Source organism: Sarcophilus harrisii, chromosome 2 (assembly GCF_902635505.1).
Source record: "Sarcophilus harrisii chromosome 2, mSarHar1.11, whole genome shotgun sequence".
NCBI classification, from domain to species: domain Eukaryota; kingdom Metazoa; phylum Chordata; class Mammalia; order Dasyuromorphia; family Dasyuridae; genus Sarcophilus; species Sarcophilus harrisii.
Window position 1 is genome coordinate 330,351,895 of NC_045427.1, and position 107,116 is coordinate 330,459,010.

At 33.6% G+C, this 107,116-nt stretch overlaps 1 protein-coding gene across 4 annotated transcripts; it reads right to left on the reverse strand.

The window, feature by feature from the left end:
• Window positions 1–6,169: 6,169 nt before the first annotated feature.
• FERMT2 (fermitin family member 2) lies at window positions 6,170–101,824 on the reverse strand. 4 transcript variants are annotated; one of them, XM_031952840.1, is made up of 17 exons: window positions 101,738–101,824; window positions 100,915–101,080; window positions 77,132–77,365; window positions 58,304–58,438; window positions 46,691–46,723; window positions 46,164–46,389; window positions 45,964–46,066; window positions 39,553–39,660; window positions 38,156–38,290; window positions 33,956–34,005; window positions 29,084–29,208; window positions 17,837–17,943; window positions 17,449–17,670; window positions 15,660–15,680; window positions 14,995–15,119; window positions 8,698–8,839; window positions 6,170–7,431 (listed from the first exon to the last, which is right to left on the reverse strand). In XM_031952840.1, exons 2-17 carry the CDS (start codon window positions 101,069–101,071, stop codon window positions 7,258–7,260), a joined length of 2,097 nt encoding a protein of 698 aa, XP_031808700.1. In that variant the 5' UTR covers window positions 101,072–101,080; window positions 101,738–101,824; the 3' UTR covers window positions 6,170–7,257. The 4 variants fall into 4 exon arrangements, with proteins under 4 accessions (XP_031808700.1, XP_003756467.1, XP_031808701.1 ...); XM_003756419.4 differs by lacking the exon at window positions 46,691–46,723; XM_031952841.1 differs by lacking the exon at window positions 15,660–15,680.
• Between the last annotated feature and the right edge of the window lie 5,292 nt (window positions 101,825–107,116).

Genomic DNA, 107,116 nt, shown 5'->3' on the forward strand with positions numbered 1-107,116 from the left:
GATGAAATTAAAGTATGTGGGGCTTCACAGCAGGAGCCATTAGGGCATTCCCCATCCCCTGACCTACTCTCCTCAATTAACCCTTCATAGGTGGAGGGAGAAGGAAGAGGGCCAGGGGCAGTGACACAATCAACACCCCTATGAAGCAGCTTTGTCCACCCCCTATGACACGATTACAAAAGGCACTAGTTAAAGCTAAAAAAGGACAGGATATATCTGATTTAATAGAAGCATACACTGGTATTCAAGAGTTTGACTCTTCAGGTCAAGAAAGGAGAAGATACACTCCTTTTGATCTGGAAATTATATTAGAGAATTTGGCTTATGAAATTTTAACCCCTAGTGATTGGAAATCTATAGCAAGGGCATGTTTAGAACCTGGACAAAACTTCTTGTGGCTTTCAGAGTATAGTGAACTATGTAGAATACAAGCCCAACAAAACAGGCAAATTGGAGTCAATATACAAATCACCTTTGAACAACTACCAAGTAAAGGTCAGTATGCAGAGGCTATAGCACAAATTACCCTTTGCTAGCATGTGAACAAATTGCTGCTGCTGCTGCTGCTATCAAAGCATGGGGCGCCCTCCTAGGAAAACAAGATAGGGGGGAGGCCTTCACCAAAATAGAGCAAAGTCAGAATGAACCCTTTGCTGCTTTTGTGGGACGTCTGCAGACAGCTGTCACAATCAATGAAAATGCAGCAAAAGCAATAATGATAAAACAACTTGGTAGAGAAAATGCTAATGAGGTTTGTAGAAGAATTACACTAGGACTACACAAGGATGCTCCTTTAGAGAAGATTATAAGATGCTGTGCCACAGTGGGCACAAATGCCTTTTATACTCAGGCTATGATGCAGAACATGGGAAAACAGAGTCCCTCATGGCAAGAGACTTCCAGAGAGAATCATCAATGCTTTCAGTGTGATAAAGTAGGGCATCTGAAAGCACAGTGTTAGCATAGAGATAGAGTAGAAGACAGTGTGAGAGAACAAAATCCCAAACCCCATGTCCAAAGTGCAACAGAGGCTTCCATTGGCTTCCACACATTCCACTCAGAATGTAGATTGACCCAGGGAAATGAGAGGCGAGGCCCACGTCCAAGACCTCAAACAAAAATAGGTGGGGCATGATGGCAGCCAAAGTTACACCCAGAGAGTCTTTATAAGTTGAATACTCTTGTATGATCAATCAGCAGAGAGACAATCAGATGGGAGAAAGGGATTACAATTGGGGAGAACATAGGTTTTATAACCCAACAGAAGAACAGTGTCCAATGTGAGCAGCTCCAATATAATCACCAGATGATATGGAGAGATCCAGAAAGTGGTGAATGGAAGGGACCAGATAGGTTAATTGCTTTGGGTTTGCTTTTATCTTTTTACAGAAGGAGAAGGAATCAGATGGGTGCCAATAAGCCCCTTCAGAGAGACAGAAAAGGAGAAAAAACCTCGAAACAAAAGAGAAGACGTAAGAAATATCTGACACTGAAAGAGCATGGCTAATAATAGGACTTTTATAGAACTTTAAAACCCACAGGAATCATTGGATTCTCTGACACATGATAAGATTGTTGCAGGACTTGAAAACCATCAGGAATCACTGGATTCCCTGAGACATGATATGACTAATGCAGGACTTCAAAATCTGCAGGAATCATTGGATTCCCTAACACATGATGAGACAGTTGCAGGACTTCAAAATCAACAGGAATTATTGGATTCCCTGACACATGAAATAGTGGACAATGGATTGGTTTTGGACTATTTCCAGTACTTATGGATATGTATAATTCTTCATGTTGATTTATGTTGTTTGTTACATCACTACTAGCCTGTGTTACTATGTGCTTATATAATACCTCCCATGTTGGATTTATGTACGCCTGACTCAAGTGAGACTCTTCAGAAATCCACTAATCTGGTTTGATTCCCCATTTCCTTTTGGTAGTTTCAGCTCCCTTCCTGAACTGTCAGGGAGGATGTGATCACCTTTTTTTTTTTTTTTTTAAATCGTGTTTTCACCCCCTTTTCTGAGAAATCAGAGAGGGCATGATCACCTCTTTTTTGGGGTTCTCACCTCCTTGAGAAGTCAGGGAGGCCAGGTTTTGTTCTAAAACAAAAGTGGGAAATGTAGAGAGCTGAAATTCTGTATGATTGATTTAAACAAGGTGTTAACTCAGTGGAATTGATAATACAATGGTTATCTAGTTTAGCATGGCGATTCTAGCTCATGGTGGTTCTCTAGTTCACTATGATTGAATTAATCATATAACAAATAATGGTTCCTTAGTGATATAATGATTGGCTTATACTTAGTATGATGAATGGATTTAATTGTAATAGAGAAGTCAGAGTCAGATCTAGAAGGGGACTGGAATAGACTTGGGAAAGATAGAGGACTGGAGGTTGAAGCACAAGCTCCTGGACTTAGGGACACTTCAAGAGAGACCGTTGTGGTGGTCCTCCTGCCTCTCCCACAGAAAGCAAGACACATTCCGGAGGACCTCCAGAAAGCTAGCCCAAGCCCCAGGTAAGGAGACAAGAATGTTAAGGAGACAATAAAGACTTTTGGACTTTAACACCTGGCTATTCTCGTGGTAATTACTCTGCTGAAACAAAGGTTGGTCCAGAGACCTCCAGAAAACCTACCAAACCTTACAATCTCCCTTCCTGAGAAGTCAAGGAGGGTGTGACCACTTGTGTTCTAAAACAAAAGAAAGCGGGAAATGTGAGGGCAGGAACTCTGAAGACTTGAATCAAGGACAGCATGGTGCTTGTAGTTGAGCACCTACTTAGTGTGAGATAATGATTATCTATGGTGATGTATTGGTTGTGTATGCTCAGTGTGTGTAGTGATGTAATTGTACTGATTATTTAAGGGAGTCTCAGACACAGAAGATTCTCTCAGCCACAGCTTTCAGCCAGACACAGAGGAGATTTCAGGTTACAGGTTCCCGATTCCGGACTCCATCTAGCCATGTGGAAGGTCTTTGCCTCCTTCACTTCACCTAAAGACCAAGGACTTGGGCTGATCCTGAGGTCCAGGTCCTCTGAGAGTTAGTCCAGACATTACAAGAGAACAATTACTTATGTTTGTGACTTGATTTTTGCTTATATTTCTAATATCCCAACTAATTATTCATAAGCCTTGATCATCAGTTATCTAATAAGTTTAGTGTCCTATAATAGAGTGATTTCATGAAATCAAATTTCTGACTGGAAAATGAATGGATGCCCATCAATTGGAGAATGGTTGGGTAAATTGTGGTATGTGAATGTTATGGAATATTATTGTTCTGTAAGAAATGACCAGCAGGATGAATACAGAGAGGCTTGGAGAGAATTACATGAACTGATGCCAAGTGAAATGAGCCAAGAGATCATTATATACGTCAACAACGATACTGAATGAAGATGTAATCTGATGGAAGTGGATTTCTTTGACAAAGAGACCTAATTCAGTTTCAATTGATCAATGATGGGCAGAAGCAGCTACAACCAAAGAAAAAAACACTGGGAAATGAATGTAAACTTCTTGCATTTTTGTTCTTCTTCCCGGGTTATTTTTACCTTCTGAATCCAATTCTCCCTGTGCAACAAGAAAACTGTTTGGATCTGCACACATACATTGTATCTAGGATATACTACGACATATTCAACATATATAGGACTACTTGCCTTCTAGGGGAGGGGGTGGAGGGTGGGAGGGAAAAATCGGAACAGAAGTGAGTGCAAGGGATAATGGTGTAAAAAAAATTATCCTGGCATGGGTTCTGTCAATAAAAAGTTACTATAAAAAAAAAAAAAAATCAGATTTCTGAAAGTTCAGAGAAAGGATGGGCTCATATGAAGTCTATGGCCTAAGATTTTAAAAGGGAAATTAGATCAAGAAAGATTTTTAGGAAAAAATTTCACAATGCAGTTAAAATCTGTTCTAATCATAAGAAAAGGAGCAGAAGCCTAAAGTAACCAATACAGTTGCATGGGGACTGTTTACTAAGCTGTGCTATTAAAAAGTCTTGCTCTCTTTTTGTAGTGGCTAAGAATTAGAAACTGAGGGAATACCCATCAATTGGGGAATGGCTGAACAAATTGCGGCATATGAATACAATGGAATACTGTTGTGCTTATCATGTGCAGACTTTAGAAAAAGACTTATACATGAATAGATTCTGAATGAAGTAAGCAGTATCAAGAGAACATTATACATAATAATTGCAACATTGTATTTGATCAATTTTGATCGATTTAACTCTTCTTAGCAATAAAATGATCTAAGACAATTTCAAATGACTCCTCATGATGAAAAATGTTATCTACATCCAGAGAATTGTGGAATCTGAATGAATATTGAAGTATACTCTTTTCCCTTTTGTTCTGATTCTTCTATCACAACATGACTAATATGGAAATATGTTTAATATGATCGTGCTTATGGTCTTGGGAAAGAGGAAGGGAAGAAAGGAGGGGAAAAAAATTTGGAACTCAAAATCTTATAAAAGGTAATGCTAAAAGCTATCTTTACATGTAATTGGAAAAAAAATGCTGTTAAGTTGGGGGCGGGTGGGACGTCTTGGTCAAAATTTGGAAGCAAAGGTCATGCCATAGAGGATGAATACAAAAGAGAAATTGGTCCAATAAGTAACACCATCAAGGTTAAAGCTGAGTACACTCTAGACCTTCTGAAAAATGTTAAAAGACAACAAAAGGGTCCTTTTAAAAAAATCCTTGACGGGAACAATTAATTCCTTACTGAAGTGAATGGGAAAATGGCTGAGACAAGTGAGAGAAAATTGAACTTAATTCTTAATTTGCTTCTGGGTTATCTATGATGGAGAAAGATCTTGAAGCTTGAAAATCTAGGGCAGGACTTGAGGAAATTAAAATTGAAGAGAAGAGATTAGTAAGAGAAATCTTATTTACCTTCCAGTCAATTGATAGATGAATGATATTCCAGGATACTGAATGAACAAATGCACTGTGATTATTAATTTTATTTTATATTTTTTGGTGGAGCGGGGAGACTATGTAACAAAAAAAAAGATTTAGGAAATGTTATAGAAATTGTTTTGCAACTTAGCCTGAGATGTGTCAAAAGCTGAGCTCAAACTCAGGTTTTTCAGACTCTAAGGCTGCCTCTCTACTGTACCATGTTTTCTCTCTAAGGAAGATAAATATGTACAAATAACTAAAATGTTAAGAAGATGAAAGAAATAGTAGAAATAGGCAAAGTGAGGGAAAGAACACTAGTGGCATATGAACTTGATCCTAAAAAATAGGAAGAACTTCAATAAGAGGATAAGAAGAGAGAATTCCAAGCAGAAGGACTGAAAAGTTAAGTCATGGATACAGAAATGAATATTTGGGGAAGAGCAAGTAGTTCAAATTTACTAGAGTATGAGGTATACATACAAAGAGATAAAACTAGATGTTCCTCAATCAAGTTATAGAGAGCCTTATATGCCAGACTTAATTATATAAGAAATTAGAACTCATTACAGATATTTAAGTATCCAATAGTTGAGAAACAAGAAGTTAGAAACTTATACTGCAGACACCTTAAAAGGCTAATCTGCAAAAGCAGAATAAAAGTATGAAGCAATAAGGACCTGAATTAGGATAGCATAAATAAATAAAATATGAAATTTAATAGAAAGGAAGGAGAAAAGAGACAATGCAAAGGAAAAATGAAGATCAGAAGCATTAAGGAATCATAAGAGGCCAAGATGACTGGAGTTTAATCTTGGTTAAAAGGAGAATGGTTAGCTAAAAGCGTATTACAAATGATTTTTCCGTAAGCTATCCCTTTCATTTAAACCCTAAAAAAAAAAGAAAAGAAACTCAAGTATTTTGGGGCACTCAAGTACTATAAGGGGAAAAGACTGTCATTACTTGGCTATTCATTTTCACTGAAAATTTTTATTAGTGATACTGCTTTGTGGTGACTGATATTTGATATATTTGTTAAATTTATTTTTAATAAATGAAATAATATATTCCTAGGTTAGGTGGGTTGAATTCTTAACAGAGGACTAATTTTTTGGCATGCCATCCTGGAATTTTGGTGACAAACTGCCACCAAAGCAAAAGGTAATACTGACAATCTGACATTCTTCTTTAGAAAAGATCTAAATTCATTTTTAATAAACATGACAATGTCAAATGTCAAATGAAACAGTTTGCTTTTATTTAAAACAAAATGCATTTATACAGTTTTTAAAACAATAGGATGTCGAACAATACTGGTAATCCACTTCTTGGATATTTTTTGGCTTATATAGGATTTGGAACTCTCTAACTAGCAACAATGCAGACTGTAAGAGTGCAACAGGCTAGAAAATGCCAAGTTCTGACATTATAGTGAAGGTCATTGTAGCATAATCAATACTAGCTATAACAAAATTATACTTAATTTAGCAGACATAAAAAAATGCATCGTTACAATTAGTTTCTACCAAATTGATATACATAGTTTTAAAAGCATATGATTAATGGTGATACATTAAATCTAAATCCTTTTCCCTAGATGATCAGTGACACTAATTTTAAAAAACTGTACAATTTTATAAAATTTGTGTTTGTACATTAGTTATACAAAATGCATACTTCATAGACCTTTACTTCATATTATAAGGCAAAAGTTGTATATTTTAGGCAGATAGTAGATATGCTGGTGAATACTGCAAGTATTTCATACAATTTGGTATAAGAGTAAAAATAAAAATACAAGAAAATGGAAAAGATTAAGAGAGATAAAATAGATAACAGAGTTAAACGTATCCTTCAAGTTCAAACACAATGACTCTTCCAAAATTTCAGGCCACTTAGGTAGCAATAAGATAAAGTCTAAAACATGCTACTTTTAAATAGGAGGCCAAATTTATATATACAATAAAACACATGCGTTAAATATGTCTTCATATAGTTTAAGCCTGAATGGCATTACAGTAAATGGTTTGTATTATAATATGGCTAGCTTAAACTGATCAAATTTAATTTCCAATTGCTCATCACCTTGAGTTTTATAGCTAAACGCAGTGTTTATCACATATTATTGTCCATATATAGTATCATGATTGTAGATTAATGGATGTGCCTTTAGTATACATATTAAATTCTGATAAGATAAAAAAAAAACTTTTCATTAAGAGATACATTTCAGTCTTATTTTATTAAGCAGCATATTCCAAATAATAGCTTTTAAAGTTAAATATTGATAATAGCTATGAGGTTTCATTACACAATATATCAACTCACACCCAACCACTTGTAAGTTTGTAAAACATCTCTTCATCTAAGCTTTCATTTTGGTCTTTGGCGCGTGTTGAAAGGAATATGTAGCCTCCAATGAACTCATGAACTACTTTACAATCCACCTCAGTACAAATGAAAGACAATCGTACTTCATCAGCAAACTCTACTGTAACCTAGAACAAAAGGTAAAAAAGACTTAAATAGCTTTGTTATATTCAAATAAAGCTATCCATTAATCAATTCTAACAGCATCTTGATTTATCCTTCCTAATCTGTCTTAACTATAGCCATATAACTTTATCTGTCTGAAGCCAAGAAAAGTTATTGGTATTACTTTTTAAAAATTCTAAACTACATAATAATGTTCAGTAACTAAATTGTGTCCCTCTCTGTTTATTCTTTTTTATGTTTTGGGGGAAAAAATGAATACAAAAACATTTAGATTATTAAATTAACAGCTTTCCAGGTCTCTGAATCTAATTTTGGTCTCTTGAAGTCTTGGGAGAAAATCTACTTCCTAAGTTCCACTTTACATTTGGTTGAGAAATTTAATCTTTAGGTGTCAGAAACTTTAATATCCTAGAAAGAACTGTAGAACAGCATTGCTAAAGATTCATAAGGAATCATACTGTGGCACTGAAGGATACTACTACTTTGAAACAAACTTTTCAAATTGTGTTTTTACATAAATTGAATATATCTTTAAAATACACATTGTTAAGAGACTTATGAACTCTTGTTAATTTTAAAATACCAATGGACCCCAAATATCAAAGGACTCAATATGGTAATAATAGTTATTTTTACCCATTAAAATGGAGAGGAAGAAATTAATCTGGACCTGTATTTTCAGTGCTATAATAATTCCCAGGTGAGGAAATTCCCCATATCAGAATGGGTTGGTACCTTCTCTTCAACTTATAATCTTAGTCACCTAGAGCTACAGTATCAAACTTAGAAGAAAAGGGATCACTAATCCATAAATAAGAATTCCTGTAAGCTATATAACCCAAGTTTTAAGGTATTTTTATTTTGTTAAATATTCCCCAATTACATTTTAATTTGGCTTGGACAATACTCAGAAGTATTGTGGGACTCAGAAAGCCTGTGAGTTGCATGTTTCATATTTACTGGCTTAGAGTACAGAGATTAAATGACTTACTCAGAGTCACACAGCCAGCGCATAGAAAACCTGAACTTAGAATTTCTGTCTTTGAGGCATCTGTATTCTGTATTCATTTGACACTGGAGTATATCTACATTTAAATGAATAGAATTCCTAAATCTCAAACAATGCCAAAAGATTTTTCCTTTATAATAAAAAGGAACTGAGATTTTTACACTTAAGGATAATGCAGTAACAATTATGAATATTTAACAATTTTTTATAATTTACTCCACTTTCCTGCTATATAGATGAGAAAAAAAAATTTACTTACCATTTTTATTTCCCAGTTTACATTCCACTGTTTCATGTTGCTGAATCGCCATGTTTTAATTGCATCTCCAGTGCTGGCATCCATCCTAATGAGTCTATTATAGGCAATACCAATAAGCTCTTCTTTTTTGCCCCCTTGAAACCTGTAACATTTGTTTGCATAAGTTCAAAAATCCTCATATAAAATATCTTATTTTTAGTTACTCAATGGGCTTGAATAGGTGGACATGCTACTAATAACTTTGGAACACATTTTTCTTTTGTAGGACTAAAGCAGAAATCCCATTTGAATACAGTGAATTTCTATATATATAAATTCTGGATCTGAAGGCTAGAAGGAAGAGAAAACTGGCTCTGTTAATAAATTTGGTAGTCATCTAGCTGAACCTCGTGGAAACTGATGAGATCACCAAGAGAGCATTTCAATCAATAAATATTTATTTTTAATATTTGATTACCCCAATTGCTTATAAAAATAATTTTAAACATTCATTTTAAAAAATGTTGAGTTCTAAATTCTCTCTATTCCTCCTTTCTTCCTTCCCCTTCAGTAAATCATGTTGTGAAATAAAACATAGACCAAAAAAATTCAAACCAAAACTCAAGAAAAATAAAAAGAAAAATTATTCTTCAATCTGAATTCAGACTCCATCAGTTCTTTCTCTGGAGATAGATAGCATTTTTCATTCTAAATCCTTGAGAACTGTGTTATATCATTGTATTGATGAGTCATTCATAGTTACCCTTTCAACAATAGTGCATTAGTGTCTCAATTTTCCCCTATTCCTCCCACACTTGTCATTTTCCTTTTCTGTCATATTAGTCAACATGATGGATATATGGAGTGGTAGCTCAGAATTGTTTTAATTTGAATTTCTCTAATAAATATTGATTTAGAGAATTTTTGTAATATGATCATACACAAATAGCTTTGATTATTTTTTGTGAAAAATGTCTGTTCAGCAGTTTAGAGCTATGCTTAAAAAGTTATCAAACTGTGCATACCTTTTGATCCAGCAGTGTTTCTACTGGGATTATATCCCACAGAGATCTTAAAAGAGGGAAAGGGACCCACATGTACAAATATTTTTGTGGCAGCCCTCTTGGTAGTGGAAAGCAACTGGAAATTGAGTAGATGCCCATCAATTGGAAAATGGCTAAATAAATTATGGTATATGAATGCTATGGAATACCTATATGAACTGATTGCAAAGTGAAATGAGCAGAACTAGGAGATCTTTATACACAGCAACAACAAGACTATATGATGATCAATTCTGATGGATATGGCTCTCTTCAACATTGAGATGATTCAAACCAGTTCCTCTTGTGCAATGATGAAGAGAACCATCTACACCCAGAGAGAGAACCATGGGAACAGAGTGTGGAACACAACATAGCATTCTCACTCTCTCTGTTATTTGCTTGCATTTGGGTTTTTTTTCCTTCTCCTCAATTTTTCTTTGTCTTCCTTCTTGATGTGATTTTTCTTGCGCAACCAGATAAGTATATAAATATGTATAAACATATCTAAAATGGATCTAAAATGTATTTCAACATATTTAACATGTATTGGACTACCTGCCAGATAGGGGAGGGGGTGGAGGGAAGAAAGGGAAAATTTGGAACAAAAGATTATACAAGGGTCAATGCTGGAAAAATTACCCATGCATATGTCCTGTAAATAAAAAGCTTTAATTAATTAAAAAAAAAAAAAGAAAGAAAAAAGAAAAATGTCTGTCCAACCATTTATCAATTGGGGATAGCTCTGTTCTTTATCAATTTGATTTAGTTTTCTCTATAAGAAATAAGACTTTTATCAGTGACAGTTGCTCTAAATTTTTTTTTCAGAATTATGATAATCTATTTCCTTCTATCCCATTTCCCCAAGAATACTCTCTTGTTTCACCCTGTCCATCCTTAAAAGTATTTTGCTTCTGCCTTCCACCTCCCCCCAATCTATCCCCCTCTTCTATCAGTATATACTCCTTTTCCAATCCCCTTCTCCTTTAATTTTCCTGTTACGGTTAAGAGGAATTTTTATACCTAAATGAGTGTGTATGTTATTCTCTCTCTCTAAGTCAATTCTGAGGAGAGTGAGACTCATATATATTCCCTTCTACATCCACTATGTTCCACTCCACAATGAAAGTCCTTTTATACTTTTGTGTCAGATAAATCATCTATTCTACTCTCCTTTCCCCTTTTCCCAGTACATTCCTTTTTCTCACCCCCTAATTTTTTATATAATTATCTCATCATATTAAATTTATACCTGTATTCTCTGTCTATATATATATATATATACTCCTAAACTGTTCTCATAATGAGAAAGTTTTTAGGAGATACAAGTATTACCTTTCCACACAGGGACATAAATAAAAAGTTTAACCTTATGGTTTTAATATTGTCGTATTATAAGTACTTATGATTTTATTATTTGTAATTATTGTTATGACATTATCAACCTGATTATATCTCTTCCCTGTTTACTTTTTTAAAAAAATTATTATTGTAGCTGTTATTTATAAAACATATGCATTTTTCAACACTGACCCTTAACAAAACCTTCTGTTCCAAATTATCCCCTCCTTTCCTCTATCCCCTTCCCTAGATGGCAAGTAGTCCAATACATGTTAAATATGTTAAAATATATGTGAAATCCAATATGCGTATACATATTTATGTAGTTATCTTGCTGCACAAGAAAAATTGGATCAAGAAGGAAAAAAAAACCTGAAAAAGTAAATAAAATGCAAGCAAACAACAGAAAGAGTGAAAATGCTATGTTGTGATCCACACTCATTTCCCACAGTTCTCTCTCTGGGTGTAGCTGATTCTCTTCATTACTGAACAATTGGAACTGGTTTGGATCATTTCATTGTTGAAGAGAGCCATGTGCATTAAAATTGATCATCATATAGAATTGTTGTTGAGGTATATAATGATCTCCTGGTCCTGCTCATTTCAACTCAGTTCATGTAAGTGTCTCCAGGACTCTCTGAAATCATCCTGTTGGTCATTTCTTACAGAACAATAATATTCCATAACATTCATATTCCACAATTTATTCAGCCATTCTCCAATTGATGGGCATCTACTCTATTTACAGTTTCTAGCCACTACAAAAAGGGCTGCCACAAACATTTTTGCATATATGAGTCCCTTTCCCTTCTTTAAGATTTAAGATCCAATAGTAACATTGCTGGCTCAAAGGGTATACCCCTGTTTACTTTTTTATGCTTCTCCTGAGTCATATTTATTTGAAAGTTAATTTTTTAATTTAGCTTTGATCTTTTCATCAGCAATCCTTGAAAGTCCTCTGTTTCACTGAATGTTTACTTGTTCCCTTAAAAGATACTTAGTTTTTCTGGGTAGGTGATTCTTGGTTGTAATTCTAATTCCTAAGCCTTCCATTTCTAATCCTTTAAAGTAGAAACTGTCAAATATTGTGTTATCCAATGATGGGTCCACAAAATCTAAACTGTTTATTTCTGGCTGCCTGTAATAATTTCTATTTGTTCTGGGAATACTCACTGGAAGTTGGCTATAATATTCCTGTCACCTGAAAACTGCTACTGTAGTCACTGATTCAATTGCCTTTAAGGTTTACTGCTGGTTTGCTGGGATGCTGCCTACTCTGGTGAGAGTAAACATCTAAGTTGTCTTGGGCTGGAAAATTGTTTCACAACATTCTTTTGTGGTTCTGATGCTCCAGGATTTATTTTCAGGCTTATTTAAAAACTTTTATTTGAAGTTGTTCAGAGAAGTTTAGGTGGGAATAGTGTTAGGCTCAGAGGAGTGCCTGCTTTTACTCCACCAAATTGGCTCTCCTCCCCCTGAATATTTATTATATGTCTAGAATGTATCAAATATTGTGCTAAATGCTGGGGATACAAAGAAGGCCAAAGAACAGATCTTATTCTAGAGGAACTCACAATTCTGTGAGGAAGACATGCAAATAACTATGTGCATAAACAAGCTAAAAACAAGTAGACATGATAATTGCATACAAGAAAGCTGATGAGAAAAGAGAGGATGTGGAGGAAAAAAAATAGCACAAGATGAAAATCTAAGGTACAAACTCCCATGATCCCATCATCCTGCTAGCTATTATCCCTATTATGTTTTCTATCCTTCTCAGCTAAACTCCTTGAGAAATTATTTATACTAGGTACACCATACTCTACTCTGACTTGCTTCTAATCCTTCAACAATCTAAGCTTTTTGCCTCATTATTCAACCCAAACTGCTCTCTCCAAAGTTGCTAATGATCTTTGGTAAACATTTAGTTTTTATTTCACCTAAATAACCCTTTATGTTTTCCTTCCCTCTCCTATAGTCATCTCATATAACAAAAAAAAAAAAAAAAAAAAAAAAAAAATTTTAAAAGAGAAAATGAGGAATAAAAAAAATTGGCAAAAATGATCATTATATTGAAAAATATGAAAAAAATTTCAATGTTTCATACTCACAGACTTCTAAACCCTACAAATGAATAGAAAGAACTGTTTTCTGATTTCTTTTGGGTCATGATTGTTGTTTTTAATTTTAGAGCAATTCCTTTCAATTCTTTTCTGGTTGTTCTTTCCATTTACATTTTTGGTATTTTGTACATTGTTTTCTTGGTTATGCTTTACTTTACTTCACTCTGCATCAATTTATGTCCTTCCTAGATTCTCTGTATTGAGGCATATTCATTGTTTCTTAGAGCAGGGCTTTTTTTTTTTTTTTTTTTAAATTTTATATCCACATACCACAATTTATTTAGTCATTTCCTAACTGATAGCATTTACTTTGTTTCCAGTTTTTTTCTACTATAAAAAATGCTATGTATTTATAAATATTTAGCATATATAGGAATTTCCTTTTTATCAATGATTTCTCTGGGACATATTCCTAGTAGTGAAATATTTTGAGTGAAAGTGTATGGCTATTTTAGTCATTCTATTTGCATATTTCCAAAAGCAATTCATCAGACCAATGATCCTCTCTAACTGCCAGATCTAATGACTTTGCCTCATTCTTTACCTTTTTTGAATCCTCTGCCCTTTTTGAAATTGTTACTCCCTGTCTTTTCGGTGACTACTCTCTTCTCTTTAGGTTTTTGTGACAATTCACTTTTGGTTCTCTTCCTACTTGTCTGATGCTTCTCAGTTTCCTTTGCTCAAATGGCATTTATATAACATATACTACTCTATGAGTGTCCTCTCGAGCTCTGTCCTGAGTCTTTTCTTTTGCTCTATCTAACCCATGCATTCAATTATCATATCGTTAATGTCTCTCCTAATTCACATTATTAATTTCTTTTTAGGCATCTCAAATTCAATAGTGAAAACAGAATTCATTATCTTTCCTTTCAAACCTTTACCTCTTCCCAACTTTCTTAATACTTGAGAGCACCACAAACCTCCCAGTTTGCTTACAACCTCAATGTCATCTTTGAACTTCTTGACCTCACTCATTCCATACAGCCAACATATTAAGCCCATTCTCTGTTCATCTCAGCTACCACTCTGAAGTAGTCGGCTCAGATGCAACAAATATCTAACCAATCTCCTTGTCTCAAGTCTCCTCTTCAGAATGTGAACTTCTTGGGAGATGTGGATCTTTCTATTTCTCTTCTATCTCTCTATTTCTACAGGTATGCTGTGCCTGGTACATATCAAGCATTTAATAACTGTCTGTGGACCTGACTGGTTTAGGGGATGGGATATACAAAAGAGAGTAAAGAGCAGTCAGAAATGGAGAACCATAAGAGCGTCCTGCAGAGAAATAAAGAACCAGGAAAACTGAGTGAAAGCTATCCATGTCAGTGCTTACAAGACTGTTGGTTGTCTTAGAGAAGTTCCTGTTGAATTTGAGGGGGAGACTCCATAGGAATGAAAAGTAACTGGAATGTTAGGAAGTGGAAGCAAGAAATACCTTTTTTTTCTAATAGTTTGGAGATGAAAAGGATCTGAGAATGGAACAATGCCTTGAATGGATTCTGGAGTCATATGAAAGTTTTAAAATATGAAGGAGATATATTTATTGGCAGTAGAGAAGAAGCCAATATAGAAGAAGACAATGGAAATTAAAAAGAGAGGATGACAGGGACAATCTATTAGAGAAAATGGTTTCAACAGCTCAAGTAGAGGGGATGAATTTTCAAGGGGGCCACTTCCTTAGAAACAATATGATAGAAAACAGAACCCACAGATGTGGGATTAGCAAAAGATTATGCTTTGGGACACTTCATATTTTTAGTACAAATTCATAATTTTAAAGTATACTGATACTGAGCAGAATTACTAACCTTGCAATAAAATGTGTGATGCCAAATTCTGGTAAAGACTGCCAAGCTTGAATAAATCGCATCTTGGCCTCTATAAGACTCATCTGAGCTACATTTTGATGAGCTTCCAGGATTCTTGCTGTAATCTGCACATAATTAAACATCACTTTACTACTAGTTATTGTTGTTTACCTTTAAAGAATTACTGTCATGCTAAAAATATGCATGACAAAAATATAAACATATTATGACATATTAATGACATAATAAAAACCCTTGATATTAATTTTTAATACTGAATTCTAGATATTACCCCACAGCAAATATAAAAAATATGAGACATAGCTGCAGCTTGTGATGTCTATTATAAGGAAAAGTTTGACAATGCTTTTATGTAACATAAAAATGTAATTCCATCCTACTAGATGGTTTCTCCAAAGAATAAATTTGGCTTCAAAATGTAAGTATTGAATGAGGTATTGCAATGAAAGTTTCTAGCAGAAGATATTTGTTAGTAGCTTTGCATTATTTAAATATCTAGAAGCAGTTTTTATTTTTAAATAACTAGAAAAAATTGTAGACTTTTTTTATATTACACATACACATGTACACATAAAAACAGTGTAAATTCAAAAGTAGTGAAGTTATTCCCTGTATGTGTCTACTTTTAAATACTGTGAACTTACCAAATCTCTTATATAGCCTGGCTGTGGATGGCAATGGAAGGAAAGAAAAAAGAAGCAGAAAGAAAAAAAAAAAAAAGGAATCAGAAAAATGGCAACAAAGCAAAGAAAAAGTCATAGTCAACTGCAAAATAAAATTATAGCCAAAAACCATGCAAAATTCCTTAGGAAGAAATCAAGCAAAATTAATGTAAGCATGGAAATGAAAACAAGGAAGCACAGATCCAATTTTTATATGAGAACCATACTAAGAACTATTTGAAATCATTTAAAAATTTTGTGTTACTAAAACAATAAGCTTCTATATGAGCACACATTTGTGGGTAATAAAATATATGAGAAAAATATATACTTTTATTTCATTTCCAAGAGAACCATTGTTTTCAAAGGGGGAATATAATATATATATTCAAAATAATTCATCATCTCAGAGTCAGTGAAAAGTAATACCATCCATGCACTGCTCTTTGGGATAAGTAAAATAAAAAATTCAAGGGCATTAAATACTACAATGAATATATTGTTTCTAAAATTAAAGCAGTAAACCAAAGCCTTCAATTACTATTTGCTTTTTGAATCTTTTTTCCTGGAGAAAGGAAAAAAAGGCACTACTGTCTATATTCCAGGAACTGTAGACATAAAAAAAAAAAAAAAAAAAAGTACTCTACTTAAGTAGACAATATTTAATATCTGACGTAAAAGCAGAGCAACTTTTTTCTTTAGATAATCTGTTTATTATTACTTCAAAATACATATACGGCAGGCCTTAGGATGTTAATCTTTTTGTGGAATGTGAAACAGATTCAAGAGACTAAAATGAAATTAAAATTCTGACTAAATAATTCAAAAGTACAATACACCTCTGATCAATACGGATTCATAGGAATAAAGAGTCATAAAAACTAATGGCTTTCAAATTTTTCAGTTTACAAACACTTTGGTGGGATAAAGCCGAATAAAAACTGCCCTCCACCTACTACTTACCAATGAGTACATAAAAATTAACTGGTGGAAAGAATACTATACCATGCCAATGAAATCTAAGTCAATAATGAAAAAACCAAAGAAGAAAGGATATAATTTTTAAAAACATTACTATAAAAAGAAATCAACATCTATACAACTAAGGAGGGCCATTAATATCGGCCTTGAATTCAGATAAACTGACTACAATGGCTTTGTGGATAACTATGCTATTTTAAAGATCTATGTGAAAGGGCTTGCATAACTTCATTTGAGTGTCATTAAACACTCGGTAGTTTTCATTATTATATTTAATCTTCTCATCTGATACACATTTGATAATGACATGTATGTATGCTAAGTGTTAAAAGCTAAGGATACATCTTGATGATTTTGGAAAACTTACAGAAATTGTATCCTTAAAAAATTTACTTATGGAGCATTTTTAAAAGAATTGTAATGAATTTAATTCTTTGCTTTTCTTTTCTTTTTAAAACTGAAATCAACATTTCATAAATATGTCTAAGATAAAATTTCTTCCTTTCCTTAATATTTTCCTTACCATATCATGTGAAAATATCAATGTCGCATAAACCATGTGCAATTCCCCAGATGAATGATTAATGTATTTTATTATTAAATGGATCATTTAAATCTAAACTAAATGAAACTAAATTTAGATTTTCCATCTACCTGGCATGAAACTCACTAAAATTTCTAAGTAAATTAAAAAAACAAAAACCTAAATTTGAAATTTAAACACACACACACATACACTCTTTCTCTCAAAATGAAATACAATAAAACCATACTAAGAAGAAATGAATACCTGCTTATTTCTATACTTCTTTAGGTATCGAGGTGACACCAAACATTCAGGATTAATATCAGTTGTGACTTGTTCTGGTATTAACTGGGGATCTGGATTCAAATGTTGCATCTTCAGAAATGAAAGAATGTTCTGAACTTCTAAGTTATAGGAACTGTCTGCCATGGTCTTGCCCTTGGAGGCTAATCTGCAAGCTGCCATCCAGTGTGCATACTGTTTTTCCTTCAATTGCAGAAAAATTTAATAATGAAATTTAAGTAAACATAAGTATAATAAAATTCAAATAAGCATGAAAAAACATAATAATAAAGTGTTTTGTTGATTACATGGACCTTACATATGAAAGTGAGAACCAAGACTTATAGTGTACTTTAAATGAATAACTTACATTGTCACAACGAAGCCAGATTTCATTCATACCCTCTGCAACTGGAATCAATAGCTTAATATTAAATTTTTGACCAGAAATGTTTACATCTGGAGTAACTTCACATCCTAGAATTTAAAATGAGAAAATTATTTATATAAAAAAAATTTACAGACAATTCTATATTGTCACACACAAAATTCCAAACCTTATGTAAAATCTTTCATTTTGTAGTGACTCAAAATATTTATTATCACTGTTATGGAATGCAAACTCTTTAAAGATATCTTAAATTTATATTTGTAGAATTCTGGTTTGGTGGATTTAAGTGATCTTTGGCATAGTTATTTTCTTTAATGAAAGGAATTCTAATTTTACATAAGTATTTATAAATGATTTCTTTAACAGCAATCACTGTCAAACTATAACAAATTACAAAAAATTTCCAATAGCTAAGTGGCAAATTAGATGGAGGGCCAACACTAGGACTAGGAAGACTCATGCGTTCAACTGGACATTTACTATCGTTATTATTCTAGGCAAATCACGTCACCCTATATGCCTCAGTTTCTTCATCTGTAAAATGAACTGGAAAAGAAACTGGCAAACCATTATCTTTGCCAAAATCCCAAATGTACTCATGAAGAATCAAACATGACTAAAACAAATGAATGACAACAACAAATTAAACTCATAATATTTTGGTAACAAATCTATTAAATAAAATGATGTGCAACTGCAAAAATGAGAAAGTGGAAAATAAAGCTCAATATCAGAATTTCTTTTTTGGGGAAAATTTTCAGAAACAAAGATTCTGTTAATTACAGGAAATTGTGGTATTGATAGCTCAAGAATAGTAGATATAGCAAAGGTTTCAGAGAACATGCATCAATCAATGTTTATTCCAGAGGCCACACAGGATCAAAACTCTTATATATGGAAAATGATATTGTACAAATTCCTATTTTTATAGACATCAGAAAGGAATATATGAATAAATGACGGCAATATTTCTAAGGAATTTCACAAAAGAAAAACTTTGAGACAAGTTCAAGAAAAGCTTTATTTAGACATAATTCTAATTTTTATCAAAAACTTTTGAAGCTGAATATTCATGGAAAAAATTTCAAGAATTTTAACAGATTACTACCTCTAATTCTTCTCTAAAGAAAGTTCAAAGAATATATTCTTTCATTTATAAAAATATATGAGGGATGAAAATATTAAACCCATCCCTGGAATTTATTTCAATTATTCTAAAAGAAAGTAATTAAGTATTTTGGTTAAAAAGATCTAATTTGTAGGTCATATAAGAGAGTAGAAAATTTTCAAGGACGGCATTATAAAATAATTATTGATTCAGTTTAGTGATGTTAAACCATAATTCTAAAGTTAAATAAATGAATCAATGAAACAAAAACTGAATATATGATAACGAAAACACTAGCAGCTAACATTTACCTGCTTTACCATTATTATCTTATTTGATCCTCATAACAATTCTAGATGCTAAGTGCTATTATTATTCCCATTTTACAGATGAAGAAACTGAAGGGGGAAAAAAGGTTAAGTAAGTTTCCTAATGAGTGGTTAAGGCTGAATTTAACACAGATCTTGACTGCCCAAATGTAAGTAACATTCTGATTGAAAAAAGCTTGTAGGAATTAGGTAAAAGTATTAATGATAGGAGAGAGTTGTTGAAAATTGAGGCAATAGATGGGAAGCAACCGAAGATTAGAAATACAGAAGACAGGAGGTGAAAGGTTTAAGTGGGGAAATTAGCTTAGCTAAGGAGTCATCAAAGGATTGCAGTAAAAAAAGTGAAAAGGGCAAAGATGTCAAGGAGTTTCAAGAAGTAAACAGAGTATAGGGATTATATAGCAATGTCTTTTTGAAGGGCCAATTGAGATTATCTAACAAATTTGTAGTGGATATAGTCAGTATGGTGATAGATAAATCCATCATTCAGTAGCAGGTGAGAAGAAGTAGAGGAGGTTGGAATAATTCTACGTTAGTACTTGAATGACAACAAGACAAAGAACGTAAAAGAGTCAAATGGAATTCAAAGAGTATAATGTTGAACTCACTAATGATTAGCTTAACTTTTGGAAAGGAGGAAGTGAAAGGAGAGATAAAATTATAAACTTTGCAGGGAAACAGGATTGGAGGAAAATATACAAGTAATAACTATGAAAGTGAATAGGGTGGACTCTCCTATAAAACAGAGGTAGATAACAATGGATTAAAAACTGGAACCCTACAATATGTTTTACAAAAAAACACATGTGAAGCAGAGACACACACAGACTAAAAGTTAAAGGCTGGAGCAAAATATATTATGCTTCAGCCAAAGTACAAAAAAGCAAGGGCAGGGTCTGGTTTCAGACAAAAGCAAAAAGCAAAAATAGATCTAATTAAAAGACAAAGAAGGAAACTATATCTTGCTAAAAGGTATCATAGACAGTGAAGTTATATCAATACTAAACATATATGTTCCAAGTGGTATAATATCCCAATTCTTAGGAAAGAAGTTAAGTGAGTTACAGAAAGAGACAATAGGATAATATTAGTAGAAGACTTCAATTTTCCCCTTTTAGAATAAATGTAACCACAAAATAAAAAAGAAATTAAATATTTAAACAGAATTTTAGGAAAATTAGATGAAAGATCTTGGGAAAAAATTAATAAGTATAAGAAAGGAATATATACAGTTTTCTCAGTATATATAACTTAAAAGAAAAACTGACTATGTGTGATGGCAAAAAATACCACCTCATAATGTATCTTTTTCAGATCATGAAGTTAATTGGTAACTAAATAATCTAATCCTAAAGAAAGAGCGGGTAGAACAAATCATAGAAACAATTGCCAATTTCACCCAAGAGAGTAACAGTAATGAGACAACATACCAAAATTTATGGTATGCAGACAAAACAGTTCTTAGGGGACATTTTCTCTCTCTAAATGCTTACATGAATAAAATAGAGAAAAGGAGACCAATGGATTGGGGGCATGCAACTAAAAAAAAAATAGAAAAAGAACAAATTAACCCTTAAATTCCAAATTAGGTACTCTGAAAATTTAAGGAAAGATTAATAAAACTAAAAGTGAGAAAACTTAACTAAGAGCTGGTTTTATGAAAAAAATCCTTAGATAGATAAATCTTTGCTTGATTTGATTGTAAAAAAGAAATAAGAAAACCAAATTATCACCACAAATGAAGAAAAAAAATTAAAGAAACATCTTGCCCAATGAATATTTATAAAAATATAAACTGCCTAGATTAATAGAAGAGAAAATAAAATATTTAATCCCATTTTAGGGAAAAAAAATTGTTAAGTCACCAACAATTACTACTCCCTAGGAAAAATTTTCTAGGCCCAAATGAATGCTATCAAACATTTAAAAATCAATTCCAATACAATTTAGAAAAATAGGTAAAGAAAGAGTCCAGCCAAATTACTTTTACAACGCAAATATAGTGCTAATTCCTAAACTAGAAAGAGTCAAGAGAAAGAAAACTATAGACTAATGTACCTAAAAGAATATGGATGCAAACATTTTAAATAAAAAGTTATCAAAGACATTGCAGATTATTATTATTAATAATACATTATACCAAGTGGGATTTATATCAGGAATGCAGATTAGTTCAATATTAGCAACAGAAATCATATTATTATTTCAATAGATGCAGAAAAAGCTTGACAAAATACAACATCTATTTCTTTCTTTCTTTTTTTTTTTTAAATACTTATAACTTTTTATTGACAGAACCCATGCCAGGGTAATTTTTTATAACATTATCCCTTGCACTCACTTCTGTTCTGACTTTTCCCCTCCCTCCTTCAACCCCCTTTCCCCCAGATGGCAAGCAGTCTTATACATGTTAAATATGTCACAGTATATCTTAGATACAATATATGTGTGCAGAACTGAACAGTTCTTTTGTTGCGTAGAAAGAATTGGATTCAGAAGGAAAAATAACCTGGGAAGAAAAACAAAAATGCAAACAGTTTACGTTCATTTCCCAGTGTTCTTTCTTTGAGTGTAGCTGCTTCTGTCCATCCTTGATCAACTGAAACTGAGATAGATCTTCTCTTTGTCAAAGAAATCCACTTCCATCAGAATACATCTTCTTCATACAGTATCGTTGTTGAAGTATATAATGATCTCTTGGTTCGGCTCATTTCACTTAGCATCGGTTCATGTAAGTCTCTACAAGCCTCTCTGTATTCATCCTGCTGGTCATTTCTTACAGAACAATAATATTCCATAACATTCATATACCACAATTTACCCAACCATTCTCCAATTGATGCGCATCCATTCATTTCCCAGTTTCTAGCCCCTACAAACAGGGCTGCCACAAACATTTTGGCACATACAGGTCCCTTTCCCTTCTTTAGTAGCTCTTTGGGGTATAAGCCCAGCAGTAGCACTGCTGGATCTAAGGGTATGCACAGTTTGATAACTTTTTGAGCATAGTTCCAAATTGCTCTCCAAAATGGCTGGATTTGTTCACAACTCCACCAACAATGCATCAGTGTCCCTGTTTTCCCGCATCCCCTCCAACATTCATCATTATTTTTTCCTGTCATCTTAGCCAATCTGACAGGTGTAGTGGTATCTCAGAGTTGTCTTAATTTGCATTTCTCTGATCAATAGTGATTTGGAACACGCTTTCATATGAGTGGAAATATCTACCTACTAAGACAAACCCAAGAACTCTTAAAAACAATTACAAAACATTGAACACAAGAAAAGTCAGATCTAAACAACTGGAAAAACACCAACTGTTCAAATTAATTTATTTCTTCATTATCCTACCAATTAGATTACTGAAAAGAATTTCATAGAGCCAGAAAAAAAAAATTTATCTGAAAGTACAAGGAAATTAATGAAAAAAAAAATATTCACATGAATGTGGTGGTCTAGCTCTCTTAAAATTGTGGTTTGCAACCATACATGAGATCTTGTAACTCAATGTAGGAGTTGTGATGTTATGATTTACTAATAGTAAATGTTTTAATTGTATGCCAGTTTTATATACCTAAATACCTGAAAGTCATATAAGCTCTGATCTAGTCATAGTAGATCTTAAACAGTATTATAATGAGGCAATCATCAAAACTAGTTGTTACTGGCTAAGAGAGAAGAACAGTAGAATGGGTTAGGTACACAATACACAATAGTCAATAAATATAATAATCTACTCTTTGAAAAACCCAAAGATTCCAGCTTCTAGGCTGAGAAGTCACTATTTGATAACTGCTTAGAAAATTGAAAATGAGTATTGCAGAAACAAGGCATAGATGAATATCTCATACTATATACCAAAATATGGTCAAAATGAGTGTGTGATTTAGACTTAAAGGATGACACTGTAAATAGATTTGGAGAGCAAGGAATATTTTGCCTGTCAGATCTATGGGGAAGGAAACAATTTATGACTAAACATGAGATAGAGAACTATATAAAATCCAAAATGGATAATTGTGATTATATTAAATTAAAAACATTTTTGCACAAACAAAACCAGTGTAACCAAGATTAGAAGGAAAATGGAAAGCTGGGAAACAAATTTTAGAGCCAGCATTTCTTATAAAAAGATCTCATTTCTTTCTTTCTTCATTTGTGAAGTGTTAAGTGTCTGAGGTCAGATTTGAACTCAGGTCCTCATGACTTCAGGGCTGGTGTTCTATCCACTGCACCAACTAGCTCCCCCCAAAAGGTCTCATTTCTAAAGTATATACAAAAGGGAGTTAAATTTATAAGAATACAAGTTTTCCCAAATGATAAATTGTCAAAGGATATGAATAGGTCGTTTTTATGTGTGGGTTTTTTCCTCTTATTTATAATCTATTTGGGATAAAGGCCCAGGAGAGACACTGCTGGATCAAAGGATATAATGGGTATGCATAGCTTATTTTTTTTTCTTAAGACTAGAAATGGTTTTAATTTCTTCATCTGAGAACTGTCTGTTCATATCTTTTGACCATTGATCAATCGGGGAATGGCTTGTATTCTTACAAATTTGAGTCAATTATCTCTATATTTTAGAAATTAAGCCTTTATCAAAAATCCTTGGATGTAAAATGTGTTTCCCAATTTACTGCTTAAATCTTGTCTGCACCGGTTTGAACAGGCAGTTTTTAGATGAAGAAATTAAAGCTATATAATAATATGAAACAATGCTCTAAATCACTACTGATTAGAGAAATGCAAATTGAAACAACTCTGAGATACCACCTTATATCTATCAAATCAGTTAATAGGACAGAAAAGGATAATGATAAATATTGGAGATGTGAGAAAATAGGGACACGAGTACATGGTTGGTAGAAATGTGAAATGATCCAACTATTCTGGGGAACAATTAATCTGGCATTATGCTCAAAGGGAAATCACACTCTGCATATCCTATAATCCAGCTATAGCACTATTAGGTATGTATCTCAAAGAGATCATGAAAAAGGGAAAAGGACCTACATTATACAAAAATATTTATAGCAGGTCTTTTTGTGGCAAAGAATTGGAGATTGAATAAATGAAGGAGAATGGCTGTACAAGTCGTGGCTAAATGAATGTAACAGAATTGTGCTAAAAGAAATGGTGAGCAGACAGATTCCAGAAAAACATGGAAAGACTTACATTAGTTGATGCTAAGTGGGAAAAAAAAAAAAAAAAAAAAAAAAAAAACAGAACTAGAACATTATATACAGTATCAGCAATATTGTACTATGATCAACTATGCCTTAGCTCATCTCAGAAATAAAATGAACTAAGACAATTTCAAGTCACGATAGAAAAAATTCTATCCGTATCCAGAGAAAGAAGTCTGAAGTCTGAAAGCAGATTGGAGCACATTTTCCTTTTTTTTTTTTTTTTTTAACTTTTTCATGATTTTCCCCTTTTGTTCTGATTCTTCTTTCACAATAAGACTAATGTGGAAATGTGTTTAATATGATCACACATATTTAACCTATATTAGATTGCTTGGTGTCTGGGGGAGGGAAGAAGAGAGGAAAGGAGAAAAATCTGGAACTGAAATTATAAAGATAAATGTTGAAAACCATCTTTACAAGTAATTGAAAAAAATACTATTTTTTAAAAAGAAGTGACAGTTTGGGAAAGAACTGAGGGATAGAGAATATAAAAAGGATTATAAAGAACAGATTTAGCAACCATAAGGTATAATATAGGAAAGATAAAATGAACTTGTGATGGAGGTGGAGCCAAGATGAGCTCTCCCCTAAACCTGTCCAGATACCTTTAAACAAATTCTCTAAACAAATTCTAGAGCAACAGCACCAAAAAAGAAAAAAAAAAAAAAAAAGAACAGAATGAAACAATTTTCCAGCCCAAGACAACTTAGAAGATCAAGAGGAAAGATCTGTCATACCAGAATGAGATTGAAGAACAGTCTAAACAATGTCAGTATAACCCCAACCTTAGCAAACCAGGAACTCAGAGCAATTGAATCAGTGCCACCTCAGTGGTAGAAGGTAGACCTCTCAGTCAACAGACTTCAAAGACAACTTAGAAGATTGGCAAGAAAAGTGTGTTGCATCTGTGTGAGAGTGCAGGCCAAGCCAGCATAGTCCCAGCGCCAACAAACCAGGAACAGGCTTTGGGAACCAATGAAATCAGCAGTGGCAACTTCTGGAGTTTTCAGTTCCAGACAGGAAGGGGATTGTGCAACAGTCTGGAAGATTACAAGGGTCTCTTTGCTAGCACCGAGGCAAAACTCTGCTGTTCTGTCCATACTCTGAGCCCACAGTAGGCATTCCCCTTACAGTTCCAGGATAGAAAAGTACCAAGCACTCAGGCCAGAGCACAGGCTGGAAAAGTAGTAAACCTTTCTTTAAATCATGCCAACATGAATAGATGGAAGATTCCCCGTCAGTAATGAAGAATGGATGACCACTTGTGTATATTACAGATTATGCCTCTTTGAATACAGATTGTATTGGATGACCTTTCAGCTGACTGATCCATAATGATATGAAAGATATAACTATGTACAATGGAAAAAAAATTTTGGGGCAATTTTATGCACTCAATAGCCAAAAGAAAAATGAACTGGACTAAAAAAATGACTAGGAAAATAAGATTGAGGTATATTGGATTTGGGAGATTTTTCAGCATTACTTTCAATGAAGTCCAAATACCTGCTGCTGCAAAAACCCATTTCTAATACCTTACAAAACAAAATTGCAGTAGCTCAAAAGAAACATGAAATGAGCAACTTTAGAGACATCTCCACTCCAAATAGTCACATGAATTATTTGTGCCCAAATCTTCCAAGATCACCCACTATTAGATACACTGTGTTCTTGACCCTGACATAGTGATGTCATTTTGGTTTTTTTTGAGCACTAAGGACAATCCAACCACATCTCCTGTTCCTATGGTAATGACTGCAAATAAATAAATACTGTATCTTAAAGAATTAAAATTTTGCCAAGAATAAACAGACTGCACTATTTAACTAAGGACAACTTGTATACAAGAAGTAGCATTATCACAGAGGTAAATAACCAAAAAAGGATTGAATATTCTCTGAACAACTTACTACCCAAATTATGAGAAATCACATAGGATTCAATAATTTTTTTTTTTTGGTTTTGTTTTTTACTAAAGCTTTTTATTTACAAAACACATGTATGGGTAATTTTTCAACAATGACCCTTGCAAAACCTTCTGTTCCAAATTATCCCCTCCCCTAGATGGCAAGTAGTCCAATACATGTTAAATATGTTAAAACATGTTAAATCCAATATATGTATACATATTTATACAGTTATCTTGCTGCACAAGAAAAATCGGATCAAGAAGGAAAAAAAAAACCTGAAAAAGAAAACAAAATGCAAGCAAACAACAGAAAGAATGAAAATGCTATGTTGTGGTTCACACTCAGTTCCCACAATCCTCTGTCTGGATGTGGATGGCTCTCTTCATCACTGAACAAATGGAATTGGTTTGAATCATCTCATTGTTGAAGAGAGCCACATCTATCAGAATTGATTATGGTATAGTCCTCTTGTTGCCGTGTATAATGATCTCCTGGTCCTGCTCATTTCACTTAGCATTAGTTCATGTAAGTCTCTCTGAAATCATGTTGGTCATTTCTTACAGAACAATAATATTCCATAATATTCACATACCACAATTTATTCTGCCATTCTTCAACTGATGGGCATCCATTCAATTTCCAATTTCTTGCCACTATAAAAAGGGCTGCCACAAACATTTTTGCACATGTGGGTCCCCCCCCCCCCTTAAGATCTCCCTGGGTATAAGCCCAGTAGAGATTCTGCTGGGTCAAAGGGTATGCACATTTTGATAACTTTTAGGATTCAATAAAATTCAATTCATTTCAACAAATATTTAGCAAGAAAGACAACGCATGAGGTAGTCATGATCTATATTAGTAGAGGGAAGACTATATTGAAATCATGGGTCCATCTAAGGGCAAAAGTATAATGAAAGAAGTACACATAGGACCAAGTCCAAATAAAAATACAATGATTAATTGATTAATGAAATTATACAAATTAAAGCAGTTTGGAACTTTGCCCAAAGAAGTTACTAAATTATGTATAAATCACTGATCCAGAAATACATTATTAAATCTATACTGCAAAAAGATATAAGAAAAGAAAAGGAGTACTTACACATACAATGTTTACAAGCAGTTCTTTTTATTATGTCAAAAGACTAGAAATTGAAGGTTTGTTCATATATTGGGGAATGGATGAAGAAATTGTGATATGTGGATCAAATGTATTGGGACAACTAGATGGTGCAGTGGATAGAGTACTGACCCTGGAGTCAGAAGATCTAGTTCAAATCTGACCTTAGACATTTAACACTTACTAGGTGTTTGTCCTTGGGCAAGTCACTTAATTCTAATTGCTCCTCAAAATAAAAATAAAAATAATGAAATATACTGCCAACAGAATTGGTGGAGGGCATCATTTCAGAAAACCCGGGAAAGACTGATCTTAATCAGGCAGGTTCTCAAATGAAATAAACTGATGCAGAGTAGAGTAAGCAGAACCAAGAGAATAATTTATAGTCTTAATAACAATGCTATAAAAATGAATTACTTTGAAAAACTAAGTACTTGGTTCAATGTAATCATCAATCAGGATTCCAGAAAACTAATAATGAAGAATGTTACGCCGTTTTAATGTAAAGGCGATGGATTAAACATGAAGAATGAGACACAAAATTTTGGACATATCTGGCCAATATGGGAATTTGTTTTGATTATGCATATTTATTACAAGTGTTTTTTCTTTTTTCTTTTTTTGTTGTAGAGGATGAAGATGGAAATTGAAGGAAAAGATAAATGTTTTTCATTGAAAAAATAGCAAAAATTGAAGTAAGCAATACTTTTATGTAGAATTTTCCCTTCTTTTTGTAAAATAAAACATTAAAAACATTACCAGGGGAATTAATAACAATGTTAATAACAATAATATTCACATAGCCCTTTAAGGTCTGCAAAATTCTTTTCAAATATTTATCTCATTTTATCTTTATAACAACTTTTTGGGAATAGGTGCTATTACTGTCCCCTTTTTTATAGATAAGTAAACTGAAACAAATGGAGGTTAAAAACTTGCCCAGGATCCAGTAGATACTAAGTGTCTGAGGAAGGACTGGCCTTAGTTTTTCCTGACTCCAACTCTATCACTCTATCCATCGTACTAACTGCTGCTTTTCATCCTTTTTGATTTCACTTTGATATTTTATTTTGCCAGGTATTTTTCACTGAAAATACATTCTCCCCTTCCCCTAAAGCAAAAAGTTCTATACACACCTCTTGCCTCTCAATAATTAAATATATTTTGTTAGTATATATGCCACGTGTACTGTTAGAAAAACACTTAATACATGAAAATTGAAGAGTTTATGCTGGATAAAGCATTGCAAATTTTGACATGAACATTCAACAGGTACATCTTCACCTGACAACTGTAAGATAACAGAAAAGAAAAACTCAGGAAGAAAAAATAATTATCACTGTCATATCTATAAAGATAGCTGTGTGGCCTTCAATAAATCACTTAAATGACTAGCCTCAGAAACTCAAGTGTAAAATAAACGGTTCAATTTAAATGATCTCTACTTTCCCTTTCAACTCTCAATTTATACTTTAATGGATATATATGAGAGAGAAGTGAAAGAAAACAAAAGTAAAGAAGTGAGAGATCAAATATATATCTAGGCATGTGTAAATGAAAATTTTCTTACCTCTCAAGTTCATTTGATGAGCAGGAGTTCCACTGGACTCCTCCTTATTTTTATAGCAAGAAATAGATGTATCTTTAAAAGTACACCAATACTGCTTATAACCTTTTAGTGTCAACTTCTTAGGCCTGTGTATAAAATACAATTCAGGAAATTATAAAAATTATCAGCTTATTAAAAAAGCAAAGTTCTGCCAGACAAATTTTATATAAAAAGACACTGACAAATGTATTTGTTTTCTAAGCTATCTTAGAACAAATATAACTCTACAGAGAAATTACTTCTTAAAGTTAAAGTAAATACATTTTACTTTTTTTTTTTTTTTTTGAGCAAAATTCACAAGACATGAACAGGAATTTGAGTGGAAATGTTTACCAAAAACCAAATATTTTCCTAAATTGAATGGATGTCCATCAGTTAGGGAATGGTTGAATAAGTTATGGTATATAAATACAATGGAATATTATTGTTCTAAAAGAAATGATCAGCAGGCTGATTTCAGAAAAGCCTGGAAAGACTTACATGAACTGTTGCTGAGTGAAGTAAGCAGAACCAAAAGAACAATGTATAGAATAAAAAGATTATAGGTTGGTCAACTATGATAGATTTAGCTCTTTTCAACAAGGAAGAGATCCAAGACAATTCCAATAGATTTGGGAAGGCAAGTGCCTGCCCCATCCAGAGAGAGAATGATGTAGACTAAATGTCGCCCCTTTTGATCTGATTTTGATTTTTGTACAACATGACACAGATGTTTAGGAAATATAGTTAGAAGTGCACATTTAACCTATATCGGATTGTTTGCTGTCTTAGGGAGAATGGAGGCAAGGGTAGGACAGAGAAAAATTTGGAACGCAAGGTTTTGCAAAGGTGAATGTTAAAAATCATCTTTCTATGTATTTGGAAAAAAAATACTATTATTAAATAAATGTTTTCCTAAAATAAGAATCAATCTAAAGGATGATAAAAACAATAGTGAACATTTATATACTATGATATATTTGATAGATACAAAGCATTTTATATATGTTCTTTTCTGGTCTAACAATCCTGTGAAATTAGAACTAAAGGTATACTTCCATTTTGCAGAGGAGAGAAAAAAAAGCTCAGAGAAGTTAAATGGTTTGCATTTGACCACAAAATTAGAAAATATTGGAGGCAAGATTTTAATATGTGTCTTCTCTGGCTCTAGCACTCTTTCCATTACACTATAAATTCTGGCTGGAAGAATTTTATAAAGAAAAGAGGTAAATGATAGTAATAATAATCCAGATAATTTCAGATTTAAATTACTGAAGGACAGTAACAATTTCTGGATATGAACTTCCTACCATACTAAACTTAAAGATCATTCCTTTATGAAGAAGTTTGATTATTTAACTGTAAAATGCACTTCCAGTGATTAATTTTCTTTCAATTTGTAGTAAGGTAACTATATTCTTATATTATTAAAAAGCATCTAGGCTATTGAGTTCAAGAACAAGATGCTAATACAGCCAAAGTCATAAGCTAAGATACAAATGAACAAATTATCATTAAAGAATAATCTTCCTGGATTTCTTTGACAAAGAGATCTAATTCAGTTTCAATTGACCAAGGATGGACAGAAGCAACTACACCCAAAGAAAGAACACAGGGAAATGAATGTAAACTACTTCCATTTTTGTTTTTCTTCCCAGGTTATTTTTACCTTCTGAATCCAATTCTTCCTGTGCAACAAGAGAACTGTTTGGTTCTGCACACATATATTGTATCTAGGACACACTGTGACATATTTAACATGTATAGGACTATTTGCCATCTGGGAAGGGGGTGGAGGGAAAAAGTCAGAACAGAAGTGAATACAAGAGATAATGTAAAAAAAATTACCTAGGCATGGGCTCTGTCAATAAAAAGTTATTAAAAAAAATTATATATATATATATAATATATATATAATATATATATTATATATATGTCTTCCTGTGACACTTTTCAATGATTGAGATGATTGAGGCCATTTCCAATGATTTTATAATGAAGAGAGCCATCTATATGCAGAGAAAGGACTATGGGAACTAAGTGTGGATCACAACATATATTTTCATTCTTTTTGTTGTTTGCATTTTGTTTTCTTTCTCATTTTTGATCTGATTTTTTTTCTTGTGCAGCACAATAAATGTATAAATAAATATACATATATTGGATTTAACATATCTATAGATAGGCAGATTTTTTTTTAATTATAGCTTTTTATTTACAAGATATATGCATGGGTAATTTTTCAGCATTGACAGTTGCAAAACCTTTTGTTCCAATTTTTCCCCTCCTTTCCCCCACCCCTTCCCCCAGATGGCAGGTAGATCAATACATGTTAAATATGTTAATGTTAAATACAATATATGTATACATGTCTATACAGTTAGTTTATTACACAAGAACAATCAGACTTTGAAATAGTATACCATTAACGTGTGAAGGAAATAAAAAATGCAGGTGGACAAAAATAGAGAGATTGGGAATTCTATGCAGTGGTTCACATTCATTTCCCCCAAGTTCTTTTGCTGGGTGTAGCTGGTTCAATTCATTACTGTTCAATTGGAACTGATTTGTTTCATCTCACTGTTGAAGAGGGCCACGTCTATCAGAATTATAGATAGATATTTTTTAACATGTTTAACATAGACTGGATTACTTTCCTTCCAGGGGAGAGGGTGGAGGGAAGAGAGGGAAAATTTGGAACACAAGATTTTGCAAGGGTCAGCATTGAAAAATTATCCATGCATGTTTTGAAAAAAAAAAAAAAAAAAAAAGAATAAATCTTCTAAGGCGAGTAGTCTCAAAACTGTAATTTACAAAAGGAAAATCAGGCAAAAAAAAAAAAAAAACAAAACCCACAAATCTGTGGGAGAAGTATTTGAACCTATTCTCTACCTTTACCTCTTATGAAGTCTTTTATTCTCTTGACTGACTCATTTCAGTCCCTAGGCAGGCTTCTAAAGTGGCTTTTCATGAAGAGGTTGGGGGACAAGATACCCTGTAATATTGCTGAAAGGGTGGTAGTCTGGTCTGAGAAGTCTTGGTACTTGGATCACTCTTATAGCTCTTCATTTACTTCTTTGCTGTATTCAGGAGTTATGACCAGTGGTTCTTATTCTGTTTTATCTCTACTTTCCTGACTCCCAAGTTCTACAATCTTTGCTCTTGCTTTGGAGCAAAAGTCTGAAGGACTTCAGTTTGTTGGGAAGAGAGGTCCCTAGGAAACTACTGAGGAGTTAATTTGCTTAAAATCACCCATACCATATGGAAACATGAAGTTACCACAGATCAGCTTCCCAGCATAAAGTATGTATGTATATGGGGAGAAGTGAAAGGGGATTTGTAGTGCCCCAAGGGCTTCCATCTTCTCTTGTCACAGGGACCACCTTGCAGATAACCAAGGGGTAAATTTCAAAAGATTCAACCTTGAATAGCTTCAACTTTGGGCACTGCAGGGTTAATCTAGGTCTACATATAACCTGATGATTTATTTTTTTATTTATTTATTTAATTTTTTTTTTCCTGAGAGAAATACAAATGAAAGGTGGAAAAAATGGTTGCTGTTGCACGCTAACATATATTTTCACCCGAATTGCAGCTGAAATCTTCTTTCTGTGTTGTCTCCTACATTAGAAGGAGTTCCTTGAAAGCTGGAATTTTCCCACCTTCTCATTTGTATCCTCAATATTTAGTACAATGTTTTGTATGCTGGCATGCTTAAGAAGTGTTTCTTTTTCATTCATATAGTTAAATTTGGCTATATGTCAAGTATATACTTATTTTCTTCTCTGCTACTTTACTATTTTCTGAGGCAATGCTATCACTAATATACTTCAATCCCTTTGGTCACAATTTAAAATTTTTCTTTAGTTTATACCCTATAATAATACTCCCTTTGTCTGCCACTTTTTTCTAATTGGCAAGATAATCAAGAACTTGCTGGTTCAGACATTTGTACTGTTTCGGTCTACTCAAACATCCACAATCGCCAATTTATTTAAGAAATGACAATAAAAATAAGTATTTCCACCTTTTACGTTTTTGAGCATCAACAATGTGTTTCTTTAATTAGGGCACATAGATCTTAAAATGTTGCAATACATAATTTTTTTCATCTTTATTCCTTTCTTGGAATTTGCAACTGATTCTGACCTTTGCTCTTACTAGTTATAAGTAACTGTTATATAATTTACTAATTTTCTATTTCCTGTGAGTTAAGAAAGTAAATTTCACTCTTCATAACGATGTTTAGTCTTTGCCATATCTAACACCTCCTGGTGTTCTTCCTGAATACAACTGGTGATGATGAGGTCTTCAATGTTCTTCCTTGTGGCTGTCAGTTCCATTGTTAGCAAGATTTTTAAATATTGATATTGCTTATTTTATCTAGTACCATATCTGCTAGTTATTCACTGCATAAATATCTTGCATTAAGTAGCAACAGTTTAAATTACTGTTTACAATCTGAAAATTCTATGATTCATGACCGTTTGCTTTCATTTCTGCCATTCTGCCACTGTCACTAAAAAAGTATAAGAAAACTAAGGGCTCTTATGCAGTTTTTTGTTTGTTTTGTGAGTTACCAAGCAAAAGAATTCATTAGTCAATCACTGGTAATGAGTAACTCTTTAGTACAACCTAACACAATAAAAAGTTTTCAATTCTGCACGGTGGAAAGGAATTCTTTTTACCAATGAAATGATATATCACTGATACACTAGCAATTTGATAAGTAATATGATTTAAAAGTTATAATTAAGAGCATTTTTCCCCTTATTTCAACAATTATTTTATAGATGTACCTGTCAGCAAAACAAAAGATTAATGTTGAAAACAAAACAAAACAATTTTACTTACTTGAAAACTTTAATGTAATCAGCCAATTCAGGAATGGAAGTGATGTCTCCCTAAAAAGAAAAATTAAAACAGCTTTGTATAAGTTTGACATTTAGTTCTAGTTTTCTGGCTTCTAAAACAATGTTGCATCTGATAGAAGAATTATCTCAGACACAGAATTTCATACAAACTTAAGTGCATTAAAGTTTCTGAAGATATGATGAAATGGGGTTTTTCCATGAACTGAATTACTTTAAATGTTAAGATTCCTTTCTAAAACAGAGAAAAAGGGAAGTTAACAGTGAAAATTTCATAGATTGGTTATCTCCATGACATAAAGTAAAATAAGATTATTTCAAAACTTTAAAATTTTAAACTGAATTTGGATTTTTATATGAACAAATCAACCTATAAGCATTTATTAAATACCTATGATTTGATAGGCACTGCATTACGGCTTATAAAAAGATCCAAAAAGACGAAAGTGGAAAAAGTCACTTCCCTCATGGAATATGATTGATCAAAGAGATCACTTGGGGAGAATAGATACATATTTTAACCTAAAAGCTTAATTCTTAGTGTTTTCTAAGTGCCTAAAACTGCAAGCTGACATAATCCTTAAAGTTTTCTCATTTAATTAATTTTATTTTCTTATAGTAAAGATCTACAGCTCTTTCAATTAGGTGAAATTAAGTTTTCCTCTGCAAAAATTAAGTTTGATTCAAAGGATATTTAATTTACGAGTAAGTGTGTTAAACATGTTGAAAACAATGCAGAAATAATAAGACTTTTGGAACACTCTGTATGAGCAAGGTATCCTCTGTGAGCACACCTTTCCTTCTTCCTTGCCTAAAGAATTTAAGCTGCCCATGATTTAAGAGATTAGGACTTTTAAAAAATTAAGATTTTTGGGACAAGTAATTAAATCAGGTCTATAGGATTTGACTAAGATCTGCTCAGGAAGATTAATTCTAAAGTTCCTGCTAACAATAACAACTAGAACTAAATCATAAGAATTTATTTATGAAAATGGAAGATGGCATTTCAAGATCAGTCACTGTCACAAGACATTACAGCAGGATTGTCCTTATGGATCCCAAAACGAATGATCAATGCAGATAATGCAAGGAAACAGCAAACACTATGCTAAATTTATGCTGCAAAAATTTAATACTTTGCAAATCCCAGATTGCCTGACTAGAATCTTTCATGGAGTTGACACTACAAATCCTTGTACTACAGTTACCAATATCTTCTTCCTAAATTTATTGGACTCTTTTCAATTTTAATTCTTTAATCAATAAATAAATATTTATTGAGCACCTGGATACAATATGAGGCAAAATATAGTCTCTACCCATAAAAAGCCTACAATCTAAAGGAGAAAATACGTAAAGAAATATATACATATAAAGTAAGCTATATAGGTTAAATACGAAATAATTAATGGAGAAAGGTATTAAAATTAAGAAAGATTAGGAAAGGTATCAAATCAAAAGATTAAGATTTAAAATAAGCCAGGGAAGCAATAGGAAGAGCTAAGGAGGGGCAGGTTTCCAATTATAGAGGACAGCCAAAGAAAAATTCATGAGACAAGAGATACAGAATATCTTGTTTGTGGAAAAGTCAAGAGGCCAGAATTATTAGATCAAAGAGTGGAGAGTAAGGGATACAGCAAGCATCATGTGAGACAATGAATAAAGTGTCAGGCTTGGAGTAAAGAAAATTCATCTTCCTAAATTCAAATCCAGCCTCAAGACATTTTACTACCTGTGTAATCCTGGGCAAGTCACTTAACCCTCTTTGCTTCAGTTTCCTCATTTGTAAAATAAGCTAGAGAAGAAAATGGCAAATCATTCCAGGATCTTTGCAAAGAGTCAGATACAACCAAAACAACAGAACAACAACAGGGATGTAAGGAAACAGGAAAGGTAGGAATGAAGATTTTGAAGAAATGTGAATACTAAACAGAGCATTATTTTGCATTCAATTCTAGAGGAAACAAGGAGTCACTGAAGTTTACTTAGTGGGGATAGAGGCAAGAGTGCAAAATGATTGGACCTGTGCTTTAGAAAAATCATTTTGGTGTCTGAATGGAAACTGGATTAGAGTGGAAAAAGATTTAATGGCAGGCAGATCTACCAGCAGGCCCTAACAACAGTCAGGTATGAGATGATGAACTAGTGACAATGTCAGATGAAAAGAAATGGAGGAGGAGAGGGGAGATATTTGAGGAACTGGGAGGAATCATCCTTTTACACTAATAAGGAAGGTAGAAGACGAGTAAAGTTTTAGAGGAAAAGATATTTCGTTTCATTTTGGACATATTGACTTTAAGCTGTTTATTAAATATACAATTTGAAATGTCAAAAGGCAGTTAGAAATGCAAGATTAGAGGTCAGGAGACTCTGGGGTACGATAGGTAGATTTGAGAATCACCAGCAGAAAGATGGTAATTAAATCTATGGGAGCTAATGAGACTCCAAAGTATGGATGAAGAAAGAAGAGAACCCAGAACAAAACCCTGAAGATGTAATCTGGAAGAAGATATGGCAAAGAAGACAGAAAAGGAATAGTAAGATAGGCAGGAGAAGAAAAAGCAGGCATAGCGTCCTAAAAATTAGAAAGAACAGCAAAGTGAGAATGATCAATCAAGAAGAATGGCCTCAATTTTTTCAGTAAAATATGAAATAAAGTACTTAGAGAGACTGGGGAAAGGGAAGCCATAGCAAATTTGAAAAGGAATGAAAATGTATGGAAGAATTGCTGTGAAAAACAAAATAGCGAATTAAGAAAGGAGGGATAGTAGGATTACCTAAAGATTGCCTAGTTGAGGGTGTGCAACAAAAACTTTTATAGTGGAACCTATTCAACATTTGTGTGATTTTTTTTCCTAATTTTACCCAGCAGCTTATGTGCAAGAATAAAGGTGAGTGAAATAAGGCTGAGGCATAGCTGGGCATAATCAATGATATAAAGGGAATGGGGACACAAGAGAAGGCGATGGCATAAAGTTGAACTGTTCATCAAGGAATCAAGCTGGGGGAAAAAGGATAAAATGACTTGTTTAGTGGAGAAGGCTTAGGAGAGAAGAGAAGGGGACAAGGAATTGGAAGTCATAGTGCAGATAAAGAGTAGGGTTTTAAAAGGTGAGGGAGAAGTAAAAAGCCAACAGATCATGGTCAGATAAGGGGATTTCAAAATTATTGAATGTGGAGGTAGTATATATTTATGGGTGATGGGAACAAGAAACAGTCATTTCCCCCCACCTCCTCAGTGTTCCAAAGAATATCTAAAATAAAAGAATGGCAAGACTTGGAAAGGGTTTTAAAATATTTTAATAGATATGGTCATACCTAAAACGCACAATTTTTGATCTACCTGCAGTGAAAAGCTTTCAAACTGAAAAAGCACTAAATGTACATATTATGCCATCATATTATCAGCACTACTTTCAGTCAGCCTATAGAAATGGATTGACATATTTTTATTGGGTTACAAAGAGCACTTTTTTTCCTACTTGGTGCATAGTGAAAAACAAATTAAACATAAAAAAAGCAAGATAGCAACTTTTCTCAGTAGCACTTTTGTCTGAACTTCACTGAAATAATTTGAGAAGCAGATGATAATAATAGCAGCAATTACTTAGCACTATAAAGTTGCAAAGTGCTTTATGTTATTTCTTTTTCATTTGATCTCACGGCCAACTTGTAAAGTTGTATTATGATCTCTAGTTTATAAATGAATTTATTAAGCTTCAGAAAAGGTAAGGAATGTCTCTGGTCAAACATCCAGTAAGAACTCTAATTAGTGTGGCAACTAACCATGACTCTGGAAAACCAATGATGAAGCATGTTACCCACTCCTAAAACAAAAGTGATGGTCTCAAAATGCAGAATGGGGCATACACTTTTGAATATAACCAAGGATTTTACTTCACTTGCTAATACATTTATGGATTGTGGAGTTCATTTCTATTTAAAATGGGCATGGGAAATTTGAGAGAAAATAAATTGGGGAAAAAACCAAAACAACCCAATAAGAAAAAGTATCAAAGGTAGAAATCAAATCTTATACTCTCCTTAGTCAAATGCTAGTGTACTTTCTCTTAATCAATACTGTATCACAAACATATATACTCATAAAATACAGAAAAAAAAAGCAGTGCTGTGTATTCATAATCAATTTTACACTGTTCAAGTAAGCAAAATTCAGACATACCAGAATAGTTGATGTTTTGCCTCCTTCCAAAGTGATCTCCAAGTCAGACAGGGCAGCATCTACTTCATCAACTTCTTTTTCACTGTTGTTCAAATGATTTTCTGATGACATGATTGACAGCTTATTGATATGATACTAAGAAAAGAAATTATATATTATAATTTCCTCAATACTTAAAAGAGAATCAAAATAAGCCCACTGTACCTATCATGTGTTTCTGTTTCCAAAATATGCAAATGTTTTGTGATTTACAAATTGTTTCCAAATCAGTTGAATTTAAAATGAATTCAGGAATTTTAAGGTCAAGAAAGGAAATTATAGGACGAATACCCTAAACATAGTGTTTATTTAAAGATTACTGGGAATATTTTTGGGAGGCCTAGGGTGTAAATAGAGACAAGCAACTTATAATAGCTAACACTTATGCAGTGCTTTAAAACCTACAAAGCATTTCACAAATGTGTAAAGGGAGGAGAAAATAGATGAATAACACAGGATAATTAAATAGTATATTAATATAGTACTTTAAGATATGAAAAACATTCTATACATATTATCTCATTTTATCCTCACAACAACCCTGGGGGATAGGTACTATTATCCCTCTCATTTCACAACTGAGGAAAGGGAGGCAGAAAGTAACAGGCTCCCACAGTCTGAGCTGAATGTGAATTCAGGTGTTCCTGACTCCAGGTCCAACACTTTATCCCATCAACTACATTCTATATAAGAAGTTTCAAGACATATAAATAACTCCAGGAAGAAAACGTAGAATGGAAATAGCCCAATTATTTTACAAAGGGTTATCATACTTTAACAATCCTTCTTTCAGAAAGGCAAAACCTCCTGCCTTGATTCATCCTTAAATCAATATAGAAAACATTGTTATCAATGAGATTTTTCTTAGGATATTATCAACTAGACGCAAAAATGGTCATTTCCCTACAAAAAAAAAGTGTGAAAATAATTTTAAAATGGGGTGCAATATTACATGTGCAAATCAGCATGTTTTTTATATCTATTAAATAACCTATCCCAAGTAAGATGACAAAATGAATAGGTCAATTTATGCATTAAAGTGCTCAAATTTCTATTCAGAAATAGGTCATATATGACTTTATCTTCAGATTCATTAATATCTAACAAAATATTTAAAATGTAAAATTCATGTCACAAAAATGTTATTTTTTACATCATTATCCTGCTCAAGACAAATAAAAAGTCAAGTTTAACGACTTTTTAAAAATGCTACACATTAAAAAAAATCAATTTCTTGTTTCTACTTACAATCCTCATAGCAAAAGAAGAGAAACAGACCCAAATATTTAAGATCACTCTTGCAAGGTTAAAAAATAAATCAAAACAAAGGGTAATTATTAGTCATTTCTCTCACCTACCTGTAAGGCTGCAAACATCATCATTTCTTCTTCTGTGCATTCGATTTCTTCTAGGAGAATAGCCCATTTAGACTGTTCATAAAGTTGGTTGATTCTAATTGCATCATACTGTAGTAAATGAAAGCACATTTAGTACATTAAATTAAAAAGGTATGCAAGGACTTTCTTTTTTTAATTTATTTTTAAAATTATTATTATAACTCTTTATTGATAGAACATATGCATGGATAATTTTTTACAACATTATCCCTTGCACTCACTTCTGTTCCGACTTTTCCCTTCCCTCCCTCCACCCCCTTTCCCCTAGATGGCAAGCAGGCATTATACATGTTAAATATGTTATAGTATATCCTAGATACAATAGATGTGTACAGAACCGTACAGTTCTCTTGTATGCAAGAACTTTATAACTGGCAAACCTAATTTTTAAAAGCGAGTAGGAAGCTCAGATGTTTCTTCTTTCTGTTTAACAACTGATAAACTAACTCTTTGGGGGAGAATGTGCTTTCTTTGATCTTTATTCAATAGAAACTATTTGAAATGTTAAGAAAAAGCCCCAAAGTTTCCTGATACATGCAGATGTCGTCCTGTCTTTCTGCCAAAAACATAAAAAAAAAAAGGACTACAACAACAAATTGGCTAAAAAGTTAGTGTTGTTTTAAAACTTTTTATAGCTTTTGAAATTTTAGCTATACTTTTCCATGAGTAAAAGTTGATCATGACTCTGTGAAGAAATGTGGCTTATGGTAACAGAAGTACAACTTAAAATATTAGCACAATTATTGACTTCTGGAAATAAATATCAGTAGCTTACCACATTAGAATGAAGCAATGAATGAGAGATTAATGATTTTTTGAAAAGTCAGTACAAACTGAAAAAGCAGAGACATAAAACAGGCTCTTGAAAACAGCAAGCTACAACTAATCAGAATGTAGGCTATATTTATCTATACAATCTCATTACTAAAGTAATAATAATTTTAAAAGCAATTTCACTTTAGAATCTGAAAACAGATTTCTGTGCATGTGTATACATCTTTATGTGTGTATGTAAGTTGAATTCTGACAAAAACATTGGTTTTAATTTTTAATTTAATACTAAGTGCCCCCCAAATTCAGTAAAATTATTGTCAGTCACTTTTAATTTTAAGAATATAAAATACAATATAGTGTATACATATATTGGATTTAACATATACTTTTAATATATTTAACATGTATTGGACTACCTGCTATCTGGAGGGGGCAGAGGGGAAAGGAGGCAAAAAGTTGGAACACAAGGTTTTGCAATGGTCAATGTTGAAAAATTATCCATGCATATGTTTGTAAATAAAAAGTTATAATAAAAAAAGGAATATACAATATATTATGTTACATAATTATTTTTATTATGCTTTTTATTTATGTATTATATATAAATGTTATATATTCTTGTTACATAAGAATATGTAATATGGAAAGCTATAAAATAAATCAAAATTATTACCAGCATTGATAAAACTATAAATTGTAATGGGCTGAAGCTCGAGTTGATGCACTGAGATCCCAAGCACATGAAGCTAAATGGTAATTGGACCATACTCTATTAATATATATGCTTGGAGAAAAAATGGCCCCCGCCCACTCTTTGTGCAAGTCCTCATGTGTTGTATAGGAAATGATGATTTTGGTGGATGGAGGCAGAGGGGCAGAAAGAGAGAAGCAGAGAGGGACTGCTGGCTGGCATCTTGTAGCAGCTGCTCACATTGCTAATCCCCCTTCACCTCCGATCCTTCTTCACCTCTACTGAGAATAAAGATTGAAGATTTTCCCTTAACCTGAATGCCTGACTCCGGCTGATTTTAAAATATGTGGTCATCACAATAAATCATACATTTTATCCTATTTTTACAAATACATATATAATTTATGCAATATCTGAATTGCAGTTCTGATATCTCATTTGTATAGGTTATTTTAGGGAAAGAGACTCATAGTAGATGAAATGTGGGCTCTGGAATAGGTAAGCTCTTTCTTGGCTAAAACCCTGTTTCTGAAATATATATTGGCTTACCGGACTCATTCTAAATTTAAGCTTCAATTTCAAAAGGCGGATCTCCACGATTGTAAATTTCAGAATAGCTACACTTCTTCATTGGGGAAGAATTTATTCAGCAAGACCTTCCTGAACCAATATAATTACAGGTCTAGTCCACATTAGTAAAAAATTGTCCAAAATGAATTCTAGTCGTCTTAAGATGAGATGAGAGAGGCAAAATATTTTTTTTGCATTTGCAATACAACTTCAGTATTATAAGTACTTTCTAGATGACTATAGAAAAAAGTATCTTTATTAAAAAGCAGCATTCTGTAGAAGCAGGAATTCAAAATTAAATGGACATAAAATTTTGAGAATTTTTCTTAGCCTATATATAAAAACATGTAATATTAACTTTAAAATTATACATTTCTCATTGAAAACTATAAAAGAACCACTATAAATACAATTATTTTCAAAGAAAAAAATAACTTATGCCTATATAAACTAAAAGGTAAAAATTTTACCTTTAGTATTTTGGGGGAAGATTTTGGGAAGATAACAGAGGCCAGAAAAATCCCTGTTCCCCAAATTTCTCCACAAAAAAAAAAAAAAAAAAAAAAAAAAAAAAAAAAAAAAAAAAAAAAAAAAAAAAAAAAATCACACCTCAGAGTGAACATAGGCTAGTTGGGGTAGGGGAGTAGGAAAGAATTGTTGTCTAATAGGGACAACCCAAGAAGACCTCTAGGAAAAGACTCTAGGGCTGAGCTTTAAGTGGGATGTGAAGTGTAAACACATCACTGCTAACTGGGTTCCAAGGGAGCCTCAGCCTGTACCACAGAATTTTCATCTCCTGAACAGTGCAAAGTTGGAGCTATAACTCTGGGAACACTGAGGGAACCTCAATCTCTTCTAATAAAGAATGCCAGACCTGGCTAGAAATTGTAAAAGCAGTGGGGCAATGATGCTGCTGACTATAACACTTACATGAGGGTGGAGTTTTTGCTTTGGGGTGCTAGGTCAGAGGGGAGAGCTGAAGTGAAGCCAGAAGCATCATCTCTCCCCCATGTCCCACATTAGAGGTGGTTACTAATAATCTCTCATTTAAAAAAAAAAAAAAAAAAAAAGGAAAGATCAAGCAAAGGAGAAAGAAACCAACCATAGAAACTTAATATAGGAATAGGAATGTCCTCTGAGGAGGACATTAAAGTAAAAATAATTCTCTCCTATCCCAAAGAGTAACCTTAAATGGCTACATGCTCAGAAAAAATTTATAAGAGAACTCAAAGGAGGGAGATTGAGGGAAAACTAAAATAAGAACCATTCAAAGAAAAGAAGATTATGGGGAAAAAAAAGTCAACCAATTAGAAAAAGAGATCCAGAGTCTTAAAGAAAGAAAATGATTCTTTCAAAATGAGAATTAGACAAAAGTCAGTGTAAAGCTTTAAGAGACAGAGAAATAAATAAATATGCATATAAAGAATAAAAAAAAAGAGAATGTTAAAATATCTTATGAGAAAAAGGACAAATCTCGAGAACAGATCAAGATAAAACATAAGAATAAATGAATAAAAAAATAAATAGAAAAAGAATAAATAAAACCTGAAGAATGATAAAATGAAAAAAGAACCTTGACACAATATTAAGAAATAATCAAAGAAAATTTTCTAGAAGTTATTGAACATGAGAAAAGTAGAAATGGAAAAAAAAAAATCCACTGATCACTTCCTTAAAGAGATTCTATAAGAAAAGCAAATAGCAACATTATTGCTAAATTTTGAAACCCCCAAATAAGAGTAAATTTAATAAGAAACAAACAAAAACAATTCAAATATGCTGGCACTTAAATTAAAATTGTACAGAATTTATCAGCAGCTACAATAAAAAATGGAAGGTCCTGGAATACTGAAAATCAAAATAACTAAGCCTGTGGCCAAAAATTATATTTAACAAAACTAAGCATTATTTTAAATGAAAAAAAATGACATTCAATGATCTTGTGGGTTTTCGGAACTGGTTTCAACTAAACCTTAATTACATTGAAAATTTAACATAAGAGCCAACTTCAAAGACTAATTTTAAGAACTTCCACAAGGACAACTTATTTATGTTTTAAACATGAAAAGGTATACCAATATGTTTAAGAGTGACATCAGTAATTGGGTAGAAAAATTGGGACAGAGCTGAATATGATCTTACTCTAAAAAGCAAAATCAATTAGAAAAAGATAAAATAGTAATTATGCTATTCAAATGAGATGGCAGAATAAAGAACCACCACAGAGGTATTAGAAGGGAGAGGACCGTAACTACTCACATCAAGAATGAGTTAAAAAGGGAACAAAATACACACACACACACACACACACACACACACACACACACAAATACAAACAATATGAAAGATATAGCACCCTTCAAAATCTATAAAGAAATAAGAAGGGAAGAAATATAAGTTAGTGAGTATAGATTTGTGGCTGTGGGACAAGATAAGGAGATTAATGAGAAAGGGATAAAGAGGGAAGGAAAAGGTGAAAGGAGAAGATATGGGAGCTCTCCACGGATGGGAAAGATTAAGTCACAGCAAAGAAAGTTAAAGAGTAGAACTAAAGTAAAAGAATTAGCATAGATAGGAAATAAGAGATATACACAAAGATAGCAACAAGGATCAGGATAGAATTTGTTAGAAAAAAAAGTAGAATCATTGTTCTCAGTCAAAAATCATACTTAAAGATCCAATCAAGAGAGAAATCTACAGTTTATGCAGCCATAATAATACTATTCTAGATACATGTCTATGTGTAAATGTAAATGTATATGTATGCATATGTGTGTACATGTGTGTATATATAGATCTATATCTGTGTGTGTGTGAGTAGGTATATGTGTGTATGTACATATGAATATATTAGTGCTTAACTATAACCTGTAAAATGAGAGGGACAAAATGGGAAAAAAAGAATAAAGTAGAATGTGAACAGCAGAGAACAAAAAAATAACCTACAAGGAAGCAAAGAAAAGATGGAATAGTCATGAATATATCCCTTCTATTTATGTATGCTTTCTTGAAAGGGAAATTTATTCTTGCCTATTTTGAATCCTACCTAATGTTCTGTTGTGTACATGACAATGTTTATTTTTTTTAATTTTTCTTTTTTCTTTCTTTTTCTATTTTAATTTTTTTTTCAAAAAAAGTATTTTGTAAGTTAACCCTCAATAAATAAATTGTCCAAGAATATGAACAAAGCAAGTAATCAATATGCATAATGGATACAATGTAAATAGAAAGAATAAAAATAGTACATTCACAAATGAGTGAGAAAATAGTTCTTACAGACAAATCTAGAAAATGCACAGAATGAATCCTCATTGGGAATCTAAGAAAAAATCGCTATTGAGCCAATTCAATCCAGGCTAGCAGAGGAAAACAATTGAAACTGCTTTAACCTAATATGCTTACTGCTTAAATACTCCTACAACATAACTACCTTGAGAAAAGCTTAAATCGTTTAACAGTTATAGTCTTTATTCAACTTGGTTATTACATCCTAGGTAAATATCTTTTTGAGTTCAAAAATACTGAACCTGAAGTTTTTAAAACAATCCTTTGGCTAAATCACAAGCTTGTATTGCAAAACTGTTAAACTTCATTTTTGTTTGCTTTTTCTCTTAAAAAAAAAAAAAGTTGACCAAGAGTCAATGATCAGGATTACATTCCCCATCCACCACTAATGCTGGACATGCCAAACATCACTCCCATTCTGTTCACTCCCATAGAGTGCATAGCAGGTATTGCCAGACTTTTTTGGTTTTGGTGAATTTTATTCCTCTTTATTTTTCCTTACAATGAATAGCTCTCTGGAAGGGATAGCAGTAGATAAATATGAATTAGTAAATGGAGATGAAGTAAAATAAACTATACCTATACAATTTTTACAAAAGTATTTTATATTGTATAAATAAATATTTGTAATTTTAAAAAACTTATTAAAGTACAGATCAAATCAAGGATGGACAGAAGCAGCTACACCCAAAGAAAGAATACTAGGAAATGAATGTAAACTGCTTGTATTTTTTCCCTTCTTCCTGGGTAATTTATACCTTCTAAATCCAATTCTCCCTGAGCAACAAGAGAACTGTTCGGTTCTGCACAAATATATTGTATCTAAGATCTACTGTAACCTATTTAACATGTACAGGACTGCTTGCCATCTGGGGGAGGGGAAAAATCAGAACAGAAGTGAGTGCAAAGGATAATGTTGTAAAAAATTACCCTGGCATGGGTTCTGTCAATAAAAAGTTATTAAAAAAAAAAAAAAGTACAGATCAAGATTTGATTTGTAAAATCTTAAATCACATAAAATGGCTCTTCCCCTTCAAAAAAATTCTGAATACCTTGGGATTCAAATCAAAAAAGCTGTAATACTTGAATCGGAGTAGTAAAGCTTCATTTTCCTTCACATCTTGTTCCATGAGAGATCTTGATGAATCTAGCCATCTATAAGTTAACAAAAAAGGCAATGAAAAGTCAGAATTATTAAAACATGCTAATTCCTATGAAAGGAAAATCTTATTATATAGGGTTTTAAACTTACCCTTGATTTATTTTTGCCTTATCAAGAAGAGTTTGTGGTTTGAACATTTTTGCCAAGATTTCTGGTGATGTGATTGGCTGACTGACAGCAAGTATACCAGGATTTCCTTCTGATAAAGCACTATCACCAAACCAAGCTGAAGTTGGTGACAAAGGGCTTCCATCATGAGCATCATAAGTTGGAGTCATGGTCTTACTATAGAGTCCTGGACTTGAATATATGCTTCCTAATAACAGAAAATAAATATTAAGTGGGAGGTACAGAATTTAACTTTTAACATCAATTATTCACAAATATTTACAGAATAATAACATTTTCCCCCAAAGTCAAAGTATTTTACCAGTCTTAAGAAATTTACTTTAATTATACTTACTTATAAATTATGTAAATGGCTGGAAACCTTTAAAACAAAGGTAAGTTATTGGGAATTATGACAAGAACTTCAGTTTTAAAAGTATCAGAAGGGAAGGTAGGATAGCCATAGTTAACAGAGACCTAGGAGATTTACAGTAGTTAGTTAGGCTCACCTTTCAGAGGGCCGATGTAAAGAACATCAGGGCCTACAGGAAAGGAAAGAAAGGAATTCAGAAGGGAAAGAAAAGAAAGGACAGAATTATCCAGTGAAAAAGAAAGTGAAAGAACAGTCATAAAAATATTATACAAATACTGAACAACTTTTATCCAATGGCAAACAAAATCCAAATTTATCAGTTGGATTTAAGACCAAATAAAAGAGTTATCACAAAACTAAATTTGAGTCAAAAAGATTTTATGAGATTCAAAGTTGTATTCCAAACCAGTTTATTTCAAGAAATGTGTTTTCCAATATTAATCTTCTAAGGTAAACATATACCCACACATAACCTAATAAATTTACATAAATTAAGGGATTATTTTTGCATTAATATTTTTAAGTAGGTAAAACATGTTTAATCAGAAACCTAATTAAAATAAAATGTCCTCCAAAGTACATGTGTACACACACACACACACACACACACACACTCTCTCTCTCTTTATAGCCAATAACTATAATCTCTCACCAAAAAAAAAAAAAAAAAAAGGAAAAATATAACTATAGAAAGGAAGTGTTGAGAACATAATTTAAGAGATATGATGTCATCAGTGTATATACTCCCTTCAATGGTACTGATTTCAATCCATCTATGCCTTCTCATTCTAGGTAGTACTTGTCTATGTCTAGATATTGAACCTCTATTGAACATGAAAGAAAACCTTTTTCTGAGTCTATTTCTACATGACAAATCTATTTCCTTTATCAGTCATCCAGTCGATTTATATCTTTTGTAATACTTACTACTGAAAGCAATTCATTGATGGTAATATACTACAAGCCATGTAGAACAATTATACATATGTCTTTTGTCTTTTTAGGTGCCTACAACTTTTAATTAATCTTTAGTTGTTTTTTTGTCCTTCCTAAGCAGGTGAAGCTTCTCTAAACATCAGAAGGATAACACTAGTACTAAAAGAATGGCTTCTCCTCTATTTCTAACTTAAGCTAGGATCATCCTCCAGATGTACCAGGATCTGGATCCTCTGGATGTACCAGGGGGTGGGAGAAAGGGAGAGTAGGTTAGGGTGCCTCCCAATCTCAGGGACTGGAAAATGGATAGTGGGATTGATCGAGAAAATTGCAAATATAGCCTATCATTAATTAGAACCATAATAAAAATGTTTCTCTTTTGGTAGAACCTGCCAGAATGTCACACTACCATAATCTTATAGAAACAAACATTTATTTTCATATTATGAAGAAGGATGTTTAAGTCTTTTGAGGAGCAAGTTGTAGGAGCTTAAAAAGTAAAAATTTCAAAAAAAAAAATACCACAAAGCATCAGAAAATGAAGTCAACACTTTTAAGGGATTATTACTTTTTTTAGCTAATAAAACACTCCACTGTCACTCAATCTGTTTCAAAATAAAAAAAATTTAATAAATTAACATTAATCAGTTATATAGGGTTCATCTTTGTTTCCAGAAGCTGATCCATTAAAAACTAAATATAAAAATATTAAAGGCAGAAATGCTATGCAATACTTGTAACTTATTCAGTAATTTTACTTGGAATTAAAAACAACCAGAATAACAGTTAACTATTTGTAGTAATATGTAGATAACTTACAAGCAGTTGATAATTGATCAATAACAGATCTTTTCTGTAATATTGATTCCAAAAAGATTTTATCATATATTCAATTCAATAGATTTAGGTTTTTCCTACCTATAAAGTATTATGTAAATCACTAGGAACATAAAAGCCTAAATCAATAAAATTTTTGTTCTCAGGGGTTTACAACTTACAGGGGATAGCTAGATAGTGCAAATGGATAGAGCATCGATCCTAGAGTCAGGAGGACTGAGTTCAAATTCAGCAGCCTCAGACACTTAATACTTACTAGCTGTGTGACCCTGAGCAAGTTACTTAACCCCAGTTGCCTTAGGGGGAAAAAAAAGGACATAAAATAAATATATAAGAAATCTTATTCTATATAAAATGTATCTAGGCAAAAACTAAAGTGTTATTAAAAAGTCTGAGGAAAAAGATTACATTTAGTAGAGGAAAGTTAGAAAAAGCAGAAAAGGAAGATGAGGAACCAGAGATGAACCTTGAAGAAAGAGAACGATTCCAATTTACTCTCTGAACTGCAAAATAAGGAAAATTATGCTTATAGTTCCTACTTCACAGAATTATTAGGGGGAAATTAAAGTAGTAAGTAAAGTACACCGTAAGCCTTAAATATTAGATTATTATTATTATTATTACTATTATGTAAAATATGTCCCACTTATGAGAGACAGCAGAGATGGAAAAAGATGAAATCAGTAAATAACCATCGTTTAAATGAAATTGATTAGAATAAAAATAAGTTTCTAGGTTTGAAATACTTTGTAAAGGTTCTGTAAAGTCTAACCAAGGAATCTGAACTCTATTCCGATTTAGGTCAGTGATTCCCCAGGGATTTGTGAAGTTCAAGGGATTTAAAAATATTAATACAATTTAATTTCTAATGTAGTAAAATTCATAGATATATAACCCATATGAATCCCAGAGGGAAAGGGGATCTTGGATAGAAGCACAATAATTTTTAAAAGTATAAAATCTTGGTGGAGCCAAGATGATGGAAAGTAGACAGGTCTTTGCCTGAGTGTTTTCTGGCTTCCCTCAGAATCAACACTACATCAAGCCTCTGAACAGGTTTTGGATTGACAGAACCCACAGATATTTGAAGTGTAACAAATTTCCAGGAGAAGATATCTTGGAAAGATTTCAGGAAAGGTATGTCTCAATTGGGCAGGGAGGGACATGACCTAGCACAGGTGCAGCCCCAGAGTATAGAGTCCCATGTGGGGAGTCTAGTGGGAGGTTCTTAGCTAAAATACAGCAGTGATGGCTACTCTGTCCTTGTTCAAAAGTCAGTAGATCAACAGACTAGCAGTGAAACCTCTAACACAACTACAAAAAGCAAATAGTGAGCCCATAAACCTCAGCATAGCAAGTGGGTCTTAGCCATGTCCACTCAGCACAGGAAGGAAGCTGGCACCACGATCCCCCTGTTGCCCTTTAGAGGAAGCTTAGGACAATCTCCCTTTTGCACTAGGAGCAGACCTCAACCTTTAAAAATAAGCAAAAAAGCAAAAAGAACTCTGACCATATATGGCTATTATGGAGAGAGTGAAGAACAGATCTCAATCCTGAGCACACTAAAGGCAAAACACCTCCAGATAAAATATCAAAGGGTGATGAGTTGATCTCTAACTCAAAAGGCTCTCTTGGAAGAACTCAAAAAAGAAGGCTTTGCAGGAAAGTTTGGAAAAGGAAACAGACATTTTCTAAAGAAAACAACTTCTTAAAAAGTAGATTTAGCAAAATGGAAAAAGAAAACAACTACTTGAAAACAGAATTGGTGAAATGGAAAAAAAAAAATCGAATGAACAAAACAACTCATTTAAAAGTTCAATTGATCAAATGCAAAAGGAGGTAAAAAAGCTAACTGAGAAAAATAATTCACTAAAAATTAGAACTGAACAAATGAAAGTGAATGATTTAATGAGACATCAATAATCAGTCAAACAAAACTGAAAAAATAAAAGAAAATTTAAAACACTTCATTGGAAAAACAACTGACCATCACAACCACAAACTATATTTTGTCCAGCCATTCCCCAACTGATAGGCTTCCTCTCAATTTATAATTCTTTACCTCGAGAAAACAGCTGCTATAAATATTTTTGCACATAACAGATCTTTTCCCTTTTCCCTTTTTCTCTTTTTTGGGATACAGACTTAGTAGTGATATTGCTAGAATATAGTTTCAAATTGTTCTACTGAATGGCTAAATTAGTCACAACTCCATCAACAATGAATTAATGTCTTATTTTTTCCATATCCCCTCCACCATTTGTCATTTTCCATTTTTGTCCTATTGGCCAATCTAATGGGTATGAAATAGTAACTCACAATTGTTTTCCTTTGCATTTTTCCAGTCAATAGTGAGTTAAACAATGAGATGATTCAGTTCAGTTCCAATGCTCTTGTGACGAAGAGAGACATCTACACCCAGAGAGGTCTGTGGGAACTAAGTGTGAATGATAACAAATTTTTCATTCTTTTTGTTGTTGTTTGCTTGCATTTTGTTTTCTTTATCATTTTTTTCTTTTTGATCTGATTTTTCTTGTGCAGCAAGATAACTGTATAAATATGTATACATATATTGGATTAACATATTTTTTAAAAATGTTTAATATATATTGGATTACTTACCATCTAGGGGAGGAGATGGGGAGAAAGAAGGTAATTTGGAACACAAGGTTTTGCAAGGGTCGATATTAAAAAATTGTCCATGCATATGTTTTGAAAATAAAAAGCTTTAATAAGAAAATTAGTGAATTAAAGAATTTTTTTTCATATGGCTATAGATAGCTTTGATTATTTGAAAAGAAAACTTCATATGGGGAATTTTCTTTGTAATTTACTGAAAAAAATTTGAGATTATTTGTTGTTTCATTTCTTTCTTCCTCCTTTTTATCTCATATTATCAGGATGCATTCTGCTACTATCTCCCTCTCAAGTCATATCATATCATGAAATGGCCATTAAATCCGATATTCCAGTATAATATCCTCATTCTTTCAGTTTTCTTCAACTTCTCCCTTTTTTAATTAGATACTTCTGAATTGCCTGCAAACTGCTGCTGTCTCCATTATTCTAAAAAAACAAACAAATTAGCTACTGGCTAATTATTATCTCTTCTCTCTCCTCCCAGTAGCAGCAAAATTCCCTTAGAAAGATATCTACATTAGGAACCTCTTATTTGCTTATTTCTAAATCTCTTCTTTACTCTCTAAAGTGGAGCTTCTGATCTCATTATTCAAGTGAATCTGATATCTCAAAAGTTAATAATGATGTTTTATCTTATTTGGCAAAACCTTTTTCTCAATCTTCATTCCTTTTTGACCTCTTTATAACCTTTGACACTGATAATCACTCTCTTTTCTTTGATAGTTCTTTTCTCTAGCTTTTCATGACACTATTCTCTTCTGGTTCGCTTACCAGTATAACTGCTCTTTCTCAGTACTGCTGGTAGAATCTTCATCTAAGTTGTATCTGTCAAGCATTTGTGTTTTTCTCTTCTTTATTTGCTGATCTCATCTCTTCATGGCTTCAAGTATCATCTCTACTGAAGATCCTCAAAAAATTATTTAGTCCTCATCTCTTTCCTGATCTCTACTCTTTATTTTTTATGTTTTATTTTTAGTTATATCTATATATTCATATTTTACATATTTCCATGAGTCATAATGGGAGGGGAAAAAAACCAAACAAAAAGAAAAAAAATGAGAAAAAAATAGAAGGAAAAAAAAAAAAGATGAAAATAGAATGCTTCATTCTGCATGCATTCTCTATAGTTCTCTCTCTGGAAACTGATGGCATTTCCTGTAATGTTCGGGCTAGCTTTCTGGAGGAACTTGGGACCAGCCTTGGTCTTAGCAGGATAAACACCACAAGAATGGTCAGGAATAAAGTCCAAACACTGATACATTGTTGGTGGAATTGTGAATACATCTAGCCATTCTGGAGAGCAATTTGGAACTATGCTCAAAAAGTTATCAAACTGTACATATCCTTTGATCCAGCAGTGTTACTACTGGGCTTATATCCCAAAGAGATTTTAAAGAAGGGAAAGGGACCTGTATGTGCAAGAATGTTTATGGCAGCCCTCTTTGTAGTGGCTAGAAATTGGAAACTGAGTGGATGCCCACCAATTGGAGAATGGCTGAATAAATATGTGGTATATGAATATTATTGTTCAGTAAGAAATGACCAGCAGGATGAATACAGAGAGGATTGGCGAGACTTACATGAACTGATGCTAAGTGAAATGAGCAGAACCAGGAGATCATCATATACTTCAACAACAATACTATATGATGATCAATTCTGATGGACATTGTTTGATCCTCTTGTAGGAATTTATATTTCATTCCCTTTTGAGAGATAGGGAGAAACAGAAATCTAGATTTACAAGTACTTTGTATATAGTTGAAGCTAAAGTTAAGTGTGACTGCTAAGGAAACTTGAAAATTGAGTAATTAGTACCTTCATTTAGGGGCAACAGAAAGGCATGAGAAAACTAGAAGGATACCATCACAGATGTTAAATGGAGAGTTTCAAGAAAATGGTACAGAGAATGAAACCAACTCCTAATGATTCTCATCCCAATGATTCTACACTCTCATTTCAATCCACTCTTTCATTTACTATCACTCATATCCCTTAACCACACTCAAATGTGCCCCTCTGAAACTCTCACCCCAATGACACTCTACCACAGACTCATTCTTCATTACTTAACACTCCCTCATATTCTTTTTATCCTTGTAATTCTGAATCCCGGCTGTCACAATACAAAAGCCACTTATCACCTCTACTCTCTGCTACTTTACTTCTTATATTTTTCAACTCTACCCCTTAATGTCGTGTTCCAAATCTACTACCCTGCCTAGATTCAGATCTAGATTACTACGACTATCCACTGCTTTCACTACTACTACTTAATGAAGCTGGGGGCAGGAAAAAAAAATCACAAAACATACTGACTGGGTCCACTACAAATTTATGCCACATCTAAGTGAGCCTTCATACTGAGAGGCAATATTTACTATACCTTTCTACTAATCAATTTACTACATATTCTATTCACCAAATATTATTTTCCAAATTTTTTCATTCGTTCTTAAATCTTCCATACCTCCCCTTTCCGCCATCCAATTAGTTAACACATTCACCTAATATAACCTCTGAAAAAATTGAGCTCATTCACCTATTGCTAATTCTTGTTCCCTCCTCTTTATCTCAAGGCTTAGATGCTTTTTCACCTTTTGTCCTTGTCAAGGAAAATTCTTTTACATGCACAGGTAATCCTTTTCCAGCCTATCTTTTTCTACAGTATCCCCCCCACAATCTCCATTATCTCACTAATTTTCAATCTCCCCTTATCTATCGGCTGCTTCCTTACAACCTGCCCATCTCCAAATAGAATAGGCCTAGAGGAAGACGGAGAGAGAGCCCCCATGTTCCTAATGGCCAGTGACTAACAGGACACCATTACATGTCTCCCTCATCCTCAAACAACCCTCATTTGACATATCCAACACTGCTAATGTCCCATATCTATCCTATTGGTAGCTTCTTAAGACATCTACCTTCATTTGGTACTTCCATTTCCCTTTCTCCCATTCTCTTCTGAACTCTCTACAGTCTGGCTTCTGGCTTCAATAATTCAACTGCTCCCTCCAAGGTTAGAAATGATCTTTTCAGCAAATAAAATGGCTTTTTTTCTCAAGCCTAGTAATTGATTACTACCAATTGCCCTCTTTGTAATATTCACTTATCTGTTTTTGTACCACTGCTCTTTTCTGGTACTCCTACCTGTCTGATTGCTCCTTTATTGGATCTTTATCCAAGCAGAACTTGCCAAGAAAGGAAGACACCCCCTCACCTACCCAACCTTCCCCCTCCCTCCCCTCTGAGTACTTTTCTCTCTGAACTCTTTGTTTTCTATTTATCACTTCAATTTCATTTCCATGAAGATGACTGTCCCTTCCAATTATCTAATATTAACTTCTTTTCTGACTTCCAGTCTCATATTTCTAACAATAGGACATATCAAATTGAATGTCTCACAAACATCTTGAACTCAACATGTACAAAAAGGAATTTATAGTATATCGCAAAAACTTCTCCTCTTCTTAACTTCCCTATTACAGTCAAGGGTGCCAACAGCTTCTTACATCTGTCATATCATCTATATGGGTTCACTCCAGTATGAATTCTCTGATGGAAAATAAGTTCTGTACTTCTGCAGAAAGTCTTTCCAAATTCATTACATTCATATGGTGCATCTCCAATGTGAATGTTTTGATAGAAAATAAGGTTTCTACTCCAAATGAAGATCTTCTCATATTCATTACATTCATAAAGTTTCAGAAAAAGAAAAAGCAGAAGCTTTTGAAGAAGAATTTCCCACATTAGTTAACTAATTGGATGGCAGAATTTTCTCCACTATGAATTCTCTGATGCAGAATAAATTCTGATAAGAGGATCTTGCAACATTCCCTACATTCATGAGATTTCCATCTAGAATATATTTTGTCATTTTCAGTAAGATATGAATTGTAACTTATAGAATCATTAAGTTCATTATGTCTAAAAATAACCTATTCTTAGAAGTCCTATTATCAAATTTCTTTTTTAGGTCTGAATGTGGTCCTAGGTTTTTTCTATAAATAACACTTTCATAGAGACTTTTTTCTATGCTCACCCTCTGTGACAGAAAAAGTATTGGCCCTGATATGAAGTGTGTCATTTTTGTCATATTCATTGCCTTTCACTTCATCTAGAGTTTTCTTTTGGATCACTTTTATTTGCTGGGAAAGTTTTTCATTACTGCCCTGTTGTCTTTCTGATCTGGCATCAAATTTACAAGCTTCTTTCAATTAAGCATTGTCACTTATAAATCTTTCTTGGGATGAGTCTTCTTAAGGAGAAGTTCAGCTTCAGAAGTGACTCTTTGATATCCAGGCTGATCATTCAATCTGGACTACAGCTTCTCTGGATATTTCCTTGTGACATCCAAAGTGCTTCTCATTCCAACTACTCAAAAACATGTGGTTTGAAAACTTCAAGTCCTAGGCAGACCAGGTTCCTGTATTTATTCAGCATCACCTCATGATACAATTTCTTCTATGTTTAGGCCAGGGAACCACTCATCCTGGGAAAAGTCTACACCCACACTCTGAAATAACATGTCCTGGTAAGCACTGGCCATCAGGAACATAAAGGACATCTCTCCTTCCCACCTAGGCCTTTTCTGTTTGGAGATGGTCAGGTCCAGTTACTAAGACATCCAGCTGGCCTACAGAGTGGACCAGTACTGGAAGGGAGGTGTTGAGAGGCCCAGATCAAACAAGAATGTTAAGTTTTGGTGAAGAAAGGAAGTGATGCTTCTTCCCTAACACCTCAATCACTCAGACTCACGCCTTTGACCTGATATCCTAGAACTAGAGGGCAAAACAGTAAATTCTAGAATTATATAGTCAAGTAGAAAATGCTGCAGAGGTTGCCAGAAAGGAAGAATTTATGACCAAACAAGAGATATAAAATATTATGAAATACAAAAGGAATAATTTTGATTACACCCAATTTAGAAGTTTTTTGCACAAAGCCAATGAAACTAAGATTAGAAGGGAAGCAGAAAGCTGGGAGATAATTATGGTCAGTATTTCTGATAAAGACCTAATTTCTAAAATATATAGAGAAATAAGTCAAATTTATAAGAATACATGTCATTCCCCAATTGATATATGGTCAAAGGATATGAATAGGCAGTTTTATTAAAGCTATTTATAGTTATATAAAAAAAATGCTCTAAATCACAATTAATGAATAGCAAATTAAAACAATTTTGCAGTGCCATCTCAGATCCAATCAGATTGGCTAAAATGACAGGAAAAGATAATGATAAATTTGGAGAGGATACAGAAAAATGGTAATACAAATCCATTGTTGTTGGAGTCGTGAACTGATCCAATCATGCTCGAGAACAATTTGGAACTATGTCCAAAACTGTGCAAACTCTTTGACCCAGCAATACTTCTACTATGTTTATATCCCAAAGAGAATATTAAAAATTAGAAAAGGATCCAGACAACAGTGTTTATCTTATATCTCTGTGGTAGCAAAGAATTGAAAATTGGGGAATGCTCAACAAATTGTGCTATATGAATGTAATGAAACACTACTGTTCTGTAAGAAATGACAAGCAGGTAAATTTCAGAAAAACCTGAAAATATTTATATGACCCGATGCTGAGTAAAGTAAGCAGAACCAGGAGAACATTGTATACTGTAATAGCAATATTGTATAGATGTTTGCTCTTTGTTCTTCTCAACAATACAATGACCTAAGACAATTCTAAAAGACTCCTGATGGAAAATGCTATCCATGTTCAAAGAAATAATTATGGCGTCTGAATGCAGATTGAAGCATACTATTTTCACTTTGTGTTTTTTTTTTCTCATGTTTTTTTCTCTTTTGTTCTGATTAATATCATTGTGCATGTATAATCTATATCAGATTGACTGCCACCTTGGAAAGGGGTGAGGAGAGGGAGGAAAAAATGGTAATCAAAATCTTATAAAAGTAAATACCAAAAATTAATAAATAAATAAAAGTCTGACATTCTACAAGAACTCTTTCCTCATCACCCTTAATTCTGGTGTCTTATTTCTATGATTATATCCCATTTACACTGTATACATCTTGTTTGTATACAATTGTTTGCATACCATGTCCCCTATTAGATTGTGAGCTCCTTGAGAGTACGCTGTTTTTATCATTTTTTTCTGTTTCTAAAACTTAGTACACTGCCTGACACATAGTAATTGCTTAATAAATATATGACTTACATATGAATACTTCCTTAATTTTATCCCTGTGAATTTGATCTTCTTGGAACCAAGTATAATAATTTTAGATTTATCTCTAATAAACTTCATATTATTAGATACAGCCCATTTCTCCAGCCTGTAAAGAACTTCTTAGAACCTGGGTATCCTCTAATTACAGTCATCCTTTATAATTTTGTGCCATCTGTAAATCTGATCCAAATCACAGCTAAAAAATGTTAAATTGCAAATGGCTAAGAAGAGATCCCAGATATACTCTACTTGATATTCTCCAAATCTAATCTTTCAGCCAGTTCTGAATCCCTCTAATTTAGACGGTTCTACCTTTTTGGGGGGCATACAATTCATTTGGCAGTATGAAACCTTTCTACAACCTTTCTCAGAATATTTTTAAAATGCATACTTTATGTATTTATATAGTTACCAAAAAAAAGAAGCCAATTCTACTCGAACATACCTATTAAAATGTTTTTAAAAATAAGTTTATAGACTTCAGTTTAAGAACTCCTGATCTAACTCCAACAACATCTAGTCTACATCTGTCCGCAAGAACAGTACAAAAATCTTTAACAAGTTTGTTAAAATCTAACAAAGCTATATCCATAGCCTTCTCTTATGTACTTGCTAAATGTAATCATATAGATAAATAGGAAAAAAGGAAAAGATTTATTAGCTTCATTAACCTTCCTATGTATCAGGAACTGTACTAACTTTTAGGGATACAGATAAAAGAAAAAAATAAAGTAGCTGCCCTCACGGAATTTACATCATGTTATAGAAAGAACACAGGAAAGAAAACTAGATTAAGACCAAATGAAAGATAAGGATAAGAAGTAAAATAGATAATTCTGACTACATTAAATTATAATGGTCTTGTACAAACAAAACCATTGTAGTACTCAAAACTAGAAGGCAATTAGAAAACAAGGGAAAAAAATCTTTATACTAAGTTTTTATGACAAAAGTCTTATTTCTCAATTATATATAGAAATGAGTCAAATTTATAAGATTAAGAGGATATAAACAGGCAATTTTGAGAAAAAGAAATTAACACTACTTATAATCATATAAAGATGCTCTAAAAGTCAAACTTGATTAGAGAAATGTCAAAACACTGCATAACTTTCACTTTGTCCTCAAAGTCTTACCAGATCCAGGAGTGATTAGTGGTCCCTCTAATTCAAGTGCCTCATCTTCAGACTGCTCATCTTGTTTTTTCTTTTTTTTCTTTGTTGGATCTCTAGGTTTTTTCAAGAGAGAGAGTTCTTCAGGATGTCTGATATCTAATAAAGAAAAATACAAATTAAAATTCTTTACTAGAACAAGAGAAAGCTTATACATTTACAAATTTAATAATCTGTTATTAGTCTATATTAAGACAAGAAGATATTTTTGTCTTAAAAACTTATGCAAAATTTCCTGTTGTTTTCCCACAAATCATGTGTTTAAAAAAAATTTGTTGCAAAAGCATCAACTAGAATTGATAGGAGTTTACATACTCTAGAATTCTGATTAAAGTTAACTATATCTATACATATACATATAGTTACTATAGCTATACATATACATAGTTACATACATTAATATACATATTAAATTTAACTATATATCTATACATAAATTTAACTACATCTATACATATCATATGTTTTCCATACCTATCTTTTAGTGGAAGGAGAAGCAGAAAAGAAAAGAGATTTGAATAAACATAATTTTTTTGTGAGTGATAATAATGCCTTTTGTCAAAGTATAGGTGAACTACACACCTCTCAGATTCACTAAGATGACAGGAAAAGATAATGATGATCTTAAAGGAGTTCCCTCCATATGTACAAAAATATTTGTGGCAGCCTTTTTTGTAGTGGCAAGAAACTGGAAACTGAGTGAATGCCCATCAGTTGGAGAATGGCTGAATAAGTTATGGCACATGAATGCTATAAAATATTACTGTTCTATAAGAAACAACCAACAGGATGATTTCAGAGGCCTAGAGAGACTTGCATGAACTGATGCTAAATGAAATAAGCAGAACCAGGAAACCATTATACACAGCAACAAGATTATATGAGGATCAAGTCTGATGGATGTGGCTCTCTTCAACAATGAGATGATTCAGACCAGTTCTAATGGTCTTATAATCAAAAGAGACATCTACACACAGAGAGAGGACTGTGGGAACTGAGTGTGGTTCACAACATAGCATTCTTACTCTTTTTGTTGTTGTCTGCTTGCCTTTTACTTTATCATTTTCTTTTGACTAATTTTGATTTGATCAAATTTTGATTTGATTTTTCTCGTATGGCAAGATAATTGTATAAATATGTATGCATATATTGAATTTAACATTAAATTATAATGGTCTTGTACAAACAAAACCATTGTAGTACTCAAAACTAGAAGGCAATTAGAAAACAAGGGAAAAAAATCTTTATACTAAGTTTTTATGACAAAAGTCTTATTTCTCAATTATATATAGAAATGAGTCAAATTTATAAGATTAAGAGGATATAAACAGGCAATTTTGAACAAATGACAATATAAATGAAAAGGATGTATGTATATAAAAATATGATACACATTATTTTGAATCAATCTTGAAAAAGAAATTATACAAGTCAAAAAATAAAGCTCCCAAAGTGGGAAAAAAATAAGACCAGATGGATTTAGAAGTGAATTCCCCGAGGCATTTAAAAACTACTTGAAAAATAAAAAGGAAAAGAAAAGATTCTACCAAAATCCTTCTAAGATAGAAATATGGTCTTAATATCTAAACTAAGGAAAATAAAGAAAATTTCAAACCTAATAAATATTGAAACAATTTAAACACTCAACAAGAACACTGTAAACAGCAACATATCACAAAATAATATATTATGACCAAATTGAATTTTTACCAAGAATGAAAGAATGGCTCAACATTTTTTGGGAAAAAAACTAATCATAATTGACCATGTTAAGAACTACAAGAAAAACTTGACAACATACAAGAGACACTCATGTTGAACAGTACACCAAAATGCTATAAAACCTTTATCTAAAACAATGAGCAAACATTTTATCTGTTAACAGGGTAACTAGAAAATAAGATCAATAGTAAAGCAAGGGTATCTATTACTCTTCAATGCTAGATGTTGACTTTAGCAAAAGTAAAAGAATTTGAGAGAATAACAAGAAGAAAAAGTGATCACTTTTTGTAGGTATATATTGGTTGGGGTTTAGAGAATCCTAGAGAATCAACTTAAAAAACTAGTTGAAATAACTTTACCAAAGATGTAGGATATAAAATAAACTCACATAAATCATCTGCATTTCTATATATTGCAAACAAAATTCAGCAAGAGATAAAGAAATTACATTTTAAACTAATACAGAGAGTATAAAATGCCTCAGAATCTGCCCACCAAGACAGTCGTCTTGAAGTGCATGTGAGGAGGCCCTTGAGCTATGGGGAAGATCTTTATCGACACTGATTCTTAAACAGTTGACTAAGGGGGCTGGCCCAGTGCTCAGTAGTCTAGAAAGAATCATCAAAATTGTTTTTGGGACCAATGAAATTAAAGGAATTTTTCTGATGCCTGTAATTTATTTATTTTCTCAAGAGTATCTTATTTTTTCCAATTAAAGACATTTTTAATATTTACTTTTTAAAGATTTTGAGTTCTAAATTTTTTCTCCCTTCCTAATCTCCCCTACCTCAAGACGGCAGGCAATCTGATTTAGGTATACATGTACAATCATTTTAAACTTTTCCATTTTTGTCATGTTGTTAAAAAAAAAAAAAAAAGAAAAGAAAAGACAAAAACCATGAGAAAGAAAAAGCAAATAACAATAACAACAAAAGTTGAAAATAGTGTGCTTCATTCAGTCTCCATAGTTCTCTCTGAACAGAGATGGCATTTTCCATTCCAAATTTATTGGAATTGTCTTGGATCACTGTATTGCTGAGAAGAGCCAAGTCTATCATAGTTGATTATCACATAATCTTGTTATTACTTTGTACAACGTTCTCCTGGTTCTGTTCACTCAGCAACAATTCATATCTTTCCAGGCTTTTCTGAAATCAGCCTGCTCATCATTTCTTATACAAGAATATTCCATTTCTTTCACAGACCACAGCTTATTCAGCCATTCCTCAATTGATGGGCATCCACTCAATCTGCAAATTCCTTGATACCACAAAAAGAGCTACTACAAACATTTCCCTTCTTTTATTATCTCTTTGGGATACAGACTCAGTAGTGGTACTACTGGATCAAAGAGTATACAGTTTTATAATCCTTTAGACATAGTTCCAAATTGGTCTCTAGAATGGCTAGATAAGGATACAGCTCCAAGTACCAGTTCTCCAGTTTTCTCACATTCCTCCAACATTTGTCATCATTTCCTGTCATCCTTAGTCAATCTGATAGGTGAGAGACAGTGCGTGAGAGCTGTTTGTATTTTCATTTCTCTAATCAATACTGATTTAGAGCATTTTTACATATGATTGCCAATGGTTTTAATTTTTTCATCTGAAAATTGTTCATATACTTTGGCTATTTATCAACTGGAGAATGATATGTATAAATTTGACTTGGTTCTCTATATTTGAGAAAGGTTATTTCCCACCTTTCTGCTTCCTCACTAATATTGGTTATACTGCTTTCATTTGTGTAAGAATTTTTTAATTTAATGTAATCAAATTGTACATTTTGCATTTCATCATGTTCTTGATTCTTCTTTGGCCATTAATTTCTCCCTTCTCCAAAGATCTGGCAAGTAAACTATTTCTTTTTCTCCTAGTTTTCTTCTAGTATCATCCTTTATGTCTAAATCATGAACCCAATTTTGACTTTATCTTGGTACAGCATGTAAGACGTTGGTCTATATCTACTGTCTTTTTTTAAATTATAGTTTTTTATTTTCAAAATACATGCATAAATACTTTTCAACATTCATCCTCATAAAACTGTTATAAAATTTTCTCCCTCCTTTCCCTCACCCCAACCCTTAGATGTCAAGCAATACAATATTATGTTAAACATGTACAATTTTTCTATACATATTTCCACATATATCATGCTGCATAAGAAAAATTAGATGAAAAAGGAAAAAAAATGAGAAAGGGGAAAAAGCAAGCAACAACAACAAAACTGAAAATACTATGTTGTGATCCACATTTAGTTCCCACAGTCCTCTTTTTGAATACAGATGGCTTTCTTCATCAGAAGTCTATTGGAATAAGCCTAAATCATTTCATTGTTGAAAAGAGCCACATCCATTGATCATCACATAATCTTGTTGCACTGTGAACAATGATATCTTGGTTCTATTACTTCATTTACCACTGATTCATGTAAGTCTCTCTAGTATGTCTACTTTCTGCCACACTATTTTCGAGTTTTCCCAGCAATGTTTATCAAATAATGAGTTCTTATCTCAGAAGCTAGTCTTTGGGTTTATCAAATAGTAGATTACTATAGTCATTGACTATTGTGTCTTCTGTAGCTAAACTATTCCTCTGATCTACCACTCTTATTTTTTAACTAGTACCAAATGGTTTCGATTACTGTCACTTTATAGTACAGATTTAGGTCTGATACTAATTTAGGCTGCCTTAATTTGCATTCTCCCCTCCCCCCCATTAATGCCCATGATATTCTCAACTTTTTATTCTTCTAGATGAATTGTTTTTTCTAATTAAAAAAAAAAAACACTTTTTTTTAACCATTTTGACTAGCAAGGCACTGAATAAGTAGATTAATTTAGAAAAAATTGTCATTTTCATTACACAAGTATGGCCTACCCATGAACTGATATTTTTTCTAATTGTTTAGATCTGACTTTGTATAAAGTGTTTTTGTAATAGGACTTTTGTGCTGCTTCATGTGAGGTAATTTACCTCATTTTCCTTTCCCTTTCCTCTTCTCCTAGTATAACCCTTTTTCTACCCCTTAATTTCTTTTCTATATCATCACATTACAGTCAACTTATACCTATATCCTTTGTCTAAGTATACCCCTTCTAACTGCCCTGACAAAAATACATTTCTCCAGAGTTATAAATACCATCTTCCCATGTAGAAATGTAAACATTTTAACCTTTAAAAAAGTTTTCCGCCTCCCATTTACCTTTTACACTTCTCTTGAGACTTGTATTTTGAAGATCAAACTTTCTGTTCTGCTCTGGTCTTTTCATCAGAAAGGATTGAAAATCTCCCATTTTATTGAATATTTATCTTCCTACCTCCAACCCCAACCCCTCCCACCCTCCAGAAGATAATGCTTACTTTTGTTGGGTAATTGATTCTTGCTTGTAGTCCAACTACCTCCTTTATTTCAAAAATATTATATTCCAAGGTCTCTCTTCCTTTAATGTGGAAACTGCTAGTTCCTGGATAATTCTGATTGTGGCTCCTCAATATTTAAATAGTTTCTGGTCAGTTACACTATTTTCTCTTTTACCTGATAATTTTGGAATTTAGCTATAATTCCTTGGAGTTTTTATTTTGAGATTTCTTTCTGGAGGGATAGGTGGGGTCTTCCAATGATGATTTTACCATTGGTTCTAGGATATAAGGGAAGTTTTCTCTGAATATTTCTTGAAAGATGTCACCCAGACTCTTTTTTCATCATGGCTTTTGGGAAATCCAATAATTCTTAAATTGTCTCTCCTAGAACTCTTTTCCAGATCAGTTTTTCCAATGAGGTATTTTACATTTTTTTTTCTTTTTTCAGTTTCTTTGGCTGACCCATGATATCTCATTGAATTATTCTTTCCATTTGTCCAACTCTAATTTTTAATGAATTATTTTCTCCAACAAACTTTTTTTACCTCCTTTTGCATTTGATTAGTTGTTTTGTTTTGTTAGGCGGATTTTTTCCCCCTATTCTGACAACTATTTTTTAAGGAGTTATTCTTTTTTTCCATTTCATCAGTTCTATTTTTTTAAGGAGGTTGTTATTTTTTTTCCATTTTGCCAATTTTCTTTTTAAGGAGTTATATTCTTTACCAAATTTATTTTTTAAGGAGTTGTTTTCTTCAGTCAATTTCTAAGCTTTCTTTTCTAAGTTGTTGGCTTTCCCCCACAAACTTTCATAATTCTTTTGAGTAGCTCTCATTTTTTCCCTCACTTTTCTTCTATCACTGTTTTAAGAGCCTTTCTGAACTCTTCCAAGAGAGCCTTTGAATCAGAAACCAGTTCATCACTTGCTCGGAGGCTTCACCTGAAGGCATTCTTGCCTTTGCTCTCGGCTTCTGGATTTATGTTCTGATCATCCCTGTCTCCATAGCTTTTTCAATGGTTAGAGCTCTTTTTGCTTTTTTGCTCATTTTTAAAAGTTGAATTCTGTTCTTAGGGCACAGGGGAGATTGTTCCAAACTTCTTTTGCAGGAGGACAGGACCTCTCACTGCACTGGGGTCAATGGTGCTTCAAAATATTTCACCGCACTGGATAGGCCTAGTCATGTCCCACATGTTATACTGGGATTTGGGGGCTCACAATTTGCCTTCTGCTATTGCTTTGGAGTCTCATAGCTAGTCTGCTGATCCACTGGCCTTCTGAACTAGACTAGGGTAGCCAATGCTGCTGTATTTTGGCTAAGAACTTGGGTTGAGTCTGGGTTGGGCCACTCTCCTACTGCCTAATTTGAGGCACTTTTCCTGAAGTCCTAGTAAGATATCTTAAGTTGGAGTTTATTGCACTCTGAATATTTGTGCTTCTGTCAAAATCCATCCAGAAGCCTGATCTAAGTATTGATGCTAGGAGAAGCTGGGGAGAGCTCAGGCCATGTCCTGTCTTCTCTCCATCATCTTAGCTCTGCTTCAAAAAATAATATTCAAGAGTTACAAGTATCATCTTGCCATGTAGGTATGTAAACAGTCTAACCTTTAAATAACATTCTCCCCCCCTTTCCTGTTTGCCTTTTTATACTTCTCTTGAATACTGTATTTGAAGATCAAATTCTCTGTTCAGCTTTGGACTTTTCATCAAAAATGATTGATCATGGATTTCAAGTATTCCGATAATTCTTAAATTATTTTTCCTGGATCTTCTTTCCAGGTCAGTTGTTTTTCCAATGAGATGTTTTTACACTATTTTCTCATTTTAAAAAAATTTTGTTTAATTGAATCTTGATGTCTCATTGAGTCATTAATTTCTCTTTGTCTGATTCTAATTTTTAATTAATTATTCTCTCCAGTTAGTTTTTGTATCTTCATTTCATTTGGCTAATTCTACTTTAAAGGAATTGTTTTATTCAGTGGATTTTTTTTTCACATTTTGTCAATTCTATTTTTAGGGAGCTGTTTTCTTGATACAATTTTTATGCTTCCTTTTCTAAAATATTGGCTTTTTCCCCCAACTGCTGACTTTTTTTTTTCATAAGTCTCCTGCATAGCTCATTTCTTTTCTCAATTTTTCTTCTACCTCTCTTACCTGACTTTAAAAATCCTTTTTGAGCTCTTCCAAGAAAAAACTTCTGAGCTTGTAACCAATTTGAGCTTCAAATACAGGCATTTTACCATTGCTGTGGTTTTCTGAGTTTGTGTTCTGATCTCACCAATCACCATAGTAGCTTTCTATGGTCAGGACTGCTTTTGTTTTTTTTGTTTGTTTGTTTTGTTTTGCTCATTTTAAAAAGCTGAGTACTGCTCTTGAGGCACAGGGGAGACTGTTCCAAATTTCTTTTGCAAGAGGAGCAGGCCTTCACACTGGCTTTCCAAACTGGGGGGCCAGAGGTGCTACCTTTCCCACTGCACTGGGTTGGTCTGACCTAGTCAAAGCTATTGTGCCAGAGTTTGGGGGACTCATAATTTGCCTTCTGTGTTTGAATTCAAGTTCTCACAGCTGGCCTGCTGAGCTGCTGGCCCACTGAGTCAGGACAGAGGGTCCTTGGCTGCTGATTTATATGGCTAAGCACCCCCTATTGACTTCCCCACACCGTGGCTGAGCTAGGTCACGCTCCGCGCTTATGCCTAAGTGATAACAGACCTTTCCTTAAGTTAGAAAATTGTTTTACTCCAAATTTTTGTGAGTTCTGTCGCTTGAGAATCCATTTAGAGGTTTCATTTAGCATTGCGTCCAAGGGACACTAGAGAGAGCTCAGGCAACATCCTGGCTTCTATCCACCATCTTGGCTTCTCCTGACTATAATTTATTTAGTAATCAGCATGATTAAGATACAGACAATTTGAAATATAGTATTCCAAAAATTTACAAGCAAGAATCACCAGATCTTTAATGAAATATAGAGGATTCTCAAACATTCCTGATGAAAAGACCTGATGTAGGCTGAAAAAACAACTTTTTCCCCCAATATTTTTATTTTCCCAAATACCTTATATAAAGATAGTTTTTAATATTTATGTTTGTAAGACTTTGTGTTCTAAATTTTTTTCTCTATATTCCTTATATTGTTCCCCCCTCAAAACAGCAAGTAATCTGGTATACATTAAATATGTGCAATCCTTTAAACAGATTTCTAATTCTGTAATGAATAACTTTTTTTGAAATTTGGATTCAGGATTCTGTCTGGTTTGTTTTCTAAATTTGTGTAAAACAAGTATGATGGGGAAGTTAAATTGTGCTTTTTCTGCTACTTTTGAACTTTACCTCAAACAATTATTCTTCACTTCATCTTACCTAGTCCTATCTCAAATAATCTAATCAATAGAAAAAGCCATTTAAATGCCTAAATAATTCACCAAAGCAACATCTTATCCTATTAAAACATCCAATGGACTGAAATAATTAAATTGTGAGAGTAGCTATGTATATGATAACAATGAAAGATGATACCCTTTTATCACTTTAAAAGTTTGCAAAATGTTTTATATGACTTCATGCTAGCCATTTATTTCGGTTCAAATCATTTAAACTTCTGGGATCCTCAGTTTTCTTCACTGTACAGTAAAAAGATTGGACTAAATTATCTATGACATCCCTTCCATCTCTAAATCCTATAAGCCTTTTAAATTTAAAAATTCTTATTACCACATTTAGCTATTATAATATTACTGCCTCTCTCACCTTTATTTTCCATTTTTATAACCCTAAATCTGACTGTATTTCCACTTACCACTCTTCCCAGTATTTTGTATATCCAGCATGTGCTATTAAAGCAATAACTTTTAATTTAGTTTCCTCGTTTCATTCAGTCAAAACTGAGAAGCCACATTTTGTAGGCCTAATCTAAAATTAAACATGTCGAATGAGCTTTTCATATCATGTTTTATAATCCAAAAATACTTTATCAATTTAAAAGAAAAAATACCAATAAATAAAAGCTTGAGGAACTCAAACAATTAACAAATTAGCCACTAGCTTTTAAAATTTAATGAAGGGAGGAAAGGAATATGTACAAGTTTAAAAAATCTAACATGTAGTATTCCTAAAGGTTTGACCTTGGAAAGGGTTGCTTTCTCACACTTACACCTGCATTATAGCAAGAAAAGTGAATAATAAATAAGTCAAGCAAAAAAGAGGAATCTAACAAGTAGTTTTCAAAGGGAGTTTTCAAAGACTGCAAAACTTATAGTAGCCAGTTTTATATTATTTAATATAATTTCATTTCATTTTAAAAACATTTATGTTAAAAATATTAGTAAAAGATTAGAAAATGGCAATCATTAATATGAACTTAATTAATATATCACATCTATAAAGTTCCGAGTGACTAACATCATAAGGAAGGAATTAAACAGAGTAAGATAGCATATGTGGCTTTTTAAATGCATATTCTTATATATGTTTAAATTCTAAAATATGACTAAATAAAAAACACATCTTGCTAATGAGTATTTTTTGTCAAATTCATTTGAAACAAAATGACCACTGTATTGGTAGATGACAAAAAAGTCAAGCAACTATTTATATTGAAACCAGATTGTCATCATGATAAAACGTTTGATTATGGAGAAGCCTGTAAATGACAAGAAAATCCCAAAATCTCTTCAAAACACAGTTAACTTAAAAGCCTAAGTTTTAGTTCTACAACTAATGAAACTCTAGGGATTACCAAAAGTGCACTGCTATCTTTATATTAAATTATATAGAACATTCCTTTACTTTTTACCCTTTTCAAACACTGAAATCCAAGAATGCTAATTAGGTTTAGAAAGCAACATAAATTATACCAGCCACAATACTAAATTTACCTAAAACTTTCATTTCTGTTTTTTCCTTACCCAATTATGAAGTGCCTTGATCTCTTGTCCACAAAACCATTCAGTTGCCTTTCCACACCAACAGTGGCCTAAAGGAGAGAAGCCTTTATATTTTTCCACCTTTCTATGGAAATCTAAAGTCAGTATACAATTTAGTTATGATTTTCCTTTCCATGATGCTTTCTATAATAAATAATCTGTTTTTGCCAATTGGGGTAAACTTATATGTCTAAAGAAATGCAATTTTTCTCCCAAATTATGTAGCAAAACTGCCATTCATAAATACAAAGAGCTCTTATGAAAGTGTTTGGGTTTTTTTGTATTCATGTAAATAGCATAACCGCCTAAAGTCAGTGATAGTTGGATTAAACTGTAGGCAAGTAAAAACACTGGAGAAAGTTTAGGTTGTCTGTATGGGAAGTTACAATTCAAATGTAAATTCCACACAACAAGAAATGATTCTTATGCCAGAATTTGGGTTTACAGGTTTACTCTTGTGCTTGTTTAACTCAGTTAATAAAAACGGAACTCATTTGTCAAAAGATGGAGGTACACTATTGTATTCAAGGAAAATATAACTTAAAAGTATCCCCAAAGACTTTGCCCAGAATGGTAAAGAACACCTCAAGCTCCAATCTCTTGGATGTATTTTATCTCTGTAGAGCACAAACACTTCTGTATCAAAAAAAGGAAGTACACTGGCAATAATATTTTGTTTAATGTCACATTTTTCTTCTTCCTACCTGGGAATGTATCTCAAAAAATGCAATACATGTCAACTACGATTATTAGTAGAAAAGTATTCTCTTTGCAAAACTTTCTTTCACATACATTTTAGAAATACACTCATTAACTAGGCATAGATCAATATCTCACATCCTATATATACCAAAATATTGCTGAAATGGATTCATGATTTAGACAGTGATATTATAAGCAAATTAGGAGCGCAAAGCATAGTAAAGTCAGATATTTAGAGAAAGGGAAATTTATGATCAAAGAAGAAATAGAGAACATTATAAAATGCAAAATGGATAATTTTTATTACATTAAATTAAAAAGTTTTTGCACAAACAAAACTTAAGGCAACCAAGATTAGAAAGGAAATTGAAAGGTGGTAAAAACTTTTACAGTCAATGTTTCTGATAAAGCCCTCATTTCTAAAACATATAGAGGATTGAGTCAAATTTACAAAAATACAAGCCATATGCCAATTCATAAATGGTCAAAGTATAAGTATATAGTCAAAGTATAAGTCAAAGTATAAGAACAGATAATTTTCAGGTGAAATTAAAGCCAAAGTCAGTCATAAGAAAAAAAACTCCAAATCATTATTGATTAGAGAAATGCAAATGAAAACAATTCTGAAGTACCATCTCACACGTATCAGGTTGGCTAAGATAACAGAAAAAAAATAATGATAAATATTGCAGAACATGTGGGAAAACTGGAACCCTGATATAATGCACTATTGGTAGAGTTGTGAACTGATACAGTCATTCTGGAGAGCAATTTGGAACTATGCCCGAACTATGCATACCTGTTGTTCTAGCAGTGTCACTGCTGGATCTGTGTCCCAAAGAGATCATAAAAAAGGGGAAAGGGCCCACATATATAAAAAATGTTTGTAGAAGCCCTTTTTTTTGTGGTGGCAAGGAATTAAAAATTGAGTATATGACCATCAACTGTGGAATGGCTAAACAAGTTATGGAATATGAATATAATGGAAGCAAGCCAATTTCAGAAAACTCTGGAATGAATTACATGAACTGATGCTGAGTGAAGTGAATAGAACCAGGAGAATGTGGTACCCAGTAATAGAAAGATTATATGATAATCAACTATGACACTTAACTCTTTTCAGCAATATAGTGATCCAAGACAATTCCATTAGACTTGAGATGGAAAATGCCATTCACATCCAGAAAGAGAACTATGGAGATTGAATGTAGATAGAAACATATTATTTTTACCTTTTTTTGTTATTTGCTTTTTTCCCCTGATTTTCCCTTCACAACATGACTAATAAGGAAATTTAAAATGATTGTATAATGAACTAATGATGAATGAAATGAGCAGGATCAGGAGATCACTTTATACTTCAACAACAATACTATATGATGATCAATTCTGATGGACGTGGCTCTGTTCAACAGTAAGATGAACCAAATCAGTTCCACTTGTTCAATAATGAATAGAACCAGCTATACCCAGCAAAAAAACTCTGGTAAATGAGTGTGAACCACTACATAGCATTTCAAATCCCTCTGTTTTTGTCCGCTTGCATTTTTTATTTCCCTCACAAGTTAATTGGACATTATTTCAAAGTCCGATTCTTCCTGTGCAGCAAAATAGCTGTATGGATATGTATGCATATATTATATTTAACATATTTAACATGTATTGACCTACCTGCCATCTGGGGGAGGGGATGGGGGGAAGAAGGGGGAAAATTGGAACAAAAGGTTTGGCAATTGTCAATGCTGAAAAAAATTACCCATGCATATATCTTGTAAACAAAAAGCTATATAAGTTAAAAAAATAATAGTTGTATAATATACCAGATTGCTTCCTGTCTTGAAGGAGGGGGGGAGGTAAAGGAGGAAGAGAGAAAAAAAAATTTGAAACTCAAAATCTTACATAAATGAATGTTGAAAACTAAAAAAAGTGAATATCACATTAGAAGAGTTTCATAATATTTGTAATCATTCATTGCAAAATATTGTTAAATGTTTCAAAATAAAATAATTTCTTATCACATTTTGTGTAGTAATTGTTTTGTAATAAATTACTATATGTAGCATTACATATTGCTATATATAATATCTAAAAACATTATTAAATGAGATATTCTATTTGAGAGGAAAAATACATTCATCAAATGATTATTAAGTTTCTGAATAATAACTTATTTTCAAAGAATGTAGAAATTGAATACTAGTTCTGAATTTAAAGATACAAATCTTTATGTGAAATTTTTTAAAATTCTATTATAAAGGTACTTTTTTTCATATTTGGTGTCTTCCCACGTAATTTTTCAGTTTCTTTCCATCAACTAACTTTTGCTTTATAAATATTTTCTTTACAAAAAAAATTATTGTTACTTTTCAATTACTCTCCTGTTCAAAGAATCTTCCTTCTTAATAAATAAGAAGAGTTGAAGAGAACAAATCTATGTACTGTTTATATCTGAAAAGGTATAACTACATCCATACCTGTTGTCCAACAACTATCTGTCAAAGGGTGAGAACACTTCATCTCTGGTGGACTTTCCCTTTTGGTTTTTTCTGGTCTACATCTTCAATGTAGTTTTCTATGATCTCGTTAAAAAGAACTCCCCTTTAACTGCCCCATCCCCTCAAAAAAAGAACCTATATGGGCAAAAATAATGATAGTTGCATGTTTTGTTGTAGCAAGAATTGGAAACAGGTGAGTACCCATTTGAGAGAGGATTTTTAAAAAATAATGAATTACAAATGTAATATGATTATAAACTATTAGATTCAGAGATACCTGAGATTCCTCGGAAAACTGAGTTAGAAGCATGGGAGTACTGTCAGACTCACTGTTTCATATATAATCTTTTTTCTAGGAAGAAAAAAAAGCCTTTCAAAAAGAAAAAAAATTCCATTTGTAATTCAAAGAGAAAGAAATTTGTTTACTTTGAGACATTTATATAGCTAATTAAGTTTTTCCATATATTAAAAAATAGCTGGTAGAAAATGAAAAAACATATCACATAATATAGAGAGTTTCATATACAGAAGTAAAAAAAAAAGTTAACAAAATTTTCAGATTTCCAAATATAAGGAACTGAGCCAAATTTATAAAAATAAGAATCCACTCCCCAATTGATAAATGGTAAAGGAAATGAAGACAGTTTTCAGAAAGAGTAATGAAAGCTATCTATAGTCACATGAAAAATGGCTCTAAATCACCTTACTCCATACCTGTCAGTTTGGCTAACATGACAGAAAAAGAAAATGACAAATGCTAAAGTGGAAATGGAAAAACTAAAAGTACACCACTGATAAGAGTTGTGAATTGGTTCAAGCTTTATGAAGAACAATCTGGAATTATGCTCAAAGGGCTAAAAAAATGAGCATACTCTTTGACCCAACAATATCACCACTAGGTCCATACCCCCAAAGAGATCAAAGAAAAGGAAAAAGGACTCATTTGTACAAAAACTTTTATATTAGCTATTTTATGGTGGCAAAGAAATGGAAAATGAAAGAATGCTCATCAATTAGGGAATGGCTGAATAAGTTGTGGTATATGACTGGGATGGAAAACTGTTATGCTATAAGAAATGACAAGCAGGATGTTTTTAGGAAAATCTGGAAGACTTAAATGAACTAATGCAAAATGGAATGAGTAAAATAGAAGAAGTATATATCTTAATTAATATAATGATCCAAGACAACACTAAAGGACCCATAATGAAAATGTTATCCATCTTCAGAGAGAGTACTAATGAACTCTAAATTCAGAGTGAAGCATATTTTTCCCCTTTTTTATCGTCATTTTTTTTGCTTCTTTCCTATCATGACTAATCTGCAAAACATTTGTATGTTTTGCATGACTTCACTTGTATAATATAGATTATATTGCTTGCCTTCTCAAGGAGCAGGAAAGGGATGAAAGAGAGAGAGTACTCAAAATTTTTTTAAAGAATGTTTAAAAATTTTTAAAAAGAAAAATGAAGAGTAGCCATTTGCAATACCATAGGAAATAGTATTTACAATGTTAAATATTTGCCTCCTGTCTCAAAAGCAAATAAATGTAGGCTTAGAATCTAGATTTCTTTTTCTTGTACATGAATCACTAAGAATACTCTCTAAGTCAAAAGTGTTTTGCCATAATATAAATTTCCTCTTTTTACCAATTCACCCAGTAAAGCTCACATACTATGCTCTTCCTCCACCTCCATAATAAATACTAGATGAACAAGAATGAGCTTCAATTGGATTTCAAAGGCTTCTCTTATAAATATGCAGAATTCATATTACACCAAAATTTGTCATCAATGACATTCTCCTTGTTCCAGTTCTTTAACTTAGGATGCTGATTTTATATTATATTAAAGACTTTTCTAAATTAGAAGAACACTTAACTTGATCTTAAAAGAGGATTTTTTTTGTTTGTTTGTTTCTTGTATACAATTAATCAGACATTTTTAGTAGGGTTCACTAATGTATGATATAAATAATAAAAATCACCATGAACAACTAGAGGCTGAAGAATAAAAATCGTAAAGTAAGCTATATTTTAAAGCCCAAAAGAACAGTTCTTTATAAAACTATAAAACTTACTTTTAGTTAGATAAAAAACAACAACTTTCAATTAGAGGGTGACTACAGTTATAGCTCATATTTTGTTTATGGCTTTTTTTTTTTTTTTTTGCAACATTCATTTTTGACATATGTCAGTGTTTCTTCTGTTTACATTGTTGTCATTCTGTATATTCTTTTTGGCTCTGCATCTGGCATTAATTCATGTACATGTTAACATGCTTTAAAACACAATTTCACATTCATTATTTCTTACAGTACATTAATACTCCATTGTAGTTATGTACTACATGACTGAGTAAGCCAAAAGCAATCCACATTTCATTTCAGAATTTTAATTCCCATTTCTCTGGTTAAGGAAAATGGCACATTAAAGATCATTTCCTTTAGACCTATTCTAATCTTCAATTTTAAAAAGTGACAAAAATTCATCCATACCATTAAAATCAAATAGTGTCATATTTGAAGTAGTACAAAAGTCACATCCCCTTTTCTAAAAGTAATCCCTACACCGTAATTATCAAAATTACTAATATTAAAGGAAATCTGCAAATAGATATCCAATGGAGCTGTAATTAGTGTAACAGCCAAATTAAATTTATTAAGCCTGATTTCATATCCATTATTTGTTTTAATTCTCACTAAAATTGTTAGGCAGGTAAAATAGGTTATTTATTTCTACTTTAAAAATGAGGAAACAGCTAATATGATAAAAATGACATTGTAAAAGTAAACTTATACTTTTAATTCTAAACTAATCATATTATAAAAGCAATACTTTACAGAATTTGGATACTCAAACATCCAAACTATCAAGGGAAAAATGGAGGACCAAAGAGGCTAATTGCAGTAAGTAAACTATATTCAAAAGTAAAAATAATCAAAGTCATCTAGTATTGGTTAAAAAAGAGAGGTAGGACAAAGGAAGAAGACATTTAAACGTAGACAAGAAAAAATTATAAACTCAACCCAGTGTTCCCTAAACTAGAAAACATAAATTACTGATCCCTATCTGATAAACAGTGCTCTAAAAATTGCAAAGCAAATGCACAAACAAAAACATAAATACACACACATATTTGTAATATATAAGAAAAAATTATTAACTCAACCCAGTGTTCCCTAAATCAGGGAACATAAATTACTGATCCCTATCTGATAAACAGTGCTCTAAAAATTGCAAAGCAAATGCACAAAAACATATACACATATTTGTAATATATAAGTGCCACATGTATTTGTTACATATACACTTTTCACATACATAAATATGCATATATGCATACATATATATGCCATTCTCCAAAAAATAAATGATCAAAGAATATGAATAGTTTTTGTTTGTTTCTTTTGCTGAGGCAATTGGGGTTAAGTGATTTTGCCCAGGGTCACACACAGATATGAAGTATTAAGTACCTGAGGCTGGATTTGAACGCAGGTCATCCTGACTTAAGGGCTGGTGCTTCATCTAGCTGCCCCAATAAATAGTTTTTAAAGGAAGAATTGCATATTAACAACTTCATAAAAGAATGCTCCACAATTTGGAACTATGACAAAAGGGCTAAAAAACTATGCATACCCTTTAATCTAGGAGATTACTATTGGATCCACTACTGGATCTGTATCCTAAAGAAATCATGAAAGACAGAAATGAATCCACATGTACAAAAATGTTTTGCAGTGGCAAGGAACTTGAAGTGGAGTAGATGAACATCAACTGGAGAATGGCTGAACAAGTTATGGTACATGAATGTAATGGATATTGTTGTTCTATAACATATGATGAGCAAGCTGATTTGATGGTAAGTGAAATAAACAGAACCTTGTACATAGTAATAGCAAGATTATATGATTATCAACTGTAATGGACTTGACTCTCCTCAGCAACACAATGATCCAAGACAATTCTAATAGACTTGGGATGGAAAATGCCTTCTATACCCTTATTCAAAGAGAGATCTATGAATGAGGATCAAAGCATACTATATTTTTACCTTTTTGTTTGTTTGCTTTTTCTTTCTCATGGTTTTCCCCTTTTGGTCTAATTTTCCTTGCACAACATGACAAATATGAAAATATGTTTAAAAAACTACAGATGTATAACCTATATCAGATTGCTTGCTGTTTTGGGGATGGGGAAATTAATGGAAAGAGGGAGAAAAAAATGTGGAACTCAAAATCTTACAAAAGCAAATGCTGAAAACTATCCATATATGTATTTGAAAAAACAAAATACTACTGATTAAAAAAAAAGAAAAGAAAAGAATGCTCCAAATCACTAATAGTAAGAGAAATTCAAGTCAAAAATAACCCAGATTTTTCACTTTAGAAACTGCAAAGTGACATACATGACAAAAGTCACAATAGTCAAAGCTGAACTGATTGTGGGAAAATAAGCACACTAATATACTGTTATTGGAGCTGTGAATCAGTAAAACCATTCTGAATAATTCCAAACTTGTTTTCCAAAATGACCATTGATAAGAATAAATTCCCATAAACATTAAATATTTATAGCAGAACTTTTTTTGAGCAAAGAATAGGAAACAAAGTGATACCTTTTGATCAGGCAACAGATAAATTACTGTGATACATGACTGTAATGGAATATTACTGTATAAGAAATAGCAAATGTGATAAATTCAGAAAAGCATTTTGACATTTACATAAACTGATACAATGAAGCAGAGTCTAATAAAATAATATACACAATGACCATAACACACATAAACATTTAAACCAAAAGTGAAATCTGCAAAAAAATCCAATTCAAAAGAGATATGATTAGACATTCCTACTCCACCACTTTGCAGAAGAGGTACACAAGTGTGATACAGATTATCGGGCTTTTTTCTTTAATATATACTAATCAATTAATGATGATTCCCCCCCCCCTCTTTTCTTTTATAGTTTTAATGTTGTTTATTATATGAGATGATTCTCTTGGAAGGAGACGACTCATGAATGCTAGGGGAAACTATGATAATATTAAAATGCAAAATACATCAACAAAAACATTTATTTAGAAAATTCAAGGAAACTGAAGCTCAAGGAAGTTAAATAACTTACCTAAAGTCACAGCTGACACACTTGAACAGAGGACTTTTGCTTCCAAGCCCATAATTCTTTGCACCACAGTTTAATGAAATTCATACTACATTCCTTGACTTTTCACCCTCCTTCAATAATCATTTATTTTACATGACAATAAAGAAATAAAGGAATAGGTCAAAATCCAACACCTAGAAAAAGTATATTTCTCCCGAGATCCAGACTCATGACTTCATGTCTATTCACTGTCTAAAACTAAGTCTCAGAGAGTAATCTGAATCACTGAAAAGTTAAATGACCTCCCTTTAGTCAAACAACCATTCAATTGTGAAAGGAAAGACTTGAACTCAGTCTTTATTGGCTTTCTATTTCCTATTCCATGATACTTCTCCATTAAAAAGGACATCAGCTAAATAACACTTGGCAGATAAATACAGAATACTAATATTAGGGCATTTTAAACAAAGAAATTGAGTGATACTTACTAAAAGTCTTACAGATGTCAGAAACAGCTTTGAACACTCTATCAGAGAAATTCACTTTCACCTTCACATACTTCATGTTTGGGAGTTGTAAGCGAAGCAATTTGTGCTGAGGAGTGAACTGAAGCTTAGCATCAGCTTGTATACCATACTTATCCAAGGTCCAATGAGTCTTAAGTAGCCAAGTCCTTTTCTTTTCCCACCATAAGGCATGATCTGACCAATCTTTTTTTACATCTAGAAAATAAAAATTAAGATCATTAAGATTATTTCATAAAAGAGAAATCAGTATCTCAGAAAAAGATTAAAGATTTTAAAACCCTATTTACTCTAATGATGATAATTTATATAAAGTTATGTATAATAAGTACACTTTCTTCACAACAATTCTATGAGATATGTAGAACAAAAACAATCCCCATTTAACATGATGAAATTGAAGCGTGTTATAGAAGATTATGAATCATAATCCTGTAAGTATTAGGTAGGTGAAAAAAAGGCCAGGTATTTCTAATTCTAAGTCTACTGTTTTTCCCCATATTAAAAATAAATATTACTGAATCACTACTAAAAACAAGGAACTGCGATCTTAGTGGATTAGTAGCATCTTCAATTATGTTTTACAAAATATTTGATGAGGGATAGCTGGTGGATAGAGCATGGCCCTGCAGTCAGTAGGACTTGAGTTCAAATTTGACTTCAGACACAACACTTCCTAGCTGTGTAACCATAGAAAGTCACTTAACCTCAATTATCTTGCAAAAAAAAAAAAAAAAAATACTCAATGAATCTCAAATTTTCTCAGCATATCTCCCCCACCTTCCCTTTCTATAACTTTATAGATAAAATGTTCAAATTGTAATGACCCTCTTTGAATACTGCTAGCTAATTCTCAAACTTCAGTCATATGTGAGCCCATATATTTAAATATTCAATTCTTTGTGAACCTATTTGGGGTTTTCTTGGCAAAGAAACTAGTTTGCCATTTCCTTCTGACTCATTTTCAAATGAAGAAATGGAAGCAAACAGTAGTAAGTAATTTGCCCATAGTGATAATTTGCCCACTTACGATTAGTAAGTGAATCCAAATTCGAACTTAGGTCTTCCTAACTCCAGGCATTTTATATGTTAGAGAGGATGTGGGAAAAAAGGGACACTGATACATTGATGGTGGAGTTCTGAACCAGTCCAACTGCTATGGAGAACAATTTGGAAGTATGCTCAAAAAGTTATCAAACTGTGCATACCCTTTGACCCAGCAGTGTTACTGGGAAAGGGATCCACATGTGCAAAAATGTTTGTGGCAGGTCTCTTTGTAGTAACCAGAAACTGGAAACTGAGTAGATATCCATCAATTGGAGAATGGCTGAATAAATTGTGGTATATGAATGTTATGGAATATTATCGGTTCTGTAAAAAATGACCAACAGGCAGCCAAAAATAAACTACCCAGCTAAACTGAGCATTTTTTCCCATGGAAGAAGATGGACATTTAATGAAACAGAGGAATTCCATTTGTTTCTAAGGAAAAAACCAGACTTAAAAAATTTGATCTCCAAGGACAGGATTCAAGAGAAGTAGAAAAAGGTAAAAGGAACTCGTGCGAACTGTATTTCTGTTGTGGATATACATAAAAACCACATCTATAATTTGATTTTACTGATATAACATTTAAAAAGGGAAGTAGAAATGGAAAGGGGATAGTGTTAGAAAAAGGAAAAAGGGGAGAGAAAAAGAGAAAAACTACATGTGACGATGAGGCAAAAGAAACCTATCATATCTGAGGGAACTTAGAGAGGGGGAGGAACATTGTGTGAATCATACTCTCTTCAGAGTTGGCTCAAAGAGGAAATAATTAACATATTTGTTTTACAGAGAATATTCTCTCACCTCATTAAAAAATGGGAGAGGAAAAGGGAAAAGGAAAAAGAGTAAAAAGGGAAGGGTACAAGAAAGGAGAAGGGATTTCAAAGGGAGGAGGGAGGGATCATAAAGAGGGAGAGCTGCATGACACAGTTTAATACTAGGAAAGGGGGGAAGAAGGGCAAGAAAAAGAAAAGCATACTCTGGGGATATAAGGATGGCAGGAAATACAGAATTAGTAATTTTAACCCTAAATGTGAATGGGATAAACGCTCCCATAAAGTGGAGGCAGATAGCAGACTGGCTCAAAAGCCAGAATCCTACAATATGTTGTTTATAGGAAACACATTTTAAAGAAATAAGGGGTTACTTTGCCCAACTTTATGCTTTATTTATGCCAATAAATTTGATAACCTAAGGAAAATAGATGACTATCTCCAAAAATATAGGCTTCCCAGATTAACAGAGGAGGAAGTAAATGCTTAAATAGTCCCATTTCAGAAAAAGAAATAGAACAGGTTATTAATCAACTCCCTAAAAAAAAAATCCCCAGGACTAGATGGATTTACATGTGAATTCTACCAAACATTTAAAGAATAATTAGCCCCAATGCTTTATAAACTATTTGAAAAAATAGGGAATGAAAAAGTCCTACCAAATTCCTTTTATGACACAGACATGGTACTGATACCTAAACCAGGTAGGTTGAAAACAGAGAAACAAAATTATAGACCAATCTCCCTAATGAATACTGACGCTAAAAATCTTAAATAAGATATTAGCAAAAAGACTACAGAAAATCATCCCCAGGATAATACACCACAATCAAGTAGGATTTATACCAGGAATGCAGGGCTGGTTCAATATTAGGAAAACTATCAATATAATTGGCCATATTAATAACCAAATTAACAAAAACCATATGATCATCTCAATAGATGCAGAAAAAGCATTTAATAAAATCCAACATCCATTCCTATTAAAAACACTTGAGAGTATAGGAATAAATGGACTTTTTCTTAAAATAATCAGCAGCATCTATTTAAAACCATCAGTAAGCATCATATGTAATGGGGACAAACTGCAACCATTCCCAATAAGATCAGGAGTGAAACAAGGTTGCCCACTATCACCATTACTATTTAATATTGTATTAGAAATGCTAGCTTTGGCAATAAGAACTGAGAAAGAGATTAAAGGAATAAGAATAGGCAACGAGGAAACCAAATCATCACTCTTTGCTGATGATATGATGGTATACTTAGAGAACCCCAGAGATTCTACTAAAAAGTTATTAGAAATAATCTACAAGATCAACCAAATCATTTCTAATGGATCAGTAATGAACTGAGCTAGCTATGCCCAGAAAAATAACTCTGGGAGATGACTAAAAACCATTACATTAAATTCACAATCCCTATATTTATGCACACATGCATTTTTGATTTCCTTCACAAGCTAATTGTACAATAATTCAGAGTCTGATTCTTTTTGTACAGCAAAATAATGTTTTGGTCATGTATACTTATTTTGTATCTAAGTTATATTTTAATATATTTAACATCTACTGGTCATCCTGCCATCTAAGGGAGGGGGGGGGGGGTAAGAGGTGAAAAATTGGAACAAGAGATTTGGCAATTGTTAATGCTGTAAAGTTACCCATGTATAAATCCTGTTAATAAAAGGCTATTAAATAAAAATAAAAAAAAAAGAAAGAAAAAAAAAAAGAAATAATCTACAACTTTAGCAAAGTTGCTGGTCATGTATGGTTTGGTCATGTATACTTATTGTGTATCTAATTTATATTTTAATATATTTAACATCTACTGGTCATCCTGCCATCTGGGGGAGGGGGTGGAGGGAAGAGATGAAAAATTGGAACAAGAGGTTTGGCAATTGTTAATGCTGTAAAGTTACCCATACGTATAACCTGTAAATAAAAGGCTATTAAATTTAAAAAAAAAAAAAAAAGAAAAGAAAAAAAGAATTCTATCAGTGCAATGAATAATTAATTCCACTTCAAAAACTGATTTATGCTTCCCACCTCTTAAGAAAGAGGTAATGTACAAAAGGTATAGAATGCAACACATATTTTCAAATAGGGACAAAGTATAGATTTGTTTTGTTTGACAAAAACTTTCATTACAAGGAAAAATTTGTAATATGTTTTTAAGGGGGACTGTGGAAGGTGGGTGGGAAAGGAGACTAAAGGAATATGATGATACTTTTAAATAGAAAGAGAAGGGGAGCACCAATAAAACATTTATTTTTAGGCAGAAGTCTAGAAGGAGACTCAGACAAGAAAGATAGTATTAGAAACACGGTGTTAAATTAGTATAATATGGGAGGAAGGGGGGAAAATAAGCTACATATAATGAAGATTCAGTCTTTTTCTATCTTTTGAATACTTCAATGTTTGCATTAGTAGATATTTGTGCTCATAATAACAAAAAAGATTTTTAAAAAGCAATATAATCAATTACTTAAACTGATATATACCAAACCCAGATTTAAATATTACCTTATGACAAACAAATCTAAAAGTACAAAAGGAAAACACTGATTTAGTTAGAGGAAATTTGTAATATTAATGTAATCAACTCACATTTATGAAGTTTTATTTCCTCATTTAGGAAAGCTTAAACTTATTTCAAGAGAATATTGGAAATTGCCAATTTTTAAAAATAAAAATAAAAAGCACCAATTTCCTAAAATAAATTGTTCTACTATTATATTAAAAACCAATAATCATAATTTTGATTGGAATTAAGTTAAAAAGTTTTTTTTTTTAACAAACAAAACCAATGCAGACAAGATTTGAAGGGAAGCAATAAACTGGAAAAAATTCTGATAAAGGCCTCATTTCTAAAACATAAAGAAAATTGACTCAAATTTATAAGAATTTAAGTCATTCTCCAATTGATAAATGGTCAAAGGGTATGAACAGACAATTTTCAGATGAAGAAATTGAAACCATTTCTGGTCACGTGAAAAGATGTTCTAAATCACTATTGATCAAAAAAAATGCAAATTAAGACAACTCTGAGGTAGCACTACACATCTCTCAGATTGACTTAAGATGATAGGAAAAGATAACAATGAATGTTGGAGGGGATATGGGAAAACTGGGACACTAATACAATGTTGGTGGAACTGTGAACTGATTCAACCATACTGGAGAGCAATTTGGACCTATGTCCAAAGAGTTGTCAAACTGTGCATACCCTTTGATCCAGCAGTGTTTCTACTGGGCCTGTATCCCAAAGAGATCATAAAGGAGGGAAAGAAATACATATACAAAAATATTTATTGCAGTCCTTTTTTTGGTGGCAAGGAACTGCAAACTGACTGGATGCCCACCAGTTGGAGAATGGTTGAATAAATTATGGTATATGAATGCTACAGAATGTTATTGTTCTGTAAGAAACAACCAGCAGGATGATTTCAGAGAGGCCTGGAGAGACTTACATGAACTGATGCTAAACCTTTTATTGTACAAGGCAACAACAAAATTATAAATGATACATTATGATGGGCATAGCTCTTTTTTACAGTGAGATGATTGAAGCTAGTTCCAATGATCTTGTGATGAAGAGAGCCATCTACACCCGGAGAAGGGAATGTGAGAAATGAATTTGGATCACAACCTAACATTCTCACTCTTTTTGTTGTTGTTTGGTTGTATTTTGTTTTCTTTCTCTTTTTTATCTGATTTTTCTTGTACAGCATGATAAATGTAGAAATATGTATAGAAGAATTGTACGTGTTTAATATATATTGAATTACTTGCCATATAGAGGAGGGGATGGATAGAAGAGGGAAAAAAATTGGAACACCAAGGTTTTTGGAACACATGAATAATGAAAAATTATCCGTGCGATGTTAGGATTCTTACAAGGTGCTAAGTAAGTGGAATTGAGGAGACAGTGATTAAATCTAGTTTAGCATTGATTTAATCCTACAACAAATAATGGTTTCCTAGTGATGTAATGATTGGTGTATACTCAGTGTGTACAGCATATAAGCAAGAAGCTCTTAGGGCCAGACACACAAGCCCACTAGAAGGTCTCAGAGAAGAAGATAAATTCATTCCATCTCCTACCTTTGTGCTGGCTGAAGACTGAAGCACACACATTTGGATGCAGAGGGAGCTAGAGACAGAAGCCCACTAGAAGCTCATTTGGAGGAAGCTAGAGGTAGAAGCTGGCAGAGGCAAAAAACTATCAGTAGGAGCTCCCAGAACCAAGGAGAGAAATAGTCCTCTAAGAAAGCTAACTGGGCCCCAGGAAGGAGACAAGACTTAAAAGGAAACAATAAAGGATTTGGTCTTTAACTCCTGGCTGCATTTGGGGTGATTTACTGAACTGAAATGAAGGCTGCCCCCAGAAACTCCCCAAGAAACCTGCTCCCAGAGAACTTTATACTTTAGAGAATATTACAAATGCATGTTTTGAAAATAAAGTCTTAATTTAAAAAAAAAACCCAATCATTAAATTGAGATTCATGTTTTTCTCCCTTATTTCCCAACTTGAGGCCCAGCTCCTCTAAAATGCTTGTCTCTAATAGCATGACTGATTGATAAGACTGTCCTACCCCTCAAGAAACATGCTCTTCAAATCTTGAGCAAGCCCCTACCTAGCTAACTTAACTCTGGTTAAGAGCAAAGTTTCTTAAACTGTAAGTGGTGACCCATGGTAATTAAATGTGGAGGCCACAAAACTTATGAATTATTTTCAGTAAATATTTGATTTTTATTTGCCACCCATAAACTGCGTGGCATAAAAATTTCTCAGGCTAACAGGATCATGAGTGAAAAAAAAAATTTAAGAAGCCCTGGTATAAAAAGAATCCAGTCTGGGTGAGTACTTGCCCTGGGGAAAAGAACTCTTATCCTCTATTAAAAAGGGAAAAGAACCCATCTAATAGACTTTAGAGTGATCCAGCCCATGAAGGAGAAAATCAACAAGAATGATCAAGATGGAGATGGATTCTCTTGTCCAGACTGCTGGAAGTTTTCATGATCAAGCCATATTCTCAGCAGGAGGAGATAACGATTTCTAGCCTACCTTCTCATTTAAATGTCTACCAATCAGAGTTGATTTTCCCTTGTGAGGGACATTCCCTTTTAAAAAACATTAAAGATTTTCAGACTCTCCATGGATTTGTCTTTGTTTACTGAAACCACTCACCACCAATTTATTGATTGCTGGCAAATTAATAAATTGATTCTTAATTACCCAGAAACTATCTTTTTCATTTGTGGTATTTGGGGTTTTTCATTTGTGGTATTTTAAATATTTAGACATGTGAAAATCTGTACTTTAAATATACCCAGCATCAAAATGCAGTATGAATCTAAAAACTAACTAAAGAAATTCCAAACTTGCTTAAAAATTAAAAATATTAACTTTCCACAGAAAATTTTACACTGAGCTCTGAGTTATTAAAAAAAAAAAAAAACCATCGCATACAATACACTTAAAATATACAGTATGACAAAACCTATCACACAATAAGTTGTAAAGTTAAAGCTTTAAATTGGTCTCCCAACAATCTCTCCCAAGAATTCCTCCCATTTCCTGTAAAATTAGTCAATAAGCATTCAGTAAGCTCTACTAGGCACCTAATTCTGGTGACTGATGTAAAATAAATGACAAGTTCCTGCCTTCAAGGTACTAAGATTCCACCTGAAAGGCATAAGTACTCCTAGTTCTTTAAGTTTAGTATATAAGTTAAGTATAAGGGCAGCAACATACATGGGGAAAAACAAAAGTATTTGGAAGCCAGGATATCTTTGGATATATTTTCTCCAGCTTCTGGACATGGCTCCCCAGCTTCATTGTAACCTATTGCTTACAAATGTTTCTATCCTTCTCCAACTCTTCTCTGCCGGGTACCCCACTCCCCATATTGCAGATTCTTTTCACTAATATGAAAAGCAAGAACTAAGACTTTTTTGAGATTTTTCCAAAGGTTTTTTTTTTACTATAGCAACACCAATAAAGGAAGAGGGATAAAAATAACAAATAAGAGTAAATGTTGTAAAGCTTCAAAATTGTCTTTTAAAGTTCCCTGCATGTTTTTACAAGTATATAGAACTGGGGTCCTAATCTTTTTCCACTGGCCCAACTAGAAAGGTTCGTTCCTATTGTTTCCATGGCTTTTTATATTTTACATCATCTCCCCTCCCCCACCAAAAAAGGTTACACAGTTTTTGTAATGTTCTTCTCTCTAAAATATAATCATTCTCTGGGAGCAGGTTTCTTGGGGAGCTTCTGGAGGCAGCCTTAGTTTCAGTTCAGTGTAATAATCACCTCCAAATGCAACTAAAGAGTTATTAAAGTCCAGTCCTTTATTGTCTCTTCCAAAATAGCTCAGTTAGCTTTCTTAGCGGCCTATTACAGGACAGCCTGCCACCACTTCTCTGTCTTCCTTCGTTCTGCCCAACTGAATCCTGGCTTCTCAATCTCCCAGAGTGCTCCGAGTGGGCTTGTCTTTTTCTATGCTCTTTTAGAGATGTGAACTCAAAGGTTGACTCCTCCTCCGAGAGAGGGATTGTGGGGGCTTCTGACTTGTGAATCTCCTGGACTCCTCTCTGACTTGTGAATCTTGTAGAACTCTAATGAGTACTAAATACATGAGTGAGCTAGAGAACTGTTTAGTACCATGCTAAATTAGGTAACTAACTTAGCACCTTGTAAGAACTCTAACAAGTTTAGTTTTTTGTTAATTATATTTTAAAATATAAATATTTTTATTACATAATTTTATATTATCTAAATAAAAAAATAAATAATAGAAGTTTTAATTAATAAAAAAAATCTGTTCTTACCCTCCCACTCCAACCTTCCTTTTGGATTTTAGAATAAAAGAAAAAAAAATACTGTCACAAACATGGAGAAGGAAACAAATATCTACATTAGCTTTTATGGGGAAAGGGGAGAGAGGGGAAAGAAAGAGGGTGTGTGTGTGTGTGTGTGTGTGTGTGTGTGAGAATGAGAGTTTCATTTAAGTCCTTTACTGTCAAATCTCATCATTACTCCTCTGGAATAACGGAGGGAAATTATACAGATGAGAGTTCTTAATTCTTCCAAAGTTATCTGTCTGTACCATACTGCTCTCACTGTATAAACTGTCCTCCTGGTTCTGTTTATGTCACTCTGTTTAAGTTCATATAAGTTTCACCAGGTTTTTCTGAAACTTTTCTTAATCATTTCCTTAGTATAGAATAATATTCTATCATATGTATATTCCATAATTGTTTCGTCATTCCCAAATTATGGACATTTCCTTATACTGACAAAACATAGACTCATTTCTATTAAAAATACTAGAAACTATAGGAATATATGGAGCTTTCCTTAAAATTTTAAGTAGTATCTATCTGAAACCATCAGCAAGTAATGGAGATAAACTAGAAGTATTTCAAATAGGATGGGAGAGGGGAAGAAGGATTCCATTATCATCATTATTATTCAATATAGTAGTAGAAATGTTAGCTTAAGCAATAAGACATGAAAAAGAAACTAAAGGAGTTAGAATACTATCACTGTTTGCAGATAATGACGTTATATTTAGACAATTCTAGAGAATCAACTAAAAACTTCTTGAAACAACAGCTTTAGCAAAGTTGCAGGATATAAAATAAATATTCCCAGCATTTCTATGTTACCAACAAAGACCAGCTTCAAGACATAGAAAAAGAAATTACACTAAAAATAATTATACCTGCCAAGACAAACCCGGGAACTATATGAATATAATTATTAAACACTTCATACAAGTAAAAGTAGATCTAAACATCTAGAAAAATATCAATTGGTCATGGATGGCCTAGCTAGTCTAATAAAAATGCCAATTCTACTTAAATTAATTTACTTACTCAAAGCAATTCAATTGCCAAAAATTTTATTAAAAAATATTAATTTCATAGAATTAAAAAAACCAAAAACAAAATTCTCTGAAAGAAAAGATCAAAGGGATTAATTGGAAAAAAAAAAAAAAAAAAAAGCAAAGGAAGGTGGACTCAATGAACCAGATCTAAAAATAAACTAATAATAAAACAGCAGTCATCAAAACTATTTAGTACTAAGAAATAGATTGGTGGAACAATGGAATGGATTAGGTACACAAGACACAAGACATGGTAGAAACTGACTATAGTAATCCACTGTTTGATAACCCCAAAGATTCTAGCTTCTGAGATAAGAACTCACTATTTACAAAAATTGCTACGAAAACCAGAAAACAGTATGGCAGGAATTAGGTATAGATTGATATCTCCTACCAAGCTAAGATCAAAGCAGGAATATAACTTAGACAATAAAGAATGTATATACCATAAGCAAATTAGGAGAGCAAGGAATAATTTACCTGTGGGCTCTACAGAAAAGAATTTATGACCAAACAAAAGATAGAGAACATGATGAAATGCAAAATGGATAGTTTTTACTACATTAAGTTAAAAAGGCTTTTGCACCTACAAAAACTATGATACCAAGACTAGAAGGGAAGCAGAAAACTGGGAAATAATTCTTAGAGCCACTGTTTTTTATAAAGGCTTCATTTTTTTCTTCTTCTTTTTAATTATAGCTTTTTATTGACAAAACATATGCATGGGTAATTTTTCAACACTGATCCTTGCAAAATCTTTTGTTCCAACTTTTCCCCTCCTCTTCCCCACCCCCTCTCCTAGACAGCAGGTAGTCCAATACATGTTAAATGTGTTAAAAGTGTATGTTAAATCCAATATATGTATACATATTTATATAGTTATCTTGCTGCACAAGAAAAATCAGATCTAGAAAGAAAGGAAAAAAATCTGAGAAGGAAAATAAAAATACAAGCAAACAATAATAAAAAGAGTGGGAAAGAGCTATGTTGTCCACACTCATTTCCCATAGTTCTCTCCCTGGGTGTAGCTGACTCTCTTCATTACTAAACAATTGGAACTAGTTTGAATCATCTCATTGTTGAAGAGAGACACATCTATCAGAATTGATCATCGTATAATTTTGTTGTTGAAATACCTCATTTCTAAAATATATAGAGGGGGCAGCTAGGTGGCAACAGTGAATAGAGCACCAGCCCTTAAGTCAGGAGGACCCAAGTTCAAATCTGACTCGGACACAATACTTCCTACCTGTGTGACCCTGGGCAAGTCACTTATCCCCAATTGTCTCGGCCAAAAAAAAAAAAAAAACAAAATATATAGAGAACTGAGTCAACTTTATAAGACCACAAGTCATTCCCCAATTGGTAAGTGGCCAAAGTATATGAACAATTTTCAGATGAAGAAATTAAAGCCATTTAAGTCATGAAAAATGCTCTAAATCACTATTAGAGAAACACAAATTAAAACAACTCTGAGGTATCACCTCACATCTGTAAGATTGACTAAGATGACCAGAAAAGATGTTAGCAGGGATGTGAGAAAAACTGGAACACTAATACATTGTTGGTAGAGTTGTGACCTAACCATTCTGGAGAGCAATTTGAAACTATGCCCAAAGGGCTATCAAACTGCATACCCTTTGATCCAACAGTGCCACTATTGGGTCTGTATACCAAAGAGATCATAAAAGAGGGAAAAGGATTTAAATGTACAAAAAATATTAGTAGCAACTCTTTTAGTGGCAAGGAACTGGAAAATGAGTGGATGTCCATCAGCTGGAGAATGGCTGAATATGTTATGGTACCTAGAGGTAAAGAAATATTATGTTCTATAAAAAACAATGAGAAGCTAATAGATAAATAAATGGTCAAAGGATAAAAACAGTCAATTTTGAGATGAAGAAATTAAAACTTTTTCTACTCACATGAAAAAATGCTCTAAATTATTATTGAATAGAGAAATGCAAATTAAAACAACTCTTAGGTACCACTACACACCTCTGAGATTGGCTAAGATGACAGAAGATAATGATGTGAGAGGAATATTAGAAAACTAAGATACTAATACTTTGTTGATGGTAGAGCTATGAACTGATCCAACCATTCTGGAGAGCAATTTGGAACTATGCCCAAAGGGCAATCAAGTTGTGTATATATCCTTTGATGCAGCAACAGCACTATTAGGTATCTATCCCAAAGAAATCATAAAAAGGGGAAAAGCACCTACTCCTATGAAAATATTTTTAAGGACCTTTTCTTGTAGGAGCAAAAAATGAAAATTGGAGAATGGTTGAAAAAATTGTGGTACATGAAAGCAATGGAATATTGTATTCTAAGAAATGATGAGCAGTTAGATTTCAGAAAAACTTTTAAAGATTTACATGAATTAATGTTGAGAAAAATGAGCAGAAACAGGAAAACATTGTACATAGTAAACAGCAAGTTTATGGGATGATCAACAATGATACACTTAGCTCTTCTCACCAATAGAGTGATCCAAGACAATTCCAATAAATTTGGGATGGAGAGAACTATGGAGACTGAATGTGGATCGAAGCATATTATTTTTATCTTTTTTTTTTGTTTGCTTTTTCCTTCTTGTGTTTTTTCCATTTTGTTCTATTTTTTCTTTCACAATAAGACAAATATGGAAATATGTTTAAAAGTATTGTACATGTATATCCTATATCAGATTGCTTGCTCTCTTATGGAAGGAGAAAGTAAGGAGAGATACAAAAAAATTTAGAACACAAAAGTTTTACAAACATGAATGTTGAAAACTATCTTTACATATAGTTGGAAAAATAAAGATTACTGAGAAAAAACTTCTTAAAAATTAAATTAAAAAGCTCCCAAAACAATGAATGTTAAAAAAACAAAACAAAACCAATTAACTATCTTTTCATGTAATTGGGGAAAATGAAATATTAAGTAGGGAGAAAAAGAACCTTGGGCATTTTTCTTAAGATTTTTTGAGCTATGAATAGACTTTCATGGTGGTCACATCGCAGACTTTTCTCCTTGATTCGTTTTCCAGGTCAGTGGTTTTTGCTATGATCTATTACATTTTCTTCTAGCTCTTCAGCATTTTGACTTTTATTTTAGTCTTTCTTATTGTTTCAAGGCTTCTATTTGGTCTATTCACATTTTTAGAGGGCAAGGTTTTGTATCCCTTCTATCTAAGTGTTCGTTCTTTTTCCAATTCTTTTTTCTTCTAATAATCTCCATCATTGACAAAAAAAACCCAATAAACTTGTTATTCATCTCTTTCAGGAATTCAGTTGAATCTGTTCCCATCTTATGTTTTTCTTTGAGGCTTGCTTTGTATGTTTTGGGGTCATTCAGTTCTTCTGGGTTTGTGTCTTGAGTATCTCTATCATAATAGTTTTTGAGGGTGTAATTCTTTTTAATTTGCTCATTCATTTTCACAGCCTATTTTCTGATTTTAGACTCAATGATAGTGTTGGGTCCTGTGTATTTCTAGAAGGAAGGTCTGGACTGATCCCATTTCTTTCTTGGAATAATGAATGCTGTGTTGTTCTAGGCTGTCAGGGACAAACTAGGAATATAAAAGCTTTCAACACTCCCAAATTGGTCTGTCCCAAGTTACTATCTGATTGCTGTGCTCTTGATCTGAGCCCTATTTCCTGAGCTGGGTATAGGTCTTAGAAACACTAGAATGCTTATTGGACTTTGCTACCGTCACTCAGCTAAATTCTGCTGGTTCAGTGACAAAACTTCAGGTTCCTCTTGGACCTTTGACTGCACGTTGGTTATTCTTCTGCAAGCTTCAGAACACCATCACTGCTGCTTGTTTCTGGATTTAGTTCTTTCTCAGTACATTGCACAAGGCTTCTTTATCTAAGAATACCAATGGACAGGTCTTTTCATCAGCTTGCCTTGAATCTCTAACATAGAACTGGATTTAGAACAGCTGCCAGCTAGCACTTGTTCTCATCAAGGGGCTTTTGGGTGTTGGGAATGGGGAGAGGAGTGACCTGTTATAGGTCTAGAATCTTCTCTTGCCATTGATTATATTCTTTCCCTCAGTGCTTAAAGTACTCTACATGGGCTCCTGGCTACAGTCCCCAGTGTCTCCAGATCTCTGTCTTCCTAAATCAACCTAGTCTAGAAAAATGACTCCTTATGACTTTGTCTTGGGTTTCCCTATTGTGGTTTTTGTCTGGTACATTTTCTAGTTCTCTTTGGAGGATTCACTGTACTGTTTCCTTTTACTTTGCCACCTTAGCACTGCCCCCAAAATACTTAGTTTTTGAACAAAAAATGAGCAGTGACATTATCCATTAATATTTCAGAAGAAAAATAGCAACTGTTCCTCTGATTTTCTTTTTCCATAAAAAGAAGTCAATTCTAGATACTTTGTCAAAGATTGGAGTTTCTAGAATAAAAAGAAGTACAGGCATAAGAAGATTTAAGAGTTTGAAGAAGATTGGAAATGAGTTTGAAAAAGAAACTGACGGGGATAAGCTTTTTTTTCCCTATCTTTTTCCCAGCTTCCTTAGTAAATAGCAAGAAAATTCTGAGAAAGGCAGTAGGAATCTCATACATATCAGATTGACTAACATGACAGAAAAAAAGGAAAATAACAAATGATGGAGGGGATTTGGAAAACCCAGTAACTGGTGGAATTATGAATTGGTCCAATTATTCTGGAGAACAGTATGTAACTATAAAGGACTATATAGATATAGATAGATAGATGACTCTAAAATTGTACATATCCTTTGATCCAGCAAAAACAAAACAAAAATAAAAAAACAGAAAAACTATACCCCAAAGACATCAAAGAAAAGGGGAAATGATCTATTTATACAAAAATCTTTATAGCAGCTCTTTTTGTGGTACCAAAAAATTGGAAACTGAAGAGATGCCCATCAATTGAAGAATATCTGAACATCTTCCAGTACATGATTATGATGATATATTATTGAAATTATGGGGGCAGAGGAGTGGCAGCTACAGAACAAGAGCTCCAGAGACAAGAGAACCTGAATTCAAATCAGCCCTCAAATACTAGCCTTGTGATCCTGGGCAAGTCACTTAACCTTAATTGCCTCACAAACACACAAAAAGAAAGTGTGATTTTTAAAATTTCATATTTTTATTTTTCCCAATTATACATTAAACAGTTTTTTTTACATTTTAAAAAACATTTTGGGTTCCAGATTCTCCCTGTTCCTCTTCCCCACTACAAAGGTTCATGTAGACAATATTTCGATAGAAGTCATATTGCAAAAGAAAACAGATTTCTGTCCCCTACCTGCTTCTCCCCAAAAATCCTTAAGAAAAAAAAAAGTATACTTCAGTTTATTTCCAGACACAATCAGTTCTTTTTCTGCGTATGGATAGCATTTTTCATATATACCACTCCACCTCTCCCTTTCCCATTCTCCTAGTACATACTCTCTCACCCTTTGATTTTATTTTATTTTTAAAGATATTATTCCTTCATTAATAAAAAAAAAAAAAAAGCAAAGGAAGCTGGTCTAACTGTATCAGATCTAAAATTTTATTATAAAGCAGCAGATATTATTCCTTCATATTCAACTTTTATACCTGTGCCTTCTATCTATCTGTTTATATACTCCTAAATGCTAATAATGAGAAAGTTCTTGAGTTACAATTATCATCTTCCAATGAATGTAAACAAACAAGCCAACCTTTTTAAGTATCTTATGATTTCCTTTTCTTGACTACCGCCTTATGTTTCTCTTGAGTCTTGCACTTGAAAGTTAAATTTTCTATCCATCAAGTCTTTTTATCAGGAACTTTTAAAAACCTTTCATTTTACTTTAGATCAAATACTCTCCTCCTCCTCCCCAAGGATTTTCTTGGTTGTAATACTAGCTTCATTGCTCTCTGAAATATTATATTCTAAACTCTCACTCCCTCTTCCCCCATCTTTTAATGTAAAAAACAATGGATTTCTTGCTATTTCTAGAACAAGATACTCCATATCTTCACTCCATGCACTTTTACTATCACTCTTGCACAGAACTCTTTTCATGTCTTCACCTTCTACTTCTTGGCTCCTGGCTTTTTTCAAGTCCCAGCTAAAGTTATAACTTCCTCAAGATTTTCTTGGTTGGTCCTCTTAGTACATTGCCTCTTAAGTTATTTTAGGGCAGAGTCAAGATGTCAGAGAAAAGGCAGGAACTATTCTGAGCTCTCCCAAATTCCTCTCTTAAACAATTTTACATCTTGCCTCAAAACAAATTTGAGAGCAGCAGCAAAAACCATACATGCAGTGAAAAAATTTTCTAGCCTAAGACAACTTAGAAGATAATTAGAAGAGATTTGTCACACTATGGTAAGAGTGGAGCAGTCTAGCACAGTCCATCTTGGCAAATCAGCAGCAGGCCACACCTGGCAAGCCCTTGGGGCTCTGACCCAGCAAAATCAATTCAAGGACTATGTCCCAAAGAGATAAAAAACAAAAAGGAAAGGGATATATATGTAAAAAATATTTACAGTAACTCTTTCTGTGGTGGCAAAAAATTGGAAATTAAGGGGATGCCCATTAATTAGGAAATGGTTGAACAAGGTAAGATATATAACTATGATAGAACATTTTTATATTATTTAAAAATGATAAGGGGTATGGTTTCAATAAACCCTGAAAAGATTATATGAACTAAATGAAAGTAAAAATGAGCAGAACCAAGACAATATCCACAGCAATATTTTAACAATAATTAATTGTGAAATGACTTAGTTATTTTCAGCAATCCAATGATCCAAGACAATTCCCAAAGGATTTCTGAAGAGGAACACCATTCATCTCTAGAGAAAGAATTAATAGAGTCTGCAGTGCCAAAAACTGTTTAAAACGCATTTATTTTTCTTGACTTTGTTTCCTGAACCTCTCCCCAACAACATGACTAACATGGAAATAAGTTTTGCATGAATGCAAATATATAATATATCAAATTGCTTTCTCAAAGAGGGGAGAGGGAAAGGAGGGAATTTGGAGCTCAAACTTTTTAAAAAGAATGTTTAAACCTGCTTTTATATGTAATTGGAAAAAAATATTAAATAAAAAAGGGAAAAATAAAATGTTTAATTTTATTATGTACTACAAAAAATAGCTGTAGGTAATAGATCTGCAGTTTCACATTCATGCTGATGTTTATCATGTTCTACATAACTATATGAAAGAATTTTCTTCCCCTTCTCAGAAAGACAATACAACTACAATTTATTTTTGGGAATCTCATTTCTCATTTCTAATAAAAACAATCTCCAACTAGGTCAAGAAGACCCAAGTTCAAATCCAGCTTCAGACACTTGACACTTAACTAGCTGTATGACCCTTGGCAAATAATATAACTCCAACTACCTCACTAAAAATAACAATAATGATAATAAAATTTAAAAATTGATGCCTTAGGGCCAGGAGATCATTATATACTTCAACAACAATACTATATGATGACTAATTCTGATGGACCTGGCCATCCTCAGCAATGAGATGAACCAAATCAGTTCCAATGGAGCAGTAATGAACTGAACCAGCTACGCCCAGAGAAAGAACTCTGGGTGATGACTAAAAACCATTACATTGAATTCCCAATCCCTATATTTTTGCCCACCTGCATTTTTGATTTCCTTCACAGGCTAATTGTACAATATTTCAGAGTCTGATTCTTTTTGAACAGCAAAATAGCGGTTTGGTCATATATACTTATTGTGTATCTAATTTTTATTTTAATATATTTAACATCTACTGGTCATCCTGCCATCTGGGGGAGGGGGGGAGGGGAAGGAGGGGAAAAATTGGAACAAGAGGTTTGGCAATTGTCAGTGCTATAGTTACCCATACATATAACCTGTAAAGAAAAGGCTATTAAAATTTAAAAAAAAAAAATTGATGCCTTTAAAAAAAACATTGAATTCCATTGGATATGTGTAGATGGCTGAGACTATTGAGTAGATGCACTGAGGTCAGGACTGCCCAGCACTTGAGGCTAACTACTGATTAGACAATACTCTATGGGCATATGCTTGGAAAATGGTTCTTTCCACTATCCATGCTGGCTCAATGATTGGTGTATACAGAGGATTGTAGGAGGGACTAAGAGGTGGAGTAAGACTAGCCAGTTGGGCAGTAGACAACAGAGAAGGCAGTCCCGGAGATTCTGCTTCCATCCTGTTCAATCCTACATCTAAGGACCAAGAATAAAGACTGAGGACTTTTGCTTATCCTGACTCCGGCTGATTCTGAGGTATCCTGGGTGCTAGCGCGGTCATCACAGATATGTCTAAAGTAGGATTATAGTTATAGCTCTAGAACAACTGACCTCTTAATTAACATGTCTAAAAACATTTCTTTTGTCGTTATCTTCCTTGACTTCCTTGCAACTCTGTCCCAAAGAGATTACTTGAATGTTCTTCCTTAAGCTTCTGAGATATAACATCTCCTAGTTGTCCTAAATCTTTAGTTGTTCCTTCTGTTTCCTTTAGTAGTCCTCTTCTTTCTGACTCTTTAGAAATCATAATGTCTCTTTCTTCTAACCTAATTTCATGTAAATGGTCTTCTATGTTCACAACTTAGGAGTTTTTTTTTTTAAACTCTTTCCACTCTCATCCAATCATGTTTCAAATACTGTCAACTCTACTTCTACAGCATCACCTGTCAACTACTCATATCAAAATATATATATATATATATATATATCTCCTGTCTCTAAGAACCTCATATTCTAATGGGAGAGGTAACATGCAAATAACTCTGCACATAAAAGATATAGTCAGTATAAACGTAAGGTAATCTCAGAAGGAAAGCACTAGCAGAAGGTAAAAGTAAATTAAGATAGGAGTTAAGATGAATCTTAAAGGAGGCCAGGAAAACCAGGAAGTGCATTTAGGGTTAGGGTAAAGAAAATGAGCATTTGAAACTAGGGGCAGATTTGGAAGATGATGTGTCATGTTTGAAGAATTAAGCCAACGTGGGTGGTTCACAGAATATGTACAAGGGAATAAAGTGTCAGATCTCTGGAAAGTTGGAAAGAGCTGTGCTGTGACTAACTCTAAATATCAACTAGATCATTTTATATTTTATCCTAGATATAATAGGGAGCCATTGAAGTTTATTCTATTTTACATTCTTATAAGAATGGATGCCTAGTTTGGTAGATACACTTTTGAAATTCCAAAGGCAGTATTTTATTTCCTATCCTGAACCACAAGTCCCTCCCCTGATTCCCCCATTAATTGGGGATACAGAATCTCTACCCTTTATTACATAGCAAGTCCCTGCCCCCAAGGAGCTTACATTCTTTTGGGGGAGGATAACCTTCACCCTTAATTATTTTTTTATATTCTTTTGAGTTTCAATTTTCTAATTTGTTTCACTTCTCCAATTTAATTTTCTAACTAAGGAAACCAAATAAATGCCCATCCATTTCTCACAATTTCCCTCTTTTTTTAAAAGTAATTTGGTTTCCACATCCTTTTCTAACTCCTCAAATCTGGCTAATACATTTTACATCCTACTTCATAAAAGTTTATTAACCTCTGCACAAATCTGCTTACACAGGATGGATAATTAATCCCCAACTTCTCTGCTAATTCTTTCAACAGAGCTATATTAGGAGTGTCCTCCTCTGCCTGCCTTTCTAAAATCATTCTACTTTTCTATCCATTCTGCTAGTGGCATCTAACTATTCTGCTTTTCCCTTCACTGCCTCTCTGGTATAACTTAACCAATAATATTTATCTGCCACAGTAGGAATGACCCAAATCTAAAACTCACTAGCTTTCTACCCTTGAATTCATCAGTTACTATATTTGACTTTCTTCTTTGAATGTCAGGGTAAAAGGAAAAGCCTGGTCCACAGGTGCCCACTCAGTTCCCAGGCAAAGCAGTTTTGAGAGTACTGCCTCCACAGTACTATTCAAGGTTTGCTTAGAGTGTGCTCATCCCTGAGAAATTACCAGAGCTACCCAAGGTTACATTACAGACTCAGGTCTTTCACTCTGCCATGAGAGGCAAGCTGATTGATCTCTAGAGCCGAGATAAGGGGCTAGTATAGGCTGGTTTATTCTCTCACAGAAGGGAATAGCAAACCTGAGATTTAAGACAATCTCTTTGGCAGTTGAGTGGAAGTGGGGTAGATTACAGTAAGGAAGAGACTTAGAGAAGGGAGATCAACAAGAAGGTTATAGCACAGATCAGATTCAAATAGTTTTTATGAATATCTGAAGTGAAAATATCTCTAAGTTTGGACATCTCATATTTCTTTTGAGCTACTAAAATTCTGCTTTGCTCATAACAAAGCACCATCTTAGCTTCAGGAACGCCATCTTGGAGTCTTTTCTGTGTCACTAGATCTCCATTTATAGTTACAATCATAATCACCAATATTTTAACCAGACCAATTAAGAAACATCGATTTTAGGTTAAGACATACACTAGATGTTAGATGTAAGAAAATGTTAGGTGAATTTTTTTAACAGAATCATTTTAATAAAATCATGTTTCTAAATAGTGACATTGCATATTTGTTCTAACACTTATTCTTGGAGCCCACTTAAAAGCATTATCATTACAAATGAGTCCACTTTGAACTGTAAATTGATCCAAACATTCTGGAGAGCAATTTGGAGCTATGCCCAAAGGGCTACCTTTTGATCCAGCAATGTCTCCACTGGGCTTATATTCCAAAGAAATCATAAAAAAGGGACTTTCCCATATGTGCAAAAATGTTTGTGGCAGCCCTTTATGTAGTGGCAAGGAACTGGAAACTGAGTGGATGTCTATCAATTGGGGAATGATTGAATAAATTATGGTATGTTAATGTGAAGAAATACTATTGTTCTATAAGATACAATCAACAGGATGATTTCAGAAAGGCTTGAAGAGACTTACATGAACTGATATTAAGTGAAGTGATTAGAACCAAGAGAACACTGTACACGGCAACAAGATCATATGATGATCAGTTGTAATGGACATAGCTCTTTTTATCAATGAGGTAATTCAGCCCAATTGCAATAGACTTGTGATGAAGAGAGCCATCTGCATCCAAAGAGGACTACAGGAACTGAATGTGGATCACAACATAGTATTTTCATTTTTGTTCTTTGCTTTTTTTCTTTTTTATCTGATTTTTCTCGTGCAGCATAAATGTGGAAATATGTTCAGAAGAATTGCACATGTTTGCTTGCTGTCTAGGAGAGGGGTGAAGTAGGGAGGGAGGAAAATTTGAAATACAAGGTTTTGCAAGGGTGAATATTGAAAACTATCTTTGAATGTATTTTGAAAAATAAAAAGCTATTATAAATTTAAAAAAAAATTAAACAAAAAACCAAATGAGTCCACTTTGTAAAAAGCTTCTTTTGACACTTCTCATCTTTCCCAGTTTTGATCTTGTCCTCTCTCTCATCTATGCCTTCATTTAACTAGTGCCTTATTTGCGGAACAGACTACTGTCCCCATCTTTGACTAATGCTTTTAAAGGGCATATCTCTTCTGAATATAATATACTCTATAGGGCAATCTCCTATCTTACAAAGAAAAGATCTTGTTTCTAAAATCTAACAGCAATAGTAGCAGTTCATATATCCTGAATACTATTTGGTTTACAATGTACTTTTCTCCTACTAACACTAGAAAATAAATGGTAAGTCATCTATTTGGAACTTGGAACACATTTCTCTATAGAAACAATGTTATAACTAGGTTTTTAGCCCCTCATCTTTTTATTCCATGAAGCTTACCCTGATGTTACCAGCTATAACTATTTTCTCCTTCCTCAAAACTTTTAAGCATTTTATTTAGATTTCTATCAATTATGTTAATTGTATTGTATTTACTTTTGCTCATGAGTCATCTTTCCTCCTATATTACAAGCGGAAAACTGTTTTATGTCATCTTTAAATGCTCAAGGATACAGTGTTTTGATAAGGCACCTAATGGTTGTTGAATTAAATTAATATTCCTGAAATATAATTTAAAACATACCCTATACAGCATTAAGAATTAGTCAGGTTTTAATTCAGTAGACTCCATTCAGTAGACCCAACAATTTCTAATTTTCAACCTTCATACATACAACTTACTTGTTATGATACTCTTAAATGTTTGAAACATTTAACAGAATAACATCACTAGTTATTCTATCACAATTTGCAAAATATATTATAGCATATACATACATAGAGGGGAAGAACATAAAACAAAATTCCTTAAATCGTAACTTACTCAACATTGTGTTTCAGATAAATTTTCAAACTTAAAACGGCCTCAGACAATTGTTGCAAAACCAAAAGATTCCTAGATGTTACGTAGTGTGGTCTTTCCAAAGTCCCTTTAGCTCTGTCAAGCTAGTTTGCGCCTGCATTGTTGTTGATACTTAGCAATTCTCTAATGCCCAGAAAAAATTTCTGTGCACAACAGTCACTTCATAAATGTTTGTAGGATCAAATTAAATAATCATTTATTTAACTATCTTCCACAAACCACTCTGTTTTTCCATATTAATTTAATATTAGTTTAAGGAACTCTGCTTGACCTATAACTTAAAATCTTATTTAATGTGTTATATATACATCTTCAATATGTAAATATGCAAATAAATATTAAGTACCCACTATTATGTTCATCAGAATGCAATAATTTCTTATGTAAACAATATTATAAATTATGGTTAAGTGAAATATTATTTGTAGTATTCTACTTCAAAGGTATTATGCATTAATTTCTGAAGAAATAAAAATACGTTCAGAAATATGTTTCTGTAGAGAAATGTGTCCCAAGTTTTAAATATCTGACTTACCATTTACTTTCCAGTGCTAGTGGGAGAAAAATACATTATCAACCAAAAAATACTAGGGACATATGAACTGCTACTATTGTTGTTATACTTTGGAAACAAAACGAGGAGATTGCCCTATATATAATAATAAATTGTTAATTTATTATTATATATATAATATAGCTAAATTGCTATATATAAAAATAAATGCTAAGTATCAAAAAAGAGTCTTTGATATGATGGCAAACCCTTACATGGATAACTGGCAAAGTTTATCTGTTGCAGTAAATTTGATGTTGAAACAAGAAATACTTAATATCTATGAACCTCAGATTATCCATCCATAAAGTAAATTTGATGTTGAAACAAGAAATACTTAATATCTATGAACCTCAGATTATCCATCCATAAATTGAGGTTAAAACTGGATATCTAAGTTCTCATCCGATTCTAAATTTGTTATTCTAGTAAAAATTCAGAGAGATCAGCAGCTTACTGAAAGCACCTATTGTTACTATATTGGTGAAACACTTCTCCACCGCTTCTAAAAACAGATAGATAAAATATTTTAAATACACTAAATCACTGCCTTAAATCATTGCCTAAAATCACCTCATCCTGCTATCATAAGTTTCCCATTTTGGAACTGAAATGAAACACATTAAGTCAAACTACATCAATATTCTGATACATGAAAACGGAAGAATTAAGAAAAAATACAAATCCTTTTTGTATTTTTAGTAAACACTTTTTTGTAGTTTTGTAGTAAACAGCACTGTTTTGTACAAAATAACAGTTTTGTAGTAAACAGTAAACACTTTTTTGAGTTTTTCTTTTAACATTAAGGAAAAGTCTCAAACAAACAAATAAGAGACCTAGAATCAGTTATTCCACTTAGATTTCATAGTGCTAATACTAATTAGTTAAGAGAAGTAATTTAAATACAAAGAACATTGATTTTATGCCACATGGGATGAGGAAAACAAAGAACACTGCATTCACAAATAAAGCCTAAATTAACCTATTTGCATAATATACAAATAAGAGATGCGATATAATAATAATATACAAATAAGATATACAGCCCTCAGAACACATTTCAGAGAGGGCCAATAAAGCTGTCCTTCTCTGACCTTCCCCGCCATAAACACACACAAAAGGGGCATTCCGGCTTCTCCAACCTTTCAAAGACACACGCTTGGAACGCGGACAGACACAATGACTTCTGCCGTTTGCACAGCCGTAACTTACCAAGTTTCTCCACCAACTTGAGCATCACCCCCCCGATATGCACCTCCCCTGTAACTCTCAGGGTAACATCACGGTTCAGATCCGTCACATGGACACTCAGTTCCCACGTCCCATCCGCGTAGCAGCCATCTGGCATCCTTATCCCGTCCAGAGCCATAGCTCCTTCCTGTGAGTGAAAAGGAAATGGCACTCGTAAGAGTTACTCTCCAAAAGAGGAGAAATCCAGAAGAGGAGCCCTAAAAAGGCAAGGCGGAGGAAAACTGGAAGGGGAAGGCAATAGCAAAAGGAAAATCGCATTAAATACCGAAGAAAGCACGCTATCCTCTCCGCTGTAAAGGGCTGTCTCCGGAACTATGGGAAGAAATGGGTCAGGGAGCAAGAGCCCAGGGGTTGCCAGTCCTGGTGCACCCTTCCCCCCAAAACCATAGTCCTCTTACTCTGGCCAGCCCTCGGGAAGACGGCGCTCCTTTCTCACCCACCCCCGCGGGAGTGCGCCTTCGCTCGGGGAAGCAGGGAGCAGGGCCCAGCCCCGCCCGTTTCTCCCACTGACAGAAGCCCCATCGGGCAGGACTCCCCAAGTCTCATTGGAAGCCGCGGGACCCGCTCCGCCTCCAGCTAGAGCCCGGACCGTTGTGTTCACCTGTTTGCCCCGCCGCCTCCACTCCGGCTCCCGCCGCAGCCCCAGCCCCAGTGCCCAGGGCCGCAGCAGCACCGCCCGAGGCCGAAAAATCCGCCTTCGCTGCGCCCCCCCCCCACCTGCCCGGCCACACAGTCGCAACGACATAAAACTCCCAACGAAAAAGCCTACAACGCGTCTCCTCACCCTGTGTGTGTATCGGCCAGCTCTCAGCCGGCGCTCGGCCAACGGGCGTCGGGAGCGGTCCGCTCCGCTGCGCGTCCGGGGGGCTGCTGCGGGCGTCCCCTGCCCGCGATCCCAGACGGCTCGCGGAGGTATCTCCGGGCCGAGGAGGCAGCTAATGGAGTCTGGGAGTCCCGCTCCTCTCCTCCCAGCCAACTTCAGCGGCGCAGCCCCACCTCTCTCCTCCCACCTCCTCTCCTCCCTCCGGAGGTCTGCTTGTGGCCGGGCCCTTTCTCCCCCCAAAGAGCCCAGAGAAGCGCCTTGCGCGCTGGACACGGACTAAACGCTGTCCGGCGTCGTCCCCCAACCCCCCAACTGACCGACCGAGGGAAGGAGTCAGCTGGTTTAAGGGCGTAGGGGGAGGGTGGAGACGTTTGATTGGGAGCTTTAGGAGTTAGTTCTAGGGGAGGTGGGAGGAACGAGAGACAGGAGGGAAAGGAAGGGGGGGGGGATTGGGAAAGCGGGTAAGCTGCCTGCAGCCGCAATCACAGTCAGAGGAGCCACTGCCCTTTTATGGAAATGAAGGACCCAGTACAGGGAGGGAGTCCAACATCCGGGCTTTCGGCAGCTGGATCTTGAGGGGAGGGGCGTGGAGGTCTTCGCTCTAGGGTGGGTGGTTAAAGAAGCTCCTCTAGCTTTTCGCTGTGAGCGTTAAAGATTCGCCAACTCCTGCTTATACCCATATTTGTTCTTCCAAAGTGTGTGGGGGAGGGAGAGAGGAGAGAGCTTATCTGTGAGAAAAAGCCACAGAAAATTCCCAGGATAAGACTGCATTTAGGAACAAAGTTCTCTCTCACTAGATCCAGTTTCCCAGTCTTGCCCTACGTAAATTTCCTGTGCCATAGGCTATGTCACGCCCATGGTGGTGCCACGCCCCAAAAATCCAGAAAATTAGTAGGGGGGGTGGGGAGGGAAAGAAATGGTTTGTCCCTTTGAATAGTGTCCCCATGCTTTCTTCTCCATCTCCAGGGCTGAAAAGCAAGTGATCCGTCGCAAATCCTAGTTAGAGAAGAAAAATTTCCTTAGCTAGTTTCAAGCCCGTTCTGGAAAGACTCTGAAATTTGAGAGATCTGCGAACCACAGAAAACTACCACCTGACTAATGTTCTGCTTAACTAACAGCTCCACAAAGAATTCAAAGAAATTTGCGTTTGGCTTCGGCTCTCCTTCAGAATCCCCTAATTGGAATATTCAAGTAAAAACCCTAATGACTTCACTACTGAAAGTATCCATTATGTCATTCAAGTAGGTACTTCTATTAACAAAAAATATTGCATCCTCTTTTCAACTTTGTAGATACACATAGTCTTATAGAATTATTTTGGCAGGAAAAATTCAGCATTCTGTAGCTGATATGATGAGGCAGTTTTTGGTCACAGCTAAGCTGAATGTAAGACTGAAATGATCTGGCAGGCTTTCTATGGTATAGCCTTCCAAAATCTACCTTTTCTTTTGTTGCCCCATCAAAGTAGGATTTAATGGAGCACTCTGCCATACTCTTGGTTAAGCAAAAAACAAGTACAATACTTAACGAATTCCCCCAGTCATACTGTAATGCCGGAGAAACTGAGGCAATAAAGAGATTAGAGAGTTTTTAATATTTTATTTGAAAGGGAGAGATTGTGCTGGGAGCATGCTGCCGTCAGGGCTGATGTCCAAAGCATCCAGCAGCTAATGTGTGCTTCCCATGAAGTCTATATACACGTGGCTCACCGACAGGGGTTGATCGAGGCAAGGTCACTGAGAGGGTGCCATCCAGTTCTGACAGGATGGGGAGAGGCACCTGACATTTTGATAAATAGGGAGGGTCTGGGGTCATGCTGCCTAAGTTAGAAGATCTTTCTCCTTATCAAAAATCCTGATGATTAGGAGGAAGGAGTGGTGTTGCAGTATGGAGCAGAACAATTCTGGGAACCGAATCAGGAAAATTAGAGAAACTGAGTCAGGACAAAAAAAAGGGAATTGTAGGACAATTCCCTGCTTCATCCCAGTGATTAGATGAACCCTTACTGGCCATCATTCAAACTTCATTCCCTAATCCTTTATTTCCATTCCTCTCGATAAACCCCTTTCAATGTTCCACTGTTTCCTCTGTGCTCTCTGGAATGCCTGCTTCACTAACTGCTTTCAGCTGAAATCTTTTCCTTTCCCACCAAATCTTCTGGATGTCCTTGAGACCTGCCTCCCTCCTGTTAACATAGTCTCCTTGCACTCCCCTCATTAGTTGAGATGGAAGATTGCAATATTCCTTGCTTCATATTGGCACTTCCAGTTTTTTATTTCTACTTTCTTTAGCCTGTAAGCTTTCTTCATTCAATCTACATTTGGTAGCTGTTACCTTAGGACCTCCAGACACTCCATTCTTTCTTCAATGAATTCAAGGCTTGCCTGGTTTATAGTTTTTCTCTACCATCCAACCCTTGCCCTCATATTAGTCAACATATAGATTGATACTCCCTCAAATACCTTTATCACAATTCCTCAATTTACTCATTTTCCATGATCTCTTCTACTATATCTCAGCCACACACAAAGTTGGTTATGTCCTAGAACTATGTCATGAACAAATGTTTCACTTATTTATGACCACTGAAATTCTCTTAACTGATATATCCATTGTCATTCCACCTCTCTTTCTAAATCCAAATCCTAATTTTGTCCATGTGGTAAACCTCCAATATCTTGACCCCTCACTTCTCTCCTATATTTTCACCCATGAACTAGCAACATTCTCCTTTCCTCATCTTGACTCGTCAGTGAACAAGTTCAACTTTACACTATCCTCTTTTCTCCAATGTTTGATGCATCAACATTCTTATATCAATATTTCCCAAGTCTCAACCTTGAATTTACCACCTATACTCCTACACATGTGCTACTGAATGAAACTGGAGAAAATCTCTAAAGTTGCTATGATTTTATGTTACATCTCTTCAAATGGGACCTCACTGCTGCAAGACAATCTTTTTATATCTCCATAATTAACTCACTATCCCACTTTCAAACACTTTTATCCCCTTTTCTCACACTAGCTGAGAACCTTGCCTCATATTTTACTGGAAAAGTTGAGGCCATTTGCTGAGTGAATTTTCTTCCCTCCTCATTTCAGGCATCTCTGGTGCCTTCTTTCATATCTTCCTTCACCTCAGTCTCACATGATGGACCCTTCTATTGATCAAAGCAATTCCCTCTACATACACAAGTGATACAATTCCATTCCATCTTTTTTACAGATTGGCTCCTGTATTATCTCTCTCTTATTTTAAATTTCTTCCTGTCTATGGCTGCTTCTTTACTGCCCATTGTCAGGCTCTATTTTTTCTACAATTTCAAAACAAGAATCTGATCCATTCATCCTTGCTGATTAAAATATATCTCTCCTTTTGTTTGAGGTTAAATTTCAGAAGCTTCCTCCACCTCCTTTCTTTCTACTCTCTTCCTAACTCTTTACAATCTGGCTTCAGATTTTATCATTATCATAAATGTCATCATGCCATTTATGGTAAAATTGAACTCTTCAAAGTAACTAACAATTTCTTAATTACCAAGTCAAGTAGGTTTTTCTCAATTCTCAGCCTTCTCTTCAGGCTTTTACACTGTCAGTCATGTTCTTCTTGATTCTTTTCTATATTTACATGACTCTAGTATTTCTCCTACATATTTACCACTCCTCAGTTTTTTTTTTTTTTTTGGTTTTGTTTTTTTTTTTGGTTTTCAGTTGGTTCATACCTCTCCACTAATGCACTGCAGGTGTCCTACTATTCTTTGTCCTAGGTCTCCTCTTTCTCCCTCTATTCCTTATTCCTATTCTACTCTCTCCCTTTCATTTGTTACTCTCATCAGTTTCCATGGTTGTAATTATCTTCTCTATACTGATAATTCTCAAATCAATGTATACAACTCTAATCTCTCTACTGAGTCTTGAGAAATTGATTTATTGGGAACACTACTCAAACTCTAATCAGTATGAATCAGTCTGCTATGATATTATGGGGAGCAATGATTGTTGTTAATTATTCATGTAGTAATATTATTTAGTCAATCATCCAATAGTAAGTATAAGAATAAGTAATTCATAGTTTGTATAAGTTACATAAGAATATAGATTCATAGCCTTTTTGCAGACCTCATGCTTATATAATAGAAATTATTTATGAGGCCTACTTGTGTAACCACAGTACCATAAGAACACTTATGAAAAGAATCTTTTTGTTGTTATTGTTGAGGCAATTGGGGCTAAATGACTTGCCCAGGGTCACACAGCTAGGAAGTGTTAAGTGTCTGAAATCAGATTTGAACTCTGGAACTCCTGACTTCAGGGGTGTTGCTCTATCCTGTGCCCCCTGTGCCCCTACATGAAGAATCTTTATCATGGTCAAAGGATATGAACAGATAATTCTCAGATGAAGAAATTGAAACTATTTCTAGCCATATGAAAAGATGCTCCAAGTCATTATTAATCAGAGAAATGCATAATTAAGACAACTCTGAGATACCACTGCACACTTGTCAGATTGGCTAGAATGACAGGGAAAGATAATGCGGAATTTTGGAGGGGACACTAATACATTGTTGGTAGAGTTGTGAACACATCCAGCCATTCTGGAGAGCAATTTGGAACTATGCTCAAAAAGTTATCAAACTGTGCATACCCTTTGTTACTACTGGGCTTATATCCCAAAGAGATTTTTAAAGAAGGGAGAGAGACCTGTATGTGCAAGAATGTTTGTGGCAGGTCTCTTTGTAGTGGCCAGAAACTGGAAACTGAGTGGATGCCCATCAATTGGAGAATGGCTGAATAAATTGTGGTATATGAATATTATGGAATATTATTATTCTGTAAGAAATGACCAACAAGATGATTTCAGAAAGGCCTGGAGAGACTTACACGAACTGATGCTGAGTGAAACAAGCAGGGCCAGGAGATCATTATATACTTCAACAACAATACTATATGATGATCAATTCTGATGGACCTGGCCATCCTCAGCAACGAGATCAACCAAATCAGTTCCAATGGAGCAGTAATGAACTGAACCAGCTACGTCCAGTGAAAGAATTCTAGGAGATGACTAAAAACCATTACATTGAATTCCCAATCCCTATATTTTTGCCCACCTGCATTTTTGATTTCCTTCACAAGCTAGTTGTACAATATTTCAGAGTCCGATTCTTTTTGTACAGCAAAATAACGGTTTGGTCATGTATACTTATTGTGTATCTAATTTATATTTTAATATATTTAACATCTACTGGTCATCCTGCCATCTGGGGGAGGGGGTGGGGGAAGGAGGGGAAAAATTGGAACAAGAGGTTTGGCAATTGTCAATGCTGTAAAGTTACC

Bases quoted from the DNA above. Each gene is read 5' to 3' on its own strand.
- FERMT2 (XM_031952840.1), bottom strand. From the start codon at position 101,071: ATGGCTCTGGACGGGATAAGGATGCCAGATGGCTGCTACGCGGATGGG. The intron at 77,366-100,914 runs GTAAGTTACGGC...TTTATTTTCTAG, and splicing joins CAAGTTGGTGGAGAAACTTG to ATGTAAAAAAAGATTGGTCA. The intron at 46,724-58,303 runs GTAAGACTTTGA...CCTTTCCTGTAG, and splicing joins ACTAATCACTCCTGGATCTG to GCCCTGATGTTCTTTACATC.